Below are 118,885 nucleotides of genomic sequence, written 5' to 3'. Positions count from 1 at the left end.
CTCTCTATGAGGAAACACAGATACATGAACTTTAATCATAGAAACAATAAATACACTGATTTATCAAACGTCATGGGACAGCAATAGGTAAATTGATCATGGAGGGTTACCTCAGGGAACAGTATAGGAACCTCTGGGTGGGAGGACAGGATATTTGTAACCCTTTCACCATTAGCTCTGGCTTTTAGCTCCAGACACCAGGGCACGCCTTATATTTGACCCTGGTAGGTACAATTCTAGAAGAGGGTATCATGGGGCAAGGCAAAAGGGGCCCACCCCATCGCCTCGGCCCCGGTCAGGGGTGCCAACTTCCTGGTGAAAAAAAATGCTAAAGAGCTATAATGCTCATTTAGGTTTGTTTCGGTGTGGTGGAGGGCAACTTTATTCAATAAACGTCTGTTTTAGTTCATTGGGTCCCTGTGTTTGTGTCTCTCTCTACTGCTTCCTGTTCATCAGGTCCAAAATAAACACAAGTATATAATTTAACAAGTTCATCAAGTCCACCTTTCTCACACCCACATTTCACTGGTTTCTGACCTCTTGGTTGAAAACCTTTCTTTCGTAGGCTTTTCTTAACCAGTGTCTGATACACTTGTACCAGCACCATACACTCTTACACCACTACCATACATGTGTCACTGCTGTCAATTACACTTTTATCAGTATGAGATACCTGAGTTTACTGAGAACTTCCTAAGAACCTGTGATTTACTGATATTCTCTACAACACAATACAGTGGTGATCTGATATCTTCAGTGTAGTAATTCTGCTACTTGTTCTTTATTATCACCAGAAAAACAGTTAAAATATCACAAAGAGTAGATTTTAAACAGAGTACAGCTCAGTTTTTTTGACTGTTATACAAAATTCAATGTTTCTATAATTAGTAATGGTACCTGCTTGTTGTGTCCATTTATTCCTTTTCAAGTCCTCCACCTCAGTGTCGGGGTCGAGGCCTCTAACAGCGTCTGAACTCTCATATATAACCACCGTTATCTCGTCTTGATCTGCTCTGTTCAGCTCCTCAAAGTAGATCAGATCCTCATAAACACTCAGAGACATGTCTAATCTCTAAAAGACTGAAACACTGAATTACTGCGTCTCTGTAGAAACACTACAGCAGTGCTGCACTGCTAACCTACATAAACGACATTAGTGGTTTTAATACAGGAAATGACCAGGTACCAAATGCCATCCTCTTTAGACAGTGTGGTTGATTGTAAATGCTGTTCTCACGCTCATGAACAAAGCTGCTTCTGACCCTCATAAACTGTACTTCTTATATAATATAATATAATATAACTTGAGTATAACTTCGTATGTTTCTGTTTATATTCATATGCACGGTTCTGAAAGTCCAGTTCATCCATCACTCCACATTTCTAATGAGTGTTTTATCCACTGTTTCTCACACTGATCATCAGCAGCAGTTTGTTTCTCTATCAACTGTTCCATTCAGAAAACAAAAAACTTATAACTCATTAGAAACACGTTCAGTTTGGGTGTGACGTCATGATAATTCCACTAGAGGGAGCCAATCAGCAGCTTCAATGCTGGATCTGAGGCTGGTCGGTGATTCACAGTCTGCAGTAAAATTACAGATTAAAATATTTAATTAATCTTTGTGGTGTCTCTGGACGGATCTGAAAAAAAAAATAAAGGAGTAATTTATTGTAAAAATAATTACCGGAAAATATCTTAGAATTAAATACGGAGTAGAGGGTGAACAAGTGTTTCTGCTGGTGGAGCCGCCACGATTCTCTGTGTAACAGTGAGAAAGACACAGTCTCAGATACGTCTCAGCTCCATCCTCTAACCAGCGCTGTTTACTCAGAAACTGAAAACTTCATAAAGCTGTGTCTCGATCGTTCAGTCTGAGACGCTTCATCTGAAAGAGGGTTCTCTGCTCTGCGTCTCTGAAAACCTGTTTATTATTATAATCACACATCCAGCACATGAGCACAGTTACAGTTTGTACAGTTTGGATATTGATGCTCTAATGAAGGTTTTCAGAAGCTCCACCCTGAGATAAAGGCTGGGTTTGGGGTTTAGTGAGGATCTGGACCAGTTCAGCTGTAGAGAGACGGTAGGAGAATGGTTTGTGCTGCTGCTGTGCTAAATGTGTGTGTCTTCATGTTAATTAGCTTGTGTATAATTGGATGCTAATTTACTTGTTGTTGGAAGTTATACAGGTTTAAAGGGTTTAAACTAAAGCACAGCGCTAAAGAATGCATTTACATTCAGTAGCTGCATCATCATCAGCAGCCGGAGTCAGAGCGAGGCCAGTTGGCTATGTGTGTGTCAGCACACCTGTCTCTTGGCTGATGTATAAGAGCTGGTGCTGTTTTCTGAGTGTGTTGACTGCCTAGTGATTGTTTTAAAAATGGGGTAAATTTTGGAATAAAGTTCTGTTGCTGTGCACTTAAGAGTGTGTGCATTTGCACGTTTATGTCAGCAGTTTAAAGGAACTGAATGCATTCATTAGGAGGGATGTCCAAAAAACATTTTAACATAATGGGTTGATTTCCCAAAAAAGGATTAAGCATATTCTTGTACTACACAGAATTTTGTAATAGAACACTCCTGTTTTTGTTTAATTAAAACATTTTAAAAAGAGAATATATTCAAAAGTACCAAGAAAATTAATATAATTACACACTTCTCACACAATACAGACTCTTTATATTCTCTTTTCACAGATCCAAATTAAATCACTATTACAGGGATAATCAGCCCAGTTCTTAACAGGATCAGACCCAAAGCCGTAAAAAACACAGTCCGCATTTCTATAATTATTGGGTTGTCCAGTTTTCCAGAACCTATCAGAGAGAAGGAGAGTATCAGAGTGTTTATCAGAGCAGTGAGGAGTGAGAGTCAGTAACTGCATCATGATCAGAGTTCAGTTCAGGAGTCTCTTACCCAGTGATCAGTTCTGATCCGTCCACCCATTTCCAGACCCCCTCTGTTTCACCGTCACTCAGACCAATCCAAATCCACTGACGTTTTCTCAATCTGTTAATGAAGACCTGTTGAAGTACAATAACTGCTTACACACTTCCAACAACCCAGACATCTCTCACACAACCAAACACACACACACACACACACACGATGATTTCAGCATTTTAGATTATTCCATAAGAACCAGAACTGTTCCACAGGTTTCTATGATTATTGCACAGATATTTCACTAACAGAAATATTTAAACAATGTAGACCCCCCCCCCCCTCTCTCTCTCTTTCTCTCACCTGTTCTTCTCTGCTGTTGATGATCACCAGGTCTGATCCTCTCTTTCTGCAGTCGTTTCTGCTCTCAGTCCAGATCTTCTCCTCAGTAGAGACGTAGTAAAGACTGGAGCTGAAGTAGCTCCACCCTTCCCCAGCTGTTTTTTCTACGGATGAAACACAAAAGCAATGCATTATGAGAAAACACCTGTGGTCATGTCTGGGTCACAAGTGTTTGATGCTTTTCACCGTAAAATATTTTAACTCTTTTCTCTGGTTTATATGATTACGATTCTGAGAGATGTGAAACAGAGCTGCCAGAAAGAAATGAGACACAAATGTGTGAGTTAACCTGAAAGAACGTACAATTCAGACTTTACAGGTAAGATACAGATTTAATGGAACACTTAAGAATTAAGGCAAATTACTGTATCTGAATATGGAACTGAATGCACTTAGACTGTTTTTATATTTGCACTTGATGAACACCTTCAAATAGCTCTTTACGAGTACAACACGTTGTGGCTTAAATGTAACTCCATAGTGTAACGATGTGGAATGATTTAGTGGCACAACTCTGTACCAGTTTAACCTCAAACCAGTGTTAGAATGATGTTCCTAATAAAGTGATTAAAAACTGCAATTAATCACTAACCCAGTTCAGAAAACCTTCTCTGGAGCCCGTCTCTCTCTGCAGTCAGGTTGGTGTTACTGGTCTGTAACTGGTCTCTCTCTGCAGTCAGGTTGGTGTAACTGGTCTGTAACTGGTCTCTCTCTGCAGTCAGGTGGTTGAACTGGATCCACAGCACTGTGATGGCAGTCAGCAGGAGAACACACAGCAGACCCAGACCCACTGCAGCCAGTCTGTAGCGTCTGCTTCCTGCAGAGCGACTCTCTATGAGGAAACACAGATACATGAACTTTACTCATAGAAACAATAAGTACACTGAGTTGACAAAAGTCATGGGACAGCAATATGTAAATTGATAATGAAGGGTTGCCTCAGGGAAGAGCTTAGGTACACCCACACTTGTATAAGTTGTAAAGCTGAACACTGATCAGTGTGCTCATGGCAAGGTGAAATTAATTGTGGGAGTTGAGATGAAGTCTGATAGTAGTGCAGATGGACGAAAACAACATTCAGTTTCTGAAACTGTATGCAGATATTTAACATTCTTCAGTCCACAGTGTCACGTGTATAAATTAAAAGGTCCAATATAACCACAAAGTCGAGGTGAGGGGAGTCTGGAAAGGACAAGGGATGGATAGAACTGGAGGAGGGACAAGTATGGAATCACATCAGTGTCAAAAGTTATTTCGAACTTCATTTTACTCCTGTTCAAGTGTTTTTTTTTCCATCTTGAAAGTTTAGTGGCGGGGTCAGGGTCATCTCCCTCATCAAATGCTGTTGGCTGATATCCCCAGGTTTTTTGATAGACCGCTTACTACCAATAGTCTGTTTCAGAAAGTAAAGATGGAGGAGGGTGAAAAAAGGACAACAGTAGAGTTGGCAGGAGAGTTAATTTCTGTGATGGTCAATGAATGAAAGTTCAACGAGACTTTTATCAGAATCCCCCTCAAGCGGGACCCTCACAGCCAGGTTTGTGATTCCTGCAACCAACAAAATATGAACCCTCAGCAACCAGGAAGCAGAGTTTCAGTCATGAATCCAGAAAAAAAGGATTCCTTTGGTTTTAATAAAGGTGGCATGTCTTTTCTGCTATGCTAGCTATTCTACCGTGATAATCTTTCCACCAAATGGAAGGTAGGAATAACCTCTGATAATTAAGTGCATTATATAACAGCTGTTCACTTTCTTCAAATCATTAGGTGTGTCTGTCTAATTTGCAAACTGCAGAAGGTTTAAGTCTGTTATGTTTTTGCTTGGGGCATCCAAATGCCTTGAAACAACCCTGGATGGAGACCGCACTGAGAACATGGGGGCCAGTCAGGTGGTTGAACTGGATCCACAGCACTGTGATTGTAGTCAGCAGGAGAACACACAGCAGACCCAGACCATCTGCAGTCAGCCAGGTCTTGCGGCCCTGCAGCACCATCAGACTTGGTGGCGATGGGGCTGTTTGAAGGGCAACAACTGCTGCCCCAAGTGCCTGCGCAATGCCATTGGCCACATGTGCAACCATTTTTCTGCCCCCCCCCAACAGCCTCTGTGAACATGTGGCCGCATCCCAGTATGCACAGGAGAGTGGACCAGGACAGGACATTCATTACCTCATCACATTTGCCTCTAGCTTTCAGCTCCAGAGACCAGACACCAGGCTGAAATCTTAGAAGAGGGTAGTGCAACAGGGAAACGCGAGAGATTTCACAGTACATATTGGAGTGCATGTGTCTCTCAATGAAATGTAACTCCCCAACCTCATGCACTCATGCAGCCCCAGACCATGGCATTCCCACCACCATGCTTGACTGTAGGCTTGAGATACTTATCTTTGTACTCCTTACTTGATTGCCGCCACACATGCTTGAGACGATCTGACCAACCAAATGAATTAATCTTGGCCTCATCAGACCATAGGACATGTTTCCAGTAATCCATGTCCTTTGTTGACATGTATTCAGCAAACTGTTTGCAAGATTTCTTGTGTACAGACTTCAGAACAGGTTTTCTTCTGGGGTGAAAACCATGTAGACCGATTTGGTGTACTGTGCAGCGCATGATCTGAGCACTGACAGGCTGAACCCCCACCTCTTCAATCTCTGCAGCAAAGCTGACGGCACTCCTACACATATCTTTCAAAGACAGCATTAGGAGATGATGCTGAGCATGTGCTTCTTTGGACGACCAACACAAGGTCTGTTCTGAATGGACCCTGCTCTTTTTGCTCAATTAGGACATTTCGGGGTGTAGTCTCTTAGGGGTGTACTCACTTGTGTTGCTGGTATTTTAGACTTTAATGGCTATATATTGAGTTATCTTGAAGAAAGTATAAATTTACACTGTTATATAACCACAGACTATTTTTCATTGTTCCAAAGTGTCCTTTTGTCAGTGTTGTCCCATTAAAAGATATATTTAAATATCTGCAGAAATGCATCTCCTGCATCTCACCGCTATCAGAGGCAAACTGCTGCAGCTCTGCCAATTGGCTCTCCCTCCTGCCCTGTCTCTAAACCCATACATCACCCAGCACCCCTCCCAAAGTACTCCTCACATTTTTAGCCTTTTCCAAATTTGAGTCACCTAAAATCAGGGGGGTTAACCCTTTAAGATTATTTTGGTGTGGTGGAGGGCAACTTAACTTAATGCAATAAACATACATTTGAGTCTCTGTGTTTGTGTCTCTCTCTACTACTTCCTGTTTATCAGGTCTAAAGGGGTGCATGCTTATCCCCATACAGTACAAAATAAACAATGCTAAAGTATATAATTTAACAAGTTAATAGAGTCCAACTTTCTCACACCCACATTTCACTGGTTTCTGACCTAAGAAGGCCTCTTGGTTGGAAACTTTTCTTTTGTAGGCTTTTCTTAACCAAGCAGTAACACTGGTGTCTGATACACTTGTTCCAGCACCCTGCACACTCTTAGACCACTACCATACACGTGCAGTGTTGGGCACGTTACTTTGAAAAAGTAATTAGTTATAGTTACTCGTTACTTCTCCAAAAAAGTAACTGAGTTACTAACGGAGTTACTCCACTATAAAAGTAATTAGTTACCAGTAAAAGTAACTATCGCGTTACTTTTTATTATTCGCCCGTCAAAAAAAGGAAATCAATTATGCATTTACTATTATTATTAGAAAAATAACAAAAAATAACAAACGAAAATAAACCCAAAATGTTGACAAAAATATAATCTAACGAATTTCAAAAAAATACAACGAAATTCTCCACACAACCAAAGAAAATTACTAAAACTTGTAATACTGAAAAAAGCGGAAAAACGCGTCTGGGGATGAAATTTAACAAACCAAGCCACACTCAAAAGAAATATGTATATATAAAACAAAATAATGGACAAAAACAACAATTTAATGCCCGTTAAAATGGTATTAATATAACAGCTTCACCAAAAGAGAATAGAGCTTAGATCATGCCCAAAAAATCCGACCCAGCCGGAGCCCGTGCACATTCTGCCCAAGCCCGAACCATAAACTGTCATTATGAGCCTGACCCGATCCGCCCCATAAACTGTCTGTTTTCGGGCTGATTGAATGAGCGAAATATAATCAGAATTATGTTTATTAACACTGTAACATAGAAGCATAGAACTATTATTTAATTTAAATGATTTTTAAGAACAGCTACACACAATGCTGCAAGTCAAACGCGGAGGCGTTCACGTGCGCCCAGAGCTACGTGATTACAGTTTTCATTTTTATTATAGTTTAATTTTATTTTGTTTTTATTTTTTCTGTTCATTTTAGGGTGGGCTTGCTAGCGCGAGCGCTTTACACAAGAACTAACGGACCACGAGTGCCGCGCGCTCGGCACAACAACTCCCGCTGTACAACTCCGCTGTACAACAGCGCTTATAAATAAATTAAACACGAAAATGAGGGTATTCTATCAGTAATTTCAGTTCGTTTTAGTTAGTTTTATAAACACAAAATACAGTTCGAGATAGTTATGTTTTTCCTTTTAATTACCGTTTTTATTAGATTCAGTTAACACAAATGGTTTTCACTTTCAATTTTCGCTATTTCGTTCGCTTTAGTGAACAATAATAATTGGTTACTTAGCAACATTGTGATTATCACACCAGAGCTTTATATAAAATAAAAATAGGAGCCTGATTTCGGGTCGGTCCTCAGGTCAGGTGGGATTCGGGCAGAGAATCTAAGCTCTAAAATAGAAAGCAGCAGCACCACAAAAACCGGAGCAGCTAAAAAGAGCTTAACGTCCTTAATTCGGAACTTGGGTTGTCCACGGCAATCACTGAATTGATTAGAGCACGCAAATCGTCACAATTGTGCCTCACTTCACCACGCCAAACCACAGGCACAGCGGCCAGAAGCTCAAGTTCACCGGACAGAGGAGGGGTTAACCAGGGCAAAGCGAAATAAAAAAAAAAAGTTCATAGAGCTGCTAAAGTAACGAGAAGTAACGGGGTGTTGGAAATGGTAACGGCGTTATAGTTACAGTCATAGTAATTAGTTAGATTACTCGTTACTGAAAAAAAGTAACGGCGTTAGTAACGCCGTTAGTTTTAACGCCGTTACTCCCAACACTGTACACGTGTAACTACTGTCAAGTACACTTATCAGTAACCTGTAAATAGTTACAGTACCTGCTTTTTGTGTCTTCAGGATCCTCATCATGTTGGCGTCCTCCACCTCAGTGTCGGGGTCGAGGCCTCTAACAGCGTCTGCACTCTCATATATAACCACCGTTATCTCGTCTCGATCTGCTCTGTTCAGCTCCTCAAAATAGATCAGATCATCATAAACACTGTTGTAGAAAAGAAAATGAAAGGTGGGCTACTCCCACCTCTCGTCCGGGGTACAACTTCCCCTGCGTGTTCGTTTGATAGAGAGAGTCAGACAGGTGGAGTGAAGCTGAAAGCAAACCAAGTATTTATTACAAAGTACTGAATATTCAGGAGAACCAATACATATAAGACAGTGTTACAGCCGTCTCAGTAAGAGTTCTGACCCCCCTCTGATCTGACTCCATGTTTATACCCAAAATGACGTAAGCCTGTTGATGAGGCGTTGTTAAAATCATCTCATGTTAGCATGCACGTGTTAATACTGAAGTTTCACGTGTCTGACTGGACCACTAGTGTTTGACCTTGACTGTATTCTTCCAGAATGGAACCTCATGGCACTATCTGTGTGTGTGCGTCACCCCCCGCTTTGAAGTAGAGGTTTTTTAGGGAGGCACTCACTCATCCAAAGGCTGCTTTGATCTAATAGCCTTTTTTGTAGCAATTTAGCCCCGTACCAGCCGAATTAATGACCGTTAGTTAGGGTCCTGCAGTAAACAAAATACTTCAAGCCTGAGCTACATCTCATATGTTATATGTTAATGTGTTAGTAAATGTATCATGTGGGTTAATTTGTCATATAATAGAGTCTGTGTTAGTCACATGCCATATCAAACAATGTTTTACTATATATGTGCAGAATATATTGTGATTATTGATTAATCTTTTATATAAATGCGTGTAAAATACACTGAGTAATAAAAATGATCAAATATAGTGTGAGTATTGGTTAATGCATATAAAATACAAGGTTTCACACGATGATTCTGTAATTTTAGATACTAAGATAAGTAATCATGATTGTGAGATATGTGTCAATACACTTAAGGTAAAATAAACAGTTACTCTTCAATTCTCCCTTTTGACGTATCAACCAGATACGTCAACACATCATAATTCCTCCAAATATGTATATTTACATATGTTCAACACTTGATCAACACATGTGTGAACAGTTAGCTAATGGTGGGAGCGAAAACCTGTTCCGGCAGCCTTCCAACCAATTTATGACAGGAAAAATTCTCCCACGGTCCCTCTGCCACCAGGCGACCAAAAATTCGAACTCTATCAAAGGAGGAAGTGACATCATTGCAATAAAGTCATCCCCAAGACTGGTTGGTTTCCAGCATTTCCTCTTGCTCTTCCTCACACTCCAGTATAGGTCGGTTTATCTGTAGCTCTAACTTTGATCCATCCCACAGGGTCATTACCACTTACATCCACCCCGACCCCTATGAAAAATGCCGAAGATTTTTCCCCATTAGGATCGGATTACCACTCTAATGCAATGGTTATTAGATTATTTATCGCACCATTATCCCTTTGTATGTTAATACTATTCCAGTTCTCCCGCTCACGAGTCGCCCAGCGTTCGCTTGGATCCCAATTAACATGCATTGACCTAATTACGGTTTCCCACTTGTTACAAGGTCTGGCCTTGTAAGCTGTTTGGTCGGTGTTATGAGTGATTCTCATGAAGCTGCAGGGAACATGTTCATGACAAATTTTTTTTTTTAAATCAGTACTTAATTCACAAAAACTCCGATATTGTGTGTAAAGCAAATAGGTAGTACTGTATGGATCAATTGTTCATATAAAATTATTTTTATATAAATTAAATAAAAAATATATGGAAATTCACATTACCGTTATGTGTCCGTACCCCTTCTTTCTAATTTTAAGTTAAACCATATTAAAAGTACTAAGCATATCGAATCAATAAAATAGATTAAAGTCATTTAAAATATCACCATTTATACATAATATAAATATTATTTGTGTTGAACAAAAAATGTACTTGATTTTAAACAAAATAACTGTGTCCGAACAATTTTTCTCATTACCGTTTCATGATTTTACCCCCCTAAAAAAATTACACTGTGCCTTCAAATTGATCAGCTATCCCATGATGCATCACGTCAGAGACAAGCTTCAAAATGGAGATAAGATCAGTTGGACACTATTCTCTCCCTTTGAGAAATCTGTGTTAATATTACTAAAACTGTCCTCAATTACACTGTGTATTATCATTACCCATATGGTTTAATACTCATTACTTTTAAAAATATAAAAATAAATTATTTCATGAATATTATCACAATATAAGGCTTTGACAGCTGGCAAAGTTATAGGTTGTTAGCATATTAGCATTTTAAGTTATGTGTGAAATTAGCTAAGAGCATCTCATTACCATTTAATTGTGTTCTCATTACCGTTATGGATCTAAAATGTTAATTTTTTAAAAGTTTCACATCTTATCATAACTTTTCTTCATTTTACTATAGTATACCTCTCACCTGTTGTCCCCATGAGTTTTTGATCAAACATATTCTAAAATAATTTTCATTAATTAAAAAATTAAAAGATATTTTACAAATGTTGTATCGGTAATGAGAGTTGCTTAACTATAAATAAATAAATAAAAAGATCAAAGTAAGTGTCAAGGACTGTGCTGTTAAGTTGATGGGATTTTGTTGTGGAACTATTAATCAAAAATTAATCATCAAAAAATGTTTTGAACCGGTTGATCTAGCTTCGTCATTTACTGTAACGGTAATGAGAATTATTCTGGATCATATAAGATTCAAATGATAATAAAATTCTATTTTAAAAAATATATGAAAAAATAAACAATATAGTAAAATGCACATTCTATTTTAGCTTCTCAACTTGAAGAAAAAAAAAAAATAATAATGCTGCAATGAGGTGAAAAACCTTTTTATGTTAATGTGAAGGTCTTCGTGAGAATCACCCTTATGGTTACACTTAAGATTATCATCACGGGACCAACACAAGTACACCGCTTCCCCCTTGGACCCCTGCTTACCACAAGTAACCACGTCGCATAAGTTCACTGTCCATATTGTCATCTCACCCCAATATTAGTCTAATTCTATACCTCCCCAGCGCCTGATGCATTTTGAGTTAGGCTGATTGATGGTTGATCGTTTGGTTCTATTAAGCCGTGTGGGCTGGTCTTTAGCTGTTGCGTTTGTCGGGTGTACGGTTGCTGATGTGTTTACAATTGTTCCCTCTACCGTTGTTAGTTGTTCTTGCTTTGATACGATGGCCAATGTTATTATCATGATACCCATGAGGGCAACGGTTATTATTATCTGGAGCCATATTGGAATAGCCAGAGGAAATGCTTGTCCGTTATAGTATCCGTACTTTGACCTGTCCCACTCCCTTTTTCCGTACCAAGCCATTCTTAAACCATAAATGTGTTTTCCCTCTAAGTTTTCCACTATTTAGTAAACTTATTATCTATAGCTCTATATGTGTAAGTGTTAAGGTTACAGAGTGTATATATTTTTTTTTTTACAATTTCGTTTTTTCAAGAGTCTTTCGGCCACCTGTAAAGGAAAGCAATGTTCAGTACAACCTGTAAAGAAAAAATAATGTGTTCCCCCCCTACTTTAGCAAATCACAGTTTATAACCCTATATGTGTAAATGTTAAAGTTGCAATTCGTGTTGTTCGTTTCTTCTTTCTTCTTGTTTCAGGGTTCTGAAGGTATACTACCTTGATGTCTGCAATATCAGTGAATGAAAAGTATGAGTTGGTGTGTGATAAGACTATGTGTGTTTTTTAATGAGATGTGTTTAAGAGTCTCTGTATGTAGTGTACTTTGACGCAATCGAAACGTTGTTGAATGAGTCACTCCCTCAATTCCTCTCCTCGGTCACAGCCATGCTGTGTGCTGTCTGCTGCTGTGCTCTGAGAAATTTTTTCTCTGCTGTGGCCAGGCCAGGCCCGTGCTGCGGGGGCTCTGCTGCCCCTCCTTCCTGCTTCTGCTGCTGCGGGGTGAGTGTGCTACCCCTCCTTCCTGCTGCGGGCCTCCATCTGGGTCAGACGATTCAGCTGCTGTGCTCACCTCTCCCTCTGGCTCTCTAAGCGATCTCTGTTGTTGCACAGCTGTAGAACCCTCGCCTATCAGTTGATCTGCGTACGTTGTTCTCTCAGTCACCTGGAAAGGCCCAATCCAGCCAGACTCGTTCCCCTTTCGTGCGCAATGGCGGACGAACCCTCACTCTGTGTCCGGACTGGTCCACCTTTGCACCACGTTCTCCTTCTCCCCCTGTGTAAACAGATCTGAAACGAAACTTTTGTATTCGTTATAATCACGTTTAAGGTTCACTATTCATTTTGGAAGTCTTTTAAGGCGTCCTCCGTGTCTCCTTCCTGTAAGTTAAAATACATGGTTAAAATACATTTATCAGACTTGACTTGAGCTCTAATTTCCCCTTGGAAGTTAATTATTTCATATTTAAATTTTGTCTGTGCACAGATTTCAGCCCAATTTTGTTTTCTTACCTTCTTCAGTTGTCCTGATTTTCAGTTATACTCAATCATGATCTTTACTGTCAAAAGTGCTTTAAATCCCTAACTTTTAGGAATTTTCAATTTTAAATTGCAACATTTAATTATCATCACCATTAATTACTTTCTTTTACCTTTCTTTTGTTCACATCCCTCTCCCTTTTAGTGTAACTGCTTCCCTGTGGCTCTGTTATATTCAAATTAGCTCTTACAAACACTACTAATGTTCACCACCCAGTTTACCACTAGACACACACTATTTCTCATACATGCACACACTCACAAACTCAAACACTTCCACTCTCACAAACACTAACCAAGCTAAAGATCACACACCTCAACTCTGCAGCATCATTGTACAGACCATATTTTACTGCTTCACAGCACAAAACTGCTGCTTTAAACGCACCTGCTGTTAAGCCTCCCACTTAAAGCTTCCTGTAGATCTTCTCATATTGTATTGGTAATACTATATAGATAATAGATAAGAAACAAACACCTGGAAATACATCTAAATCATGTTTTTTACATAGATCGTAATGATCAGCTGCTCTATTTTCCCCTCCATATCCACACTGACTGATAGAATATCAGGGCCCAAAGTTTTAAACTCAAACAAACTACACATAATGTGGCTTCTGTCTCAGGAATGGTTCCATATTGATGTATTGGGCTTTCTTGGGTTACTTTTGCTTGGACTTCAGAATTACTGTTTGTGGCTATATTATTTTACCTGCCACTTTAATTTGCTGCGGTGTGTTATTTTACTAAGAAATTATGTTTCTGACTTTTTCAATTCCCAAGATTTTATTAAACCTTGATTTCTATATTTAGTTGATTTTATTTAGTGCTTTAAAAATTGGGAGAAGTGGAACGTGATTATTTTTCTCTGTATCAATCGTTCCATTACAAACAATGATATTGGCACTATCAATGAATTTTATGCTTTGCTTTGTTCTTGTTATTATAGCAAATAAAATCCAAACAATGCTTTTACATTTCCTGATAAATATTTTCAATATGTATTTATGCATATACAATGCCAAGCAGATTGCTTTCCACAATTATCAACAATACATCTATTTCCTTAAACAATTTATCAAATCTCACTTACTGTTTCCCTTGTTCAAAAAGTGGCTTACATGTTGAATAGTGAAAGTTCAATTTTGTGTCTACATTTCATATTTTAAAGTTAGGATTGAGTTTGTCTTAAAAGCTAAAACTTTTACAATATTGTTGAAAGTAATTGCTCATCTGCATAGAGGTTGTTTTAAAACCAAACTTTAAAAAGATAGACAAGCTAAAAGTTTAAAAAATGCTCTATATCTATAAAATAATGATTGGTCAAAAAATTTTAGTAATAGTGGTGAGGGATAAAAAGGTAATAGGTTTAAAAAAGATAAAAAGTATAAAATAATTATTGGGCAAATAATGGTGGTAATAATGATTATCTATTTACCTCTCCCCCTTTTTCTGAAACAGAATTTCTGTTTCAGAGAACTTAACGCAAAATTGCTTCACCCTTTTACTGTCCATTGGGCTGGTCTACCCTGCCCAGGCCTCCACTGACCCACACCCCATCACTCCATTCATCCACTCACTCTCCCCCTGGGTTGCGCGTCCCCTCCACGATGTTTTCTCCGTTTTCTGTTAAAATGCATGTGGTGGTCAGATCGACACTGTGCCTGCCTTAGGTTGTCCCGTTGTATTACGTTGGGATCTTACCCGTCTTTGGCTAACCAGCCTATCACACTGAACCACACACAGCGTAGCAGCACTATTTTATCAAGATTCAGTGCCGTAGAGTTCCTGACAGTTAGGGAACGCAACCCCAGGTCTGTCGTACTTTCATAAATTCACACTCTGATGTGTTTACCGTGAAAGCCTGTGCAAGGCACCAAGTACCCATAGTTTATTATAGATTATTACTGTATACATATTTCATTTATTACCATCATTATCACCTGTTCTCGTCCACGTAAATTAGCTCAAATTATTTGCTTTGATGACACTGCTCTGGACTAGACCCAAAAGAGTGCATGTCAATGAATAATTATTCAGATTTGGCATCTGTACCTGAAAGGTGTACCACAAGGTTAAATTTTGGTCCAGGTTTATTTAATATATATATACATAAATTATAGTGCTGGCTCTGCTTCTCAGATTGCAAACTTTACCATTATGCAGATGAAACAATGTTATATTGCTTAGCTGATTTTGTTCATGCTACAGCCAGAAAATTATGCATTTGTTTTATAGGTGGCATTGTATAAGCATGAAAACTAAATTTATGCTGTTTTCCAGATCTCTTTTTAGTCTAATTTAATACTATACAGAAAGAAAGTGAAGCAAGTTCTTCATTGCAGAAAGTAAAGCAAGTTCTTCATTGCAGAAAGTAAAGCGTATTGAAAGCAAAATAGAAGGCTCAATTTTTTAATATATTTGATTATGTCCCCTTATCAGAAAGATACCAAATTCCCTGTAGCTTGAAATAGATGCAACACTGCGTTTCCTTTAAAAAATAATAATAAAAAAATAAAAATAAGGTTTTCCTCACTGGTTTCTGAAATCTACTATCGCTCTTAAGATAATCAAGATATTAGCATAGACGGATATCCATGAGATCATAGAGAAATGAGATATTACATTTGTCTTATATAAGTCTCATTCAGCCAGCACTGAACTGAGATCAGTCTGAATAAGAAACGAATAGTAAGATAATTGACTAAATCACCTGATAGAAAAAGCTGTGTTTGGAATGGCTCGCTCATTAATTCATTCACTATTAACTATGTAGCATTTTTCTATTTATTGAACTGGTTATTTAAGAATCAAACAAGAAACCATATTTATGTGTCCTGCTCTGAGGACATCTTACACAGCAGTACTGCATGGCATAGTATATTTTGGAATTTCTAGCATACATCTTCTGTACAATATTATTATAATATAATGTAATTAATAGTGAACTATATGGGGAAAAATATACTGCTGAGTTTCGACAAAGCATTGTAAAAATGGCCAATCCAAATTGCTTAGTATTTCTGCAATAGGAGACGATTCCGAAACAGCCACACACAGTCATTTTTTCATTATTAGCTTTGCTAATAGAATATAGAGTTAGACATATGTCCCTGTTGGGTTAGCGCCCCCAAGATATAGTCCAATACCCAAAATTAAGCTAATTATTTTCCTCAATTCTGTCTCCATAATCCCTGTATTAAACTCTCTAAATTCTCTAATTATTTATCCAGTCACACACCTCTCTGACATTATTCAACAACTTAATTATTTATATTAACACTTCCCCAACCTTGCTTACATTAAAGTACACTGTACTCATGATTGGGTATTCACATTTTCACATTTATTTTTGGAACTGTCTTATAACGTATGCATATGTATATTATATTATATTTCTATTTCACATTAGTCACTGTCATAATAAATGTCATTGCACTTTACTCTGTTAATTATTTAATTATTTATGACCATTAGTAATATCTACTGCACTGCTCCGTTTACAGATAGATCTTTACCTTGTATAGTTAGGTTTTGTATATCCTTATATTTATATATCTATCTATCTACCCATACAAAAGCCTTTTCCCCCTGTTCACCTCTGTCCTCTATTTCCCTACTGAACTGATGTTCTATTTTCTATATCTCACAAGTGTTAATTCACAAATAGCCAACCTCTCAGTCTAAAGCCAATAGGCTGGACCAACTCCACCTACTTCACCTTGGACTCCTCCCCTGCAGTGGGACTCATCCATTCCTATTTCGTTGACACACAAGAGTTCGTACACTCAACCAATCACATCGCTCGCAGGAACCCTGCGCACACACATTTCAGTAGCACTCACTCTGTTTCACACACACTGTAACGCATACGCACACACTTATGTTGCATTCAGTCTGTCTCGCACACACTGTAACGCATACGCACACACTTTTTTCAGTCTCACAGTTCCACACACAAGTCTAACACATACGCACACACATTTCAGCCTCACAGTTCCACACACAAGTCTAACACATACGCACACACATTTCAGCCTCACAGTTCCACACACAAGTCTAACACATGCGCACACACATTTCAGCAGCGCTCACTCTCTCGCACACAGTCTTTGATTCGCTGCCACACACTTTCACGCTCACAGGTGCACCTCCACAGTATCATGCAATAACTATTAATTCAATAACTTTTAAAAGTTCGTAGTAGGCACAGCGTATACTAATTTTTTACGAAATGTTTTGAACAGGAACAACATCTGTTTATTTTTAATACAAACATAAGAGATTTACAGTAGGAACAGCGTCTACTCTTCCGAATTAAAAAATAGAGAGGTCGGAACAGCTTCGACCCGAGCAGGGACAGCTTCTGCTCTTTTTAACCAAATAAAATAGATAAGAACAGGTACAGCGTCTGCTCTTTTGAATTAAAAATAGAGAGGTCGGCACAGCTTCGACCCAAGCAGGTACAGCTTCTGCTTTTTTAAACCGAATAAAAATAGAGGTGAGTAGGAACAGCGTCTACTCTGGCTTTTTGCGAGCGGATCAATATCGAGGTGAGCCTTGCACCTGGCCGTTATCCGAACTTCTCGTCAGAAGCCGGGGGGAGACGCCAGCATCCAATCCTTAACCCTTGATTAGGAACAACATCTAATCTTTTTATAAACCTTTGAGTAGGAACAGCTTCTACTCTTTGTTTTTTCTTTTTTATAAACAGCTCAGTATGCTGTCTGCTTCCCTCCGGACAGCAGCCAGGCCGCCGATCCACTCAAATTTAGAAATAACCAATATGCAGAATTTGATTAAACAGGCTCTGCTTACCTGGTTTGTTAAGTTCGGCCGTGAGTGGATCAGTGCCGGATGCTGTCCTTCGTCAGACTCGTCGTCGGGTCACCAAATTGTTGTAGAAAAGAAAATGAAAGGTGGGCTACTCCCACCTCTCGTCCGGGGTACAACTTCCCCTGCGTGTTCGTTTGATAGAGAGAGTCAGACAGGTGGAGTGAAGCTGAAAGCAAACCAAGTATTTATTACAAAGTACTGAATATTCAGGAGAACCAATACATATAAGACAGTGTTACAGCCGTCTCAGTAAGAGTTCTGACCCCCTCTGATCTGACTCCATGTTTTATACCCAAAATGACGTAAGCCTGTTGATGAGGCGTTGTTAAAATCATCTCATGTTAGCATGCACGTGTTAATACTGAAGTTTCACGTGTCTGACTGGACCACTAGTGTTTGACCTTGACTGTATTCTTCCAGAATGGAACCTCATGGCACTATCTGTGTGTGTGCGTCACCCCCCGCTTTGAAGTAGAGGTTTTTTAGGGAGGCACTCACTCATCCAAAGGCTGCTTTGATCTAATAGCCTTTTTTGTAGCAATTTAGCCCCGTACCAGCCGAATTAATGACCGTTAGTTAGGGTCCTGCAGTAAACAAAATACTTCAAGCCTGAGCTACATCTCATATGTTATATGTTAATGTGTTAGTAAATGTATCATGTGGGTTAATTTGTCATATAATAGAGTCTGTGTTAGTCACATGCCATATCAAACAATGTTTTACTATATATGTGCAGAATATATTGTGATTATTGATTAATCTTTTATATAAATGCGTGTAAAATACACTGAGTAATAAAAATGATCAAATATAGTGTGAGTATTGGTTAATGCATATAAAATACAAGGTTTCACACGATGATTCTGTAATTTTAGATACTAAGATAAGTAATCATGATTGTGAGATATGTGTCAATACACTTAAGGTAAAATAAACAGTTACTCTTCAACACTCAGAGACATGTCTAATCTCTAAAAGACTGAAACACTGAATTACTGCGTCTCTGTAGAAACACTACAGCAGTGCTGCACCTCTCGGCTACTTTAACTACAATAAAGGAAGTGCCCAAGTGGCTTGTATAGTTTCCTGTGTGAGCTTAAGGTGTGAAAACAGCAGAGCCCACCTGCTCTTTAGTAAAGCTGATCTTAATCTCTCATACACTACTGCATTTATGAGATCACAACACGTAACTTCTTTATGTATGTTTGTGTTTATATTTCCATGCACAGTTCTGAACGTCCAGTTCATCCATCACTCCACATTTCTAATGAGTGTTTTATCCCCTGTTTCTCACACTGATCAGCAGCAGCAGTTTGATTCTCTCTCATAGATGAACTGAAGACATCAACTGTTCCATTCAGAAAACAGAGAGAAACATATTCACTAAACTGAGCTCTGAAAATCCAGTATTTGCTCAGAGTTTCATAATCCTGTCAGGATCTTCAGTCAGGATTAGAAACAGGTTGGGTTGAGTGGGTGTGATGTCATAATAAATCCACTAGAGGGAGCCAATCAGCAGCTTAAATGCTGGATCTGAGAATGTGAGTGCTAAAGAATGCATTTATATTTAGTAACTGCATCACCCTCACAACATTTGTGATTGAGATTTTTCACTAAAAGTAAAAACTGTGTATGACTAAGATTAATCAGAATGAATAACAGTGAAATGAGTCTTTATAGAACACTCCTGTTTTCAGCAGATTCTTGTTTTTGTCTTTATTTAATTAAACACTTTTAAAAAGAGAAGTTATTCAGGAGTAACAAAAAGGTAATATTACACACTTCTCCCACAATATCTACTCTTTATATTCTCTTTTCACAGATCCAAACCAACTGACGATTACAGGGATAGTCATTCCAGTTATTCACAGGATCAGAACCAATGTCAGTTATAACACAGTCCTCATCTCCATTGCTGTTGGGTTCTCCAGGTCTCCAGAACCTATCAGAGAGAAGGAGAGTATCAGAGTGTTTATCAGAGCAGTGAGGAGTGAGAGTCAGTAACTGCATCATGATCAGAGTTCAGTTCAGGAGTCTCTTACCCAGTGATCAGTTCTGATCCGTCCACCCATTTCCAGACCCCCTCTGTTTCAGCGTCACTCAGACCAATCCAAACCCCCTGACCTTTTCTCAATGTGTTAATGAAGTCCTGTTGAAGTACAATAACTGCTTACACATTTCCAACAACCCACCTCTCACAAAAATGTTTGCTGTGTCTCCCAGCATAGTCTCAAGAGAATGGAAGAGATAACAGAACCCACGAAGAGCTGGTAGCTGCTCCTTTATCTGAGGAGGACCATGAGGAGCACTGCCAGAGCCCTATAAATGGACAGTGTGGGGCCTCAGGTGGACAGAGTGTGTGGGCAGTTCCTGAATAATAAAGGCATAGATGGCATTAACTGTTCCCCAGACCTCAATCCAACTGAGACCTTCTGGGAATGTACAGTGGTATAAAAAAGTTTGGGCACCCCTGACCATTTTCATGATTTTCCTTTATAAATTATTCAAATGTTCAGATCAGCAACTAGTTAAATAAATCATATAGCAGACGAACACGGCGATATTTAAGAAGTGAAATTAAGTTTATAGGATTTACAGAAAGTGTGCAATAGTTATTTAAACAAAAATAGGCAAGTGCATACATTTGGGCACCCTTGTCATTTTATTGATTTGAGTACTTTTATCACTAATTATTGGAACACAAAAAATTGTTTGGAAAGCCCATTGACCCTTGACCTACATAGACAAGTGAATCCAAATATGAGAAAGGCATAAGGTGCCAATTTCAAAGACAAACACTTAAAGCTACACACAGTAAAATATGTAAAATATCATGCTGTAGTGTTGTGTGGTTAGTGCAGGTACTGGAAATCTAGTTAAAGTTGAAGGTCTCATGGATTTCAGTCAATATCAGAAGATTCTTGAGAACCATGTTTAAGAATCATTGAGAAAGTTGAAGTTAAAGCGCCGGGGCTGGATACTTCAACAAGACAACGACCCTAAACATGAAACACTGCTCACAATCTACTAAATCATTCATGCAGAGGAACAAGTACAACGTTCTGGAATGATCATCTCAGTCCCGAGACCTGAATATTACTGAAAATCTGTGGTGTGATATATGCTTAGAAACCATCAAACCTGAATGAACTAGAGATGATCAACCAGAAGCCAGACTCTCATTGCTATATGAAGCGTTTAGAGACTGTTATTTCTGCAAAAGGAGGCTCTACTAAATGTTGATGTAATTTTTTCTGTTGGGGTGCCCAAATTTATACACCTGCCTAATTTTATTTAAAGAATTATTGCACACTTTCTGTAAATCCCATAACATCCATTTCTCTTCTCCAATATCACTGCGTTCTTTTGCTATACGATATAATTAACTTCAATTGCTGATCCAAACAACCAACAATTATATAGGATAATCATAAAAATGATCAGGGCCGCCCAAACTTTTTCATACCACTCTATATATCAGCTCATCTGACGACACCAAGTTGCATCTCGGACTGTCCAGGAGCTCCCTGATTGCCTAAAAAGGACATCACCCAGGACACCATTCATCATCCCATCAGGAGCATGCCCAGATGTTGCTGGGAGTGAATAAAGGAGCTTAGGGCCCACACACACTTCTGAGTAACTGTTCACAGAAATTCAGATTTCAGTGGGTTAATGATTTTGGTTTCCATTTACTGTTATGTCATGTTTCTCAACCAATTAAACAATTTATATCAGTAAGATTTTTTTTTACCTACTTCTCTTCTTAACCTTTTTTTCGTTGAGATCCAATGAGTTACCAATTTATATGACGAGTGGAGCAAATAAAATGAACAGTGAGTGTAGAAACAAGGAGGTGGTCATAATATGTAAGTAGTTATACAGTGTTTTACAGGTAAATACACACTTACTCTCTCTCTCTCTCTCTCTCTCTCTCTCACCTGTTCTTCTCTGCTGTTGATGATCACCAGATCTGATCCTCTCTCTCTGCAGTCGTTTCTGCTCTTAGTCCAGCTCTTCTCCTCAGTAGAGACGTAGTAAAGACTGGAGTTAAAGTCGATCCACCCGTCCCTAACTGCTTTATCTATGGATGAAACACATATGGTCACTTCTGGGTCACGACTGCTTTTTAACATTCTTCTCTGGTCTATATGATTACGATTCTGAGAGATGTAATACAGAGCTGCCAAAACTCATAAAGAAATGAGACACAACACAGAGTTAACCTGAAAGAACGTATCTACAATTCAGACTTTACAGGTAAGATACAGATTTAATGGAACATTTTACGGTTGTGATTCTGGTTTCAGAGATGAAAAACATTACTGGTGCAAGAATAACAACGGTAATCCAGTAGATGGAGGACAGAGCAAATCGGTTTAATCATTTTTACAACAGGTTTGACTGTCCTGCTCCTGCTGCCCCCTCCTCCTACCCTTCTGCAGCATCCACCGCCCTGTCACCACCAACGCCACCCCCCTACTCCTCCTCTCTTCCTGCAGCATTTACCACACCATCATCACCACCACCATCTTAATCATCACCACCATCACCCTCACCTCCACCACCAGAACCTCCAGCCAATCAGCCATCACCCTCACCTCCACCATCTGTCATCACTACCATTACTTTCACCTCCATCTTCATCATGTCCACCATCACCCTCACCTCCACCATCTCCGTCATCACCACCACCATCACCTCCACTATCACCGTCATCACCACCACCACCACCCTCACCTCCACCATCTCCGTCATCGCCACCATCACCCTCACCTCCACCATCTTAATCATCACCACCATCACCCTCACCTCCACCACCAGGACCTCCAGCCAATCAGCCATCACCCTCACCTCCACCATGTGTCATCACTACCATTACTTTCACCTCCATCTTCATCATGTCCACCATCACCCTCACCTCCACCATCACCGTCATCACCACCACCATCACCCTGACCTCCACCATCTCTGTCATCAACAACATAACCCTCAACTCCACCATCCTCCTCATCATCACCACTATCACCCTCACTTCCACCATCTTCATCAACACCACCATCAGCTGGCAGACAAATCAGTTCCCCCAGTTCATCAACCTTTACTGCAGACCAAGTCAGGAGACAGCTGAGGAGACGTCACCTCAGGAAGGCAGCTGGCCCGGACAGAGTGTGCCCCAGAATGCTCAAGGCATGTGCTGTCCAACAGGGTGAGCTCCTCCAACATGGGTTTAACCTGAGTCTGCGTCTAGGGAGGGTTCCTGCCACAGGGAAGACAACCTGCCTCACTCCTGTTCCCAAGAAGGCACACCCAAAGGAGCTGAATGACTACAGGCCGATCACTTTAACATTTCACGTGATGAAGACCATGGAGCGACTGCTGCTGCACCACCTCAGACCTCAGGTCCACCATGCTGAGGACCCACTGCAGTTTGCGTACTGCGAGAAGGTAGGAGTGGAAGACGCCATCCTCTATTTTCTGCACAGAGCTCACTCTCATCTGGACAAGAGGGGTGGTGCCTCCAGTGCCTTCAACACCATCCAGCCCCTACTACTTAGAGACAAGCTGCTCAAGATGGAGTTGGATATGCACCTGGTCACCTGGATCACTGACTAACTTACTGGGACACCACAACATCCATCCATCCATCCATTCATCCATCTATCCATCTATCTATCTATCCCAGTTCAACCTCAAAACCAGTGTTAGAATGGTGTTCCTAATAAAGTAATTAAAAATTGCAATTAATCACTAACCCAGTTCAGAAAACCTTCTCTGGAGCCCGTCTCTCTCTGCCTGTAACTGGTCTCTCTCTGCCTGTAACTGGTCTCTCTCTGCCTGTAACTGGTCTCTCTCTGCCTGTAACTGGTCTCTCTCTGCAGCCAGGTTTGTGTAACTGGTCTGTAACTGGTCTTTCTCTGCAGTCAGGTTGGTGGTTCTGGTCTGTAACTGGTCTCTTTCTGCAGTCAGGTTGGTGTTACTGGTCTGTAACTGGTCTCTCTCTGCAGTCAGGTTGGTGTTACTGGTCTGTAACTGGTCTCTCTCTGCAGTCAGGTGGTTGAACTGGATCCACAGCACTGTGATGCAGTCAGCAGGAGAACACACAGCAGACCCAGACCCACTGCAGCCAGTCTGTAGCGTCTGCTTCCTGCAGAGCGACTCTCTATGAGGAAACACAGATACATGAACTTTAATCATAGAAACAATAAATACACTGATTTATCAAACGTCATGGGACAGCAATAGGTAAATTGATCATGGAGGGTTACCTCAGGGAACAGTATAGGAACCTCTGGGTAGGAGGACAGGATATTTGTAACCTTTCACCATTAGCTCTGGCTTTTAGCTCCAGACATCAGGGCACGCCTTATATTTGACCCTGGTAGGTAAAATTCTAGAAGAGGGTATCATGGGGCAAGGCAAAAGGGGCCCACCCCATCGCCTCGGCCCCGGTCAGGGGTGCCAACTTCCTGGTGAAAAAAAATGCTAAAGAGCTATAATGCTCATTTAGGTTTGTTTCGGTGTGGTGGAGGGCAACTTTATTCAATAAACGTCTGTTTTAGTTCACTGGGTCCCTGTGTTTGTGTCTCTCTCTACTGCTTCCTGTTCATCAGGTCCAAAATAAACAAAAGTATATAATTTAACAAGTTCATCAAGTCCACCTTTCTCACACCCACATTTCACTGGTTTCTGACCTCTTGGTTGAAAACCTTTCTTTCGTAGGCTTTTCTTAACCAGTGTCTGATACACTTGTACCAGCACCATACACTCTTACACAACTACCATACATGTGTCACTGCTGTCAAGTACACTTTTATCAGTATGAGATACCTGAGTTTACTGAGAACTTCCCAAGAACCTGTAATTTACTGATATTCTCTACAACACAATACAGTGGTGATCTGATAGCTTCAGTGTAGTAATTCTGCTGCTTGTTCTTTATCATCACCAGAAAACAGTTAAAATATCACAAAGAGTAGATTTTAAACAGAGTACAGCTCAGTTTTTTTTTTACTGTTATACAAAATTCAATGTTTCTATAATTAGTAATGGTACCTGCTTGTTGTGTCCATTTATTCCTTTTCAAGTCCTCCACCTCAGTGTCGGGGTCGAGGCCTCTAACAGCTTCTGAACTCTCATATATAACCACCGTTATCTCGTCTCGATCTGCTCTGTTCAGCTCCTCAAAGTAGATCAGATCCTCATAAACACTCAGAGACATGTCTAATCTCTAAAAGACTGAAACACTGAATTACTGCGTCTCTGTAGAAACACTACAGCAGTGCTGCACTGCTAACCTACATAAACGACATTAGTGGTTTTAATACAGGAAATGACTAGGTACCAAATGCCATCCTCTTTAGACAGTGTGGTTGATTGTAAATGCTGTTCTCACGCTCATGAACAAAGCTGCTTCTGACCCTCATAAACTGTACTTCTTATATAATATAATATAATATAACTTGAGTATAACTTCCTATGTTTCTGTTTATATTCATATGCACGGTTCTGAAAGTCCAGTTCATCCATCACTCCACATTTCTAATGAGTGTTTTATCCACTGTTTCTCACACTGATCAGCAGCAGCAGTTTGTTTCTCTATCAACTGTTCCATTCAGAAAACAAAAAACTTATAACTCATTAGAAACACGTTCAGTTTGGGTGTGACGTCATGATAATTCCACTAGAGGGAGCCAATCAGCAGCTTCAATGCTGGATCTGAGGCTGTGAGGCTGGTCGGTGATTCACAGTCTGCAGTAAAATTACAGATTAAAATATTTAATTAACCTTTGTGGTGTCTCTGGACAGGTCTGAATAAAAAATAAAGGAGTCATTTATTGTAAAAATAATTACCGGAAAATATCTTAGAATTAAATACGGAGTAGAGGGTGAATAAGTGTTTCTGCTGGTGGAGCCGCCACGATTCTCTGTGTAACAGTGAGAAAGACACAGTCTCAGATACGTCTCAGCTCCATCCTCTAACCAGCGCTGTTTACTCAGAAACTGAAAACTTCATAAAGCTTTGTCTCGATCGTTCAGTCTGAGACGCTTCATCTGAAAGAGGGTTCTCTGCTCTGCGTCTCTGAAAACCTGTTTATTATTATAATCACACATCCAGCACATGATCACAGTTACAGTTTGTACAGTTTGGATATTGATGCTCTAATGAAGGTTTTCAGAAGCTCCACCCTGAGATAAAGGCTGGGTTTGGGGTTTAGTGAGGATCTGGACCAGTTCAGCTGCAGAGAGACGGTAGGAGAATGGTTTGAGCTGCTGCTGTGCTGAGTGTGTGACTCCATGTTAATTAGCTTGTGTATAATAGGATGTTTTTGTAGTTGTTATTGGAAGTTATACAGGTTTTAAGGGTCTGACCTAAAGCAGAGTGTTAAGGAGGGTATGTACATTCAGTAGCTGTATCACCATCAGCAGCCGGAGTCCGAGAGAGAACAATTGTCTGTGTTTTCAGCTCAGGTGTCTGTTGGCTGATGTATCAGATCTGGGGATCTGGTGCTTTCTTCTGAGTGTGTTGACTGCCTAGTGATTGGGTATTGGACTTACAAATTGCGAAGAAATTGGAGTAAAATTTGGAATAAATTATTAAGTTCAGTTGCTGTGCACTTACCGAGTGTGTGCATTTGCACGTCTGTGTCAGCAGTTTAAAGGAACTGAATGCATTCATTAGGAGGGATGTCCAAAAACATTTTAACATAATGGGTTGATTTCCCAAAAAGAGGTTAAGCATATTCTTGTACTACACAAAAATTGTGATTGAGATTTTTCACTAAAAGTAAAAACTGTGTATGACTAAAATTAATCAGAATGAATAACAGTGAAATGAGTCTTTATAGAACACTCCTGTTTTCAGCAGATTCTTGTTTTTGTCTTTATTTAATTAAACACTTTTAAAAAGAGAAGTTATTCAGGAGTAACAAAAAGGGAATATTACACACTTCTCACACAATATCTACTCTTTATATTCTCTTTTCACAGATCCAAACAAACTGACGATTACAGGGATAATCAGCCCAGGTCTTCACAGGATCAGAAACAATGTCAGTTAAACCACAGTCCTCATCTCCGTAACTGTTGGGTTCTCCAGTTCTCCAGAACCTATCAGAAAGAAGGAGAGTATCAGAGTGTTTATCAGAGCAGTGAGGAGTGAGAGTCAGTAACTGCATCATGATCAGAGTTCAGTTCAGGAGTCTCTTACCCAGTGATCAGTTCTGATCCGTCCACCCATTTCCAGACCCCCTCTGTTTCACCGTCACTCAGACCAATCCAAACCCACTGATCTTTTCTCAATGTGTTAATGAAGACCTGTTGAAGACATGTCATCATTTGAGCATTTAAAATTATTCTATAAGAACCAGCACTCTTCCACCTGTAGGAAACCTGTGAGATCAACAGCACTTAACTGTGCTCTTCTAACTGTGTTCAATTGTGTTCTTCTAATCATATTCTTCTAACTCAGTTCTTCTGACTGGACTCTTCTTCACTGAATTTGTGTTTTAAACACAGTCCACAGTCCGTCTTATTAGCTGCACTGATCATATAGGACACTGTAGTTCTATCATTACAGACAGTAGTCCCTCTATTTCTCTACATAATTTATTATCCTACTTTCACCCTGTTCTTCAATCTTCACAGAAAGTGGATGAGGCTATGATTTCAGTGGTTGTTTTCATTTTGTTCTCAACTAATTACATAATTTATATCAGTAAAGATTTTTAACTTGTCTTCTCAACCTTTCTTTCATCAAGATCCGATGCGTGATTTACGTTTTCCCAGTGTTTATGATCAGTGGAGCTAAAAAAATTAACAGTGGGTGTAGAAACAAAAAACTGCAGAAAATTTAAACAGGACTATGTAGTTTTACAGTGCTTTACAGGTAAATAAACTCTTACTGCTGCGATAAACATTACTAAACAGTTTAATACCTCTCTCTCTCTCTCTCTCTCTCTCTCTCTCTCTCTCTCTCTCTCTCACCTGTTCTTCTCTGCTGTTGATGATCACCAGGTCTGATCCTCTCTTTCTGCAGTCGTTTCTGCTCTCACTCCAGCTCTTCTCCTCAGTAGAGACATAGTAAAGACTGGAGCTGAAGTAGATCCACCCGTCTCTAACTGCTTTATCTATGGATGAAACACAAAAGCAATGCATTATGAGAAAACACCTGTGGTCACTTCTAGGTCAAGATGTCTTGATGCTCTTCACAGAAAAATACTTTTTAACTCTCTTCTCTGGTTTATATGATTATGATTCTGAGAGATGTGAAACAGAGCTGCCAGAAAGAAATGAGACACAAATGTGTGAGTTAACCTGAAAGAACGTACAATTCAGACTTTACAGGTAAGATACAGATTTAATGGAACATTTTACGGTAGTGATGTACGGTTATGGTTTCAGTGCAAACAACACTGATAAAAGTTTGGAAGACTGGTGATAAAACTGTTAGACTGGTGTTCCTAATAAAGTGATTAAGAAGTGTAAGAATTACTAACCCAGTTCAGAACACCTTCTCGGGAGATCATCTCTCTCTGCCTGTAACTGGTCTCTCTCTGCAGTCAGCTTGGTGTAACTGGTCTGTAACTGGTCTCTCTCTGCAGTCAGTTTGGTGGTTCTGGTCTGTAACTGGTCTCTCTCTGCAGCCAGGTTGGTGGTTCTGGTCTGTAACTGGTCTCTCTCTGCAGCCAGGTTGGTGGTTCTGGTCTGTAACTGGTCTCTCTCTGCAGCCAGGTTGGTGTAACTGGTCTGTAACTGGTCTCTCTGTGCAGTCAGCTTGGTGTAACTGGTCTGTAACTGGTCTCTCTCTGCAGCCAGGTTGGTGTAACTGGTCTGTAACTGGTCTCTCTCTGCAGTCAGTTTGGTGGTTCTGGTCTGTAACTGGTCTCTCTCTGCAGTCAGCTTGGTGTAACTGGTCTGTAACTGGTCTCTCTCTGCAGCCAGGTTGGTGGTTCTGGTCTGTAACTGGTCTCTCTCTGCAGTCAGCTTGGTGTAACTGGTCTGTAACTGGTCTCTCTCTGCAGCCAGGTTGGCGTAACTGGTCTGTAACTGGTCTCTCTGTGCAGTCAGCTTGGTGTAACTGGTCTGTAACTGGTCTCTCTCTGCAGTCAGGTTGGGGTTACTGGTCTGTAACTGGTCTCTCTCTGCAGTCAGGTGGTTGAACTGGATCCACAGCACTGTGATGGCAGTCAGCAGGAGAACACACAGCAGACCCAGACCCACTGCAGCCAGTCTGTAGCGTCTGCTTCCTGCAGAGCGACTCTCTATGAGGAAACACAGATACAAGAACTTTACTCATAGAAATAATAAATACACTGATATGCCAAAAGTCATGGGATATCATTATATAAATTGATCATGAAGGGTTGCCTCAGGGAACAGCTTGGGAACATCCACACCTGTGTAAGTGGTGAAACTGAACACTGGTCAGTGTGCTCATGGCAAGGTGATGTGAATTGTGGGTTATTTTTACACTAAAGAATGATCAGATACAAAGTTCAGTTTGTTTACAGACTAAGTCAAGTCTGCACACACAGTTAATTTAGTCCTCCAGTAAATGTTAAACCATCAGTCTGATGATTAAAACATGTTTAACACAGAGATTTGGAGGAATTCTCTTAGTTAACATAAGAGGTAACATTCTGTTCACCACAGAACATACTCTCGTCTATCTCTAACTGAAACTCCATTCATAAACTTTTAGACGAGAATGATGGAGAGACTGGACGGACAGAAGTTTTTTTCGGTGGTGTTGGTTCTGAAGCTCGCTTGCTAAGCTAACTTCTAGTACAGATACATTGAGTATCAGACAGATGAGCTCAGTACAGCAGTTTCTGAATTAAACCAAGTATTGATGATAAAGTACTTGACGGACGTCTAAGTTAGTTAATGTTAGCTAACGGGCTAACAGCACAGACTATGTTCCAACTACTACACGTCTAGAAGATGAAGCTTTGACCCTGCACACACAGTCGGTTGTCAGTTAGTTAGATTAAGAGATTGTAGCTATTTTAATAAATATAACAAGGCGTCCTATAGTGTATCTGAATTTCATACAATATCAGTAGTGCAATAAAAGAGAAGGTGTGTAGTTTGAGAAATGGGACGTAGCTGCCATCTCCTGGTTAAAATATTAATTTATCTGTCCTGTTGTTGAGACGTGGGTCTCTGCAGCTCGGAGTTGTGGGCGTGTCGAAAGGTGGTCGTCTATTGGTCTATTGGAGCTGGCGTGTCAGCGTGGCCGCCATTTTAGAGTCGGCAACCATGCGCCCCCCTGTGGATTTATTTACACTGAGGAAGGAGTTTAATAAACCTATAGACCGTTTCAGATGAATATTCATGAGCGTAGGAAGTGACGTAGCTGTTCCTGGGACACCTCCGTTTAGCGGTAAACAGCGTTCATAACAGTGGACGTAATTTAATTTAAACCTTCCCTTACACACTGTTCCACAGCCACAATAACTGCTGCAACATGACTGCAAACTTCACCTAATCTGAGAGTCACAAACATTGAAAATCAGGTCATTAAGAAGCAGATTTTCAAATTGTTCTTCAAACAAGTAAACTATGGAGGACCAAAAATTACATAAGTATAAATAAATAAATGCACATATAAATAAATATATAATTAAATAAATGAATAAATAAATAAATGTTGAAATAAAACAAATACATGCATAAATAATTGTATACAATTATTTATGCATGTATTTTTTTATTTCAACATTTATTTATTTATTCATTTATTTATTTACCTATACAATTATTTATTTTTTCATTCATTTATTTTAACATTTCTACATTTATTTATTCATTTATTTCCACATTTCCACATATTTATTTATTTACCTATACAATTATTTATACGTGCATTTATTTATGTATGTATATATTTATTTATTTCAACATTTATATATTTATTAATTCATTTATTTATTTCTACATTTATTGCATTTATTTATTTATAAATATGTCCTTTTTGGTTCTCCATAGTAAATACGCGTGCTTTCGTTTTTCACACTGCTAACCTGCCATGCAGTTACAGTGTCCGCTCACAACTTCTCCCTCCTTCTGAGCTACAAACCATGCAGAGTGCGTGTTGGATAGCGTTTGACTTGCTACAACTTCACCATACACTCTAGTGATGCCTTTTCTTCTATAGGAACAAATATTCCCAACTTTTCCACTAAGAAGGTAATTATATGCGTCCAAAGTGCGGTACGCTTTCACTGCCTCCCTGGTGTAAACACACTCCGTTTCAGCAAGGTAGTGATACACATCTGGGTAGGTCACTTCCCTCTTCAATCCTTATCAAAATGATCAGGAGAAGAGGTTTGATCATTAATTATTCATTTCTGACCATAGCGTGTTTGCTCTGTGTTCTGGAGATTTGCGAAATATGCGATCGTCATTTTGACAGCTGAATATTTGAAAACAGCTCCACCGCAAGCATCGAAGGAACAGACATGTGCAGTAGCTTTGCTAGTGTTTTCCCTCATCGAAACGGTCTATAATAATCACAACTCTACCAAATTTTCACACGTTTTTTTTTTACAAACAGCAGAGATGTAGTAATGATTCAGGACGCTGTGACACATTACAAATACGTGCTTTCATGCTTAAATACTTTATATTATGCTCTTTAACAAAGACAGACATATGGTATGGCATAGTAATAAGTGCATATATATATATATATATATATATAGAGAGAGAGAGAGAGAGAGAGAGAGAGTTTCTATAGAGTACAGCTCAGTCTTTTACTATTATACAAAATTCAATTAGTAATGGTACCTGCTTTTTGTCTTTTCAGGATCCTCATCATGTTGGCGTCCTCCACCTCAGTGTCAGGGTCGAGGCCTCTAACAGAGTCTGAACTCTCATATATAACCACCGTTATCTCGTCTCGATCTGCTCTGTTCAGCTCCTCAAAGTAGATCAGATCCTCATAAACACTCAGAGACATGTCTAATCTCTAAAAGACTGAAACACTGAATTACTGCGTCTCTGTGGAAACAGTACAGCAGTGCTGCACCTCTCACCTACTTTAACTACAAAAGTGGTTTTAATAAAGGAAGTACCCAAGTGCCATCAAATATATACAGTTTCCCTGAAGGTGAAGCTGAACAGCAGAGCTCTCATGCTCTTTTTATTAAAGCTGATCTTAATCTCTCATACACTACTACATTTATGAGATTACCAAATAATCTGAATAAAAATTCTTTATGTATGTTTACATGTGTTTATATTTCCATGCATGGTTCTGAACATCCAGGTGACTGGATGTTGCCCAACCTTGAACAAAATGCGGGCAGACATGTTGGATTACAACATGTTGACGATGGTAGAGCAAGGAGGGGTCAAGGCAGTGGCAGAGGCACTGGGAGAGATAGATTTGCTGGCAATTGGCCAGCTTCCCAGCCAAGCCAGCAGCAGCAACAAGTCTTCGAAGAAGGAGATTACTGGACTAACCGATGCTACACCTGTGGAAAATATGAACATTTTGCTTGGAACTGCCAAGATCAGGCCCAGGGCTCCGGAAAGACAACCGACCAGTATGTCAAATGATCTCCCTGGCCAGAAGTAGATGCACCGTCCCATGGAAGGACCTTGGTCCATGGGCTTAACGGGTGGCCAGGGCTAAAGATTGGGTGAACACGGAGTGCCCTGACATGCAGTACAGGGCCTCCACCAGAACATGGAGGCACCCCTTTAATTACCATTTGAGGGCAGAGCCCACTGTGGAGCTTTTTTGGCCAGCTCCACTCGTGCAGGCAGTCTCACTCACAGAAGAAGAGGAACAAGAACTAGTTTCACTTCCTCCTCAGCGGTGGGCCACTAGTAAGCATGATGTGGGTCTAATAAAAGATTGTGAACCAGTGTCCATTTCACCAAAGTCTTCCTATAGGACTAGACAAGCTCAGTATCCTTTAAAACCTGAGGCAATCGAAGGCATTGGACCCGTGTTTCAAGCTCTCCTTGAGGCAGGGGTCATAGTGCCATGCCCAGATTCACCAATCCGAACACCAATCTTCCCAGTAATGAAACCCGGCTATCAAAGCCTTATGCACCTGGAATCTATAATCTCACTCAAAATTTTTGTTCATCCTGCATGATTTGTGCCCAAAACACACACAGACAGACCAAACCACCGTCTGACACACCAGTGGGACATCCCCCACCCACAGAACCAGTTCAACACTGGCAGATAGACTTCAAAGAGCTTAAACCAGCTGATAGGAAAAAGGTTTCTCTTGGTCTACATATGTATGTTCAGCAAATGGGTTAAAGCTTTCCCTACAGGTACACAGGATGGAGTAGCAGTAGCCAAGCTGTTCCTACAGGAAACTATCCCGAGATGGCGTCTGCCTTAACGAATCTCAAGCTAAATTGGCACAACAAACTGGGTTAAATTGGGTTAAGGTATTACCTCTGGTTTTGAAGTAGAGCAGGACCAAAATCCAAGCCAGAACCCATGCCTGAGCGCTCTTGAGATCTCTTGAGTTTTTGGCAGACCACCAAACGTAGGGATAGGGCCCCCGCCCCTCGATAATCACCTCCTTGACCACCCACTTGTAACACATTTTGTCGATCTCCACGACACACTCTCTTTTGTGTCTAAACAGGTGGAAGCAGCACTTCCGGAAGCAGCCGACCAGGCTTTCCACGAGATCCCGCCAGGGGAGCTGGGTGCTGGTGAAGGACCACACCAAGTCCTCCTAACCACCCACACGGTGGTAAAAGACAGAGGGAAGAGGCACTTGCGTTCACCACACACTCCAAGCGACCTAGTATAGGGACCACACTCGTTTAAGGTATCCTCAAGCCTGACAGGTGTAGGACGAGTGCGATAGGGCGTGCTCGCACTCCAAATACCGAAGGGTCAAGAAAAGGCTAAGGTTACCTGCCCCGAGGTGTGGAAACCAGGGATTCTAGGCGAGTCTGTATGGCCTGGATCACACCCTAAGAAACAGCTCCAGCATGCGGATCATCATACTTCGTGCCTGCCTGGGTTCCTCGCTAGGAGCCTGGGAGGCCGCTGAAATGCAAGGTGACAGAGGCGACGGCAAACACTGTCCACCCAGACAGACACTGCTTGGTGTCTCATTCATTGCTATCCCATGGATTCCATTCCACACCACCACCCCCCTCCCCCCCCAGATAACACCACAGCTGTTCTACTAATATAGAATAGGTCAGACTGTGAATTGATAGGGGATAGAACACATGTTGAATTTTTCCCAAGAATATTTGCTAACAGGACAGCTGCCCCGATGGTATAGAAGCTTTCAAGCCTCTAAGCCCCATCGCCCGGATTGTGACCCATCGGGACCCAGGTTTAATCCAAAGTTAAGCAATATGTATTTAACTGTAGTTTCTCCATCAGGATCTACTATGTGCTTGGTTCCTTGTATTTTTAACTGCATTTCAGCAATACTTACACGTTCATTCACTGCTCAGTACCAGCTGTTACAGGTGAATTATAAAGATAACAGCTTCCTCTCTGTGGAAAGAGGAAGTGAGAGTAGTGGCAGACAGCCTAGGCCCTTTTCTTAGACAGGAAAACAGTTGTTGTTGAACTCAAACTATGTGTTGCGGTAGAAATAGTAAATGTGTTGAGTGCGATTGCCATATAAGGGAAGTCTATGATATATCTCTGAATGCTGATTCATGTTTGTAACCATGAAAGGATGCTGAGGGAAGATATAAAAAAAACTGCTACAGACCTTACAGAGCTCTGAGCTAGGAATCACAGACCTTTGTATCTCTGTGTATCTAACTCTCAATAAAGCTTGTTACTCATTTCGACATACGACTCAGAGGTTTGATTTTATTCTGTCTATCAACAATTTTCACCACAAGTGTAAATAATTAATTAAACTAGAATTATATACATACTGTACTATATATACTATATAGAGTTTTATATACTGGTCTGAGCTAGGGTGACCAGATGTCCTCTTTTTCCCGGACATGTCCTACTTTTGAGACCTACAAAAATGTTCCGGGGGGGGATTTCAAAATCGTCCGGGATTTTGTTTGACTGCCCACTGTACAGTGCATTGTGATTAGAATTGCCACGCTGTTCCACTCCACTCCATTCCAGGTTTCTCTGTATCGCAAATTAGTCACGCCCTTCTCCTCAAATCTATCTACTTTGCATTGTGTGTGTGAAGAAGAAAGCGTGGGCTTGCCATTCTACCCCCTAGTGTTTACAAGCGAAAGCACGTGTGTGTCCAATGGTTCTACACCTTTTCTCTGGGTGGTACTTTCAGTGTTGAGCATCAGACCAAGAGAGCAGGCTTGTGACAGAGAAACCGAGGGACAGACTGAGCAGGAATGTGTAGCACATAAAAAGGTAGTAACGTTAGTAAAGTAAAGTGTAAAAAATTTAAAAGTAATATTAGCAAAAGGTATGCCCACAATGAATAAGAGTAAAACAGTGCCAAATGCTTTTAAGACATAGTTGCATTGCATGAATTCATAAAGCAGCCCTGTTTGTAGCCTGATACAAATGCATGTTATAGCTGTTTAAAGGAGGAAGTACCTTTAAGATGAAGAATTAGAACTGAACTGTTATATTAGAGAAATTCAGAAAATACCAAAAAAAAAAGGTGTCCTCCTTTTCAGAAACCCAAATCTGATCACCCTAATCTGAGCTAAATCATTAAAGAAATCCACAGTTATGATCAGTATTTGCTCAGAGTTTCATAATCCTGTAAGGATCTTCAGTCTGGATTAGAAACAGGTTGAGTTTGGGTGTGACGTCATGATTAACCCACTAGAGGGAGCCAATCAGCAGCTTAAATTCTGCATCTGAGGCTGTGAGGCTGATCAGTGATTTACAGTCTGCAGTAAAATTACAGATTAAAATATTTTATTAATATTTGTGGTGTCTCTGGACAGATCTGGATAATAAAAATAAAGGAGTAATTTATTGTAAAAATAATTAACAGTAAAATATCGTAGAATTAAATAGAGTAGAGTGTGAATAAGGGTTTCTGCTGGTGGAGCCGCCACGATTCTCTGTGTAACAGTGAGAAAGACACAGTCTCAGATACGTCTCGGCTCCATCCTCTAACCAGCGCTGTTTACTCAGAAACTGAAAACTTCATAAAGCTTTGTCTCGATCGTTCAGTCTGAGACGCTTCATCTGAAAGAGGGTTCTCTGCTCTGCGTCTCTGAAAACCTGTTTATTATTATAATCACACATCCAGCACATGAGCACAGTTACAGTTTGTACAGTTTGGATATTGATGCTCTAATGAAGGTTTTCAGAAGCTCCACCCTGAGATAAAGGCTGGGTTTGGAGTTTAGTGAGGATCTGGACCAGTTCAGCTGTAGAGAGACGGTAGGAGAATGGTTTGTGCTGCTGTGTGCTGAGTGTGTGGCTCCATGTTAATTAACTTGTGTATAATTGGATTTAAATGGTTTAAACTAAAGCAGAGCGCTAAAGAGTGCATTTACATTTAGTAACTGCATCACCCTCAGAAACTGGAGTCTGAGAGAGAACAAGTCGCTGTGTGTGTGTGTGTTAACACAGGTGTCTGTTGGCTGATGTATCAGATCTGGGAATCTGGTGCTTTCTTCTGAGTGTGTTGACTGCCTAGTGATTGGGTATTGGACTTACAAATTGTGTAGAAATTTAATTAAAATTTGGAATAAATTATTAAGTTCAGTTGCTGTGCACTTACGGAGTGTGTGCATTTGCACGTCTGTGTCAGCAGTTTAAAGTAAGTCAATGCATTCATTAGGAGGGATGTCCAAAAACATTTTAACATAACGGGTTGGTTTCCCAAAAACGGATTAAACATATTCTTGTACTGCACAAAATTTGTGATTGAGATTTTTCACAAAAAGTAAAAACTGTGTATGACTAAGATTAATCAGAATGAATAACAGTGAAATGAGTCTTTATAGAACACTCCTGTTTTCAGCAGATTCTTGTTTTTGTCTTTATTTAATTAAACACTTTTAAAAAGAGAAGTTATTCAGGAGTAACAAAAAGGGAATATTACACACTTCTCACACAATATCTACTCTTTATATTCTCTTTTCACACATCCAAACCAACTGATGATAACAGGCATAATCATTCCAGTTATTCACACAATCAGACCCAAAGCCGTATAAACCACAGTCCTCATCTTCGTAATTATCGGGTTGTCCAGTTTTCCAGAACCTATCAGAGAGAAGGAGAGTATCAGAGTGTTTATCAGAGCAGTGAGGAGTGAGAGTCAGTAACTGCATCATGATCAGAGTTCAGTTCAGGAGTCTCTTACCCAGTGATCAGTTCTGATCCGTCCACCCATTTCCAGACCCCCTCTGTTTCAGAGTCACTCAGACCAATCCAAACCCACTGACCTTTTCTCAATGTGTTAATGAAGACCTGTTGAAGACATGTCATCATTTGAGCATTTAAAATTATTCTATAAGAACCAGCACTCTTCCACCTGTAGGAAACCTGTGAGATCAACAGCACTTAACTGTGCTCTTCTAACTGTGTTCAATTGTGTTCTTCTAATCATATTCTTCTAACTCAGTTCTTCTGACTGGACTCTTCTTCACTGAATTTGTGTTTTAAACACAGTCCACAGTCCGTCTTATTAGCTGCACTGATCATATAGGACACTGTAGTTCTATCATTACAGACAGTAGTCCCTCTATTTCTCTACATAATTTATTATCCTACTTTCACCCTGTTCTTCAATCTTCACAGAAAGTGGATGAGGCTATGATTTCAGTGGTTGTTTTCATTTTGTTCTCAACTAATTACACAATTTATATCAGAGAAGATTTTTAACTTCTCTTCTCAACCTTTCTTTCATCGAGATCCGATGCGTGATTTACGTTTTCCCAGTGTTTATGATCAGTGGAGCTAAAAAAATGAACAGAGGGAGTAGAAACAAAAAACTGTCAGAAAATGTATGTAGTTTTACAGTGCTTTACAGTTAAATAAACTCTTACTGCTGCGATAAACATTACTAAACAGTTTTAAACATCTCTCTCTCTCTCTCTCTCTCTCTCTCTCTCTCTCTCTCTCTCTCTCTCTCTCTCTCTCTCTCACCTGTTCTTCTCTGCTGTTGATGATCACCAGGTCTGATCCTCTCTCTCTGCAGTCGTTTCTGCTCTCAGTCCAGTTCTTATTCTCAGTAGAGACGTAGTAAAGACTGGAGCTGAAGTAGATCCACCCGTCTCTAACTGCTTTATCTATGGATGAAACACAAAAGCAATGCATTATGAGAAAACACCTGTGGTCACTTCTGGGTCACAAGTGTTTGATGCTTTTCACCGTAAAACATTTTAACTCTCTTCTCTGGTTTATATGATTACAATTCTGAGAGATGTGAAACAGAGCTGGCAGAAAGAAATGAGACACAAATGTGCGAGTTAACCTGAAAGAACGTACAATTCAGACTTTACAGGTAAGATACAGATTTAATGGAAAGCTGTGATTCTGTTTTCAGTGCAACAACACTGATAAAAGTTTGAACGTAGAAAACTAAAAAAAATGATCCGAATGAATAAAAAGTGGAAGTGTAGACAAAAAAACAAATTACTGCATCTGAATATGGAACTGAATGCACTTAGACTGTTTTTATATTTGCACTTGATGAACACCTTCAAATCGCTCTTTGTGAGTACAACACGTTGTGGATTAAATGTAACTCCATAGTGTAACGATGTGGAATGATTTAGTGGCACAACTCTGTACCAGTTTAACCTCAAACCAGTGTTTGAATGGTGTTCCTAATAAAGTGATTAAAAACTGCAATTAATCACTAACCCAGTTCAGAAAACCTTCTCGGGAGCCCGTCTGTCAATCATTTTCGACTGCAGCCAATCAGATACTACACTTTCGTTGTCAATCACTTTTTATTAAGCCAATCCTCAGATAGACCAAGCTGTCCATCATTTTTTACTGCAGCCAATGACCTTAACAGATCTTTTAAAAGAAGGCGGGAACTGCGTTGCTACCGGTTAAACGTAGCGCGATTTAAACTTCTGAACAGCGGTGAAGCTGAATGTGTATAAGTATTTTACAAAATACATAAATAATAAACACATTTATGTGCTATTGTAGTTAGTCCTGCCTATATGCCGCTCTTAAACAGAAGAAACTGAATGAAAACGTTAGAAAAGCCCTGACTTTAGATATTTTCAAATCAAAGATTAAAATACTCGTTTTTCTGGAATGGCACTTTCGTGATTTTTTTCCTTTATTGCAGTAATTGCATTAAATCGTGTATACGTATGTGTGTGTGTGTGTGTGTGTATATATTGTGTATACACGATTTAATGCAAGACAGACAGACACTTTATTGATCCCTGAGGGGAAATTTTGGAATTACTGCAATAAAGATAAAAAATCACGAGTGCCATTCCAGAAAAACGAGTATTTTAATCTTTGATTTAAAAATATCTAAAGTCAGGGCTTTTCTAACGTTTTCATTCAGTTACTTCTGTTTAAGAGCGGCATATAGGCAGGACTAACTACAGTAGCACATAGATGTGTTTAAACTGTTAATATAGTATTTTGTAAAATACTTATACACATTCAGCTTCACCGCTGTTCAGAAGTTTAAATCGCGCTACGTTTAACCAGTAGTAACGCAGTTTCCGCCTTCTTTTGACAGATCTGTTAAGGTGATTGGCTGCAGTAAAAAATGATGGACAGCTTGGTCTGTCTGAGGATTGGCTTAACAAAAAGTGATTGACAACGAAAGTGTAGTATCTGATTGGCTGCAGTCGAAAATGATTGACACATGCACCGCCCTTTAGCCACGCCCACTGGTGCTCCGGCCTGCAGCATTACCCTTCTCAAGTGCTCTACTGGCTGCATTATTGAGGGGAAACGTGTTAAAAATGCTGAGTGAAGATTGTTGCTAAGACAGAAATCACCCCTAGAAATCTCTGATTGAGTGGAGGTTTGGTTTTTATATTCAGCAGGTTTATTTTAGGTTAAAACACTTAAGAATAGACAGGTCAAACTTCTGTTTTCTTTTTCCATAAATATCAATAAAAGTGTCTCCTGCTGATAAGGGCGTGGGAGCGGGTTTGATATTGGGGGGACACATGTCCTTATATGAATCAAAGCCCACCTTATAGTCTCTTAGAACAACATTTATGGGATTACCTTTAATCACAAATAAACCGTTCTATTCTGTACTTCTGTTTATTATTAGATACATCCAAGTAAAGGTCACTTTACAACCTAAACATGTTACTCCACTTTACATTTACTGTTGTTAGAAGAAAATATGCGTGCAATGTCTGAATTAAATACATATATGAAAAAAAACTGATGAGGTATCAGTATTGGCATGTCAATTCTGTTGTATATTTGTATATTTACATTTACGCCACCTTTTTCGACTAAAAGTACTTCTTATGACGGTGGTCTTTTAGGAAAAAGAATGTAACCTTATGTTTCATAGATATTTTTGGCAGAATTTTATATAAGCGTGAGATAACCCAAGCCCTCCTAGTCTGTTAGGGTGCTTTCACACCTGAAAGTCCGGACTGTGGTTCTTGTGTTTGCTATACTGATTTCTAGCTGCCTTCAAGTCGTGTCGGAAATATCGCATATATGAGATGAGATCACAGGAACGCCATCACAAACTCATATTTACCAGTGGGAAACTCGGATTTTTAGATAAGCCCCGAGTTTCCCAGTTGGGGGCGTTTTAGTAAAAAGAGGTCAATAAATGAATAGAATTTATTTTAATTGATAAATAGGTTGTTATTAGCTGACTAATTAAATCACTAGCAATATGTGAAAAAAACGTAAAAGTCTAGAGCCATGTTCCCAATGACTACATTCTATTAGGTTTAGAAAAATGAATGAAAGATTCCCCTGGCGGTCCGGGGATACAGGTTGTTTCTGTCTCTTTTACCAGTTGACCAATCCTGCTTTAGAGGAGGATATGACCCCCTACCTAATTAACATACAAATGCAGAAATAAATAAATGCAGACATAGCTTTACATCAGGCCTGAAACATATTTCAGTTTCAGTTCATAAACATTTTAATAACAAAAGTAGCCTAGGTTTAAAATTGTAAAATGGTCCCAAGGACGCTCCGAAGCAACAGCGGGAACGTTCTTTGGAGGAGAGAAGAAAAAAAGGTATAGAAATCAATGCTAAAGAAAAAAAACATAAAACAACGCAAGTGGAAGAAAAAAGAAGCAAAGGAAATCCAAGAATGGATGTAAAAGGAGAGAACTGTGCAGTGCTCAGCCTGTTTTTGCTGAGTTGTTTTATTTTTTGTTTATTTTGAGCTGAAAGCTGTCTTTCGTTTCTACGTGTCATTTTGCGGCATTTCCTTTGTTTTGTTTCCTGCCTTTTCCTCCACACCTCTTCTGAGGTGTTTGTTATTCCACCCATTCTCCAGAGTCCTTTGTGAAGAATCAGTTGCACCTCACTAGTTCAGCAATGTTAATGAAAATTACTAATAAATTATATTCATAATATATTATCTATATACATGTGAGTAGTTGATTTAATAAATTTATATATACAAATACATATATATTAATAATTATTATTCATTTGGATCCAACACCTTCTCCAATCTTAACAGCAGTATAGATAACGTATTTATTGATTGATTATAAAATTGTGTACTAATGGTTAAGATGTACATTAGGGCACCACTTGTCTTCTCTATAAAGACTAGACTAGCTAAGTGTCTGTGTCAGCAATTTAGAATAGCTGAATGCATTCATTAGAAGGGATGTCCAAAAACGTTTGAACATAATGATTTGGTTTCCCAAACAAAGATTAAGGCAATATTTGTTTTACACAGAATTTTGAATGGAGATTTTCCACTATAAGTGAAAATTGTTTATGACTAGGATTAATCAGTCTTAATAATCGTGAAATGCATCTGTATTTCACACTCCTGTTTTCAGCTGAATCAACTTCTTTTTTTACTTTATTTGATTTAAACACTTTAAAAAAGGTAATATAATTACACACTTCTCACACAATAAAGACTCTTTATACTCTCTTTTCACAGATCCAAACCAACTGGTTGCTACAGGGATAATCAACCCAGTTCTTCACAGGATCAGACCCATAGCCGTATAAACCACAGTCCTCATCTCCCTTACTGTTGGGTTCTCCAGGGTACCAGAACCTATCAGAGAGAAGGAGAGTATCAGAGTGTTTATCAGAGCAGTGAGGAGTGAGAGTCAGTAACTGCATCATGATCAGAGTTCAGTTCAGGAGTCTCTTACCCAGTGATCAGTTCTGATCCGTCCACCCATTTCCAGACCCCCTCTGTTTCACCGTCACTCAGACCAATCCAAACCAGCTGATCTTTTCTCAATGTGTTAATGAAGACCTGTTGAAGTACAATAACTGTTTACACATTTCCAACTACCCACCTCTCACACACACACACACACACTTAAGACACAAGTCAACATTTAAGCAGTTTAAACTATTCCATAAGAACCAGAACTCTTCCACCTGCAGGAAACCTGTGAGATCAACAGCACTGAGCTGTTTACTTCTAGCTGTGTTCATGTCATGGCTGGACAGAAACTACAGCACGTGCAGATGCAGTAAAAGGTTTATTAAATATAACAGTACACGACAGAGTGGTCAAAAACGAGCAGGGTCAAAAACCAGAAGCAGCAAAATAGGGGAATAACACATACCATAAACAGTAACCAGTCCAGAGATCATACACAGCAGGGCAATGGCAGAGACAAGACAAAAATCGGAATCGGAAAAACAATCCACAGCAGAGGGCAGGCAGGAATCGAAGTCGGTGAAAAGGCAATCCAAGGTCATACACAAAATAGAACACAGACAAGAGAAAAACGCTTTGTAATGCAGGGTTAACCAAACAATTTCTCGGCGAGGTGTGTGCATGAAGATGGCCTATTTATACTGAGCATGATCAGTATTCAGGAGAAAGATGGGTAGTGTCATGTGATCAGGTGCATGCGTTCTGGGCTGTGTAGTCCGGAGGTTGGAGATCACAGGCTGAGCTGAGTGTGGGGCGTGACAGTTCAACAAGTGGATCAGATACAGCAGTGCTGCTGGAGTTTTTAAACACCTCAGTGTCACTGCTGCACTAAGGATCTTTCAATAACCAGAAATATCCACACATGTACCTGCTGTGGTGCAAATGAAAGTGGTAAAGACAACCACGAGGGAGGGAATAACTACTCTCTACTTATACTTCCGGACTGATTCTTCTCTAGTTTTGTGTTTTGAGAGTGTCCTTTCACTACTGGTAGCATGAACCAGTAGCTGCAGTCCTCAAAGATTGCACAGGTAGCACAACTTCACAAGGATCGCACATCCCTACAGGCTGTTGCAAAAAGGTTTGCTGTGTCCTCCAGCACAGTCTGAAAAGCATGGAGGAGATAGAGTAAACAAATCAAGGAGAACTGCTATCTGCTCCTTTATAGGAAAAGCACTGCCAGAGCCCTATAAACTGATCTCCAGCAGGATATGGGTGCACTGAACAATGTTAGCCAGATGCTGTTAGATGCTGAGATGAAATCCTCAGAGTTACTGTCTGATCTTACACTGGTGCTGTGGGTCCTGGGTTTCTCCCGGTGCACTTCCTGAATAATGAAGGCATTTGTGGCATTGACTGGCTCTTACGTTTTCCAGACCACAGTCCAACTGATGAGAACCTCTGGGAATTTATGTATTAGTGCAACCAACAACGCCAATTTGCACCACAGACTGTCCAGAAGTTCCTTCTCAACTTCTCTTTTCAATCTTTCTTTCATCGAGATCTAAATACTCTCTCTCTCTCTCTCTCTCTCTCTCTCTCCCTCACCTGTTCTTCTCTGCTGTTGATGATCACCAAGTCTGATCCTCTCTTTCTGCAGTCGTTTCTGCTCTCAGTCCAGTTCTTCTTCTCAGTAGAGACGTAGTAAAGACTGGAGTTTAAGTAGATCCACACTTCCCTAGCTGCTTTATCTATGGATGAAACACAAAAACAAAGCATTATTTAAAAAAACACATATGGTCACGTCTGGGTCACGATTGCTTGATGGTCTTTACAGTAAAAGACTTTTTAACGCTCTTGTCTACATGATTACAATTCTGAGAGATGTGAAACAGAGCTGGCAGAAAGAAATGAGACACAAATGTGTGAGTTAACCTGAAAGAACGTACCATTCAGACTTTACAGGTAAGATACAAATTTAATGGAACACTTAAGATTTAAGGCAAATTACTGCATCTGAATATGGAACTGAATGCACTTAGACTGTTTTTATATTTGCGCTTGATGAACACCTTCAAATAGCTCTTTACGAGTACAACGCGTTGTGGATTAAATGTAACTCCATAGTGTAACGATGTGGAAGGATTTAGTGGCACAACTCTGTACCAGTTTACCTCAAACCAGTGTTAGAATGGTGTTCCTAAAAAGTGATTAAAAGTGCAATTAATCACTAACCCAGTTCAGAACACCTTCTTTGGAGCCCGTCTCTCTCTGCCTGTAACTGGTCTCTCTCTGCAGTCAGGTTGGTGTTACTGGTCTGTAACTGGTCTCTCTCTGCAGTCAGGTGGTTGAACTGGATCCACAGCACTGTGATGGCAGTCAGCAGGAGAACACACAGCAGACCCAGACCCACTGCAGCCAGTCTGTAGCGTCTGCTTCCTGCAGAGCGACTCTCTATGAGGAAAAAACACAGATACATGAACTTTACTCATAGAAACAATGAATACACTGATATGTCAAAAGTCATGGGATAGCAGTATGTAAATTGATTGTGAAGGGTTGCCTCAGGGCATGGCTTGTTAATGCCCACACCTGTATAAATTGTGAAAGTGAAGACTTGTTAGTGTGCTCATGGCAATGGCATTGGTGAACACCAATGATCGCACCTGCAACCACTTTTCCAACACTCAACAACATTTGTGGACAGGCAGCCTAATTGCCACCCGAGGCTGCATAGGAGGGAGGAACAGGACAAGACCGTTGTTACCCCATCACCTTTGCCTTTCACTTTCAGCTCCAGCCAGTTTCAGCATTTGCCCTGGAGCTTAAAGTTGTGGTGGATAAAAAAAAGATTAGTGACAAAACTACACAAAACCTGAGTCGGAATCAAAAGTGAGTAGCCATTTTTTACTACATTTTACTACAAACCTAATGCCACGTATACGGGATACGTGCAGACTGGCCAGATACTAGTACTACATATGCTTATATCTTGCGTTCATGCGGTCACCTGCCCTGCACACCCACATATACACTTGACCAGTTCAAGTATCCTAATTCTAGTTACAAGTATATATGAATGTATATATGAATGTGGCAGGAGAAATAAAAAAAAAAAAATATATATATATATATATATATACTATACCCTCCTCCTTATTAATTATAAATCACCTCCAAAAATATAAATTTCTATCCCAAAGTGAAAGGCAATGGTGACAGGGTAACAAATCTCTTGTCCTGGTCTGCCCTCCCATGCGAATGGGAAATGCTAGAAGAGAGGAGTGTCATGGAGCAAGGCAAGAGAACCACAGACCCACCCCCACGCCACAGCCATGGTTATGGGGTGTCCAGCTTAGCGAAATGAACTGATTAGCTCAGCTGGGCACATTTACAGGCCAGGACTATATATATATATATATATAATACTCTGTGGCGGGGCGAGGCCCGGCCAACGCATTACAACGCCGCTGACACACTCACTCGCAGCCGCTCTCCAGGGTGCTGAAAACCGTCAGCACCAACCTGAAGACAGCGCCACGAGAACACATGGGGCGAGGGCGAGCCAATGACGGGCCGAGGGGAGCTCCATAAAAACTGGCAGCAGACACTTGTCTGTGGGCTGCCGTCCAGACGAGACACTAATCACTGTTTCTGTTTCTCCCGCGTTTGTGTGCCTCTCTGTGAGCTCTCTTAGGACCCTGACGAGCCGTGTGGACTGCCGAACTTCAGAGGAGGTGGGGAGTGAAGTAAAAGCTCTCGGGGAGAGAGCCACTCAGCCTGGGACCGCATCTCCTACAAAACCGGCACTTGCACAGCCCGTTTTCTTTTTTTTCTCTTTTTTTTCCCCCTTCACTGTTCTACCACCAATAAAAACCCCTACGGGGAAGTTTATGTTCAGCACTCCCGTGTCCGTCCTGGTCCTTACCGGCTAGAGCAGCCCACACTGGTGGAGAATGCGGACTTACTGGACCGGAGTGACCAGAACTGGACAGTAAAAAAAATATATATAATTTTTTTTTTTTTAATTAAATTAATTTCTCTTCCCCCATCACCTCTCGTGGTGCTCTCTCTCTCTCTCGCTCCTGTGCCATGGATCAGGTCCTGCAACACCTCCTGGAGACGAGCCTCAGGCAGCAGGACGTAACCCAGGAACTCGCCAGGGGGTTGCGTGAACTGACCAACGACCTGGTGGCATCCCGCCAAACCGCACAGGCCGCCGCGCTACCGGATCTGCGACGCAGCGCCCACCACCTCCTCACGAAGCTGTCCCCGGGGGACGACGTAGAGGCATTCCTGTACACCTTTGAATGCGTGGCGGAAAGAGAAGTATGGGAAAGAGAAGAGTGGGCCACAATAATTGCTCCCTTCCTCATGGGGGAGGCTCAGCTAGCCTATTATTCCCTTCCTCCAGACCAGGCCACTGACTATGAGACACTGAAAAGGGAGATCCTGGCTCGCGTTGGGCTCGGATGACACAACTCCTCAGGGTCACCAAGCGCTGGCTCCAACCCGAACAGCTTAGCTCAGAAGCCATAACCGAACGAATCGCGATGGACCATTTTCTGCGCTCCCTACCTGGCGAGCTCCGAAAAGCGGTGGGCTTGAAGAACCCGGCCTGCGTGAGAGATATGATGGACACCACAGAGGCGCTGAGAGCATCCTCGACCTAGGCTGCCCCGAAAGGAAAGAGAACCCCCCCCTTCCATGCTCCATCGTCGTGAGAAGGTCCAAGCCCTGTGGTCGGACCCTCGAGGCCGCGATTTTGACCCGGCGAGGTATCAAGCCCGCGAGCCCCGCCCCCACGAACCTGTCCCGAGTCCCCGCGAGGCGCCCATGCCCACCGAGCCCGAGGTGATCCCCCGGCGACCGGCAGGACCTAAAGTGTGGCTCCACGGCCAAACCCACGGCTCGGCCCACTTGCGGAGGCTACGTCTCAATGGACGTGACGTCACCGCCATGCTGGACTCCGGGAGCACCATTATGCTCGGCCGGCCCTCCGCGATACCCTGGGTTCTTCCCCGAACTGAGACGGTAGAGGTTTCATGTGTCCACGGCGACGTGCGCCACGGCCCAGGTACGAGTGGGGAACCAATACAAAGACTGGCCACTCACGATCGGCCTTGTGGCACACTTGCCGGTGCCCCTCCTATTGGGATGTGACTACCCCAAGTTCGAGGAAGAGCTCCGGGGGTCGGCACGGCGCGCCACGCCCCAGCAGCCGCCGAGACGCAGCCAACCATGGCCCCAGCCCGCGTTAGCCGCCAGTGGACGCTCGGGAAGCAGCGGTAAAAGTTCAGAAGGTGAGAGAGACGAAATTTCTAACCCTGTTTTCTCTCTCCATCAACAGGTGCAGAAGGAGGGCGGTTTCGGCCACGAACAACGCGAGGATGATCGGCTCTGGCACTCGTTGGAAAATGTGCAAGAGGTGAATGGAGAGCCGCAGACTCCCTTCTTCATGGTGAAAGACCACCTCCTGTACCGCGTGACCGAGATAAATGGTGAGAGGGTCGAGCAGTTACTCCTGCCACGTAGCCAAATCCACAACGTCATGCAGCTGGCCCACCAGCATCCACTGGGAGGACATTTGGCAGCCGAAAACACCTTGGCCAGAATTCAACAGCGGTTCTACTGGCCGTCTATTCGAGCCGAGGTGAAGAATCACTATAGAAGGTACTCGACGGTCGTGGGACCGCTGCCAAAGTCTGCCCGGGGACATGAATACATCTTGGTCACCGTTGACTATGCTACCAGCTTCCCTGACGCGGTTCCCCTACGCAAAGCCACATCAAAGGCGGTGGAGCACGAGTTGGTACTCCTGATCAGTCGCGTGGGCATTCCTAAGAAAATCCTCACAGACCAGGGAACCCCTTTCGTTTCGAAGCTAATGACTGACCTTTGCTGGATGCTACAGGTACAACACCTCACCACTTCTGTATGGCACCCCCAAACAGACGGGCTGGTGGAGAGATTCAATCAGACACTAAAAAGGATGCTCAAGCGAATCGTAAGAGAGGACCCGCGCGACTGGGACCTCCTTCTTCCCCACGCTCTCTTCGCCATGTGGGAGGTACCCCAAGCCTCCACAGGGAAACATGATTACAGGACAACGAATCAGGCAAAAACATTAAACATACAAAATACAGAATACAGAACCCCCAGTGAGCACGGAGGCAAGGAAAAACTCCCTCAGAGCTGCAGGAGCATTGAACTCCTCTATGCTCGGAAGCCACGCGGACTCCTTGACGTGGTAAAAGAAGCCTGGGAGATGCAGCCTTCCCCATTCAGGTCAGTTATAGAATATGTTAAAACCATGCAAACACGGATTAACAAAGTGCTTCCCATTGTGAAGGAGCATATAGAGGAGGCCCAGGGTGCACAACAACGCGTATACAACCGCCCCGCCCTCCTGAGGGAATTCCAAGTGGGGGACCGAGTCATGGTGTTGATTCCCACCACAACCTGTAAATTCCTCGCCAGCTGGCACCCCAAGACCGAGAAAAAAATGCTTTTGCCACTCCATCCGGCCCGGCCAACGCATTACAACGCCGCTGACACACTCACGCGCAGCCGCTCTCCAGGGTGCTAAAAACCGTCAGCACCAGCCTGAAGACAGCGCCACGAGAACACGTGGCGCGAGGGCAGGCCGCCTAACCAGGCACGGCTGGCGGGTCCTAAAGACCACGCCGAGACCGGCCAATGACGGGCCGAGGGGAGCTCCATAAAAACTGGCAGCAGTCCGGACACTAATCACTCTCTGAAGTTTGCCCAGCAGGGCTACCTTCCATGGGGTTTTTCATGATATTTTATGTAATAGTTGTTTGCCTAGCCGACATGTTGTTGGCTATAAGATCAAGTTACCATCTTTTGCTCTGTTAAGTGTGAAACTAAGAACTGCAATGCAGGATTAAAGTTGCCATGCAATGAAAAAATCTGTAATGATGCTTTTTGTTGTCATTTGTACGCCTTAATGTTCCAGGGTTTGAAAATATTACAGTGTTTTTTAATAATATTAGTTTAATATCACAATTTTTTGCATTATTTGTTAATATTGTGAACAGGCACGTGTAGAGGGGGTGGCGGAGGGGGCTTGAGCAACTGCCCGTTTGGGTCTTACTGCCCTTATTGCCCCAAAGTGCTTCTTGATTATCAGCTTCCTGATTATCAGGTACACAGAGGTGCACATCTATCCCCATATGGTACAAAATGAACAATGCTAATGTATATAATTTAACAAGTTAATAGAGTATAACTTTCTCACACCCACATTTCAGTGGTTTCTAACCTAAGAAGCCCTCTCGGTTGGAAACCTTTCTTTTGTAGGCTTTTCTTAACCAAGCAGTGACACTGGTGTCTGACACACTTGTTCCAGCACCACACACTCTTACACCACTACCATACATAACTGCTGTCAAGTACACTTATCAGTAATCAGTAATTAGTAATGGTACCTGCTTGTTGTGTCTTCAGGATCCTCATTGTGTTGGTGTCCTCCATTTCTGTGTTGGGGTCTTGACCTCTAACAGCATCTGCACTCTCGTAGATATCCACCACCATCTCCACTTTATCTCCTCTGTTCATCTCCCCAAATCCAATCACATCATCATAAACACTCAGAGACATGTCTAATCTCTAAAAGACTGAAACACTGAATTACTGCGTCTCTGTAGGAACACTACAGCAGTGCTGCACCTCTCGGCTACTTTAACTACAGTAGTGCTGTTAATAAAGGAAGTGTCCAAGTGTCATCAGCTATATACAGTTCCTGTCTGAGCTGAAGGTGCGAAAACTGCAGCTCTCATTCTCTTTATTAAAGCTGATCTTAAATCTCTCATACACTACTACATTTATGAGATTAAAATATAAACTGAATATAACTTCTTTATGTATGTTTATGTGTTTATATTTCCATGCACAGTTCTGAAAGTACAGTACATGCATCACTCCACATTTCTAATGAGTGTTTTATCCACTGTTTCTCACACTGATCAGCAGCAGCAGTTTGATTCTCTCTCATAGATGAACCGAAGACATCAACTGTTCCATTCAGAAAACTGAGAGAAACATATTCACTAAACTGAGCTCTGAAAATCCGTATCTCAGTAAAAAATCAGTAGTTGCTCAGAGTTTCATAATCCTGTCAGGATCTTCAGTCTGGATTAGAAACAGGTTGAGTTTGGGTGTGACGCCATAATAAATCCACTAGAGGGAACCAATCAGCAGCTTAAATGCTGGATCTGAGGCTGTGAGGCTGATCAGTGATTTACAGTCTGCAGTAAAATTACAGATTAAAATATTTTATAAAAAACTAAAGGAGTAATTTATAGAAAAAATAATTAACAGTAAAATATTGTAGCATTAAATACAGATTAGAGGGTGAATAAGTGTTTCTGCTGGTGGAGCCGCCGCGATTCTCTGTGTAACAGTGAGAAAAACACAGTCTCAGAAACGTCTCAGCTCCATCCTCTAACCAGCGCTGTTTACTCAGAAACTGAAAACTTCATAAAGCTTTGTCTCGATCGTTCAGTCTGAGACGCTTCATCTGAAAGAGGGTTCTCTGCTCTGCGTCTCTGAAAACCTGTTTATTATTATAATCACACATCCAGCACATGAGCACAGTCACAGTTTGTACAGTTTGGATATTGATGCTCTAATGAAGGTTTTCAGAAGCTCCACCCTGAGATAAAGGCTGGGTTTGGGGTTTAGTGAGGATCTGGACCAGTTCAGCTGTAGAGAGATGGTAGGAGAATGGTTTGTGCTGCTGCTGTGCTAGAGCTTTGATACTCTGCCCGAACCCGACCTGACCCAAGGACCGACCCGAAATTCCGGGTCGGGCTCCAGAAAATAGTCCGAGATGTAGGCATCTGTTTTCTAATTATATTTTTATTTTATATAAAGCTCTGGTGTGATAATCACAATGTTGCCGAGTAACCAATTATTATTGTTCATGAAAGCGAACGAAATACCAAAAACTGAAAGTGAAAAAACATTTGTGTTAACTGAATCTAATAAAAACTGTAATTAAAAGGAAAAAACAGAACTAACTCGAACTGTATTGTGTGTTTATAAAACTAACTTAAATTAACTGAAATTACTGATAGAACACCCTCATTTTCGTATTTAATTTACTTATAAGCGCTGTTGTACAGCGGGCGGTGTTGTGCCGATTCTGTTCGCGAAGCGGAGTCGGATTCAGCTGGGAGTCGGATACGGCACAGCAGCGGATACGGCACAGCAGCGGCAGCGCGCGGCACCTCGTGGTCCGTGGCGTTTGTTCTCGTTTAAAGCGCTCGCGCTAGCCGCGAAATACGACAGAAAACACTGAGAAACTGCAGAATTATGTATGGGATTACAATATGAGCGCAAGGAGATAAAAGAGAAACAGGAGATTCAGTGTGTGAGAACCTTTACCCTAGCTCATACCAGAACTCAAATCTCTCTCTTTCTCTCTTTCTTGTTTCTTAGATTGATCTCTCTGATGAGATGTGTGAAAACTAATAAAAACTATCAAGCCCACTCTAAAAACAAATTAAAACTTACTGAACTGTAGGAGAAAAAAACTAAACAAAATTAAATTAAACTATAATAAAAATGAAAAAAGTAATCACGCAGCTCTGGGCCCATGTGAACTCCTCCGCGTTTGACTCGCAGCACTGTGTGTAGCTGTTCTTAAAATCATTTTAATGAAATAATAGTTCTATGCTTCTATGTTACAGTGTTAATTAACATAATTCTGATTATATTTCGCTCATTCAGACAGCCCGAAAACAGACAGTTTATGGGGCGGATCGGGTCGGCCTCGGGCTCATAATGACAGTTCATGGTTCGGGTTGGGTCGGGCTCGGGCAGAACAAGCACGGGCTCGGGCAGGGTCGGGTCGGATTTTTTGGGCCCGATCTAAGCTCTACGACCAACACAGTCCAACACATGAGGACGAGAGCATGCAGCTAACCAGGAACCAGGTGTTTGCCTCACCCAGCCCAGCCTGAGACTCCTGCTAGCTTCAGAATCTCGGACAAATGGGACAATAGGCTCAGCCAAAAGCTTCCTTGGTCACCACCCCTAGTGACCAGAACCGTCACTCCTTCACCTTCAGCTCTGGCTTTCAGCTCCAGACACCAGCAAAGCGAAATAGACTGAATAGCCGAACTGGGCTCATTTATAGGCCTGGACTGTTTCCAGCACCACACACACACTCTTACACCACTACCATACATGTGTCACTGCTGTCAAGTACACTTTTATCAGTATGAGATACCTGAGTTTACTGAGAACTTCCCAAGAACCTGTGATTTACTGATATTCTCTACAACACAATACAGTGGTGATCTGATAGCTACAGTGTAGTAATTCTGCTGCTTGTTCTTTATTATCACCAGAAAACAGTTAAACTTTCTCTAAGAGTTGAGTTTATACAGAGTACAGCTCAGTCTTTTACTATTATACAAAATGTTATTAGTAACGGTACCTGCTTTTTCTGTCTTCAGGATCCTCATCATGTTGGCGTCCTCCACCTCAGTGTCGGGGTCGAGGCCTCTAACAGAGTCTGAACTCTCATATATAACCACCGTTATCTCGTCTCGATCTGCTCTGTTCAGCTCCTCAAAGTAGATCAGATCCTCATAAACACTCAGAGACATGTCTAATCTCTAAAAGACTGAAACACTGAATTACTGCGTCTCTGTAGAAACACTACAGCAGTGCTGCACCTCTCGCCTACTTTAACTACAATAGTGCTGTTCATAAAGGAAGTGTCCAAGAGTCATCAACTCTATACGGTTTCCTGTTTGAGCTGAAGGCTTAAAAAACAGCAGAGCCCACCTGCTCTTTATTAAAGCTGATCTTAATCTCTCATACACGACTACATTTATGAGATTAAAATATAAACTGAGTATAACTTCTTTATGTATGTTTATATGTTTATATTTCCATGCACAGTTCTGAACGTCCAGTTCATCCATCACTCCACATTTCTAATGAGTGTTTTATCAACTGTTTATTTTTTATACACTGATCAGCAGCAGCAGTTTCATCAACTGTTTAATTCAGAAAACTGAGAGAAACATATTGACTAAACTGAGCTCTGAAAATCCAGTATTTGCTCAGAGTTTCATAATCCTGTCAGGATCTTCAGTCAGGATTAGAAACAGGTTGAGTTTGGGTGTGATGTCATGATAAATCCACTAGAGGGAGCCAATCAGCAGCTTAAATGCTGGATCTGAGGCTGGTCGGTGATCTACAGTTTGCAGTAAAATTACAGATAAAATATTTTATTAATCTTTGTGGTGTCTCTGGACAGGTCTAGATAATAAAAATAAAGGAGTAATTTATTGTAAAAAAAAAAAATTAACAGTAAAATATTGTAGCATTAAATACAGATTAGAGGGTGAATAAGGGTTTCTGCTGGTGGAGCCGCCACGATTCTCTGTGTAACAGTGAGAAAAACACAGTCTCAGATACGTCTCAGCTCCATCCTCTAACCAGCGCTGTTTACTCAGAAACTGAAAACTTCATAAAGCTTTGTCTCGATCGTTCAGTCTGAGACGCTTCATCTGAAAGAGGGTTCTCTGCTCTGCGTCTCTGAAAACCTGTTTATTATTATAATCACACATCCAGCACATGAGCACAGTCACAGTTTGCACAGTTTGGATATTGATGCTCTAATGAAGGTTTTCAGAAGCTCCACCCTGAGATAAAGGCTGGGTTTGGGGTTTAGTGATGATCTGGACCAGTTCAGCTGCAGAGAGACGGTAGGAGAATGGTTTGTGCTGCTGCTGTGCAGAGTGTGTGTCTCCATGTTAATTAGCTTGTGTATAATTGGATAATTTTACTTGTCACTGGAAGTTATACAGGTTTAAAGGGTTTAAACTAAAGCAGAGCGCTAAAGAGTGCATTTACATTCAGTAGCTGCATCATCATCAGCAGCCAGAGTCAGAGCGAGGCCAGTTGGCTGTGTGTGTCAGCACACCTGTCTCTTGGCGGATGTATAAGAGCTGGTGCTGTTTTCTGAGTGTGTTGACTGCCTAGTGATTGTTTTAAAAATGGGGTAAATTTTATTTAATTGTATATTGAGTTATTTTGAAGGAAGTATAAATTAACACTGTTATATAAGCTACGCACAGACTATTTTTCATTGTTTCAAAGAGTCCTTTTGTCAGTGTTGTCCCATTAAAAGATATATTTAAATATCTGCAGAAATGTGAGGAGTGTACTCACTTTCCTGATACACAGTATAAGCTAGGACTATTTCATTTTCACTGCAGCGCCCTCTCAGGTTCAACTGTGCTATAGGTGAGGATGATGTGTCAGCATACTTTGGTACACAGATACATCATAATGTGCAGATCAGTCAATCAATAATTCCACCCCCTGCATCTCACCGCTATCAGAGGCAAACTGCTGCAGCTCTGCCAATCAGCTCTCCCTCCTGCCCCGTCTCTAAACCCATACATCACCCAGTACCCCTCCCAAACGACCCCTTACATTTTTTAGCCTTTTCCAAATTTGAGTCACCTAAAATCAGGGGGTTTAGCCCTGTAAGTTTATTTGGGTGTGGTGGAGGGCAACTTAACTTAATGCAATAAACATTTGAGTTTAGTGAGTCTCTGTGTTTGTGTCTCTGTCTACTACTTCCTGTTTATCAGGTCTAAAGGGGTGCATGCTTATCCCCATACAGTACAAAATAAACAATGCTAATGTATATAATTTAACAAGTTAATAGAGTCTTACTTTCTCACACCCACATTTCACTGGTTTCTGACCTAAGAAGGCCTCTTGGTTGGAAACCTTTCCTTTGTAGGCTTTTCTTAACCAAGCAGTGACACTGGTGTCTGATACACTTGTTCCAGCACCCTGCACACTCTTAGACCACTACCATACATGTGTAACTGCTGTCAAGTACACTTATCAGTAATCAGTAATTAGTAATGGTACCTGCTTGAGGTGTCTTCAGGATCCTCATTGTGTTGGTGTCCTCCATGTCTGTGTTGGGGTCCTCCATGTCTGTGTTGGGGTCATGACCTCTAACAGCGTCTGCACTCTCGTAGATATCCACCACCATCTCCACTTTATCTCCTCTGTTCATCTCCCCAAATCCAATCACATCATCATAAACACTCAGAGACATGTCTAATCTCTAAAAGACTGAAACACTGAATTACTGCGTCTCTGTAGAAACACTACAGCAGTGCTGCACCTCTCGCCTACTTTAACTGAAATAAAGGAAGTGGTCAAGTGGCTCGTATAGTTTCCTGTGTGAGCTTAAGGTGTGAAAACAGCAGAGCCCACCTGCTCTTTATTAAAGCTGATCTTAATCTCTCATACACTACTACATTTATGAGATCACAACACATAACTTCTTTATGTATGTTTGTGTTTATATTTCCATACACAGTTCTGAACGTCCAGTTCATCCATCACTCAACATTTCTAATGCGTGTTTTATCCACTGTTTCTCACACTGATCAGCAGCAGCAGTTTGATTCTCTCTCATAGATGAACTGAAGACATCAACTGTTCCATTCAGAAAACTGAGAGAAACATATTCACTAAACTGAGCTCTGAAAATCCAGTATTTGCTCAGAGTTTCATAATCCTGTCAGGATCTTCAGTCAGGATAAGAAACAGGTTGAGTTTGGGTGTGACGTCATGATAAATCCACTAGAGGGAACCAATCAGCAGCTTAAATGCTGGATCTGAGAATGTGAGTGCTAAAGAATGCATTTATATTTAGTAACTGCATCACCCTCACAATATTTGTGATTGAGATTTTCACTAAAAGTAAAAACTGTGTATGACTAAGATTAATCAGAATGAATAACAGTGAAATGAGTCTTTATAGAACACTCCTGTTTTCAGCAGATTCTTGTTTTTGTCTTTATTTAATTAAACACTTTTAAAAAGAGAAGTTATTCAGGAGTAACAAAAAGGTAATATTACACACTTCTCACACAAATTCTACTCTTTATATTCTCTTTTCACAGATCCAAACCAACTGACGATTACAGGGATAGTCATTCCAGTTATTCACAGGATCAGAACCAATGTCAGTTGTAACACAGTCCTCATCTCCATTACTGTTGGGTTCTCCAGGTCTCCAGAACCTATCAGAGAGAAGGAGAGTATCAGAGTGTTTATCAGAGCAGTGAGGAGTGAGAGTCAGTAACTGCATCATGATCAGAGTTCAGTTCAGGAGTCTCTTACCCAGTGATCAGTTCTGATCCGTCCACCCATTTCCAGACCCCCTCTGTTTCACCGTCACTCAGACCAATCCAAACCCACTGACCTTTTCTCAATGTGTTAATGAAGACCTGTTGAAGTACAATAACTGCTTACACATATCCAACAACCCACCTCTCACAAAAATGTTTGCTGTGTCTCCCAGCATAGTCTCAAGAGAATGGAAGAGATAACAGAACCCACGAAGAGCTGGTAGCTGCTCCTTTATCTGAGGAGGACCATGAGGAGCACTGCCAGAGCCCTATAAATGGACAGTGTGGGGCCTCAGGTGGACAGAGTGTGTGGGCAGTTCCTGAATAATAAAGGCATAGATGGCATTAACTGTTCCCCAGACCTCAATCCAACTGAGACCTTCTGGGAATGTACAGTGGTATAAAAAAGTTTGGGCACCCCTGACCATTTTCATGATTTTCCTTTTTAAATTATTCAAATGTTCAGATCAGCAACTAGTTAAATATATCATATAGCAGACGAACACGGCGATATTTAAGAAGTGAAATTAAGTTTATAGGATTTACAGAAAGTGTGCAATAGTTATTTAAACAAAAATAGGCAAGTGCATACTTCTCTTCTTAACCTTTTTTTCGTTGAGATCCAATGAGTTACCAATTTATATGACGAGAGGAGCAAATAAAATGAACAGTGAGTGTAGAAACAAGGAGGTGGTCATAATATGTAAGTAGTTATACAGTGTTTTACAGGTAAATACACACTTACTCTCTCTCTCTCTCTCACCTGTTCTTCTCTGCTGTTGATGATCACCAGGTCTGATCCTCTCTTTCTGCAGTCGTTTCTGCTCTCAGTCCAGCTCTTCTCAGTAGAGACGTAGTAAAGACTGGAGTTAAAGTAGATCCACCCGTCTCTAGCTGCTTTATCTATGGATGAAACACATATGGTCACTTCTGGGTCACGACTGCTTTTTAACATTCTTCTCTGGTCTATATGATTACGATTCTGAGAGATGTAATACAGAGCTGCCAAAACTCATAAAGAAATGAGACACAACACAGAGTTAACCTGAAAGAACGTATCTACAATTCAGACTTTACAGGTAAGATACAGATTTAATGGAACATTTTACGGTTGTGATTCTGGTTTCAGAGATGAAAAACATTACTGGTGCAAGAATAACAACGGTAATCCAGTAGATGGAGGACAGAGCAAATCGGTTTAATCATTTTTACAACAGGTTTGACTGTCCTGCTCCTGCTGCCCCCTCCTCCTACCCTTCTGCAGCATCCACCGCCCTGTCACCACCAACGCCACCCCCCTACTCCTCCTCTCTTCCTGCAGCAGTTACCACACCATCATCACCACCACCATCTCCGTCATCGCCACCATCACCCTCACCTCCACCATCTTAATCATCACCACCATCACCCTCACCGCCACCACCAGAACCTCCAGCCAATCAGCCATCACCCTCACCTCCACCATCTGTCATCACTACCATTACTTTCACCTCCATCTTCATCATGTCCACCATCACCCTCACCTCCACCATCTCCGTCATCACCACCACCATCACCTCCACTATCACCGTCATCACCACCACCACCACCCTCACCTCCACCATCTCTGTCATCGCCACCATCACCCTCACCTCCACCATCTTAATCATCACCACCATCACCCTCACCTCCACCATCTTAATCATCACCACCATCACCCTCACCTCCACCATCTTAATCATCACCACCATCACCCTCACCTCCACCATCTGTCATCACTACCATTACTTTCACCTCCATCTTCATCATGTTCACCATCACCCTCACCTCCACCATCACCGTCATCACCACCACCATCACCCTCACCTCCACCATCTTAATCATCACCACCATCACCCTCACCTCCACCATCTTAATCATCACCACCATCACCCTCACCTCCACCATCTTAATCATCACCACCATCACCCTCACCTCCACCACCTGTCATAACTACCATTACTTTCACCTCCATCTTCATCATGTCCACCATCACCCTCACCTCCACCATCTCCGTCATCACCACCACCATCACCTCCACTATCACCGTCATCACCACCACCACCCTCACCTCCACCATCTCCGTCATCACCACCATCACCCTCACCTCCACCATCTTAATCATCACCACCATCACCCTCACCTCCACCACCAGGACCTCCAGCCAATCAGCCATCACCCTCACCTCCACCATCTGTCATCACTACCATTACTTTCACCTCCATCTTCATCATGTTCACCATCACCCTCACCTCCACCATCACCGTCATCACCACCACCATCACCCTGACCTCCACCATCTCTGTCATCAACAACATAACCCTCAACTCCACACTCCTCCTCATCATCACCACTATTACCCTCACTTCCACCATCTTCATCAACACCACCATCAGCTGGCAGACAAATCAGCTCCCCCAGTTCATCAACCTTTACTGCAGACCAAGTCAGGAGACAGCTGAGGAGACGTCACCTCAGGAAGGCAGCTGGCCCGGACAGAGTGTGCCCCAGAATGCTCAAGGCATGTGCTGTCCAACAGGGTGAGCTCCTCCAACATGTGTTTAACCTGAGTCTGCGTCTGGGGAGGGTTCCTGCCACAGGGAAGACCACCTGCCTCACTCCTGTTCCCAAGAAGGCACACCCAAAGGAGCTGAATGACTACAGGCCGATCACTTTAACATTTCACGTGATGAAGACCATGGAGCGACTGCTGCTGCACCACCTCAGACCTCAGGTCCACCATGCTGAGGACCCACTGCAGTTTGCGTACTGCGAGAAGGTAGGAGTGGAAGACGCCATCCTCTATTTTCCGCACAGAGCTCACTCTCATCTGGACAAGAGGGGTGGTGCCTCCAGTGCCTTCAACACCATCCAGCCCCTACTACTTAGAGACAAGCTGCTCAAGATGGAGTTGGATATGCACCTGGTCACCTGGATCACTGACTAACTTACTGGGACACCACAACATCCATCCATCCATCCATTCATCCATCTATCTATCTATCCCAGTTCAACCTCAAAACCAGTGTTAGAATGGTGTTCCTAATAAAGTAATTAAAAATTGCAATTAATCACTAACCCAGTTCAAAACACCTCCTCTGGAGCCCGTCTCTCTCTGCTTGTAACTGGTCTCTCTCTGCAGTCAGGTTGGTGTAACTGGTCTGTAACTGGTCTCTCTCTGCAGTCAGGTTGGTGTAACTGGTCTGTAACTGGTCTCTCTCTGCAGTCAGGTGGTTGAACTGGATCCACAGCACTGTGATGGCAGTCAGCAGGAGAACACACAGCAGACCCAGACCCACTGCAGCCAGTCTGTAGCGTCTGCTTCCTGCAGAGCGACTCTCTATGAGGAAACACAGATACATGAACTTTAATCATAGAAACAATAAATACACTGATTTATCAAACGTCATGGGACAGCAGTAGGTAAATTGATCATGGAGGGTTACCTCAGGGAACAGTATAGGAACCTCTGGGTGGGAGGACAGGATATTTGTAACCCTTTCACCATTAGCTCTGGCTTTTAGCTCCAGACACCAGGGCACGCCTTATATTTGACCCTGGTAGGTACAATTCTAGAAGAGGGTATCATGGGGCAAGGCAAAAGGGGCCCACCCCATCGCCTCGGCCCCGGTCAGGGGTGCCAACTTCCTGGTGAAAAAAAATGCTAAAGAGCTATAATGCTCATTTAGGTTTGTTTCGGTGTGGTGGAGGGCAACTTTATTCAATAAACGTCTGTTTTATTTCACTGGGTCCCTGTGTTTGTGTCTCTCTCTACTGCTTCCTGTTCATCAGGTCCAAAATAAACAAAAGTATATAATTTAACAAGTTCAAGTCCACCTTTCTCACACCCACATTTCACTGGTTTCTGACCTCTTGGTTGAAAACCTTTCTTTCGTAGGCTTTATCTTAACCAGTGTCTGATACACTTGTACCAGCACCATACACTCTTACACAACTACCATACATGTGTCACTGCTGTCAATTACACCTTTATCAGTATGAGATACCTGAGTTTACTGAGAACTTCCCAAGAACCTGTGATTTACTGATATTCTCTACAACACAATACAGTGGTGATCTGATAGCTACAGTGTAGTAATTCTGCTGCTTGTTCTTTATTATCACCAGAAAACACTTCTGTAAAGAGTAGAGTTTCTACAGAGTACAGCTCAGCCTTTTACTATTATACAACAAATTTAGTAATGGTACCTGCTTGTTGTGTCCATTTATGCCTTTTCAAGTCCTCCATCTCAGTGTCGGGGTCGAGGCCTCTAACAGCGTCTGAACTCTCATATATAACCACCGTTATCTCGTCTCTATCTGCTCTGTTCAGCTCCTCAAAGTAGATCAGATCCTCATAAACACTCAGAGACATGTCTAATCTCTAAAAGACTGAAACACTGAATTACTGCGTCTCTGTAGAAACACTACAGCAGTGCTGCACCGCTCACCTACTTTAACTACAATAGTGGTTTTAATACAGGAAATGACTAGGTACCAAATGCCATCCTCTTTAGACAGTGTGGTTGATTGTAAATGCTGTTCTCACGCTCATGAACAAAGCTGCTTCTGACCCTCATAAACTGTACTTCTTATATAATATAATATAATATAACTTGAGTATAACTTCGTATGTTTCTGTTTATATTCATATGCACGGTTCTGAAAGTCCAGTTCATCCATCACTCCACATTTCTAATGAGTGTTTTATCCACTGTTTCTCACACTGATCAACAGCAGCAGTTTGTTTCTCTATCAACTGTTCCATTCAGAAAACAAAAAACTTATAACTCATTAGAAACACGTTCAGTTTGGGTGTGACGTCATGATAATTCCACTAGAGGGAGCCAATCAGCAGCTTCAATGCTGGATCTGAGGCTGGTCGATGATTCACAGTCTGCAGTTAAATTACAGATTAAAATATTTAATTAATCTTTGTGGTATCTCTGGACAGATCTGAAAAAAAAATAAAGGAGTAATTTATTGTAAAAATAATTAACAGTAAAATATTGTAGCATTAAATACAGATTAGAGGGTGAATAAGGGTTTCTGCTGGTGGAGCCGCCACGATTCTCTGTGTAACAGTGAGAAAGACACAGTCTCAGATACGTCTCAGCTCCATCCTCTAACCAGCGCTGTTTACTCAGAAACTGAAAACTTCATAAAGCTTTGTCTCGATCGTTCAGTCTGAGACGCTTCATCTGAAAGAGGGTTCTCTGCTCTGCGTCTCTGAAAACCTGTTTATTATTATAATCACACATCCAGCACATGAGCACAGTCACAGTTTGTACAGTTTGGATATTGATGCTCTAATGAAGGTTTTCAGAAGCTCCACCCTGAGATAAAGGCTGGGTTTGGGGTTCAGTGAGGACCTGGACCAGTTCAGCTGTAGAGAGACGGTAGGAGAATGGTTTGTGCTGCTGCTGTGCTGAGTGTGTACCTTCATGTTAATTAGCTTGTGTATAATTGGATGCTAATTTACTTGTCATAGGAAGTTATACAGGTTTTAAGGGTTTAAACTAAAGCAGAGTAGCTGTATCACCATCAGCAGCCAGAGTCTGAGAGAGAACAAGTGGTTGTGTGTTATCAGCACAGGTGTCTGTTGGCTGATGTATCAGAGCTGGGGATCTGGTGATTTCCTCTAAAAGTGTGTTGGCTGCGTAGTAATGCTGGACTGACTGCAGCTGGAGACGAGCATTGCTAGAGAAAAGGGCAGTTCATCTGAATGGTGATTGGGTAATTTGCCCCACAAATTTAAGATGAAACTCGGGTAAAATAAGAATTAAATTGTTATGTTCAGTAGCTGTGTATTCAGAACACTATTGTCCTTCTCTACGTGGACTAGACCTGCTGAGCATTCGCACATCTGTGTCAGCAGTTTAAAGTAGATAAATGCATTTATTAGAAGGAATGTACAAAAATGTTTGGACCTAATGGGTTATCTCATGTTATGTTTTGTTGTTTTGACATAAAATACTATACCATTAATATTAATGACAACAAAATGCAATTAAAAAAAAACAGAATCGTTCATGACAAAAAAAAACACGTAGAAAATCAATTATTTATTTATTATTGCTGTATTATTTCAAACAGCCTTTTGTTGCTAGTTTATAAAAACTTCTTATTTAATGCTATTATAGCAATGGTGAAATCAACAAAATTACCAGACTAGTGAAATCTAGTTCAGACTTCACAACAAATTGTTTATTAGTTTATATGAAAATAAAAAACATTGAATCACATACTAATTATAATAGGACGATCTGATTATAAAAGCATGATCTGATTCTATTAAAATATTAAGGTGAAGCAAGCTGACAAATTTCCATGAAGACTAGATTATTATTATCAGTTTGTTTATAAATTTAGTTTGTTGATCAGCTTTTCTTTTTCCATCAGCTTTCTGGCAATAATTTAAAAACGTCAGACGCAAAACACAGCGCTGACCAATAAAGTCCAATAAAGTATTTGATCGGGTATTATTCAGTAAAGTAATGTTTTTACATAGTTTTTAAAAATTCTTTTTGCAGATATTTTAATATGTATTCACCACATAACGACCTTCCATTATGACTAAATGGATTGAATTAATATTTATTTTGGTCACAATAACCAAAGTAAAGTCAGTAGAATACCTAAGTGAAGTATCGGATGCGCTGCCGACAGGGGGTTCATCTCGCGGCGGGGCGAATTCAACACAACACCTGTTTTAAACTCAAGTTCAGTGATGAGAGCAACAAATAATTAATGATAATATATTGTAAAAAAATTATTATGGTAACATACTAAAGGGGGTTGGGAAAGCTAACGTTTATAAGATCTGTTTTCAGAACGCTCTCTGAAATATACAGTAACTTTAGTCAGGCTTTAATTTTCTGTGAATATAAACCAGACATTATTCAGACACTAATAATTCCATTTCAACGTTTTCTGACAACAGAAATCAGTACCATGTAATATGAAGTAATAAGTTCACTTTGTAATATGACCTGTAAATGGATTTATCTAACAAATAAAGAGATGCACAGAAAATGTTGCATTTAGTTTATTTTTTTGCAGTTTACTGTAATTCCACAAATGTTGTAAGTCACTATACATACAGTGATGTACTGCTTTACAGTGGAATCAGTTTACAGCTAATAACCATCTAAAGCTAAAAGAAAGAGTTCATCAAAGCAAATACACTTAAAACAACTTTAAACAATCTAACACCCCAAACTGTAACACTACAAAGTTATCTACTGGTGGAAGAGAAACGCAAATATAAAAGAACACTTTCCCCTTACAAAAAGTCCTAGTTCTCACTGCCTTTATTAAAAAGATAGGGGATAAAAAGCCCCTCAAGAATATTCTGAAATTATTTTATTTAATTGACATACAAAAAAATCTACTTTAAGGCAGAGCAAAGAAAAAGAATAAATCAAACAGAGGAAGGAAAAAGTGTGGCTGTTATTATCACTAGCTGTAGCTGTAGCAGTGAATCCTGAAATACATAAACTCTTCTCAAACAATATCTACTCTTTATAATCTTTTTTCACAGATCCAAACAAACCTGTTATTACAGGGAGAAGAAGCCCATTTCTTCACAGGATCAGACCCATAGTCGTATACAACACAGTTACTGGAAAAGCCAGGTTCTCCAGGGTACCAGAACCTATCAGAGAGAAGGAGAGTATCAGAGTGTTTATCAGAGCAGTGAGGAGTGAGAGTCAGTAACTGCATCATGATCAGAGTTCAGTTCAGGAGTCTCTTACCCAGTGATCAGTTCTGATCCGTCCACCCATTTCCAGACCCCCTCTGTTTCACCACCACTCAGACCAATCCAAACCCACTGATCTTTTCTCAATGAGTTAATGAAGACCTGTTGAAGTACAATAACTGCTTACACATTTCCAACAACCCACCTCTCACACAACCACACACACACACACTTAATACATGTCATCATTTGAGCATTTAAAATTATTCTATAAGAACCAGCACTCTTCCACCTGTAGGAAACCCGTGAGATCAACAGCACTTAACTGTGCTCTTCTAACTGTGTTCAATTGTGTTCTTCTAATCATATTCTTCTAACTCAGTTCTTCTGACTGGACTCTTCTTCACTGAATTTGTGTTTTAAACACAGTCCACAGTCCGTCTTATTAGCTGCACTGATCATATAGGACACTGTAGTTCTATCATTACAGACAGTAGTCCCTCTATTTCTCTACATAATTTATTATCCTACTTTCACCCTGTTCTTCAATCTTCACAGAAAGTGGATGAGGCTATGATTTCAGTGGTTGTTTTCATTTTGTTCTCAACTAATTACACAATTTATATCAGAGAAGATTTTTAACTTGTCTTCTCAACCTTTCTTTCATTGAGATCCGATGCGTGATTTACGTTTTCCCAGTGTTTATGATCAGTGGAGCTAAAAAAATGAACAGAGGGAGTAGAAACAAAAATCTGTCAGAAAATGTATGTAGTTGTACAGTGCTTTACAGTTAAATAAACTCTTACTGCTGCGATAAACATTACTAAACAGTTTTAAACATCTCTCTCTCTCTCTCTCTCTCTCTCTCTCTCTCTCTCTCTCTCTCTCTCACTTGTTCTACTCTGCTGTTGATGATCACCAGGTCTGATCCTCTCTTTTTGCAGTCGTTTCTGCTCTCAGTCCAGTTCTTCTTCTCAGTAGAGACGTAGTAAAGACTGGAGCTGAAGTAGATCCACACGTCTCTAGCTGCTTTATCTATGGATGAAACACAAAAGCAATGCATTATGAGAAAACACCTGTGGTCACTTCTGGGTCACAAATGTTTGATGCTCTTCACCGTAAAACATTTTAACTCTTTTTTCTGGTTTATATGATTACGATTCTGAGAGATGTGAAACAGAGCTGCCAGAAAGAAATGAGACACAAATGTGTGAGTTAACCTGAAATAATGTACAATTCAGAATTTACAGGTAAGATACAGATTTAATGGAAAGCTGTGATTCTGGTTTCAGTGCAACAACACTGATAAAAGTTTGAACGTAGAAAACTAAAAAAAATTATCCGAATGAATAAAAAGTGGAAGTGTAGACAAAAAAAAAACAAATTACTCCATCTGAATATGGAACTGAATGCACTTAGACTGTTTATTTGCACTTGATGAACACCTTCTAATAGCTCTTTACGAGTACAACACTTTGTGGCTTAAATGTAACTCCATAGTGTAACGATGTGGAATTATTTAGTGGCACAACTCTGTACCAGTTTAACCTCAAACCAGTGTTAGAATGGTGTTCCTAATAAAGTGATTAAAAGCTGCAATTAATCACTAACCCAGTTCAGAAAACCTTCTTTGGAGCCCGTCTCTCTCTGCAGTCAGGTTGGTGTAACTGGTCTGTAACTGGTCTCTCTCTGCAGTCAGCTTGGTGTAACTGGTCTGTAACTGGTCTCTCTCTGCAGTCAGGTTGGTGTAACTGGTCTGTAACTGGTCTCTCTCTGCCTGTAACTGGTCTCTCTCTGCAGTCAGGTGGTTGAACTGGATCCACAGCACTGTGATGGCAGTCAGCAGGAGAGCACACAGCAGACCCAGACCCACTGCAGCCAGTCTGTAGCGTCTGCTTCCTGCAGAGCGACTCTCTATGAGGAAACACAGATACATAAACTTTACTCATAGAAATAATAAGTACACTGAGTTGACAAAAGTCATGGGACAGCAATATGTAAATTGATAATGAAGGGTTGCCTCAGGGAAGAGCTTAGGTACACCCACACTTGTATAAGTTGTAAAGCTGAACACTGATCAGTGTGCTCATGGCAAGGTGAAATTAATTATGGGAGTTGAGATGAAGTCTGATAGTAGTGCAGATGGACGAAAACAACATTCAGTTTCTGAAACTGTATGCAGATATTTAATTTCTTCAGTCCACAGTGTCACGTGTATAAATTAAAAGGTCCAATATAACCACAAAGTCGAGGTGAGGGGAGTCTGGAAAGGACAAGGGATGGATAGAACTGCAGGAGGGACAAGTATGGAATCACATCAGTGTCAAAAGTTATTTTGAACTTCATTTTACTCCTGTTCAAGTGTTTTTTTTTCCATCTTGAAAGTTTAGTGGCGGGGTCAGGTTCATCTCCCTCATCAAATGCTGTTGGCTGATATCTCCAGGTTTTTTGATAGACCGCTTACTACCAATAGTCTGTTTCAGAAAATAGGAGGAGGGTGAGAAAAAAGGACAACAGTAGAGTTAATTTCTGTGATGGTCAATGAATGAAAGTTCAACGAGACTTTTATCAGAATCCCCCTCAAGCGGGACCCTCACAGCCAGGTTTGTGATTCCTGCAACCAACAAAATATGAACCCTCAGCAACCAGGAAGCAGAGTTTCAGTCATGAATCCAGAAAAAAAGGATTCCTTTGGTTTTAATAAAGGTGGCATGTCTTTTCTGCTATGCTAGCTATTCTACCATGATAATCTTTCCACCAAATGGAAGGTAGAAATAACCTCTGATAATTAAGTGCATTATATAACAGCTGTTCACTTTCTTCAAACCATTAGGTGTGTCTGTCTTTTTATTTTTCAAACTGCAGAAGGTTTAAGTCTGTTATGTTTTTGCTTGGGGCATCCAAATGCCTTGAAACAACCCTGGATGGAGACCGCACTGAGAACATGGGGGCCAGTCAGGTGGTTGAACTGGATCCACAGCACTGTGATTGTAGTCAGCAGGAGAACACACAGCAGACCCAGACAGGTCTGCAGTCAGCCAGGTCTTGCGGCCCTGCAGCACCATCAGTCTTGGTGGAGATAGGGCTGTTTGAAGGGCAACAACTGCTGCCCCAAGTGCCTGCACAATGCCATTGGCCACATGTGCAACCATTTTTCTGCCCCCAACAGCCTCTGTGAACATGTGGCCGCATCCCAGTATGCACAGGAGAGTGGACCAGGACAGGACATTCATTACCTCATCACATTTGCCTCTAGCTTTCAGCTCCAGAGACCAGACACCAGGCTGAAATCTTAGAAGAGGGTAGTGCAACAGGGAAAAGCGAGAGATTTCACAGCACATATTGGAGTGCATGTGTCCCTCAATGAAATGTAACTCCCCAACACCTGCTGCACTCATGCAGCCCCAGACCATGGCATTCCCACCACCATGCTTGACTGTAGGCTTGAGATACTTATCTTTGTACTCCTTACTTGATTGCAGCCACACATGCTTGAGACCATTTGACCAACCAAATGAATTAATCTTGGTCTCATCAGACCACAGGATATGGTTCCAGTAATCCATGTCCTTTGTTGACATGTATTCAGCAAACTGTTTGCAAGCTTTCTTCTGTACAGACTTCAGAAGAGGTTTTCTTCTGGGGTGACAACCAATTTGATGTACTGTGCAGCGTAAGATCTGAGCACTGACAGTCTGAACCCCCACTTCTTCAATCTCTGCAGCAAAGCTGACAGCACTCCTACACACCTATCTTTCAAAGATGACAACATTAGGACATGACGCTGAGCATGTGCTTCTTTGGATGACCAACGCGAGGTCTGTTCTGAGTGGACCTTGCTCTTTTAAAATGCTGGATGATTTTGGCCACTGGGCTGCAGCTCAGCTTCAGGTTAGCCTTGGCCATCTTTAGTGCAACAATTTGTCTTTTAAGATCCTCAGAGAGTTCTTTGCCATGAGGTGCCATGTTGAAACATTCAGTGACCAGTATGAGAGAGTGTGAGAGCTGTACTACCAAATTGAACACACCTGCTCCCTGTGCACACCTGAGACCTAGTAACACTAAAGAGTCAAATGATTTTTGGAGGGAAAATGACAATTAGTGCTAAATTTGGACATTTCTGGTGTAGTCTCTTAGGGGTGTACTCACTTGTGTTGCCGGTACTTTAGACTTGCTATAGAATGGCTGTATATTGAGTTATTTTGAAGGAAGTATAAATTAACACTGTTATATAAGCTACCCACAGACTATTTTTCACTGTTTCAAAGAGTCCTTTTGTCAGTGTTGTCCCATTAAAAGATATATTTAAATATCTGCAGAAATGTGAGGAGTGTACTCACTTTCCTGATACACAGTATAAGCTAGGACTATTTCATTTTCACTGCAGCGCCCTCTCAGGTTCAACTGTGCTATAGGTGAGGATGATGTGTCAGCATACTTTGGTATACAGATACATCATAATGTGCAGATCAGTCAATCAATAATTCCACCCCCTGCATCTCACCGCTATCAGAGGCAAACTGCTGCAGCTCTGCCAATCAGCTCTCCCTCCTGCCCTGTCTCTAAACCCATACATCACCCAGTACCCCTCCCAAACAACCCCTTACATTTTTTAGCCTTTTCCAAATTTGAGTCACCTAAAATCAGGGGGTTTAGCCCTGTAAGTTTATTTGGGTGTGGTGGAGGGCAACTTAACTTAATGCAATAAACGTACATTTGAGTTTAGTGAGTCTCTGTGTTTGTGTCTCTCTCTACTACTTCCTGTTTATCAGGTCTAAATGGGTGCATGCTTATCCCCATACAGTACAAAATAAACAATGCTAAAGTATATAATTTAACAAGTTAATAGAGTCCAACTTTCTCACACCCACATTTCACTGGTTCCTGACCTAAGAAGGCCTCTTGGTTGGAAACCTTTCTTTTGTAGGCTTTTCTTAACCAAGCAGTGACACTGGTGTCTGATACACTTGTTCCAGCACCCTGCACACTCTTACACCACTACCATACATGTGTAACTGCTGTCAAGTACACTTATCAGTAATCAGTAATTAGTAATGGTACCTGCTTGTTGTGTCTTCAGGATCCTCATTGTGTTGGTGTCCTCCATCTCTGTGTTGGGGTCATGACCTCTAACAGCGTCTGCACTCTCGTAGATATCCACCACCATCTCCACTTTATCTCCTCTGTTCATCTCCCCAAATCCAATCACATCATCATAAACACTCAGAGACATGTCTAATCTCTAAAAGACTGAAACACTGAATTACTGCGTCTCTGTAGAAACACTACAGCAGTGCTGCACCTCTCGCCTACTTTAACTGAAATAAAGGAAGTGGTCAAGTGGCTCGTATAGTTTCCTGTGTGAGCTTAAGGTGTGAAAACAGCAGAGCCCACCTGCTCTTTATTAAAGCTGATCTTAATCTCTCATACACTACTACATTTATGAGATCACAACACATAACTTCTTTATGTATGTTTGTGTTTATATTTCCATACACAGTTCTGAACGTCCAGTTCATCCATCACTCAACATTTCTAATGCGTGTTTTATCCACTGTTTCTCACACTGATCAGCAGCAGCAGTTTGATTCTCTCTCATAGATGAACTGAAGACATCAACTGTTCCATTCAGAAAACTGAGAGAAACATATTCACTAAACTGAGCTCTGAAAATCCAGTATTTGCTCAGAGTTTCATAATCCTGTCAGGATCTTCAGTCAGGATAAGAAACAGGTTGAGTTTGGGTGTGACGTCATGATAAATCCACTAGAGGGAACCAATCAGCAGCTTAAATGCTGGATCTGAGAATGTGAGTGCTAAAGAATGCATTTATATTTAGTAACTGCATCACCCTCACAATATTTGTGATTGAGATTTTCACTAAAAGTAAAAACTGTGTATGACTAAGATTAATCAGAATGAATAACAGTGAAATGAGTCTTTATAGAACACTCCTGTTTTCAGCAGATTCTTGTTTTTGTCTTTATTTAATTAAACACTTTTAAAAAGAGAAGTTATTCAGGAGTAACAAAAAGGTAATATTACACACTTCTCACACAAATTCTACTCTTTATATTCTCTTTTCACAGATCCAAACCAACTGACGATTACAGGGATAGTCATTCCAGTTATTCACAGGATCAGAACCAATGTCAGTTGTAACACAGTCCTCATCTCCATTACTGTTGGGTTCTCCAGGTCTCCAGAACCTATCAGAGAGAAGGAGAGTATCAGAGTGTTTATCAGAGCAGTGAGGAGTGAGAGTCAGTAACTGCATCATGATCAGAGTTCAGTTCAGGAGTCTCTTACCCAGTGATCAGTTCTGATCCGTCCACCCATTTCCAGACCCCCTCTGTTTCACCGTCACTCAGACCAATCCAAACCCACTGACCTTTTCTCAATGTGTTAATGAAGACCTGTTGAAGTACAATAACTGCTTACACATATCCAACAACCCACCTCTCACAAAAATGTTTGCTGTGTCTCCCAGCATAGTCTCAAGAGAATGGAAGAGATAACAGAACCCACGAAGAGCTGGTAGCTGCTCCTTTATCTGAGGAGGACCATGAGGAGCACTGCCAGAGCCCTATAAATGGACAGTGTGGGGCCTCAGGTGGACAGAGTGTGTGGGCAGTTCCTGAATAATAAAGGCATAGATGGCATTAACTGTTCCCCAGACCTCAATCCAACTGAGACCTTCTGGGAATGTACAGTGGTATAAAAAAGTTTGGGCACCCCTGACCATTTTCATGATTTTCCTTTTTAAATTATTCAAATGTTCAGATCAGCAACTAGTTAAATATATCATATAGCAGACGAACACGGCGATATTTAAGAAGTGAAATTAAGTTTATAGGATTTACAGAAAGTGTGCAATAGTTATTTAAACAAAAATAGGCAAGTGCATACTTCTCTTCTTAACCTTTTTTTCGTTGAGATCCAATGAGTTACCAATTTATATGACGAGAGGAGCAAATAAAATGAACAGTGAGTGTAGAAACAAGGAGGTGGTCATAATATGTAAGTAGTTATACAGTGTTTTACAGGTAAATACACACTTACTCTCTCTCTCTCTCTCACCTGTTCTTCTCTGCTGTTGATGATCACCAGGTCTGATCCTCTCTTTCTGCAGTCGTTTCTGCTCTCAGTCCAGCTCTTCTCAGTAGAGACGTAGTAAAGACTGGAGTTAAAGTAGATCCACCCGTCTCTAGCTGCTTTATCTATGGATGAAACACATATGGTCACTTCTGGGTCACGACTGCTTTTTAACATTCTTCTCTGGTCTATATGATTACGATTCTGAGAGATGTAATACAGAGCTGCCAAAACTCATAAAGAAATGAGACACAACACAGAGTTAACCTGAAAGAACGTATCTACAATTCAGACTTTACAGGTAAGATACAGATTTAATGGAACATTTTACGGTTGTGATTCTGGTTTCAGAGATGAAAAACATTACTGGTGCAAGAATAACAACGGTAATCCAGTAGATGGAGGACAGAGCAAATCGGTTTAATCATTTTTACAACAGGTTTGACTGTCCTGCTCCTGCTGCCCCCTCCTCCTACCCTTCTGCAGCATCCACCGCCCTGTCACCACCAACGCCACCCCCCTACTCCTCCTCTCTTCCTGCAGCAGTTACCACACCATCATCACCACCACCATCTCCGTCATCGCCACCATCACCCTCACCTCCACCATCTTAATCATCACCACCATCACCCTCACCGCCACCACCAGAACCTCCAGCCAATCAGCCATCACCCTCACCTCCACCATCTGTCATCACTACCATTACTTTCACCTCCATCTTCATCATGTCCACCATCACCCTCACCTCCACCATCTCCGTCATCACCACCACCATCACCTCCACTATCACCGTCATCACCACCACCACCACCCTCACCTCCACCATCTCTGTCATCGCCACCATCACCCTCACCTCCACCATCTTAATCATCACCACCATCACCCTCACCTCCACCATCTTAATCATCACCACCATCACCCTCACCTCCACCATCTTAATCATCACCACCATCACCCTCACCTCCACCATCTGTCATCACTACCATTACTTTCACCTCCATCTTCATCATGTTCACCATCACCCTCACCTCCACCATCACCGTCATCACCACCACCATCACCCTCACCTCCACCATCTTAATCATCACCACCATCACCCTCACCTCCACCATCTTAATCATCACCACCATCACCCTCACCTCCACCATCTTAATCATCACCACCATCACCCTCACCTCCACCACCTGTCATAACTACCATTACTTTCACCTCCATCTTCATCATGTCCACCATCACCCTCACCTCCACCATCTCCGTCATCACCACCACCATCACCTCCACTATCACCGTCATCACCACCACCACCCTCACCTCCACCATCTCCGTCATCACCACCATCACCCTCACCTCCACCATCTTAATCATCACCACCATCACCCTCACCTCCACCACCAGGACCTCCAGCCAATCAGCCATCACCCTCACCTCCACCATCTGTCATCACTACCATTACTTTCACCTCCATCTTCATCATGTTCACCATCACCCTCACCTCCACCATCACCGTCATCACCACCACCATCACCCTGACCTCCACCATCTCTGTCATCAACAACATAACCCTCAACTCCACACTCCTCCTCATCATCACCACTATTACCCTCACTTCCACCATCTTCATCAACACCACCATCAGCTGGCAGACAAATCAGCTCCCCCAGTTCATCAACCTTTACTGCAGACCAAGTCAGGAGACAGCTGAGGAGACGTCACCTCAGGAAGGCAGCTGGCCCGGACAGAGTGTGCCCCAGAATGCTCAAGGCATGTGCTGTCCAACAGGGTGAGCTCCTCCAACATGTGTTTAACCTGAGTCTGCGTCTGGGGAGGGTTCCTGCCACAGGGAAGACCACCTGCCTCACTCCTGTTCCCAAGAAGGCACACCCAAAGGAGCTGAATGACTACAGGCCGATCACTTTAACATTTCACGTGATGAAGACCATGGAGCGACTGCTGCTGCACCACCTCAGACCTCAGGTCCACCATGCTGAGGACCCACTGCAGTTTGCGTACTGCGAGAAGGTAGGAGTGGAAGACGCCATCCTCTATTTTCCGCACAGAGCTCACTCTCATCTGGACAAGAGGGGTGGTGCCTCCAGTGCCTTCAACACCATCCAGCCCCTACTACTTAGAGACAAGCTGCTCAAGATGGAGTTGGATATGCACCTGGTCACCTGGATCACTGACTAACTTACTGGGACACCACAACATCCATCCATCCATCCATTCATCCATCTATCTATCTATCCCAGTTCAACCTCAAAACCAGTGTTAGAATGGTGTTCCTAATAAAGTAATTAAAAATTGCAATTAATCACTAACCCAGTTCAAAACACCTCCTCTGGAGCCCGTCTCTCTCTGCTTGTAACTGGTCTCTCTCTGCAGTCAGGTTGGTGTAACTGGTCTGTAACTGGTCTCTCTCTGCAGTCAGGTTGGTGTAACTGGTCTGTAACTGGTCTCTCTCTGCAGTCAGGTGGTTGAACTGGATCCACAGCACTGTGATGGCAGTCAGCAGGAGAACACACAGCAGACCCAGACCCACTGCAGCCAGTCTGTAGCGTCTGCTTCCTGCAGAGCGACTCTCTATGAGGAAACACAGATACATGAACTTTAATCATAGAAACAATAAATACACTGATTTATCAAACGTCATGGGACAGCAGTAGGTAAATTGATCATGGAGGGTTACCTCAGGGAACAGTATAGGAACCTCTGGGTGGGAGGACAGGATATTTGTAACCCTTTCACCATTAGCTCTGGCTTTTAGCTCCAGACACCAGGGCACGCCTTATATTTGACCCTGGTAGGTACAATTCTAGAAGAGGGTATCATGGGGCAAGGCAAAAGGGGCCCACCCCATCGCCTCGGCCCCGGTCAGGGGTGCCAACTTCCTGGTGAAAAAAAATGCTAAAGAGCTATAATGCTCATTTAGGTTTGTTTCGGTGTGGTGGAGGGCAACTTTATTCAATAAACGTCTGTTTTATTTCACTGGGTCCCTGTGTTTGTGTCTCTCTCTACTGCTTCCTGTTCATCAGGTCCAAAATAAACAAAAGTATATAATTTAACAAGTTCAAGTCCACCTTTCTCACACCCACATTTCACTGGTTTCTGACCTCTTGGTTGAAAACCTTTCTTTCGTAGGCTTTATCTTAACCAGTGTCTGATACACTTGTACCAGCACCATACACTCTTACACAACTACCATACATGTGTCACTGCTGTCAATTACACCTTTATCAGTATGAGATACCTGAGTTTACTGAGAACTTCCCAAGAACCTGTGATTTACTGATATTCTCTACAACACAATACAGTGGTGATCTGATAGCTACAGTGTAGTAATTCTGCTGCTTGTTCTTTATTATCACCAGAAAACACTTCTGTAAAGAGTAGAGTTTCTACAGAGTACAGCTCAGCCTTTTACTATTATACAACAAATTTAGTAATGGTACCTGCTTGTTGTGTCCATTTATGCCTTTTCAAGTCCTCCATCTCAGTGTCGGGGTCGAGGCCTCTAACAGCGTCTGAACTCTCATATATAACCACCGTTATCTCGTCTCTATCTGCTCTGTTCAGCTCCTCAAAGTAGATCAGATCCTCATAAACACTCAGAGACATGTCTAATCTCTAAAAGACTGAAACACTGAATTACTGCGTCTCTGTAGAAACACTACAGCAGTGCTGCACCGCTCACCTACTTTAACTACAATAGTGGTTTTAATACAGGAAATGACTAGGTACCAAATGCCATCCTCTTTAGACAGTGTGGTTGATTGTAAATGCTGTTCTCACGCTCATGAACAAAGCTGCTTCTGACCCTCATAAACTGTACTTCTTATATAATATAATATAATATAACTTGAGTATAACTTCGTATGTTTCTGTTTATATTCATATGCACGGTTCTGAAAGTCCAGTTCATCCATCACTCCACATTTCTAATGAGTGTTTTATCCACTGTTTCTCACACTGATCAACAGCAGCAGTTTGTTTCTCTATCAACTGTTCCATTCAGAAAACAAAAAACTTATAACTCATTAGAAACACGTTCAGTTTGGGTGTGACGTCATGATAATTCCACTAGAGGGAGCCAATCAGCAGCTTCAATGCTGGATCTGAGGCTGGTCGATGATTCACAGTCTGCAGTTAAATTACAGATTAAAATATTTAATTAATCTTTGTGGTATCTCTGGACAGATCTGAAAAAAAAATAAAGGAGTAATTTATTGTAAAAATAATTAACAGTAAAATATTGTAGCATTAAATACAGATTAGAGGGTGAATAAGGGTTTCTGCTGGTGGAGCCGCCACGATTCTCTGTGTAACAGTGAGAAAGACACAGTCTCAGATACGTCTCAGCTCCATCCTCTAACCAGCGCTGTTTACTCAGAAACTGAAAACTTCATAAAGCTTTGTCTCGATCGTTCAGTCTGAGACGCTTCATCTGAAAGAGGGTTCTCTGCTCTGCGTCTCTGAAAACCTGTTTATTATTATAATCACACATCCAGCACATGAGCACAGTCACAGTTTGTACAGTTTGGATATTGATGCTCTAATGAAGGTTTTCAGAAGCTCCACCCTGAGATAAAGGCTGGGTTTGGGGTTCAGTGAGGACCTGGACCAGTTCAGCTGTAGAGAGACGGTAGGAGAATGGTTTGTGCTGCTGCTGTGCTGAGTGTGTACCTTCATGTTAATTAGCTTGTGTATAATTGGATGCTAATTTACTTGTCATAGGAAGTTATACAGGTTTTAAGGGTTTAAACTAAAGCAGAGTAGCTGTATCACCATCAGCAGCCAGAGTCTGAGAGAGAACAAGTGGTTGTGTGTTATCAGCACAGGTGTCTGTTGGCTGATGTATCAGAGCTGGGGATCTGGTGATTTCCTCTAAAAGTGTGTTGGCTGCGTAGTAATGCTGGACTGACTGCAGCTGGAGACGAGCATTGCTAGAGAAAAGGGCAGTTCATCTGAATGGTGATTGGGTAATTTGCCCCACAAATTTAAGATGAAACTCGGGTAAAATAAGAATTAAATTGTTATGTTCAGTAGCTGTGTATTCAGAACACTATTGTCCTTCTCTACGTGGACTAGACCTGCTGAGCATTCGCACATCTGTGTCAGCAGTTTAAAGTAGATAAATGCATTTATTAGAAGGAATGTACAAAAATGTTTGGACCTAATGGGTTATCTCATGTTATGTTTTGTTGTTTTGACATAAAATACTATACCATTAATATTAATGACAACAAAATGCAATTAAAAAAAAACAGAATCGTTCATGACAAAAAAAAACACGTAGAAAATCAATTATTTATTTATTATTGCTGTATTATTTCAAACAGCCTTTTGTTGCTAGTTTATAAAAACTTCTTATTTAATGCTATTATAGCAATGGTGAAATCAACAAAATTACCAGACTAGTGAAATCTAGTTCAGACTTCACAACAAATTGTTTATTAGTTTATATGAAAATAAAAAACATTGAATCACATACTAATTATAATAGGACGATCTGATTATAAAAGCATGATCTGATTCTATTAAAATATTAAGGTGAAGCAAGCTGACAAATTTCCATGAAGACTAGATTATTATTATCAGTTTGTTTATAAATTTAGTTTGTTGATCAGCTTTTCTTTTTCCATCAGCTTTCTGGCAATAATTTAAAAACGTCAGACGCAAAACACAGCGCTGACCAATAAAGTCCAATAAAGTATTTGATCGGGTATTATTCAGTAAAGTAATGTTTTTACATCGTTTTTAAAAATTCTTTTTGCAGATATTTTAATATGTATTCACCACATAACGACCTTCCATTATGACTAAATGGATTGAATTAATATTTATTTTGGTCACAATAACCAAAGTAAAGTCAGTAGAATACCTAAGTGAAGTATCGGATGCGCTGCCGACAGGGGGTTCATCTCGCGGCGGGGCGAATTCAACACAACACCTGTTTTAAACTCGAGTTCAGTGATGAGAGCAACAAATAATTAATGATAATATATTGTAAAAAAATTATTATGGTAACATACTAAAGGGGGTTGGGAAAGCTAACGTTTATAAGATCTGTTTTCAGAACGCTCTCTGAAATATACAGTAACTTTAGTCAGGCTTTAATTTTCTGTGAATATAAACCAGACATTATTCAGACACTAATAATTCCATTTCAACGTTTTCTGACAACAGAAATCAGTACCATGTAATATGAAGTAATAAGTTCACTTTGTAATATGACCTGTAAATGGATTTATCTAACAAATAAAGAGATGCACAGAAAATGTTGCATTTAGTTTATTTTTTTGCAGTTTACTGTAATTCCACAAATGTTGTAAGTCACTATACATACAGTGATGTACTGCTTTACAGTGGAATCAGTTTACAGCTAATAACCATCTAAAGCTAAAAGAAAGAGTTCATCAAAGCAAATACACTTAAAACAACTTTAAACAATCTAACACCCCAAACTGTAACACTACAAAGTTATCTACTGGTGGAAGAGAAACGCAAATATAAAAGAACACTTTCCCCTTACAAAAAGTCCTAGTTCTCACTGCCTTTATTAAAAAGATAGGGGATAAAAAGCCCCTCAAGAATATTCTGAAATTATTTTATTTAATTGACATACAAAAAAATCTACTTTAAGGCAGAGCAAAGAAAAAGAATAAATCAAACAGAGGAAGGAAAAAGTGTGGCTGTTATTATCACTAGCTGTAGCTGTAGCAGTGAATCCTGAAATACATAAACTCTTCTCAAACAATATCTACTCTTTATAATCTTTTTTCACAGATCCAAACAAACCTGTTATTACAGGGAGAAGAAGCCCATTTCTTCACAGGATCAGACCCATAGCCGTAAAAAACACAGTCCTCATATCCATTACTGTTGGGTTCTCCAGGGTACCAGAACCTATCAGAGAGAAGGAGAGTATCAGAGTGTTTATCAGAGCAGTGAGGAGTGAGAGTCAGTAACTGCATCATGATCAGAGTTCAGTTCAGGAGTCTCTTACCCAGTGATCAGTTCTGATCCGTCCACCCATTTCCAGACCCCCTCTGTTTCACCACCACTCAGACCAATCCAAACCCACTGATCTTTTCTCAATGAGTTAATGAAGACCTGTTGAAGTACAATAACTGCTTACACATTTCCAACAACCCACCTCTCACACAACCACACACACACACACTTAATACATGTCATCATTTGAGCATTTAAAATTATTCTATAAGAACCAGCACTCTTCCACCTGTAGGAAACCCGTGAGATCAACAGCACTTAACTGTGCTCTTCTAACTGTGTTCAATTGTGTTCTTCTAATCATATTCTTCTAACTCAGTTCTTCTGACTGGACTCTTCTTCACTGAATTTGTGTTTTAAACACAGTCCACAGTCCGTCTTATTAGCTGCACTGATCATATAGGACACTGTAGTTCTATAATTACAGACAGTAGTCCCTCTATTTCTCTACATAATTTATTATCCTACTTTCACCCTGTTCTTCAATCTTCACAGAAAGTGGATGAGGCTATGATTTCAGTGGTTGTTTTCATTTTGTTCTCAACTAATTACACAATTTATATCAGAGAAGATTTTTAACTTGTCTTCTCAACCTTTCTTTCATTGAGATCCGATGCGTGATTTACGTTTTCCCAGTGTTTATGATCAGTGGAGCTAAAAAAATGAACAGAGGGAGTAGAAACAAAAATCTGTCAGAAAATGTATGTAGTTGTACAGTGCTTTACAGTTAAATAAACTCTTACTGCTGCGATAAACATTACTAAACAGTTTTAAACATCTCTCTCTCTCTCTCTCTCTCTCTCTCTCTCTCTCTCTCTCTCTCTCTCTCACTTGTTCTACTCTGCTGTTGATGATCACCAGGTCTGATCCTCTCTTTTTGCAGTCGTTTCTGCTCTCAGTCCAGTTCTTCTTCTCAGTAGAGACGTAGTAAAGACTGGAGCTGAAGTAGATCCACACGTCTCTAGCTGCTTTATCTATGGATGAAACACAAAAGCAATGCATTATGAGAAAACACCTGTGGTCACTTCTGGGTCACAAATGTTTGATGCTCTTCACCGTAAAACATTTTAACTCTTTTTTCTGGTTTATATGATTACGATTCTGAGAGATGTGAAACAGAGCTGCCAGAAAGAAATGAGACACAAATGTGTGAGTTAACCTGAAATAATGTACAATTCAGAATTTACAGGTAAGATACAGATTTAATGGAAAGCTGTGATTCTGGTTTCAGTGCAACAACACTGATAAAAGTTTGAACGTAGAAAACTAAAAAAAATTATCCGAATGAATAAAAAGTGGAAGTGTAGACAAAAAAAAAACAAATTACTCCATCTGAATATGGAACTGAATGCACTTAGACTGTTTATTTGCACTTGATGAACACCTTCTAATAGCTCTTTACGAGTACAACACTTTGTGGCTTAAATGTAACTCCATAGTGTAACGATGTGGAATTATTTAGTGGCACAACTCTGTACCAGTTTAACCTCAAACCAGTGTTAGAATGGTGTTCCTAATAAAGTGATTAAAAGCTGCAATTAATCACTAACCCAGTTCAGAAAACCTTCTTTGGAGCCCGTCTCTCTCTGCAGTCAGGTTGGTGTAACTGGTCTGTAACTGGTCTCTCTCTGCAGTCAGCTTGGTGTAACTGGTCTGTAACTGGTCTCTCTCTGCAGTCAGGTTGGTGTAACTGGTCTGTAACTGGTCTCTCTCTGCCTGTAACTGGTCTCTCTCTGCAGTCAGGTGGTTGAACTGGATCCACAGCACTGTGATGGCAGTCAGCAGGAGAGCACACAGCAGACCCAGACCCACTGCAGCCAGTCTGTAGCGTCTGCTTCCTGCAGAGCGACTCTCTATGAGGAAACACAGATACATAAACTTTACTCATAGAAATAATAAGTACACTGAGTTGACAAAAGTCATGGGACAGCAATATGTAAATTGATAATGAAGGGTTGCCTCAGGGAAGAGCTTAGGTACACCCACACTTGTATAAGTTGTAAAGCTGAACACTGATCAGTGTGCTCATGGCAAGGTGAAATTAATTATGGGAGTTGAGATGAAGTCTGATAGTAGTGCAGATGGACGAAAACAACATTCAGTTTCTGAAACTGTATGCAGATATTTAATTTCTTCAGTCCACAGTGTCACGTGTATAAATTAAAAGGTCCAATATAACCACAAAGTCGAGGTGAGGGGAGTCTGGAAAGGACAAGGGATGGATAGAACTGCAGGAGGGACAAGTATGGAATCACATCAGTGTCAAAAGTTATTTTGAACTTCATTTTACTCCTGTTCAAGTGTTTTTTTTTCCATCTTGAAAGTTTAGTGGCGGGGTCAGGTTCATCTCCCTCATCAAATGCTGTTGGCTGATATCTCCAGGTTTTTTGATAGACCGCTTACTACCAATAGTCTGTTTCAGAAAATAGGAGGAGGGTGAGAAAAAAGGACAACAGTAGAGTTAATTTCTGTGATGGTCAATGAATGAAAGTTCAACGAGACTTTTATCAGAATCCCCCTCAAGCGGGACCCTCACAGCCAGGTTTGTGATTCCTGCAACCAACAAAATATGAACCCTCAGCAACCAGGAAGCAGAGTTTCAGTCATGAATCCAGAAAAAAAGGATTCCTTTGGTTTTAATAAAGGTGGCATGTCTTTTCTGCTATGCTAGCTATTCTACCATGATAATCTTTCCACCAAATGGAAGGTAGAAATAACCTCTGATAATTAAGTGCATTATATAACAGCTGTTCACTTTCTTCAAACCATTAGGTGTGTCTGTCTTTTTATTTTTCAAACTGCAGAAGGTTTAAGTCTGTTATGTTTTTGCTTGGGGCATCCAAATGCCTTGAAACAACCCTGGATGGAGACCGCACTGAGAACATGGGGGCCAGTCAGGTGGTTGAACTGGATCCACAGCACTGTGATTGTAGTCAGCAGGAGAACACACAGCAGACCCAGACAGGTCTGCAGTCAGCCAGGTCTTGCGGCCCTGCAGCACCATCAGTCTTGGTGGAGATAGGGCTGTTTGAAGGGCAACAACTGCTGCCCCAAGTGCCTGCACAATGCCATTGGCCACATGTGCAACCATTTTTCTGCCCCCAACAGCCTCTGTGAACATGTGGCCGCATCCCAGTATGCACAGGAGAGTGGACCAGGACAGGACATTCATTACCTCATCACATTTGCCTCTAGCTTTCAGCTCCAGAGACCAGACACCAGGCTGAAATCTTAGAAGAGGGTAGTGCAACAGGGAAAAGCGAGAGATTTCACAGCACATATTGGAGTGCATGTGTCCCTCAATGAAATGTAACTCCCCAACACCTGCTGCACTCATGCAGCCCCAGACCATGGCATTCCCACCACCATGCTTGACTGTAGGCTTGAGATACTTATCTTTGTACTCCTTACTTGATTGCAGCCACACATGCTTGAGACCATTTGACCAACCAAATGAATTAATCTTGGTCTCATCAGACCACAGGATATGGTTCCAGTAATCCATGTCCTTTGTTGACATGTATTCAGCAAACTGTTTGCAAGCTTTCTTCTGTACAGACTTCAGAAGAGGTTTTCTTCTGGGGTGACAACCAATTTGATGTACTGTGCAGCGTAAGATCTGAGCACTGACAGTCTGAACCCCCACTTCTTCAATCTCTGCAGCAAAGCTGACAGCACTCCTACACACCTATCTTTCAAAGATGACAACATTAGGACATGACGCTGAGCATGTGCTTCTTTGGATGACCAACGCGAGGTCTGTTCTGAGTGGACCTTGCTCTTTTAAAATGCTGGATGATTTTGGCCACTGGGCTGCAGCTCAGCTTCAGGTTAGCCTTGGCCATCTTTAGTGCAACAATTTGTCTTTTAAGATCCTCAGAGAGTTCTTTGCCATGAGGTGCCATGTTGAAACATTCAGTGACCAGTATGAGAGAGTGTGAGAGCTGTACTACCAAATTGAACACACCTGCTCCCTGTGCACACCTGAGACCTAGTAACACTAAAGAGTCAAATGATTTTTGGAGGGAAAATGACAATTAGTGCTAAATTTGGACATTTCTGGTGTAGTCTCTTAGGGGTGTACTCACTTGTGTTGCCGGTACTTTAGACTTGCTATAGAATGGCTGTATATTGAGTTATTTTGAAGGAAGTATAAATTAACACTGTTATATAAGCTACCCACAGACTATTTTTCACTGTTTCAAAGAGTCCTTTTGTCAGTGTTGTCCCATTAAAAGATATATTTAAATATCTGCAGAAATGTGAGGAGTGTACTCACTTTCCTGATACACAGTATAAGCTAGGACTATTTCATTTTCACTGCAGCGCCCTCTCAGGTTCAACTGTGCTATAGGTGAGGATCAGCATACTTTGGTACACAGATACATCATAATGTGCAGATCAGTCAATCAATAATTCCACCCCCTGCATCTCACCGCTATCAGAGGCAAACTGCTGCAGCTCTGCCAATCAGCTCTCCCTCCTGCCCTGTCTCTAAACCCATACATCACCCAGTACCCCTCCCAAACAACCCCTTACATTTTTTAGCCTTTTCCAAATTTGAGTCACCTAAAATCAGGGGGTTTAGCCCTGTAAGTTTATTTGGGTGTGGTGGAGGGCAACTTAACTTAATGCAATAAACGTACATTTGAGTTTAGTGAGTCTCTGTGTTTGTGTCTCTCTCTACTACTTCCTGTTTATCAGGTCTAAATGGGTGCATGCTTATCCCCATACAGTACAAAATAAACAATGCTAAAGTATATAATTTAACAAGTTAATAGAGTCCAACTTTCTCACACCCACATTTCACTGGTTCCTGACCTAAGAAGGCCTCTTGGTTGGAAACCTTTCTTTTGTAGGCTTTTCTTAACCAAGCAGTGACACTGGTGTCTGATACACTTGTTCCAGCACCCTGCACACTCTTACACCACTACCATACATGTGTAACTGCTGTCAAGTACACTTATCAGTAATCAGTAATTAGTAATGGTACCTGCTTGTTGTGTCTTCAGGATCCTCATTGTGTTGGTGTCCTCCATCTCTGTGTTGGGGTCATGACCTCTAACAGCGTCTGCACTCTCGTAGATATCCACCACCATCTCCACTTTATCTCCTCTGTTCATCTCCCCAAATCCAATCACATCATCATAAACACTCAGAGACATGTCTAATCTCTAAAAGACTGAAACACTGAATTACTGCGTCTCTGTAGAAACACTACAGCAGTGCTGCACCTCTCACCTACTTTAACTACAGTAGTGCTGTTAATAAAGGAAGTGTCCAAGTGCCATCAACAGTTTCCTGTCTGAGCTGAAGGTGTGAAAACAGCAGAGCTCTCCTGCTCTTTATTAAAGCTGATCTTAATCTCTCATACACGACTACATTAATGAGATTACAATATAAACTGAGCATAACTTCTTTATGTATGTTTATATGTGTATATTCCATGCACAGTTCTGAAAGTACAGTACATCCATCACTCCACATTTCTAATGAGTGTTTTATCCACTGTTTCTCACACTGATCAGCAGCAGCAGTTTGATTCTCTCTCATAGATGAACCGAAGACATCAACTGTTCCATTCAGAAAACTGAGAGAAACATATTCACTAAACTGAGCTCTGAAAATCCAGTATTTGCTCAGAGTTTCATAATCCTGTCAGGATCTTCAGTCTGGATTAGAAACAGGTTGAGTTTGGGTGTGACGCCATAATAAATCCACTAGAGGGAGCCAATCAGCAGCTTAAATGCTGGATCTGAGGCTGTGAGGCTGATCAGTGATTTACAATCTGCAGTAAAATTACAGATTAAAATATTTTATAAAAAACTAAAGGAGTAATTTATAGAAAAAATAATTAACAGTAAAATATTGTAGCATTAAATACATATTAGAGGGTGAATAAGGGTTTCTGCTGGTGGAGCCGCCACGATTCTCTGTGTAACAGTGAGAAAAACACAGTCTCAGATACGTCTCAGCTCCATCCTCTAACCAGCGCTGTTTACTCAGAAACTGAAAACTTCATAAAGCTTTGTCTCGATCGTTCAGTCTGAGACGCTTCATCTGAAAGAGGGTTCTCTGCTCTGCGTCTCTGAAAACCTGTTTATTATTATAATCACACATCCAGCACATGAGCACAGTCACAGTTTGTACAGTTTGGATATTGATGCTCTAATGAAGGTTTTCAGAAGCTCCACCCTGAGATAAAGGCTGGGTTTGGGGTTTAGTGAGGACCTGGACCAGTTCAGCTGCAGAGAGACGGTGAATGGTTTGTGCTGCTGCTGAGCAGAGTGTGTACCTTCATGTTAATTAGCTTGTGTATAATTGGATGTTTTTGTAGTTGTTATTGGAAGTTATACAGGTTTTAAGGGTCTGACCTAAAGCAGAGTGTTAAGGAGGGTATTTACATTCAGTAGCTGTATCACCATCAGCAGCCGGAGTCCGAGAGAGGACAATTGTCTGTGTTTTCAGCTCAGGTGTCTGTTGGCTGATGTATCAGATCTGGGGATCTGGTGCTTTCTTCTGAGTGTGTTGACTGCCTAGTGATTGGGTATTGGGCTTACAAATTGCGAAGAAATTGGAGTAAAATTTGGAATAAATTATTAAGTTCAGTTGCTGTGCACTTACCGAGTGTGTGCATTTGCACGTCTGTGTCAGCAGTTTAAAGGAACTGAATGCATTCATTAGGAGGGATGTCCAAAAACATTTTAACATAACGGGTTGGTTTCCCAAAAAGAGGTTAAGCATATTCTTGTACTACACAAAATTTGTGATTGAGATTTTTCAAGTAAAAACTGTGTATGACTAAGATTAATCAGAATGAATAACAGTGAAATGAGTCTTTATAGAACACTCCTGTTTTCAGCAGGTTCTTGTTTTTGTCTTTATTTAATTAAACACTTTTAAAAAGAGAAGTTATTCAGGAGTAACAAAAAGGTAATATTACACACTTTTCACACAATATCTACTCTTTATACTCTCTTTTCACAGATCCAAAAGAACTGGTTATTACAGGGATAATCAGCCCAGTTCTTCACAGGATCAAACCCATAGCCGTATAAAACACAGTCCTCATCTCCATAACCGTTGGGTTCTCCAGGTCTCCAGAACCTATCAGAGAGAAGGAGAGTATCAGAGTGTTTATCAGAGCAGTGAGGAGTGAGAGTCAGTAACTGCATCATGATCAGAGTTCAGTTCAGGAGTCTCTTACCGAGTGATCAGTTCTGATCCGTCCACCCATTTCCAGACCCCCTCTGTTTCACCGTCACTCAGACCAATCCAAACCGCCTGACCTTTTCTCAATGTGTTAATGAAGACCTGTTGAAGTACAATAACTGTTTACACATTTCCAACACAACACACACACACACACTTACTGTGACGGATGTGTACGTTGATAGCTAGTTGCCCCTCACTGACTATGTGCTCCGATCAGAGAACAGCTGCGACTTCAGGTGATATTGAGAGCTTTATTGATTTCCAGGTATTAAAGTGGCTTCTTCAATGAACTGTTGCATACATATTCAATGATACAGGATTTGTGTGCATTGCAGAGTGAGTATGTTTGGGGTGTGTGTGTGGGTGTGGTATCTGTAACATAAACATATACAGAGAGATAATTAGAAATTGTACAAACCAAGTTCTACATTATATTAAAGTATGCAAACATGAAGTAATAATATCAAAACACACATCAAGTTACATAAACAATATATATATATATATATATATATATATATATATATATATATATATATATATATATATATATATATATATACATATATATATTATATAACGTAATTGCACCAAAGTAACATTAATGTGACAAGAAAACCAAATTACTGCAAGTGGCTAGTAATATCAAATAATACAAGTGAAATCTAGGCACTCATAGGGTTAAATAAGAGAAAATTCAAGTGCAGTACCTATAGTAGCCAACGGGTGGCGCTTCAAAGACACAAATGTCAGAAGCGGTATTGTCGCCATAGAGTCTAGCCTGTTCACGTGAACAACACATGGCGCCATAGGTACAGCAAATACAGGGGTGATAGTAAAAAAAATCCTGAGCCTGAACTTTTTTTCCTGTTCCAACAGGGTGGGGGGGGGGGGGGAACAACAGACTGCATATGTGACGTAACATAGGCATAAATGTTGACACATTATTCAAACATTTAATAGTCTGTGTATAACCTTATTGTCAAGTGACACATTTTAGATAACGTTTTCATTTTCATATTTACATTTTCTCCACTCTTTTCTACTGAGAGCTCTTGTTAAGATGGTGTCCTTGTGTAAAATAATGTAACTTTATGTTTCATAGAGATTTTTATAAACGCAGTCTGTTGTTTCCCCCCCCCCCCCCCTGTACCAGCCAGGTTTGCCAGGCACCTGTGTGGCATTAATGTGGCATTTGGCCCCGCCCAAGATCGGTATCGGCGATCGGCCCATCGTGGTGAAAGACGACCGGCGATCGGAATCGGCCCCAAAAACACTGATCGGTTCAGGAGGTGTAAAAAAGGAGGTGAATTTTGGCAGTGCATCTGCGATTCTTTTGCTCTCTGCCCGTTTCTTTCGTTTAGCACAACCACTTTCATAACTCCGCTTCATTTTCACTGTGACAGCTGTCACTCTAGGTGAAAATCAAGATCAGGTGAAAATCTAGTTGAAATGAAGATCAGGTGGAAAACACAATTTTAGTTCAGTGATCAGGGTTAAGAAACTGCTTTAAACTACAAACATAAAGTACTGTACTAAATTCTGACTATCCACTACATCTGGCTTCTAGCTAATTAGCTATATTCATTTTCTCCTGTAATCCTAAACTAATAACGACAGTGAAATATGTGAAATAGTGATTAGCTGATCAGGTACAGGGCAAGTTGAACATTACATATATAGTTTATTTATTTTCTAAAACCTTGACTCCCTATCTAGCTAATTCCAAACTCAAGCTAACTCACTAACACAGCTGCAGTTTATTAATCACAGTGGGTTTAAACTGTGTGCTGATACAAGAAGTGTATTTTTAACCAGCTATCAGAAACATATCATCACAGTTTACGTGTTTAGCCTACCGTTATCTTTTTTTGAGAAAAATCTCCGTATATCCAGATCTGTTTTTAAATCAGCTGAAGCTGCTGCGTCCGATCCCGCTGCTAAATCTCACAGCAAGGGAGGGGCTTCCTCCGCTCCTCCGCGCGCCGCAAAAACAGCAAGCTGATTGGCTGTTTCTACTGAGAGGCGGGACTTAATACCTGAACCGGCTCTATTTATTTATTTATTTATTTTATTTATATATATATATTTTTTTATAGAGCCACGCTACGCCGGATTTCCGGCGCGGCGCCGGAACGCTATCACCCCTGCAAATACAATATTTAGAAGCTAAATAATGCCTCAAACAGCCACAGAACGGTGGAAATAACACCACAGGTACAAAATACCGCTAAAGCACTCTCAAACCCAACTATTCATGTAACTTTAACCCCAAAGTAAGCATTTAGCAATGCATTTAAGGAATAGATAAATTTCCCATTGAAATGAATGGGAGCTCACGGTAAACTCAAAGTTACCCGGTTACTGGATTAAACAGCACGTAAATAACACAAGCAGATGACACAACATAAATAAAGGTCAAAACAAAGTACTTACATTGTCTTCAACGCACACATACACACAAAAGAGGGTACTATTTCAACAAGATGCTGGAGCAAATGGCAAGTGTCTGCCAGCCAAGCACACTGAAACTTAAAGTCATGCATGCACGCAAGTGTGTGGTACGTCGCTGACGTCACCGCGCTGACACGTGATCATTTGATCATTTTAAACTATTCCAGAACCAGAACTCTTCCACCTGCAGGAAGCCTGTGAGATCAACAGCACTGAACTGTGCTCTTCTAACATATTCTTACAACTCTGTTCTTCTGACTGGACTCTTCAACTCAATACACTCAGTATATTATGACCAGCTCCTTGTTTTTACACTCGCTGTCCACCCACTGATTATATAGGAACACTGTAATTCTATAACAGACTGTAGTCCTTCTGTTTCTCTTCATACTTTATTATCCTACCTTGACCTTGTTCTTAAATGATCAGGACCCCCCAAGATAGACCACCACAGAGCAGCTATTGTTGGTTGGTGGGTCATTTATTCTCAGCACTGCAGTGACTGTACTGGTATGGTGGTGGTGTATGAGGTGTGTGTTGTGTTGAGTTGATATGAGTAGATCAGAGGCAGCAGTGCTGCTGGAGTTTTTAAACACCTCAGAGTCACTACTGCACTGAAAATAGTTCACCAACCAGAAACAGATGGACTATTCAGGTCTAAGAAGCAGCTGTTTGAAGAAAATGACGGGAGCCCCTGATTGTAAGACCATTTTTATCGATTAAAGCCACACGTGATTGGTCAAGTTATTTGGTGGCATCTGTGAGTCTTCACAAACACACACAGTGTAGTGATCACACAAAGAGGAGGCAGGAGACATTTACAAAATACATTGCCAACATTTTTGTAAATATTGTATTATATCTGTTCATGGGACAACACCATAGATATGACATATATATATATTATATGATATATAATGTAAAGTAGGCAGTGTACAGCTTGTACAGCAGTGTACATTTACTGTTCCCTCAAATAACTTTACACACAGTCATTAATATCTAAACCTTTGGCAGCAAAAGCAACTACTCCACTAATTTAAAACTGACAAATTGTGCCCCATCAGCCATTTCCCTCCCTGGAAACACTTGTTAGTGTTACAATGTCTCAAGTGTGAATGGGGAGAAATGGAGAAAAAAGACTGTTAAATTTGGGCTTTTGGGTACAATTCTCTAATACTGGACACTGGATATTCAGCATGGCACTTTATGCCAAGAAAACTCTTGAGGATGTGTGAAACAGAATTTTTTGCTCTCCACAATAAAGGTAAATAACATCCTAAAACTAAGATTGAAGATGAGACCAAAATTGAACTTTTGGCCTAAATGCAAAGCGCTAAGTGCAAAATGCTATGTGTGATGGAAAAGGAACACTACTCAACACACTGAACACACCATCCTTACTGTGAAACATGGTGGTGGCAGCATCATGCTGTGAGGATGCTTATCTTCAGCAGGGACAAGGAAGCTGGTCAGAGTTAATGGGAAGATAAATAGAGCTAAATTTAGAGCAATCCAGGATAAAAGAAGAAGAAAGAATATGTTCATTTGTAATTCAACACTAGGTATTTATATAGGGGGGCTGAAAACTTTTGCATTTCAAATGTTTCATTTTTATCTTTTTGATATTTGAAAAAACGTATCATTTTAATTTCACTTCACAATTATGTGTTACTTTGTGTTGGTCTATCATTTAAAATCTCAATAAAATACGTATAAGTTTGTGGTGACAAAATGTGAAGGGGTATGAGTACTTTTGCAAGACACTGTATAAAGCCATGTAAATAAAAATATTTAATATGATGTATGTTTTTACATTAGTAACTTAATTTTTACACATAATTTGGTAATACATTAATGTAAGTAACAAAACTCGGAAAGAGACGAGCCAAAAGAACTGACTCACTAAAAAGTCTTTCCAGGAGCTCCCTGATCCCCTGATCCAAGTCTGGGAGAAAATCCCTTATCCTACCATCCATCATACCACCAGGAGAATACCCAGACATTACAATCCAATCTTCTCTCTCTCTCTCTCTCACCTGTTCTTCTCTGCTGTTGATGATCACCAGGTCTGCTCCTCTCTTTCTGCAGTCGTCTCTGCTCTCACTCCAGATCTTTATCTCAGTAGAGACGTAGTAAAGACTGGAGTTGAAGTTGATCCACCCGTCTCTAACTTTATCTATGGATGAAACACAAAAGCAATGCATTATGAGAAAACACCTGTGGTCACTTCTGGGTCACAAGTGTTTGATGCTCTTCACAGTAAAACATTTTAACTCTTTTCTCTGGTTTATATGATTACGATTCTGAGAGATGTGAAACAGAGCTGCCAGAAAGAAATTAGACACAAATGTGTGAGTTAACCTGAAAGAAAGTACAATTCAGACTTTACAGGTAAGATACAGATTTAATGAAACACTTAAGATTTAAGGCAAATTACTGCATCTGAATATGGAACTGAATGCACTTAGACTGTTTTTATATTTGCACTTCATGAACACCTTCTAATAGCTCTTTACGAGTACAACACGTTGTGGATTAAATGTAACTCCATAGTGTAACGATGTGGAATGATTTAGTGGCACAACTCTGTACCAGTTTAACCTCAAACCAGTGTTTGAATGGTGTTCCTAATAAAGTGAGTAATAACTGCAATTAATCACTAACCCTGTTCAGAAAGCCTTCTCTGGAGCCCGTCTCTCTCTGCCTGTAACTGGTCTCTCTCTGCAGTCAGGTTGGTGTAACTGGTCTGTAACTGGTCTCTCTCTGCAGTCAGGTTGGTGTAACTGGTCTGTAACTGGTCTCTCTCTGCAGTCAGTTGGTTGAACTGGATCCACAGCACTGTGATGGCAGTCAGCAGGAGAACACACAGCAGACCCAGACCCACTGCAGCCAGTCTGTAGCGTCTGCTTCCTGCAGAGCGACTCTCTATGAGGAAACACAGATACATGAACTTAACTCATAGAAACAGCAAGTACACTCTTATGGGATAGCATTATGTAAATTGATCATGAAGGGTTGCCTCACGGAACAGCTTGGGAATGCCCACACCTGTATAAGTGGGGAAACTGAACACTGGTAAGTGTGCTCATGACAAGGTGATGTGAATTATGGGAGTTGGAGTGAGGTCTGATGGTAGTGCAGATGAATGGGACATTCCATATCTGAAGCTGTTTACAGACATTTAACACGTGTGTGCAGAGAATACATCATAGACGGCAGTAGGGTTGGCCAGTATCCATTTGATTTATATCGTCATAGCGTATCTCAGATTTTCCATTTTTCCATTTCCATTTCCTTTTAATGTGCATGTCTGGGAGGGACTGGCGACCAACACGGTCCAACACATGAGGACGAGAGTAGCTAACCAGGAACCAGGTGTTCGCATCACCCGGTCCAGCCTGAGACTCCTGCTAGCTTCAGAATCTGGGACAAATGGGACAATAGACTCAACCTGCGCTGTTTCAGCCAACAGCTTCCTTGGTCACTGCCCCTAGTGACCAATGACTAATTGGAGGCTGTATTGAGAACATTGGAGCCTCTCCATGTGCAGCACCATTGGCCGCTGGACATCCAAGAGTATGACCCAGGTCTGGCCAGCCCTGCAGTACCCTCAGGTTTGATGGTGAAAACCGCTGACCCGAATCCCTGCTCAATGCCTTTGACTGCACCACAACCACTTTTCCACCACCCAACAGCACCTGTGAACAGCCGCATTGCTGCCCCGGGCTGTATGGAAAGGAGGACCAGAACCATCACTCCTTTACCTTCAGCTCTGGCTTTCAGCTCCAGACTCCAGGGTACGTCTCATCCATGTCCCTGGCGGGTAAAATCCTAGAAGAGGGGAGTGTCATGGGGCAAGGCTAGAGGGCTTACCCTGACGCCACGGCCCTGGTCAGGGGTGCCCAGCAAAGCGAAATAGACTAAATAGCTGAACTGGGCTCATTTATAGGCCTGGACTGTTTTACTTTCTGGTTAAAAACACTGAAGAGCTATTATGCTATTTTAAGTTAGTTTGGGTGTGGTGGAGGGCAACTTGTGTGCCTCTCTACTGCTTCCTGATTATCAGATCCACAGGGGTGCACGCCTATCCCCTTACAGAACAAAATAAATTAAGTGTATAATTTAATAAGTTATCAAGTTCACCTTCCTTACACCAACATGTCACTAGTTTCTGACACAAGAACCCCTATTGGCTGGAATTCTTTATTTTGTAGTCTTTTCTTAACCATGCACTGACACTGACACTGGTGTCTGATACACTTGTTCCAGCACCACACAAACACACACACACACACACTTACACCACTACTATACATGTGTAACTGCTGTCAAGTACACTTTTATCAGTATGAGATACCTGAGTTTACTGAGAACTTCCCAAGAACCTGTGATTTACTGATATTCTCTACAACACAATACAGTGGTGATCTGATAGCTACAGTGTAGTAATTCTGCTGCTTGTTCTTTATTATCACCAGAAAACACTTCTGTAAAGAGTAGAGTTTCTACAGAGTACAGCTCAGCCTTTTACTATTATACAACAAATTTAGTTACAGTACCTGCTTGTTGTGTTTTCAGGATCCTCCTCATGTTGGCGTCCTCCACTTCAGTGTTGGGGTCGAGGCCTCTAACAGCGTCTGAACTCTCATATATAACCACCGTTATCTCGTCTCGATCTGCTCTGTTCAGCTCCTCAAAGTAGATCAGATCCTCATAAACACTCAGAGACATGTCTAATCTCTAAAAGACTGAAACACTGAATTACTGCGTCTCTGTAGAAACACTACAGCAGTGCTGCACCGCTCGGCTACTTTAACTACAATAGTGGTTTTAATACAGGAAATGACCACGTACCAAATGCCATCTTCTTCAGACAGTGTGTTTGGGGTGTGAATGCTGTTCCCACGCTCATGAACAAAGCTGCTTCAGACGCTCATACACTGTTATATTTTTAATAAAATATAATATAATCTGACTATAACTACTTTATTTATGTTTACATGTTTATAGTTCCATGCACGGTTCTGAAAGTCCAGTTCATCCATCACTCCACATTTCTAATGAGTGTTTTATGCACTGTTTCTCACACTGATCAGCAGCAGCAGTTTGATTCTCTCTCATAGATGAACTGAAGACATCAACTGTTCCATTCAGAAAACTGAGAGAAACATATTCACTAAACCGAGCTCTAAAAAGAAATCCAGCACTGCTGACTCATATTCAGTGATTGAGCTGCTCTTGGTTTCCTCTAGAGGGCAGTAGAGAAGTGTGTGTGCTGTGGAAAAGCTCAATAGTGCTGCTGCTCTTCTCAGTCAGACCAGTGAAAACAGTTCCAGCTCTACTTTAGCACTCATGCTAAACTGCACTAAAAGCTACAGACACTCTGCTTCACTTTAACTCACATTCAGTGTACAGTTTCTCACACTGAGATTTTCTGAAACTGTATTTTATCTGTGTTTTATTAAAGTACTCTCACTATTACTGTGGTGTTATTCTCACACAGCTGCTTATTTCAGATTACAGAGACGAGCTGCACAGCTGTGATAAACACAGACTCTCTTAAAGTGTTTATATTAGCACTGTAAATAATATTAAACTAGAATAATATTAAACTAGACTGTACTATATATATTATACCATATCACACATCAAGTCCAGATTGTAGAGTTTTATATACTGGTCTGAGATAAATCATTAAAGAAATCCACAGTTATGATCAGTATTTGCTCAGAGTTTCATAATCCTGTCAGGATCTTCAGTCAGGATTAGAAACAACTTGATTTTGGGTGTGACGTCATGATAAATCCACTAGAGGGAGCCAATCAGCAGCTTAAATGCTGGATCTGAGGCTGTGAGGCTGATCAGTGATTTACAGTCTGCAGTAAAATTACAGATTAAAATATTTTATTAATCTTTGTGGTGTCTCTGGACAGGTCTAGATAATAAAAATAAAGGAGTAATTTATTGTAAAAATAATTAACAGTAAAATATTGTGGAATTAAATACAGAGTAGAGGGTGAATAAGGGTTTCTGCTGGTGGAGCCGCCACGATTCTCTGTGTAACAGTGATAAAAACACAGTCTCAGATACGTCTCAGCTCCATCCTCTAACCAGCGCTGTTTACTCAGAAACTGAAAACTTCATAAAGCTTTGTCTCGATCGTTCAGTCTGAGACGCTTCATCTGAAAGAGGGTTCTCTGCTCTGCGTTAAAGCAGAGCGCTAAAGAATGCATTTATATTTGTTTGTGTGTCAGCACTGGTGTCTGTTGGCTGATGTAGTAGAGCAGGGGATCTGGTGCTTTCTTCTGAGTGTGTTGACTGCCTAGTGATTGGGTAATTGGAATTACAAATTGTATAGAAATTGGAGTAAAATGTGGAGTAAATTATTAAATTCAGTTGCTGTGCACTTAGCGAGTGTGTGCATTTGCACGTCTGTGTCAGCAATTTAAAGAAACGGAATGCATTCATTAGGAGGGATGTCCAAAAACATTTTAACATAACGGGTTGGTTTCCCAAAAAGAGATTAAGCATATTCTTGTACTTCACAAAATTTGTGATTGAGATTTTTCACTAAAAGTAAAAACTATGTATGACTAAGATTAATCAGAATGAATAACAGTGAAATGAGTCTTTATAGAACACTCCTGTTTTCAGCAGATTCTTGTTTTTGTCTTTATTTAATTAAACACTTTTAAAAAGAGAAGTTATTCAGGAGTAACAAAAAGGGAATATTACACACTTCTCACACAATATCTACTCTTTATATTCTCTTTTCACAGATCCAAAAAAAATGGTTATTACAGGGATAATCAGCCCAGTTATTCACAGGATCAGACCCATAGCCGTATAAACCACAGTCCTCATCTCCATTACTGTTGGGTTCTCCAGGGTACCAGAACCTATCAGAGAGAAGGAGAGTATCAGAGTGTTTATCAGAGCAGTGAGGAGTGAGAGTCAATAACTGCATCATGATCAGAGTTCAGTTCAGAAGTCTCTTACCCAGTGATCAGTTCTGATCCGTCCACCCATTTCCAGACCCCCTCTGTTTCACCGTCACTCAGACCAATCCAAACCCACTGACGTTTTCTCAATGTGTTAATGAAGTCCTGTTGAAGACATGTCATCATTTGAGCATTTAAAATTATTCTATAAGAACCAGCACTCTTCCACCTGTAGGAAACCTTCCGACCTGAAGACAGCGCCACGAGAACACGTGGGGCGAGGGCGAGCCAATGATGGGCCGAGGGGAGCTCCATAAAAACTGGCAGCAGACACTTGTCTGTGGGCTGCCGTCCAGACGAGACACTAATCACTGTTTCTGTTTCTCCCGCGTTTGTGTGCCTCTCTGTGAGCTCTCTTAGGACCCTGACGAGCCGTGTGGACTGCCGAACTTCAGAGGAGGTGGGGAGTGAAGTAAAAGCTCTCGGGGAGAGAGCCACTCAGCCTGGGACCGCATCTCCTACAAAACCGGCGCTTGCACAGCCCGTTTTCTTTTTTTTCCCTTTTTTTTCCCCCTTCGCTGTTCTACCACCAATAAAAACCCCTACGGGGAAGTTTATGTTCTGGTCCTTACCGGCTAGAGCAGCCCACACTGGTGGCGAATGCGGACTTACTGGACCGGAGTGACCAGAACTGGACAGTAAAAAAAATATATATAAATAATTTTTTTTTAAATTAAATTAATTTCTCTTCCCCCATCGCCTCTCGTGGTGCTCTCTCTCTCTCTCGCTCCTGTGCCATGGATCAGGTCCTGCAACACCTCCTGGAGACGAGCCTCAGGCAGCAGGACGTAACCCAGGAACTCGCCAGGGGGTTGCGTGAACTGACCAACGACCTGGTGGCATCCCGCCAAACCGCACAGGCCGCCGCGCTACCGGATCTGCGACGCAGCGCCCACCACCTCCTCACGAAGCTGTCCCCGGGGGACGACGTAGAGGCATTCCTGTACACCTTTGAATGCGTGGCGGAAAGAGAAGTATGGGAAAGAGAAGAGTGGGCCACAATAATTGCTCCCTTCCTCATGGGGGAGGCTCAGCTAGCCTATTATTCCCTTCCTCCAGACCAGGCCACTGACTATGAGACACTGAAAAGGGAGATCCTGGCTCGCGTTGGGCTCGGATGACACAACTCCTCAGGGTCACCAAGCGCTGGCTCCAACCCGAACAGCTTAGCTCAGAAGCCATAACCGAACGAATCGCGATGGACCATTTTCTGCGCTCCCTACCTGGCGAGCTCCGAAAAGCGGTGGGCTTGAAGAACCCGGCCTGCGTGAGAGATATGATGGACACCACAGAGGCTGCTGAGAGCATCCTCGACCTAGGCCGCCCCGAAAGGAAAGAGAATCCCCCCCCTTCCATGCTCCATCGTCGTGAGATGGTCCAAGCCCTGTGGTCGAACCCTCGAGGCCGCGATTTTGACCCGGTGAGGTATCAAGCCCGCGAGCCCCGCCCCCACGAACCTGTCCCGAGTCCCCGCGAGGCGCCCATGCCCACCGAGCCCGAGGTGATCCCCCGGCGACCAGCAGGACCTAAAGTGTGGCTCGCGGGGTGTGGAGTCCACGGCCAAACCCACGGCTCGGCCCACTTGCAGAGGCTACGTCTCAATGGACGTGACGTCACCGCCGTGCTGGACTCCGGGAGCACCATTACGCTCGGCCGGCCCTCCGCGATACCCTGGGTTCTTCCCCGAACTGAGACGGTAGAGGTTTCATGTGTCCACGGCGACGTGCGCCACGGCCCAGGTGCGAGTGGGGAACCAATACAAAGACTGGCCACTCACGATCGGCCTTGTGGCAGACTTGCCGGTGCCCCTCCTTAAACACATTAAACATACAAAATACAGAATACAGAACCCCCAGTGAGCGCGGAGGCAAGGAAAAACTCCCTCAGAGCTGCAGGAGCATTGAACTCCTCTATGCTCGGAAGCCACGCGGACTCCTTGACGTGGTAAAAGAAGCCTGGGAGACGCAGCCTTCCCCATTCAGGTCAGTTATAGAATACGTTAAAACCATGCAAACGCGGATTAACAAAGTGCTTCCCATTGTGAAGGAGCATATAGAGGAGGCCCAGGGTGCACAACAACGCGTATACAACCGCCCCGCCCTCCTGAGGGAATTCCAAGTGGGGGACCGCGTCATGGTGTTGATTCCCACCACAACCTGTAAATTCCTCGCCAGCTGGCGCCCCAAGACCGAGAAAAAAATGCTTTTGCCACGGCCCGGCCAACGCATTACAACGCCGCTGACACACTCACGCGCAGCCGCTCTCCAGGGTGCTGAAAACCATCAGCACCAGCCTGAAGACAGCGCCACGAGAACACGTGGCGCGAGGGCAGGCCGCCTAACCAGGCACGGCTGGCGGCTCCTAAAGACCACGCCGAGACCGGCCAATGACGGGCCGAGGGGAGCTCCATAAAAACTGGCAGCAGTCCGGACACTAATCACTCTCTGAAGTTTGCCCAGCAGGGCTACCTTCCATGGGGTTTTTCATGATATTTTATGTAATAGTTGTTTGCCTAACCGACATGTTGTTGGCTATAAGATCAAGTTACCATCTTTTGCTCTGTTAAGTGTGAAACTAAGAACTGCAATGCAGGATTAAAGTTGCCATGCAATGAAAAAATCTGTAATGATGCTTTTTGTTGTCATTTGTACGCCTTAATGTTCCAGGGTTTTAAAATATTACAGTGTTTTTTTAATAATATTAGTTTAATATCACAATTTTTTGCATTATTTGTTAATATTGTGAACAGGCACGTGTAGAGGGGGTGGCGGAGGGGGCTTGAGCAACTGCCCGTTTGGGTCTTACTGCCCTTACTGCCCCAAAGTGCTTCTTGATTATCAGCTTCCTGATTATCAGGTACACAGAGGTGCACATCTATCCCCATATGGTACAAAATAAACAATGCTAATGTATATAATTTAACAAGTTAATAGAGTATAACTTTCTCACACCCACATTTCAGTGGTTTCTAACCTAAGAAGCCCTCTCGGTTGGAAACCTTTCTTTTGTAGGCTTTTCTTAACCAAGCAGTAACACTGGTGTCTGACACACTTGTTCCAGCACCACACACTCTTACACCACTACCATACATGTGTAACTGCTGTCAAGTACACTTTTATCAGTAATCAGTAATTAATAATGGTACCTGCTTGTTGTGTCTTCAGGATCCTCATTGTGTTGGTGTCCTCCATCTCTGTGTTGGGGTCATGACCTCTAACAGCATCTGCACTCTCGTAGATATCCACCACCATCTCCACTGTATCTCCTCTGTTCATCTCCTCAGATCCAATCACATCATCATAAACACTCAGAGACATGTCTAATCTCTAAAAGACTGAAATACTGAATTACTGCGTCTCTGTAGAAACACTACAGCAGTGCTGCACCGCTCGCCTACTTTAACTACAACAGTGGTTTTAATAAAGGAAGTGTCCAAGTGTCATCAGCTATATACAGTTCCTGTCTGAGCTGAAGGTGCGAAAACAGCAGCTCTAATTCTCTTTATTAAAGCTGATCTTAATCTCTCATACACGACTACATTTATGAGATTACAATATAATCTGAGTATAACTTCTTTATGTATGTTTATGTGTTTATATTTCCGTATCTCAGTAAAAAATCAGTATTTGCTCAGAGTTTCATAATCCTTTCAGGTTCTTCAGTCAGGATTAGAAACAGGTTAAGTGTGGGTGTGATGTCACAATAAATCCACTAGAGGGAGCCAATCAGCAGCTTAAATGCTGGATCTGAGGCTGTGAGGCTCTACTGACATAATGCACTTTGGAAAAATGCGTTTTGGAAAACATTTCCAGCTTTTTACATCCAGCAGGTTTAGTTTAGGTTAAAACAGGTAAATCCAACTTCTGCTTTCTTTTTACATAAACTAAATAATATGATATTTGAGATGTTTCAATGTTTGCAATTAGTGAAAGTCTACTTATTGATTTTCATTCCTCTTAATTTAATTCACTTAAAATGATCCAAATTAAAAGAAAGCAATATAATTACACACTTCTCACTCTTTCATTGACTCTCTTAAAGCGCTTTCACATCAGCAGCAGTATGCCGCTCTGCTTTCCGCTCTGTTCGCTGCTCTGCTGGACGCTGGTCAGTTGTGGTTGGGTTGTGCTGCTACTGACGCCGTGCTTTCCAGAGTGTAAAGCGGCTCCTCTATCACGTGCAGTGTGAAAGCGCCTTCAGGCTGTGCCCACAGGTGTTCCGACCGGCATACTTTGCATTTGTATGTAGCGTAAACTTGTTTGAAAGAGCGGCGTCTATATATCTGGACTTGCTCAGTAGTGTTTGGTTGGGTAGTGGACGCATGTACCACGAGCTTCACAGCGGGCTGCAGATGCAAGGATGTAGGCCTAAGTAAGATTTTTTTTATTATAAGGCTATTTAAGTAAAAAAAACAAAGGAAAAGCAAAGGAAGTCCGAGACTAGACTTAAAAGGAGAGGACTGAGCTGTGCTCAGCCCGTTTCGAGTTTTGTTGTATTGTTTGGTTTATTTTGTTTAAGTTTGATCTTTTTTTACATGCCGTTTGTAGCATTTACATTTAATTACTAATTATTGAAGAGTTACTGCAGTTCATGTCACAGTATTATAAAGTGAGAAACATGGTAACTAATAACTAATTACTGAGGAGTTACTGCAGTTCATGTCACAGTATTATAAAGTGAGAAACATGGTAACTAATAACTAATTACTGAAGAGTTACTGCAGATCAGAACACAGTGGAACACAGGGAAATATACATTAATACTAATAATAATAATAATAATAATAATAATAATAATAATAATAATAATAATAACACATTTAACCTAGCTAACACACACCCATTTAACCTAGCTAACTAACACACACCTATTTAACCTAGTTAACTAACACACACATTTACACTTACTAACTAAAACAATTAACCTAGCTAACTAACACACATCCATTTAACCTCGTTAACTAACACACACACACACACACATTTAAACTTACTTACTAAAACAATTAACCTAGCTAACTAACACACATTTAACCTAGCTAACTAACACACATCCATTTAACCTAGTTAACTAACACACACACACATTTAAACTTACTAAAACAATTAACCTAGCTAACCAACACACATTTAACCTAGCTAACTAACACACATTTAACCTAGCTAACACACACATTTCCCCAAGCTAACTAATACACAATTAACATAGCTAACACACACAATTAACCTAGCTAACTTAGCTAGCTAGCTAACAAACTCACATATAACCTAGCTAACACAAATTTCCCCTAGCTAACTTACACACATTTAACCTAGATATCTAACCCACACGTAAACTAGTTAAGTTAACTTAGCTAGCAAACGAACACACACATAACCTAGTTAACTAACATACATTTAAACTAGCTAATTAACACACAAATAACCTAGCTAACTTAGCTGGCTAACGCTAACTACACACACACACAACTTTGCTAACTTAGCTAGCTAACATACATCCTAAAGCTGTTTAACAACCCGCAAAGAGTCCTCCTCTGATCCGGGGGTAAAATAAGCTGGAAAAGATTTCAATATCTTGATTTCTAGTTTATTTTCAATCAAATACAGAAATATGAAAGCAGCAGAGTCTCTCTTAATCCTCCTCCAGCAGCAGCAGCAGCAGCAGCAGCACAGCAGAGAATTTACACAAAGGACCAGGAGAGCTGCCGCTGCTGTAAAATTACCGTAATTACCCTAATAATGCACAGATGAAAAGTCTCTGTGAGGCTGCAAATGCTGAAGATGCACATTTAGAAGGCTGACACCTAGTATTAAAGCAATGATTATTAAATTATTACAGTCTTACAGTCATTCTTAGAGTCTTGCCTTCTGGAGAACTTTAATTAATATCTCCTATGCAATAATATTACGTTATAATGTTTGTTTGTTTTTTTTTTTTTAAATGATGGTTAAGCAGAGTAATACACACTGAAGTATTTTACTATATGTTGCTAATATTTGGAAGGAACTGAGGATAATAAGGTAATTAAGGTTACCACTACTACAAATGGTGTCACTTGCTTAATTCAAATATGCCTTCAATTAATATGCCTTTAGACTGATTAAGATCTATAGTTCCCCAGGTGGCATGTAAGAGTTTTCAGCTGAGTAGTTATTATTTATTTGAGCAGTAATTAATGAATAGTTACTATAAAGGAGACTTAAATAGTAAGTAGTTCTCCAGGAGATATGTCTCAGTAACAAGTCTCAGTAATTATTGTGGAGTTAATAGTGAACTACTATAATCATTAGTTCAGTACTATCTACTGAGTAATTATTCAGTACTCCCTGGTAGTTAATAGAAAATATTTAGGTGTTAATGCAGCACTATTAATTAGTTACTGCTTAGTTACTGCTTAGTTACTTTAGTAACTATGGAACAGTATTATAAAGTGTTACCAAACAGTACTGCTGTGTGCTAAATCAACGTTTTAAGTTATTTTCAGGCGAGAATGTAGGGGTTTAGACTTCAGATATGTGGTTTATTTGTTAAGAAAGTGGCTAGGTGAAAATGTGCTCATACGTTTTCGGAACAACGTTTTCCACTCCTCTAAGAGGGTGACGTCATCAAGTACACAGCTGTTCCAAATACACAACAACCGTCCCGCTTCCTCCCGTCCTCGGGAGGCTGCACTCGCAATCTGAGCTTCCCAAGTCCGTTCTTTCCAAGTACGGGAGTACAGACTTGTGTACTTGTGTATTGAGAAACGGCCACAGTATCAATTCAGGGGCTGCATCCTTCGAATAACGTGGTCGAAGAATGCACCAGGTGTATCCTTCACAGCCTACAGTACCCCAAGATTCATTGCGCGCCGGCTTATTTCAGCACGAAAAGTATTATTTTGTTTTTATATGTAGTATCATGTTAATGTTGTTATATGTTAATAGTTTATAGATATATAAATACTGTTCTGAAGTTTTTCAGTGAACTGGTTAATGAGGATCTTGACCGCTACAGGGCTCCGATCAGAGAGCACAGAGTCATCTGTGAGTTTTGCGTGTTTCCTGCTGAGAACACATCTGGAAACTCCTTAGTTAAGACCACGGTGGTTCAAACCAACATAGTTCAGACTTCTGTGGTGCCAACAAAGTACGATGATGTTAGTTAGTTTAACGATGCATCGTACCACGTTAATTCAATGCTAGGCTCCGTTGTTGAAACGCAGCCCTGTTTAGATAACTGAAGTAGAACACGTTATTAAACCTTAATGTTTTGTCATAGTACTTCTGTAAATACACTTCAACCATTTCTTTTCACCTGTGTTTTGCTAGTTAGGGAGGGAGGGAAGATTTATGTATTTTTGTATCCTTTTTTTTGTTAGGTAAGTTAGTTCTAAACATTTAACTTAGTTTTGTTTGTTTTTTTTAGGCATTCTTATTCCTGACTGAATGCTACTGTTTATTTAAAACAAATCATTTTGGCTTGTATTTCTGTGGTGGGTATCATCTTTGGTCTTGGCTTAAAATGCGTGTGCGGGTGTCGTCCTAGCTTATGTTACTGGTCTGGCTTTCCAGGCCATAACACTGACAACAGAAATCAGTACCATGTAATATATAAATATATAAAGTAACTATATATAATATATAAATATATAAAGTAACTATATATAATATATAAATATATAAAGTAACTATATATATATATATATATATATATATATATATATATATATATATATATATATATATATATGCATTTAGTTTATTTATTTGCAGTTTACTGTAATTCCACAAAATATCTTGAGTCACTTTACATACAGTGATGTGCAACTTTGCAACTGTACAGTGGAATCAGTTTACAGCTAATAAACATTTTAACTAAACAGAAAAAGTTTAGTAAAGTAAATACCCTCAAAGTAATGTTAAAGAATACAACACCCCAAACTGTAACACTACAAAGTTATCTACTAGTGGGGGAGAAACTCAAATCCAAAAGTCCCAGTATTAACTGCATTTATTAAAAGAAACCAGATAGAAAAAAAGTGGCTATGCCCTTCTAGAATATTCTAAAACGTTTTTATTTAGTTGACATTAAAATCTACTTTAAGGCAGAGCAAAGAAAAATAAATAAAACAGAGGTTATTATCACTAGCTGTACCTGTGAATCCTAAATTACAGATAGACTCATTAGTCACATTATCTTGTTAGTATCTTACCAACTATGACCTAAACTTCACTCAGATAATACAGTATCAGTAAGACGTTTGGACAGAACTTTTCAATGGCAGTGAAGAAGGGAGTGTACAGGGAGGACTTACAAATTGTTTTGAAAATAGGATAATATAAGAAATAAATGATTAAGTTCAATAGCTGTGCATTTAGAGCACCATTGTCCTTTATTTTGCTCAACTAAACAGTTTTTAAAAGGGGAGGTAATTCAAAAGTAACAAAAGCGTAATATAATTACACTTTTCTCACACAATTTGTACTCTTTATATTCTCATTTCACAGATCCAAACCAACTGACGATTACAGGGATAATCATTCCAGGTATTCACAGGATCAGAACTAATGTCAGTTATAGCACAGTCCTCCTCTCCCAAACTGTTGGGTTCTCCAGGTCTCCAGAACCTATCAGAGAGAAGGAGAGTATCAGAGTGTTTATCAGAGCAGTGAGGAGTGAGAGTCAGTAACTGCATCATGAACAGAGTTCAGTTCAGGAGTCTCTTACCCAGTGATCAGTTCTGATCCGTCCACCCATTTCCAGACCCCCTCTCTTTCACCGTCACTCAGACCAATCCAAACCCACTGATCTTTTCTCAATGTGTTAATGAAGTCCTGTTGAAGTACAATAACTGTTTACTCATTTCCAACAACCCAGTTTCTCCAAACATACTTTATAATGGATGATAATGGATTATAAACAGTGGTATTAATGCCTGGTATTAAATGTCAGGTTCTACGAATGAGGTGAGGAGTTACATTGAATCTGGATAACGGTGTAAAAATTGATTCATCTTCAGGGGCAAAATATGCCCCATATCATCCATTCTAAAACATGTTAGGAGAAACAAAAAAATTACTGGATCTCAGAAAGCTACGGGAGAAATGTGACAGACTATTCAACAAAGTGTAACGACCCGGTCTAGGGTCAGGCCGTAACAGAAAATGAGAGTGGGCTCTCTCCCCAGACCCTCTGCCAGACCAAACACCAGACACTGAAAATGACCTATATTAGAATTATTTTATTGATAAAATTAAGGGAATATGACTTCAGGGGTGAGCACAGGCCAAAATAACAGACAATACCAAGTAACAAACTAAGAAAACTAACTGAACCTGCAAAATAAAGAAAACAAAGTACACAAACTACCCTGACTCCCTGTCACCAAAACAGGAGAAAGAGGTAGCAAAACAAAATGGCACTCACCCCCGACTTTACCCAAAGAATAAAGTAAACTGTAACAAATACTTAAGCAACACACAGAACACAAAATGGAGAGGCTGGGTTGGTCTGAGCAGGAAGTTGTTCTAGGTCAGGAAAGGGGAGGAGCCCTGAACGTCTCTCCCAGGTCAGGATTTCTCTTGTGCCCCTGGTGGCCAGTCATGGTCCTGCAACTAAAAACTAAACACAAACAGCATAGAGGGCACACAAGAAAAAAAAAAAACAATACGACCAGGGGTCCTAACAAAAGGTTTACTTTACTTTACTATGTTTTACTACACCAAAATCAATTCTATACAAGAGTTCTTTTTTAAGACGTCATCATTTGAGCATTTTAAAATATTCTTTCAATATCCAGAAATAGCCAGACAGAAATAGTGCTTCTACATTGCTCATTAAAGGAACATCTCAGTAGAGCACAAAGTAAGTTCAATTTGAGAGACGTTAACCTGCTGTGGGGCAAATAAAAGTAGTGAACAGGTGCACCAGAGAGGGAATAACTATCTCCTTATCCTTTCCTCACTGACTCTTCTCTAGTTTTGTGTTTTTATAGTGTCCTTGTCACTACTGGTAGCATGAACCGGTAGCTGCAGCACAGGTAGTACAGCTTCTCCAGGATGGCACATCAATACATGTTATCACAAAAACAGCATTGAGGAGATACAGAACACAGACCGTTACCCAAGGAAAACTGGTATCTGCTCCTTTATCTGAGGAGAAACAGGAGGAGCACTGCCAGAGCCCTATAAACCGACCTCCAGCAGGATTCTGGTGTGCATGTTTTTGAACAATGTTAGCCAGATGAAACCATGCATGCTGTTAGATGCTGAGATGAAATCCTCAGTCACTGCATGGTGCCGGTGCCAGGTTCCCGAACGGTTCTTTGTGTTTCCACCACAAAATCACAGGTTCTCGGCTGGAAAAGCCGGTTCCATTCTGGCCCCACAATGTTGCTGGTCTGGAACCAGCGAACCTGTGATGCGTGCGGCCAAAGGGAGGGACGCTGAAGCGTCTCGGGGGCAAAGTTTTTTACAAACCTCACCTCAATTCACAGCTAAGAGCAGCAGCAGCAGCTAAATTAATGAAAATGAATCAACAGTGGTCTTCCGAGGATAGCAGCAAAAGTTTCAAAAGGAGGTCGGGTTCCACCATGTTGTTTTCAAATCACCCCCCCGACTTCTGTTGACGCCCACATTCACATACCTATTCAGTGACTCCTTAAAGCAGTGGAAACACGGGCCAGTTCTTAAAAGGTTCGCAGGAGCTGGCTTCAGCTTCGGCACCAGCACTTTGTTGGTGGAAAAGAGGTATGTATGTCTGATCTTACACTGGTGCAGTGTGTAGGCAGTTCCTGAATAATGAAGGTATTGATGGCATTAACTGGCCCTTATGTTCCCCAAACCACAGTAAAACTGAGAACACACAGACTGTCCAGGAGCTCCCTGATGCCCTGGAAGGACATCACCCAGGACAACATCCATCATCTCATCAGAAGGATGAGCCTATGATTTCAGTGGGTTAATGATTTTGGTTTCCATTTACTGTAATTTTGTTCTCAACTAATTACACAATGTATTAAAGATTTTTAAATTCTCCTCTCATCCTTTCTTTCATTGAGATCTGAGGTGTGATTTATTCCCAGTATACATGATCAGTGGAGCTAATAAAATGAACAGTGAGTGTAGAAACAACAAGGAGATTACCTGTTTTACACTTTTACTGCTGAGATAAACAGTATTAAACAGTTTTAAAGCTGTCTATGATAATATACCAACAGAAATATTTACACAGTGTAGAACTCTCTCTCACCTGTTCTTCTCTGCTGTTGATGATCACCAGGTCTGCTCCTCTCTTTCTGCAGTCGTTTCTGCTCTCAGTCCAGCTCTTCTCCTCAGTAGAGATGTAGTAAAGACTGGAGCTGAAGTAGATCCACCCGTCTCTAACTGCTTTATCTATGGATGAAACACAAAAGCAATGCATCATGAGAAAACACCTGTGGTCACTTCTGGGTCACAATTGCTTGATGCTCTTCACAGTAAAAACTTTTTAACATTCTTCTCTGGTTTATATGATTACGATTCTGAGAGATGTGAAACAGCTGCCAGAACTCGTAAAGAAATGACACCTGAAAAAAAAAAATGTATCTACAATTCAGACTTTACAGGTAAGATACAGATTTAATGGAACACTTAAGATTTAAGGCTGTGATTCTGGTTTCAGTGCAACAACACTGATAAAACAGTGATGGTAGGAAACTAAAAGTTGATCTGAATAAATGAAAAGTGCAAGTGTGGAAATAAAAAGCTAATTACTGTGTCTGAATATGGAACTGAATGCACTTGGACGATTTTTATTTTTGCCCTAGCAAGGCTATTATGTTGAATGTACCATTTAACACCTTTTGCTTAAAGATGTGTCTACTGGAGTGAAGAATCCTTTTAAATGCTGGATCTAAAATGTAACTTGTTCACATAAGATGAATGTGAATGTGTTCGTGTTTAGTTTCAATGGTCTCGGTGTGAGAAGTACAATGGTCTTAAATGGAGCATTTTTGAACTTGAAATGGGTGAAATGTCTCCATTCTCCATCCTGATGTGTTTAGGATTGCCCTGTGATGATCAAAGTTCATGATGATCAAAGGGGTCCTAATGTAAATAGTGCCAAATTCCAATTCCCATGTAAATTCAAAGTGTATTTTTCTGGTGGATATTTATAGAAGTACATAGAACATAGTGTCTGAGTTTGTCTGTAACTAAGAGACCTCCCATGCTCTGCATGTAACCACTATTTCAAACATACTACGCAATATTGTATTTAAAATACACTATGCAATATTCTTAACTGTTATCTTGTTTGACTTGGTCTTTTAGATTACTTTAGGAATATTCTTATGTTGTATAATATGCCAGATTAGGTCACAATAAACTGTTAAGTGTTAATCTGTAGTAATTACTGTGTTAAGTCTTTTTCTTGTAGGCCTAGGAGCCCAAGGGGTCTGTAGTCTGAGTTTCTTTGCATTTCTAGACCGTCATAGTTATATAGTGAGTTTACTGGGCGCTATACCACAAAAGGTTATGGTCATATAGGTGACTATATTAAAAAGTTCATTATTATTTTTTTAACTTGCCACTGATATGCTTTAACTGCTTTTAACATGTTTTTTAACATTCAAGCAGATTGTTTAGTGTTCCCAATAAAATCTTAAGGAATTATCATTAAAAACATAAAATCGATGGGTAGCATAACTCGACAGAACACCGGTTCCCCCGAGCCACGCACACAAACCCCAGCCTGCACAGATGATTTACACAGTGTCTCTCCCACTAACCATAATAAACATTGCTGGGAAAAGTTCAGCTGCGCTGCCATGGAGAACAAAACTCAGCGCAAACTATGTGTGATAAAATCAGCGGAACATAAACACAACAAACATTATGAAGGATTTCCCTCACCACCAAGACTTTCAGAAAGGTAAACTCTATTTGTGGACGCAGGTTAAGCTCCTGAAGTAGTGCATCTCAGCTAACTAACTTGTTAGCTAACCTAGGCAGTTTAATATGTCTCCAGTGTAGTTTAGCGTTGTTTATTGTCTAAAAGGCATCTATGTAATCCCTGATCATTACCTAAGGTATTTAGGTGTATTCGCCTCAATCGCCTTTTAACATCGCCCCAACAGACGCATTTAATACAGCTTTCAGTGAATTTAATATACTATTAACTTAGGCGTTAATACATCCATTAAAGGGGACGCGAAACACTTCAAGTATTTAGTATAATTCACAAGATGTATTTTCACTCTAACAAATCTTATAAGTTTAACAGTTGTCATTGAAACGAAATTAAAATAATAAGCAATCTAAATGTCATTTTTTTAAGTAAGAGCAGCGCCATCTTGTCCCAGTGCTGAAAGTGACGTCACGAGGTTGGTTCTCGCACGCCTCATTAACATAAACTATGAGCCTACATTAATTTAGTTCCTCAATAGATAATAAAATCCAAACCAAAAATTTATGCAAAGCGGGGGGGACTTTTGTATTGCCCCTGGGTGTAGTAATACTGGGTATAGTTTACTTTTATAGGGTGAGGAATGAGAAAAAGGTTCACTTTCACTTTTATATCTCGCATCTTAAGCGGACAGCTGTTCTTCAGTGGTGGCTAGCGGCGCTGAAGCGCGAGAATACTCCAGTTAGCTGCAATGCTAGGGGTTAGTGGCGAGCACTTTCTGGACCAGGACTAAGAGATGGTTTTTGGGTCAGGAGCATTAGTGCCGGACAAATAAGCTGAAGTCTGAGGCTTTTTTCCTCCGTTTTTATTTTTCCTCTGAACAACTGGGATGTACAGACCGTCCAACTGGAGGTACTGTAACAGCAGCTGTGAGCCGCAAGGAACGAGCCAAACACGCCCACCCAACAGAGCAGCGAGAAGTAACTTACCCAAAGTCTAGATAAGCTGACAGTTAAAAGATAACATAGCTAGCTACTTACACATAGCTAGCCAACGCTAGCTAACTAACTAACACTAACTAGATGAAGCTAAGTACCCAGAAAGCCTTCCAACTTCCAAACTGAACGGTTTATAAACCAAATAGCGCCTTGGTGTTTCAATATCCACTTAAATCATATATGTTTCTTTCAGTCTTAATGAACTCTGGACTTTACATGTTAAATAGCTAAATGTATATAAACAAGCTAGCGAACGGGATGGCAGTGCCTGCTGTGGACGCGCTACAGGGTTTCTGCACGGCTCCACGTAGAGAAAGAATAGACACCTCAAAAACGTCTCGCTCTCAAAAAAGCATCTGAAAAGTTCTGCTCAGGTTTATACACGAAAGATCTCTGAGTAAATGCTCCACGTTAGCCTAGTTCAGCTTCATCTTCATCCATTATCTCCACAAACAACAAGCTCTTATACGCTAGTTATGTACCCGGGCTCTTCACCAACTAACATTTTATATAAATAAATTCCATTATATTTAATCCCTTAGAAAACTTACAAACTGAAATGTTTCATAGACTCTTTAAATGTAACTCCATAGTGTAAAGATGTTTGTTTGAGTGCCACAACTCTGTACCAGTTAAATCTCAAACCAGTGTTAGAATGGTGTTCCTAATAAAGTGATTAAAAACTGTAGAATCACTAACCCAGTTCAGAAAACCTTCTCAGGAGCTTGTTTCTCTCTGCCTTTAACTGGTCTCTCTCTGCAGTCAGGTTGGTGTTACTGGTCTGTAACTGGTCTCTCTCTGCAGTCAGGTTGGTGTTACTGGTCTGTAACTGGTCTCTCTCTGCAGTCAGGTTGGTGTAACTGGTCTGTAACTGGTCTCTCTCTGCAGTCAGGTGGTTGAACTGGATCCACAGCACTATGATGGCAGTCAGCAGGAGAACACACAGCAGACCCAGACCCACTGCAGCCAGTCTGTAGCGTCTGCTTCCTGCAGAGCGACTCTCTATGAGGAAACACAGATACATAAACTTTACTTATAGAAACAATAAATACATTGATATGCCAAAAGTCATGGGATATCATTATATAAATTGATCATGAAGGGTTGCCTCAGGGAACAGCTTGGGAACATCCACACCTGTGTAAGTGGTGAAACTGAACACTGGTCAGTGTGCTCATGGCAAGGTGATGTCAATTGTGGGTTATTTTTACACTAAAGAATGATCAGATACAAAGTTCAGTTTGTTTACAGACTAAGTCAAGTCTGCACACACAGTTAATTTAGTCCTCCAGTAAATGTTAAACCATCAGTCTGATGATTACCCATTTCAACCCATCGGTCACAATTGTGACCAAAAAAAGTTTTTTTTATTATAAGCCTCTAAAAATGTTACTGGTTAATTTCCCAATACTCTATAAGGAAATATTGAAATATTACAATGTTTCAATTAAATGTGTGCAGTATCAAATATTTTGAGTAAATTGTCACATGACCAGAGCTGTTTACTTCCTGGTTGCATCTTGAGAAGAGGATGGCTGCCTCAAAGCTCCCAAATAAAAGGCTGGTAAAGTATGTTAAAATAAACATAGAAACAAATATTTTTGTACACATGCTCTCGAAGTTGTTTAGTTATGATATATGCATTCGTAATTAGTCAAATGTCTTTGGTGTGTTTGCAGAATGAGTAAACATGTAAACAGTCACAATTGTGACCGGTGGGATAGAATGTTGTATCTAGATGCACACATACTAAATATACAAACAAATTTCTTGTTGCATCTTACCTATATATATTTTTATTTTAGGATCACTAATTTTAGGCATGCAACGTTGCTATCATACCTCAAAATGAGAAAGATGCTATTATAAGTGATTGTGATAGTGATGGGTCAGATATGGATTACCATATCTGGTAACTTTATTTTCTAAGTTACTGTAATACAATGTCTGACTGATTGTTGAACAGAATCAAGCACTTCGCTCAGGTGCCTACCTCGTTACTGTATACCTGCCTATAATCATTTTTTTGTTAAATTAGGGAATAACGGTGTTCAGTAAGGAGTAATCGGTAACTAATTACTGTTATCGTTTTCAACACCCCGTTACTGCACGTTACTTTAGACGCTCAATTAACTTTTTTTTTTTAACTTTGCGCATACAGACAAAGATGCAAGTGTGTGTGTGTGTGCGTTGTGTGTGTGAGTTACAAGGGAGGGGAGGATGAGATAACCGCCTAAGCAATGATTGTTGTCTTTGCTGTTGTGCACTCTGTTTATCTGGCTTATGAAACACACTCTGAGAAGGTGGGGGCTGGGAGGTGGGGGCTGGGAGGTGTTGGTTATGGAGGCAAGTAACAAAAGTAACCCAGTAGTTACTTTTACTGGCAACTAGTTACTTTTATAGTGGAGTAACTCAGTTAGTAAATCAGTTTCCTTTTCGGAGAAGTAACTACTAACTATAACTAATTACTTTTTCAAAGTAACGTGCCCAACACTGGTTACTAATAGTATACACAACAGTTTACATCGTTCCTGAAGTTTTGAATGAAGTATTTGACTGTAATTTACATTTAGTTGTAAATGTTGTACTAAAATATTATACCAACATTAAAAGATTTGCAGTAAAGTACAATTTAAAATGTTTACAAATAAATGTTTCAATACATGTTACACTAAAGTGATGCTGTTGCAATTTGTATTTGAAATAATTAAACAAGGTTAACATATTTTGAACATATTTTGCCACGGGTCTTAATGTTCCTATGGTGTGGAAAGTCCCAAGTTCCTGATCAAGTATTCTGTTTCAGTGATTGCTGTCAGAAGGCCCTTATTTCAACAAAAAAACTATTTGAGCAACCTTTCATTGAGAATACGCATATCATCCCACCGGTCACAATTGTGACCGGTAATAAAACACACTTTTTCATCTACTTTTCTCATTTTTTTGGAGGAAATAATTCTTGATTATTTCAAAGGGTTACTAATAACACATGATTTGCATATTTGCATGTCTGGGAAAAATTTGGGCATAATGTTTAACACAGAGATTTGGAGGAATTCTCTTAGTTAACATAAGAGGTAACATTCTGTTCACCACAGAACATACTCTCGTCTATCTCTAACTGAAACTCCATTCATAAACTTTTAGACGAGAATGATGGAGAGACTGGACGGACAGAAGTTTTTTTCGGTGGTGTTGGTTCTGAAGCTCGCTTGCTAAGCTAACTTCTAGTACAGATACATTGAGTATCAGACAGATGAGCTCAGTACAGCAGTTTCTGAATTAAACCAAGTATTGATGATAAAGTACTTGACGGACGTCTAAGTTAGTTAATGTTAGCTAACGGGCTAACAGCACAGACTATGTTCCAACTACTACACGTCTAGAAGATGAAGCTTTGACCCTGCACACACAGTCGGGTGTCAGTTAGTTAGATTAAGAGATTGTAGCCATTTTAATAAATATAACAAGGCGTCCTATAGTGTATCTGAATTTCATACAATATCAGTAGTGCAATAAAAGAGAAGGTGTGTAGTTTGAGAAATGGGACGTAGCTGCCATCTCCTGGTTAAAATATTAATTTATCTGTCCTGTTGTTGAGACGTGGGTCTCTGCAGCTCGGAGTTGTGGGCGTGTCGAAAGGTGGTCGTCTATTGGAGCTGGCGTGTCAGCGTGGCCGCCATTTTAGAGTCGGCAACCATGCGCCCCCCTGTGGATTTATTTACACTGAGGAAGGAGTTTAATAAACCTATAGACCGTTTCAGATGAATATTCATGAGCGTAGGAAGTGACGTAGCTGTTCCTGGGACACCTCCGTTTAGCGGTAAACAGCGTTCAAAACAGTGGACGTAATTTAATTTAAACCTTCCCTTACACACTGTTCCACAGCCACAATAACTGCTGCAACATGACTGCAAACTTCACCTAATCTGAGAGTCACAAACATTGAAAATCAGGTCATTAAGAAGCAGATTTTCAAATTGTTCTTCAAACAAGTAAACTATGGAGGACCAAAAATTACATAAGTATAAATAAATAAATGCACATATAAATAAATATATAATTAAATAAATGAATAAATAAATAAATGTTGAAATAAAAAAATACATGCATAAATAATTGTATAGGTTAATAAATACATTTCTTAATTATGTATTTATTTATTTATATGTGCATTTATTTATTTCAACATTTATTTATTTATTCATTTATTTATTTACCTATACAATTATTTATTTTTTCATTCATTTATTTTAACATTTCTACATTTATTTATTCATTTATTTCCACATTTCCACATATTTATTCATTTATTTATTTACCTATACAATTATTTATACGTGCATTTATTTATGTATATATTTATTTATTTCAACATTAATATATATTTATTAATTCATTTATTTATTTCTACATTTATTGCATTTATTTATTTATACTTATGTCCTTTTTGGTTCTCCATAGTAAATACGCGTGCTTTCGTTTTTCACACTGCTAACCTGCCATGCAGTTACAGTGTCCAATCACAACTTCTCCCTCCTTCTGAGCTACAAACCATGCAGAGTGCGTGTTGGATAGCGTTTGACTTGCTACAACTTCACCATACACTCTAGTGATGCCTTTTCTTCTATAGGAACAAATATTCCCAACTTTTCCACTAAGAAGGTAATTATATGCGTCCAAAGTGCGGTACGCTTTCACTGCCTCCCTGGTGTAAACACACTCTGTTTCAGCAAGGTAGTGATACACATCTGGGTAGGTCACTTCCCTCTTCAATCCTTATCAAAATGATCAGGAGAAGAGGTTTGATCATTAATTATTAATTTCTGACCATAGCGTGTTTGCTCTGTGTTCTGGAGATTTGCGAAATATGCCTTCGTCATTTTGACAGCTGAATATTTGAAAACAGCTCCACCGCAAGCATCGAAGGAACAGACATGTGCAGTAGCTTTGCTAGTGTTTTCCCTCATCGAAACGGTCTATAATAATCACAACTCCACCAAATTTTCACACGTTTTTTTTTTACAAACAGCAGAGATGTAGTAATGATTCAGGACGCTGTGACACATTACAAATACGTGCTTTCATGCTTAAATACTTTATATTATGCTCTTTAACAAAGACAGACATATGGTATGGCATATTAATAAGTGCATAAATTAATAATTAAAGAACATAATATAAAGTATTTCAGCACGTATTTGTAAGGTGTGACAGCGTCCTGAATCATTACTACATCTCTGCTGTTTGTAACAAATGAAACGGTGTGAAAATCAGGTAGAAATTGGTGGAGTTGTGATTATTATAAGTGTATTAATCCTTTTCGGGAGTAAAGTTTTGACACGCCCACTCTATTGCGTACACCACATTTAGACACGCCCATACCTTTCAACACGCCCACCTTTCGACACGCCCACACCTTTCGACACGCCCACTACTAAGATAACAGGAAACATGGTTCCCCACTATGTATGAATGAGGAATATGAGTAATATTGAACATAGGCTCATAGCAACTACATATCAAATACATAGTTTCAATGTTTTTAATATATTTAAATATTTTTTTAACTGCACCCTGTCATCTGTAAAATGACAGATTCAGTCAGACTCCATGTTTGTTTTGTACATTTCTGTCTCACAGCCAGAAAATACATTCAGACAGTGCAAAGATACATTACCTCAATATATGTTTGTGTGTAAATAGGTCACATTATATGTCATACATATATATAAATATATAAATATATACATATATATATACAATTTTTAAAATAATAATAATTATTATTATTATTATTACTTTGTTTTTATTTATTATTATCACCATATATATATTTTTTATACAGTACAATACATACAATTTAATAAGTGCTAAATGCTACAAACAAAATACCTCGTTGGCTGCTTGTTGAGAAAAGAGGTTCTTGAGTCTTTGAGAACTTTTGGAAAGTCACCCTTTACACAGTATTTTAAACACAAAAAACAATGAATTTACAGTATATTAAATTAATGCAATTTTAATCTAACATTAAAAACTGAGCATATTATTTATTAATTATTTACTTAATGAAAATAAATTGATTATGAAATGAAATAAAATGTGCTTTATGCATGAACATCAGCAGTTACACTAGCAGTGACACTGGTGTCTGATACACTTGTTCCAGCACCACACACACACACTCTTACACCACTACCATACATGTGTCACTGCTGTCAAGTACACTTATCAGTAAACAGTAATTAGTAATGGTACCTGCTTGTTGTGTCTTCAGGATCCTCATTGTGTTGGTGTCCTCCATCTCTGTGTTGGGGTCATGACCTCTAACAGCGTCTGCACTCTCGTAGATATCCTCCACCATCTCCACTGTATCTCCTCTGTTCATCTCCTCAGATCCAATCACATCATCATAAACACTCAGAGACATGTCTAATCTCTAAAAGACTGAAACACTGAATTACTGCGTCTCTGTAGGAACACTACAGCAGTGCTGCACCGGTTGCCTACTTTAACTACAACAGTGGTTTTAATAAAGGAAGTGCCCAAGTGCCATCAAATATATACAGTTTCCTGTCTGAGCTGAAGGTGAAGCTGATCTTAATCTCTCATACACTACTACATTTATGAGATTACAATATAATCTGAATAAAATTTATTTATGTATGTTTACATGTGTTTATATTTCCATGCATGGTTCTGAACATCCAGGTGACCGGAATGGAAAAAACTGGAGGCAATAAGAGGTTCCGTGCCAAGGCTATTAAAGCAGTCCAGGTCAGCAGAGCTTTCCCTATGGTGGAGTTGGCAGGAACTGAAGGACCTCTGCTGGTACATCGGTACTGGACTGATAATGACATTATGGATGCAGCCTCTGGCCTATCCGACCCCCAACAATTTGGAGAAAGAAAGTTTAGTGAACTTGAGGACTTTATGTCATGTCTTGTCGCCCAACCTTGAACGAAATGCGGGCAGACATGTTGGATTACACCATGTTGACGATGGTGGAGCAAGGGGTCAAGGCAGTGGCAGAGGCCCTGGGAGAGTTAGATTTGCTGGCAATGGGCCAGCTTCCCAGCCAAGCCAGCAGCAGCAACAAGTCTTTGAAGAAGGAGAAGACTGGACTAACCGATGCTACACCTGTGGAAAATATGAACATTTTGCTTGGAACTGCCAAGATCAGGCCCAGGGCTCCGGAAAGACAACCGACCAGTATGTCAAGTGATCTCCCTGGCCAGAAGTAGATGCACCGTCCCATGGAAGGACCTTGGTCCATGGGCTTAACGGGTGGCCAGGGCTAAAGATTGGGTGAACACGGAGTGCCCTGACATGCAGTACAGGGCCTCCACCAGAACATGGAGGCACCCCTTTAATTACCATTTGAGGGCAGAGCCCACTGTGGAGCTTTTTTGGCCAGCTCCACTCGTGCAGGCAGCCTCACTCACAGAAGAAGAGGAACAAGAACTAGTTTCACTTCCTCCTCAGCGGTGGGCCACTAGCAAGCATGATGTGGGTCTAATAAAAGATTGTGAACCAGTGTCTATTTCACCAAAGTCTTCCTATAGGACTAGACAAGCTCAGTATCCTTTAAAACCTGAGGCAATCGAAGGCATTGGACCCGTGTTTCCAGCTCTCCTTGAGGCAGGGGTCATAGTGCCATGCCCAGATTCACCAATCCGAACACCAATCTTCCCAGTAATAAAACCCGGCTATCAAAGGCTTATGCACCTGGAATCTATAATCTCACTCAAAATATTTCTAAAATCTATAATCTCACTCAAATTTTTTGTTCATCCTGCCTGATTTCTGCCCAAAACACACACAGACAGACCAAACCACGGTCTGACATACCAGTGGGACACCCCCCACCCACAGAACCAGTTCAACACTGGCAGATAAACTTCATAGAGCTTACACCAGCTGATAGGAAAAAAAAGTTTCTCTTGGTCTTGCAGGTGTATGTTCAGCAAATGGATTGAAGCTTTCCTTACAGGTACACAGGATGGAGTAGCAGTAGGCAAGCTGTTCCTACAGGAAACTATCCCCAGATGGGGTCTGCCTTAACGAATCTCAAGCTAAAGTGGCACGACAAACTGGGTTAAATTGGGTTAAGGTATTGCCTTTGGTTTTGAGGTAGAGCAGGACCAAAATCCAAGCCAGAACATGCCTGAGCGCTCTTGAGATTGTTTTTGGCAGACCACCAAATGTAGAGATAGGGCCCCCGCTCCTCGATAATCACCTCCTTGACCACCCACTTGTAACACAATTTGTCGATCTCCACGACACACTCTCTTTTGTGTCTAAACAGGTGGAAGCAGCACTTCCGGAAGCAGCCGACCAGGCTTTCCACGAGATCCCGCCAGGGGAGCTGGGTGCTGGTGAAGGACCACACCAAGTCCTCCTAACCACCCACACGGCGGTAAAAGACAGAGGGAAGAGGCACTTGCGTTCACCACACACTCCAAGCGACCTAGTATAGGGACCACACTCGTTTAAGGTATCCTCAAGCCTGACAGGTGTAGGACGAGTGCGATAGGGCGTGCTCGCACTCCAAATACCGAAGGGTCAAGAAAAGGCTAAGGTTACCTGCCCCGAGGTGTGGAAACCAGGGATTCTAGGCGAGTCTGTATGGCCTGGATCACACCCTAAGAAACAGCTCCAGCATGCGGATCATCATACTTCGTGCCTGCCTGGGTTCCTCGCTAGGAGCCTGGGAGGCCGCTGAAATGCAAGGTGACAGTGGCGACGGCAAACACCGTCCACCCAGACAGACACTGCTTGGTGTCTCATTCATTGCTATCCCATGGATTCCATTCCACACCACCCCCCCAGATAACACCACAGCTGTTCTACTGATATAGAATAGGTCAGACTGTGAATTGAATCTGGGGATAGAACATATGTTGAATTTTTCCCAAGAATATTTGCTAACAGGACAGCTGCCCCAATGGAATAGAAGCTTTCAAGCCTCTAAGCCCCATCGCCCGGATTGTGACCCATCGGGACCCAGGTTTAATCCAAAGTTAAGCAATATGTATTTAACTGTAGTTTCTCCATCAGGATCTACTATGTGCTTGGTTCCTTGTATTTTTAACTGCATTTCGGCAATACTTACACGTTCATTCACTGCTCAGTACCAGCTGTTACAGGTGAATTATAAAGATGACAGCTTCCTCTCTGTGGAAAGAGGAAGTGAGAGTAGTGGCAGACAGCCTAGGCCCTTTTCTTAGACAGGAAAACAGTTGTTGTTGAACTCAAACTATGTGTTGCGGTAGAAATAGTAAATGTGTTGAGTGCGATTGCCATATAAGGGAAGTCTATGATATATCTCTGAATGCTGATTCATGTTTGTAACCATGAAAGGATGCTGAGGGAAGATATAAAAAACTGCTACAGAGCTAGGAATCACAGACCTTTGTATCTCTGCGTATCTAACTCTCAATAAAGCTTGTTACTCATTTCGACATACGACTCAGAGGTTTGATTTTATTCTGTCTATCAACAATTTCCACCACAAGTGTAAATAATTAATTAAACTAGAATTATATACATACTGTACTATATATACTATATAGAGTTTTATATACTGGTCTGAGCTAGGGTGACCAGATGTCCTCTTTTTCCCGGACATGTCCTACTTTTGAGACCTACAAAAATGTTCCGGGGGGGATTTCATAATCGTCTGGGATTTTGTTTGACTGCCCACTGTACAGTGCATTGTGATTAGAATTGCCACGCTGTTCCACTCCACTCCATTCCAGGTTTCTCTGTATCGCAAATTAGTCACGCCCTTCTCCTCAAATCTATCTACTTTGCATTGTGTGTATGTGTGTGAAGAAGAAACCGTGGGCTTGCCATTCTACCCACTAGTGTTTACAAGCGAAAGCACGTGTGTGTCCAATGGGTTTACACCTTTTCTTTGCGTGGTACGCTCAGTGTTGAGCAGCAGACCGGGAGAGCAGGCTTTTGACGGAGGAAACGAGGGACAGACTGAGCAGGAATGTGTAGCACATAAACAGGTAGTAACGTTAGTAAAGTTAGTTACACAGGGACTTTGAGGTGATGGAGGTAATGTTAGCTCTATTACATGAGAATGATGAGCAATGGTTGATGAAACAGCAAACGGTCAAGACTGAGAAGTGTTGGATGAGCAGCAAGTGTGTATTTTAGGCTACATCATTTTATTTTAGATATTTAGGTTAAAGGTGTGTTAAAAGGCTGCATAGTTTCAGTTTTGTAGCCTCTATGCTGT

At 40.9% G+C, this 118,885-nt stretch overlaps 6 protein-coding genes across 6 annotated transcripts; all 6 read right to left on the bottom strand.

Moving 5' to 3' along the window:
• Positions 1-2,634: 2,634 nt before the first annotated feature.
• On the bottom strand, positions 2,635-5,370 carry LOC111195268 (CD209 antigen-like protein D). Its single transcript, XM_049472697.1, has 4 exons — positions 5,238-5,370; positions 3,251-3,393; positions 2,921-3,027; positions 2,635-2,820 (listed from the first exon to the last, which is right to left on the bottom strand). Exons 1-4 carry the CDS (start codon positions 5,368-5,370, stop codon positions 2,682-2,684), a joined length of 522 nt encoding a protein of 173 aa, XP_049328654.1. The 3' UTR covers positions 2,635-2,681.
• Positions 5,371-19,627: 14,257 nt separating this feature from the next.
• On the bottom strand, positions 19,628-31,826 carry LOC111190349 (C-type lectin domain family 17, member A-like). The gene is made up of 8 exons (XM_049472696.1): positions 31,655-31,826; positions 31,040-31,167; positions 28,900-29,140; positions 23,617-23,652; positions 21,987-22,002; positions 21,802-21,931; positions 19,903-20,009; positions 19,628-19,802 (listed from the first exon to the last, which is right to left on the bottom strand). Exons 1-8 carry the CDS (start codon positions 31,824-31,826, stop codon positions 19,664-19,666), a joined length of 969 nt encoding a protein of 322 aa, XP_049328653.1. The 3' UTR covers positions 19,628-19,663.
• Positions 31,827-41,852: 10,026 nt separating this feature from the next.
• LOC125787880 (CD209 antigen-like protein D) lies at positions 41,853-45,613 on the bottom strand. Its single transcript, XM_049472695.1, has 5 exons — positions 45,546-45,613; positions 44,012-44,019; positions 43,671-43,813; positions 42,103-42,209; positions 41,853-42,002 (listed from the first exon to the last, which is right to left on the bottom strand). The coding sequence occupies exons 1-5, from the start codon at positions 45,611-45,613 to the stop codon at positions 41,864-41,866; spliced, it is 465 nt and encodes a 154-aa protein (XP_049328652.1). The 3' UTR covers positions 41,853-41,863.
• An 18,263-nt stretch (positions 45,614-63,876) lies between these two features.
• LOC125787879 (C-type lectin domain family 12 member B-like) lies at positions 63,877-81,219 on the bottom strand. Its single transcript, XM_049472694.1, has 6 exons — positions 81,049-81,219; positions 79,663-79,976; positions 73,419-73,525; positions 71,078-71,206; positions 64,899-65,027; positions 63,877-63,947 (listed from the first exon to the last, which is right to left on the bottom strand). Exons 1-6 carry the CDS (start codon positions 81,217-81,219, stop codon positions 63,877-63,879), a joined length of 921 nt encoding a protein of 306 aa, XP_049328651.1.
• Positions 81,220-85,066: 3,847 nt separating this feature from the next.
• LOC125787878 (CD209 antigen-like protein E) lies at positions 85,067-92,690 on the bottom strand. The gene is made up of 5 exons (XM_049472693.1): positions 92,327-92,690; positions 90,432-90,692; positions 89,810-89,943; positions 85,306-85,412; positions 85,067-85,205 (listed from the first exon to the last, which is right to left on the bottom strand). The coding sequence occupies exons 1-5, from the start codon at positions 92,496-92,498 to the stop codon at positions 85,067-85,069; spliced, it is 813 nt and encodes a 270-aa protein (XP_049328650.1). The 5' UTR covers positions 92,499-92,690.
• A 10,548-nt stretch (positions 92,691-103,238) lies between these two features.
• Positions 103,239-115,063, bottom strand: LOC111196635 (CD209 antigen-like). Its single transcript, XM_049472692.1, has 4 exons — positions 114,892-115,063; positions 106,001-106,143; positions 103,478-103,584; positions 103,239-103,377 (listed from the first exon to the last, which is right to left on the bottom strand). The coding sequence occupies exons 1-4, from the start codon at positions 115,061-115,063 to the stop codon at positions 103,239-103,241; spliced, it is 561 nt and encodes a 186-aa protein (XP_049328649.1).
• Positions 115,064-118,885: the final 3,822 nt, after the last annotated feature.

This window comes from Astyanax mexicanus, chromosome 25 (assembly GCF_023375975.1).
Source record: "Astyanax mexicanus isolate ESR-SI-001 chromosome 25, AstMex3_surface, whole genome shotgun sequence".
In the NCBI taxonomy this organism is placed as follows: domain Eukaryota; kingdom Metazoa; phylum Chordata; class Actinopteri; order Characiformes; family Acestrorhamphidae; genus Astyanax; species Astyanax mexicanus.
This window is presented reverse-complemented; position numbering and strand designations above follow the sequence as displayed.

Bases quoted from the DNA above. Each gene is read 5' to 3' on its own strand.
- LOC111190349 (XM_049472696.1), bottom strand. From the start codon at position 31,826: ATGTCTCTGAGTGTTTATGAGGATCTGATCTACTTTGAGGAGCTGAAC. The intron at 31,168-31,654 runs GTACCATTACTA...CATTTTGATAAG, and splicing joins CCTGAAAAGACAAAAAGCAG to GATTGAAGAGGGAAGTGACC. The intron at 19,803-19,902 runs GTAAGAGACTCC...TCTCTCTGATAG, and splicing joins GGATCAGAACTGATCACTGG to GTTCTGGAGACCTGGAGAAC.
- LOC125787879 (XM_049472694.1), bottom strand. From the start codon at position 81,219: ATGTTCACAGAGGCTGTTGGGGGCAGAAAAATGGTTGCACATGTGGCC. The intron at 79,977-81,048 runs GTGTGTTCTCCT...CTATGAGTAAAG, and splicing joins CAGACCTGTCTGGGTCTGCT to TTTATGTATCTGTGTTTCCT. The intron at 73,526-79,662 runs GTTTTCTGAACT...GTTACAGACCAG, and splicing joins AGAGACGGGCTCCAAAGAAG to TTACACCAACCTGACTGCAG.
- LOC111196635 (XM_049472692.1), bottom strand. From the start codon at position 115,063: ATGTCTCTGAGTGTTTATGATGATGTGATTGGATCTGAGGAGATGAAC. The intron at 103,585-106,000 runs GTGAGAGAGAGT...GTACTTCAACAG, and splicing joins TCAACAGCAGAGAAGAACAG to GACTTCATTAACACATTGAG. The intron at 103,378-103,477 runs GTAAGAGACTCC...TCTCTCTGATAG, and splicing joins GGATCAGAACTGATCACTGG to GTTCTGGAGACCTGGAGAAC.
- LOC125787878 (XM_049472693.1), bottom strand. From the start codon at position 92,498: ATGTCTCTGAGTGTTTATGAGGATCTGATCTACTTTGAGGAGCTGAAC. The intron at 90,693-92,326 runs GTACTGTAACTA...GTTTCCTCATAG, and splicing joins CCTGAAAACACAACAAGCAG to AGAGTCGCTCTGCAGGAAGC. The intron at 89,944-90,431 runs GTTAGTGATTAA...TTTCATCCATAG, and splicing joins GAGAAGGCTTTCTGAACAGG to ATAAAGTTAGAGACGGGTGG.
- LOC111195268 (XM_049472697.1), bottom strand. From the start codon at position 5,370: ATGGTTGCACATGTGGCCAATGGCATTGCGCAGGCACTTGGGGCAGCA. The intron at 3,394-5,237 runs GTCTGCTGTGTG...TTTCATCCGTAG, and splicing joins GCTGACTGCAGATGGTCTGG to AAAAAACAGCTGGGGAAGGG. The intron at 2,821-2,920 runs GTAAGAGACTCC...TCTCTCTGATAG, and splicing joins GGATCAGAACTGATCACTGG to GTTCTGGAAAACTGGACAAC.
- LOC125787880 (XM_049472695.1), bottom strand. From the start codon at position 45,613: ATGTGTTCTCGTGGCGCTGTCTTCAGGTTGGTGCTGACGGTTTTCAGC. The intron at 42,210-43,670 runs GTGAGGGAGAGA...GTACTTCAACAG, and splicing joins TCAACAGCAGAGAAGAACAG to GTCTTCATTAACACATTGAG. The intron at 42,003-42,102 runs GTAAGAGACTCC...TCTCTCTGATAG, and splicing joins GGATCAGAACTGATCACTGG to GTTCTGGTACCCTGGAGAAC.